This window comes from Budorcas taxicolor, chromosome 1, assembly GCF_023091745.1.
Source record: "Budorcas taxicolor isolate Tak-1 chromosome 1, Takin1.1, whole genome shotgun sequence".
Lineage (NCBI taxonomy): Eukaryota > Metazoa > Chordata > Mammalia > Artiodactyla > Bovidae > Budorcas > Budorcas taxicolor.
This window is the reverse complement of record NC_068910.1, coordinates 131,268,505-131,390,400: the sequence shown is the minus strand read 5'-3', so window position 1 is coordinate 131,390,400 and position 121,896 is coordinate 131,268,505. Positions and strand designations below refer to the sequence as shown.

At 40.4% G+C, this 121,896-nt stretch overlaps 4 protein-coding genes across 6 annotated transcripts; 2 read left to right on the top strand and 2 right to left on the bottom strand.

Annotated features, from left to right (window-relative positions):
- The first annotated feature begins 1,504 nt into the window (after positions 1–1,504).
- Positions 1,505–2,924, top strand: WDR5B (WD repeat domain 5B). Its single transcript, XM_052646784.1, has one exon. The coding sequence runs from the start codon at positions 1,903–1,905 to the stop codon at positions 2,893–2,895; it is 993 nt and encodes a 330-aa protein (XP_052502744.1). The 5' UTR covers positions 1,505–1,902; the 3' UTR covers positions 2,896–2,924.
- A 3,241-nt stretch (positions 2,925–6,165) lies between these two features.
- Positions 6,166–46,320, bottom strand: FAM162A (family with sequence similarity 162 member A). The gene is made up of 5 exons (XM_052644310.1): positions 46,184–46,320; positions 25,275–25,394; positions 22,003–22,111; positions 8,917–9,025; positions 6,166–6,394 (listed from the first exon to the last, which is right to left on the bottom strand). Exons 1-5 carry the CDS (start codon positions 46,215–46,217, stop codon positions 6,302–6,304), a joined length of 465 nt encoding a protein of 154 aa, XP_052500270.1. The 5' UTR covers positions 46,218–46,320; the 3' UTR covers positions 6,166–6,301.
- Positions 46,321–47,512: 1,192 nt separating this feature from the next.
- MIX23 (mitochondrial matrix import factor 23) lies at positions 47,513–67,823 on the top strand. Of its 3 annotated transcripts, none has more exons than XM_052642714.1 (6): positions 47,513–47,563; positions 56,574–56,699; positions 59,471–59,617; positions 64,095–64,154; positions 64,664–64,778; positions 67,533–67,823. In XM_052642714.1, exons 1-5 carry the CDS (start codon positions 47,513–47,515, stop codon positions 64,730–64,732), a joined length of 453 nt encoding a protein of 150 aa, XP_052498674.1. In that variant the 3' UTR covers positions 64,733–64,778; positions 67,533–67,823. The 3 variants fall into 3 exon arrangements, with proteins under 3 accessions (XP_052498674.1, XP_052498680.1, XP_052498687.1); XM_052642727.1 differs by lacking the exon at positions 47,513–47,563 and adding an exon at positions 51,683–51,769; XM_052642720.1 differs by lacking the exon at positions 64,664–64,778.
- Positions 67,824–79,702: 11,879 nt separating this feature from the next.
- CSTA (cystatin A) lies at positions 79,703–90,381 on the bottom strand. The gene is made up of 3 exons (XM_052649756.1): positions 90,316–90,381; positions 81,216–81,317; positions 79,703–79,831 (listed from the first exon to the last, which is right to left on the bottom strand). The coding sequence occupies exons 1-3, from the start codon at positions 90,379–90,381 to the stop codon at positions 79,703–79,705; spliced, it is 297 nt and encodes a 98-aa protein (XP_052505716.1).
- Between the last annotated feature and the right edge of the window lie 31,515 nt (positions 90,382–121,896).

Genomic DNA, 121,896 nt, shown 5'->3' with positions numbered 1-121,896 from the left:
TTTCATTTTGGGTAAACTATTCTTGAGTAAAGAATAATTTACACCTGGAAAGCGCTTCCCTGGTGGCTCAATGGTAAAGAATCCACCTGCCAATGCAGGAGACACAGGTTTGATCCGACCCCAGTCTTGCCTAGAAAACCCCATGGACAGAAGAGCCTGAGGGCTACAGTCTATGGGGTCGCAAGAGTCAGACACGACTTCGCGGCTAAACATCTGAAAAGCACGTATCCTTCACATATTTCACAGCCACTAATCACTTCTTAAAACTAGGGAGGGCTGGCTAAAGCCTAATTGCTGCTGCTGCTGCTAAGTCGCTTCAGTCGTGTCCGACTCTGTGCGACCCCATAGACGGCAGCCCACCAGGCTCCCCCGTCCCTGGGATTCTCCAGGCAAGAACACTGGAGTGGGTTGCCATTTCCTTCTCCAATAAAGCCTAATGACGAGTAACTTTATTTTTTTTTTGGACTTCATTGGTGGCTCAGATAGTAAAGCGTCTGCCTACAATGAGGGAGACCTGGGTTCAATCTCTTGGTCGGGAAGATCCTCTGGAGAAGGAAATGGCAATCCACTCCAGTATTCTTGCCTGGAAAATCCCATGGACGGAAAACCTGGCAGGCTACAGTCCCTGGGGTCGCAAAGAGTCGGACACGACTGAGCGACTTCTTTCACTTTACACGTTTTCTACCCCATTCCACCTTTTCTGTTCCAAGCACCTAGGAGATCTGAACTTTGTCTTTGGAAACTTAAGCCATAAGGAAGTGCTAAAACGTTTGCTCATTTCCCCCGGCACTACCATGCCAGGCTACCTAGGCGCTAGCCTTTAAAGGCCTCTAAAACATATTTTTTATCCTTCCCGAACACTTAGGGAACACATTTAAACCTGGGCATAAATTTGGATACGTTGCCCTCGCCTACTTGCAGGCTTTCGAACCCGCCACCAGGCTCCACATAACAGCTGGAGAAGAGAACGAAAGCCACCTGTGCAGCAGGAGCTTATACGGAGTAACAGGCGCTGAGTGGGCCCAGGAAGGCTAAGAAACGCAGTGTGAACGGCTTACATCCAAATCCATGCCCGCAGGCATGTCAAAATTCAGTTCTTTCTCGTCACACTGGTTCCCAAAAGTAATGGTCTCCGAAATACAGCTGCCCTCGCTATCCAGCGAGGTCTGGAAGAAGCCCTTCCTGCAGAGGCCGGAAGGAAACCCCAGCGTCCGCTTTTGCGCAAGCATTAGCGACTTCTACAAGCCTCCTTGGCTTGGAAGCCGTGGGAGGGGCACCCTCTGCGCATGCGCCCTACGCTCCCTGCGCATGCGCCCAGCTCCCGGCTGTCATGCGCACGCGTTATTCCTTAACGCAGCTGTTTGGAGTGTCGGCCGGAGGTGTGGGCGTTAGGAAATCGTGTGTATCCAGGTTTTTGCTTAGCTTCTGAAATCTTGTTTAAAGCGGCGATTATTCATGCTTCAAGTACACTGTCTAAAGTCAGGCAGGTAGGGGTGCTGAGTACTCAGATATCTCAGAGCTGGGGGGGAGAAGCGGTGAAAAATATTTTCTGTAGCTTTTCCCCCCCACACCCCACCGCTTGCAGCTTTGAAGCGCGTTATATAGTCACAAAACACCCAGCATTAATACCTTACTTGCCGACAGCGCACGGGACCGTTTTAATAGTATTTCTGAAGTATTTATTTCCAGAAGCAGCGAGGAAAAAGTGAAGCGGTCCAACCTGTGCTGCTGAACCAGTGTATATCGTCGTTTAAAAACGATCCGGAAATTAGTCACTAAAAGACTTTTTTGTTTGTAGTCCGATTTTTTTATGTTCATTTTGCTGTATACAAAGCCACAGTACGGGCTGCTTGGTTCAAGACCGGACATCTAGCCAACCTACAGACTTTGAGCTTCAGAGTCATGACTACAGAGCAGTCAGGAAATGCGAAAGCAGAGCCGGCTCTCCCCTCATCTGCCAATCAGAGCAAGGCAGTGTCTGAAAAACCAAACTACGCTCTGAAATTCACTCTGGAGGGACATACGGAAGCAGTATCATCAGTTAAGTTTAGTCCTAATGGAGAATGGCTAGCAAGTTCTTCTGCTGATAAAGTAATTATAATTTGGGGAGCCTATGATGGAAAATATGAGAAAACGCTTAAAGGACACAATCTTGAAATATCAGATGTTGCCTGGTCATCAGATTCCAGTCGTCTTGTTTCTGCCTCAGATGATAAAACTCTAAAACTTTGGGATGTGAGATCTGGAAAATGTTTGAAAACACTTAAAGGGCACAGTAATTACGTTTTTTGCTGTAATTTCAACCCACCGTCCAACCTCATCATTTCAGGATCTTTTGATGAAAGCGTGAAAATATGGGAGGTGAAAACAGGCAAGTGCCTTAAGACTTTGTCTGCTCATTCTGACCCAGTTTCTGCTGTTCATTTTAATTGTAGTGGGTCCTTGATAGTATCAGGTAGCTATGATGGTGTCTGTCGAATCTGGGATGCTGCATCAGGTCAGTGTTTAAAAGCACTTGTTGATGATGATAACCCTCCTGTCTCTTTTGTAAAATTTTCTCCAAACGGTAAATATATTCTCATTGCAACTTTGGACAATACTCTTAAACTATGGGATTACAGCAGAGGCAGATGCCTGAAGACATATACTGGTCATAAGAATGAGAAATACTGCGTATTTGCCAGTTTTTCAGTTACTGGTGGAAAATGGATTGTCTCTGGTTCAGAGGATAACCTGGTATACATTTGGAACCTTCAAACTAAAGAGATTGTACAGAAATTACAAGGTCATACAGATGTGGTAATCTCAGCAGCTTGTCATCCTACAGAAAACATCATTGCGTCAGCAGCATTAGGAAATGACAAAACAGTTAAATTGTGGACGAGTACTTACTAAACCCTTTAGAAATCAAGTAGTAGAGTCAAACTGGCCAAAAAAAGATTAGGTATTTTAAAAGATGGTGTTCTCTCAATTTTGGCATGTATTTTGTTTTGTTTTTTAACATTGTCTTGCATTATAAGAATTTAAGACCTTTTTCGAGATCCAACCAGTCCATCCTAAAGGAGATCAGTCCTGGGTGTTTTGGAAGGACTGATGCTAAAGCTGAAAGTCCAATACTTTGGCCACCTCATGCGAAGAGTTGACTCATTGGAAAAGACTCTGATGCTGGGAGGGATTGGGGGCAGGAGGAGAAGGGGACGACAGGGGATGAGATGGCTGGACGGCATCACCAACTCGATGGACATGAGTTTGGGTGAACTCTGGGAGTTGGTGGTGGACAGGGAGGCCTGGTGTGCTGCAATTCATGGGGTCGCAAAGAGTCGGATACAACTGAGCGACTGAACTGAACTGAACCAAGCCTCGGTTTGCAAAGTAAGACAGTTGGAAATGCAAGTTTAAATCCCAGGGTTTCTGACTGGAATCTTGATGTCTGATTAATCTCTTGTGTCTGTCCTTGAACAGATTCTCATTTTCCTTTCAGTGACTATTCTAGAGAATCATTGTATTTGATAAAATTTAGAAGTAAAGCTCACAAAACAGGATGACTGATTAAATGAGGAACAAGGGAGTTTGGAATAACTCCACGGTATTTGGTGTGGGAGATCAGAAGAGAATAAACCTGGGATGGTGGTGGACTGGAGATTTGTCAGACGCTACTCCCACAGTTTAAGTGACAGCCTACATGATGGGATGTGAAATGGTCTGTGGAATCAAGTTTGTAATTTGGGAAAAAAACAAGTAATGGCTGTATCTGTTCTGAGTCTTTTTAGCAAGATAAAAAGTAAAACCAAATCAAAATAAAGGCATTTTACTGTGAGAGGCATTTACCTCTCACTACCATGTCAGACAGCTCTCTCCTGATTCTCAGGGCAAGCTCAACGTCTGAGTAGTAAAGCCTCTTATTATGCCTGAACTGCCCACTCTGCCCATGCTACACTCAGTTCAGAAATCACCACTTTGTGGAACCATCACTGCCTGCCTGTGCTGTAGTGGTTTCACAGGCCATGTGTCCAGTAAATTATGAGCTCTCTAGACTCTGTATGTTTTATTCATCTTTGTATTCTCAGTTTTTGTACATAAAAGGGACTCAAGTAATGTTTGATTAATGACAATGAATTATACCACCATCACAACCTCACTTGTTGCCTGATTTCAATAAATTTTGGAGTCAATTCCCCATACCATTATTTTTATTAAAACTTAAAAGTACCTAGCCATAGCCTCACATGTTAATTCAAACAGGGTTTATAGGAAATATAAATTGGAAAACATTTTCTGTCCCTTTTACCTGTAGAAACATGATAAACATGAAAAAATAATTCCGAAATTAAGCAAAAAATAGTAATAATCACTTAATTGAAATTGGATACTATCGAATACAAAAGACAGTTTTGTCCTTGTTGCTTATAATAGTGCTCATGAAATCTGATTTGCTTGAGAAGTTGTAAGCAATATAAGATACTATAATTACTAGTAGGGTGTGTGACAGCTCAAGTTAATACGTGAGGCTACTGGGAGAAGTGGGATCAGATGGGGGAAGGTCTTAAATTCTGGTCATAAAATTTATATTCAACCCCAAAAGAGGCAGTCACTATTATAAGTTACTAAAGAGGACAGCTGACACAAAATGATGATATGAATTCTTGCTGCATGGTAGGGTTTTTGAGCTTTGACTTAAACATTTTACAACAATAAATCTTTAAGAATACAACACTTTAAAAAATTTTTAAATGCTTCTTTGTAAGTTAAAATGGTATTGTTTTATGAAGAAAAATGACTTACTTAAAAAAAACATTAGATTTACCCATATTTAAAATCTACATTTAGACAATATGTAAGTATTCCAAAATATTAATCAAGGAAGACTAATCTGCTAAAATGTATATAAAGTAATGCTTTTTGATGATAAATTTTCAAGTGATAAAAATCAAAGAGCTTGGTATCTAAAAGCTAAGGTCAAAGTACTCTAGATAGATACAGTTATCAGATGGATTATGAAGCTGTAGAGTAGTACATTAGGTTTTACTGAGTATTTTATTAAACTAAGTTCCCAAACAGCTGCATATATTTATTCTGATATAACCCTCTGAATGTTTATAAGGACTTGCCATCCTTTAAAACTTATGAAGCATGTGAGAATAAATGAAATACTTAAATAGAAACCAGCATCCATAGCTAAATATGAGACAACTTGGCATCCCCGTCAGATTAAAGATATATATGAGGTACAAATGCTTATTTTTCAACAATAATAAAATGCATTTGATAGCTTTTGATAATTGAGAAATTTAGTGTAAAAGCAGAAGGAAAGGACCAGTTAGGAATTCTAAGCTACAGCACAGAAGAGGCAACTGTGCTGGCCCCAAGTAACTCCATGGTGCTGGGATTTCAAAATCCTCAGTAACTTGTGGCCAGAAGGTCATCATCACCTTGCCAGGACTTTTTCAAAGACTGTTCTAAAAACCTCTGTTTACCAGCACACCTGACAAAGGCAGAGTGTGGTCTGGCTGCTTCCAAGAGCTCTTGAGAAGCACCAGGGCATTCGGGGAGGTTAGCTCTTCGACGTGCCCCCGGGCAGTGTGCTCAACTGCCCCTCCTTACCTCTCCAGAAATGAGGACACACAAACCATTTGGCTTCTGGGGAGATGTCACTTTGGTAATGGGAATTAAAGAAGGAAATGGGACCTGACTATAAAGAAGAGTTAATAATAAAGTTCAAATAAGTCATCTCATTTTTCATTCTTTCATTTTGAAAAAAACAGGCTACATTTAACCTAGATCAAACTGTAGTGTTGGAGAAGACTCTTGCGAGTCCCTTGACTGCAAGGAGATCCAACCAGTCCATCCTAAACGAAATCAGTTCTGGGTGTTCATTGGAAGGACTGATGTTGAAGCTGAAACTCCAGTATTCTGGCCACCTGATACAAAGAGCTGACTCATTTGAAAGGACCCTGATGTTGGGAAAGATTGAAGGCAGGAGGAGAAGGGGACGACAGAGGATGAGATGGTTAGATGGCATCACTGACTCAATGGACATGAGTTTGGGTGAACTCCGGGAGTTGGTGATGGACAGGGAGGCCTGGCATGGTGCGGTTCATGGGGTTGCAAAGAGTCGGACACGACTGCGAGACTGAACTGAACTGAAAGTTGTAAAATATAGATAAGTCATTTGTTTAAGAAAATTTATTTTTAGCTCTAGAGTGGAAATAGGGCAGCTCATATACCACATTCTTTTTAGTAAGGCCTACTGCTGCAGCATTATTTCTAGATCTTCAAAATCCAACCAACACCGACATATCTGCTACTCTGTTTTGGCCTTCATAGCAGCTTCTTCTCTCAGACGAGCTTTCTTTTCTAGGTTCAAGCTTGTTAAAGTCTCATTTCTTCTGGCAGCCTAAAGTGAAACGGATGTGAACAGTGATTATTTATGCCGGCTCGGGGAGGGTGTCATTCCCTGACGTGGCAAGTACAGGCATGGAGGAACGGCTTGCTGCTGGTGCGCCAGGCACAGCAGCCCTCTCCATGTGCCTTCTGCCTCCTCTAATGCTCCCAGTGTGGCAGTCCATCCATTCACGCACAAGAGAAAGGCCACACCTCTGCCTCCTCTTCCTTTCTGGCCTCTCCCTGTAAATCTTCTAGCCTCTCTTCTCCCTTTATATTTCCTTGTCTTTCTCTTTTCCTCTCTTTTGTATTAAATACCTTTTTGTTTCCATTTCTACCCCCCTTTTCCCTCCTCTCACTTTTCTTTGTTGCTACCATTTCTCCATCCCCAACTCATTTGTATACTTTCACACCTTTCTAGTTCCTTATTCGTCTTTTATCAAAAAACATTCCGCTTTGGGGATCCCAGATTTCACCAAGTACTACCCTTGATGACTCCCAGCAGTGACTACCTTGCCACTCCATCCTCTGAGAGTGAAGAGCAGTGGAGGAGATGCAACCATCTTCTTCCCTTACTTCCCTCCCTCTGACTTGTTTCATCTCTGTGAAGCTTACATAGACAGTCCAGTTTCAAATTTTCATACCAAATGAATGAAACCAGCACCCTATAAGGTGGTGTTTTTCTTCAGAATTAAGTATGGAAAGGGGCAGAGAATCAGAATGGTTAGATGATGAAGAGGACAAAACACAATGGCTAATTTCTCTCTTCTAAATCACAGTATGTTCCGAAGTTAGTCGTTCCAGTAGCATTTACCAACTTTTCAGAAACGGACAGTTCCATAAAAGAGAAATAATATTTATGGTATAGGACAAGAGAGGAGCTCTTTATACAGTGCATACCCTTTCATGAGGCTGGGGGGACCCCAGGGAGTGATCTATTTCTGGAGTATTTAAACTCAGCTAGCATCATCAAGTAGACAAAAGCAATGCAGATTTCTCAGAATTCTTAAAATCCCTATATCCTGTTTTATATGCTTCTTTCTGTAGGTTCAGTCTGAGAGTTAAGCATAAAAAGTTAAAGAGAGAGGCAGGAAAAATACTGAAGTGGGGTAGGAACACAGTTGTCAAGAGAACTTCACCCAGGCCTCCACACTTGCCCTTCATGCTGTCATAACATCAGCCTAAATGTTGGTATTTTCTATTCTAAGACTCTCAAGAGAGTCAGAAGTTCACTTTTACTCTGGACTCACTGCACATAAGGAAGTCAGTTATCACTGGGTTTGCAGAAGAACCCTTGTAAATTCTTGACAAAATATATAAGACATTTCTTTCCATGTGGAAGCTGTGATATATAGAATTAGACATGGGATTTAAATAATGGCTTGGCCAGTACTGCTGCACAGAAAAATATCTGTATTTTAATCATAAGATAGTAGTTGGCAAACTTGGCTCTACCTTTTTGTCTTGCCACTTACTAGCTATGTGACATTGGGAAAAGTAACATCTCTAGGTTTTGGTTCTTCTTTTATAAGACATGGATAAGAGAACTGACCTCTTAGGTTCTCACAATTATTGTGGTGATTAAGTACATTCAACAATGTGCTGTGCTGTGCTCAGTTGCTTCAGTTGTGTCGGACTCCGCGCAACCCTATGGACTACAGCCTGCCAGGCTCCTCTGTTCATGGGATTCTCCAGGCAAGAATCCTGGAGCGGGTTGCCATTTCCAACTCCAGGGGATCATCCCAAGCCAGGGATCGAACCTGGGTCTCCTTCATTGGCAGGGGGATTCTTAACCACTAAGCCCAAGGTTAACAATACCTGTTATAAAATGAGCACTCAGTAAGTGGGGATACTTTCCCTGTCACCTCAATTAGGTCTAGATTCAAACTGCGGCTCTGCTATTAGGGAGATGTGTGTGAACTTGGGTAAGTCACTAAGCTTTCTATGCTATGTTTCGTCATTTATAAATGAGGTCCTAATAACAGTATCTACCTTGCAGCGTTGTTGTAAGATTTAACTGAGATAACAACAAGGTACCTGGAAGACGGTAAGACAGTTATTAACAATGACTGGATCTGTGGACCCGAATGCCTGTGTACTGCTTAGGCGCTTAGACAGATGGCCCAGTTGGAACATCCAAGTAGAGAACAGTGATAAGAACACTCACCAAAACTAAGGCAGAGTGAGGATCAATAAGTCCATGTACTGTGAGTGCTTTATAGACATACAAGGAGGTATTAGTACATATCAGTGTCACACATCTTGTTTCACATTCCTTATCACACCTGTGACAACTAAAAACTTTTTTTACCTAACCAAAACTATTTTAGTTCTTCAGCATGCCAAAGTTAGGATTTGCTGTTTACCTCCAGGCATGATAATCTCAGGTTTGGCCCTACCATATTTTATTTTGTTTCTTATCATTTCTTGTATAGGAAGTGACTTCTTCATCACAGAGAATAAAGAGTTAACCCCTGATTTCCTCTAGGTCTTTTGTGGAAAATACATAAAGATAGGGGGGATGTCCACTCTTACCTTCTTGCCCTCAATAATCATCAGTACGCATCCTGCCACTGTCAAGGCAATCATTACATAGCTGATCTTCACCCGGACCTTGTTCTTTGCAGCATCGAGCATCTCAAACCTAGCAATACAGTGAGATCACGAGAGGAAGTTAAAGTTTCTGAGTTGCCAGAGGATATAAATCTCTGTGTCCCACAAATCAGGAGTGGAGTGGTGCCCATAAATATAAAAAAACGAGGTGAGACCCAAAGATCTCGTAGGACTTTGGGGAAGATGGAGCATTTTCACAATTCACTTTATATTTTTATATAAATCACGATAAAGGGGTGGACATGAAGATAGTGGGACGGAGGACTTCCAGCTACACACTATGCCAATGATGGGAAAGAATTTAGAGGATAAATTTATCCAAAAGTATGTGAAGATCTTCACACTTTAATAAATCTTGCTTGGACATCAGGAACCAGCTGCACTAGCTTTGGCATTGCAGCTAAATATCAGTTGAATCCTACTGCTTCAATTTATGCAAAAGTCAACAACTATAGTTTAATTGGAATAGGCTACACTCAGACTCTGAGGCCCGGTATGAAGCCTCCATTGTCTGCTCTGGTAGATGGGAAGAGTATGATGCTGGAGGTCAGAAACCTGGGCTTGCTCTGGAGCTGGAGGATGAAAGAAACCTCCAGGAATGGGTATCAGAAGATCTGACTTTAATATATTTGCAGTGTGACCAACAGGAGCCCCATATACCCAAGGTGATCAAAACAAAAGATGATCTAAAAGCTGTATTTTAACTATTTAGATAGTTACTTACTAGTCGGTTTCTAGTTGAAAGGGTTATCTATCTAGTTACCAGTGCTGCAGTTGTGCAGTCACCTATACACTGCTGTGCTGTGCTAAGTCTCTTCAGTCATGTCCAACTCTTTGTGACCCTATGGACTACAGCCTGCCAGGCTCCTCTGTCTGTGGGATTCTCCAGGGAAGAATATGGAGTAGGTTGCATGCCCTCTTTCAAAGGATCCTTCCAACCCAGGGATTGAACCCATGTCTCTTGCATCTCCCACACTGGCATATGGATTCTTTACCACCAGCACCACCTGGGAAGCCTACACATTACTTAAATGTATTTAACTGTTAAAGGTGCTATCTGCCAATAATAAAACACACTTTTATGAAAACTGAAAAAAAAAAAAAAAACAAGAAAAATCTCAAACAGCCTAACCAACCACCTAAAAGAACTAGAAAAAGAAGAACAAACAAAACCATAGCAGAAAAAAGTAAAGCTCAGCAAGGAAATAAAATAGAGTTTAAGAAAAAACACTGAAAAAAATCATTAAAACCAAGAGCTCGTTTTTTAAAAGGATAAACAAAATAAAAAAAACTTCTGGCTAGGCTAAACAAGAAAAGAGAAAGGATCCAAATAAGAAAAATAAGAAACAAAAGGATAAATAATAACCAATGCCACAGAAATGCAAAAAACCCCAAAAAACCCAACCATTAAGAGTATACTTTGAACAATATATGCCAACAAACTGGACAACCTAGAAGAAATAGACAAGTTCCTAGAAACATACAGCCCAAAAATGAATCAAGCAGAAATAACTAATCTGAACATACTGATCACTGGAATTGAAATAGAGTATGTAGTACTAATAAAACAAAACTCTCTTCAAACAAAAGTCCAGGACCAGATGGCTTCACTGGAGAATTCTACCAAACACAGAACTTACAATGATATCTCTCAAAGTGCTCCAAAACATTAAAGAGGGGGGAACACTCCCAAAGCCATTCCATGAAGCCACCATCACCCTCATACCAAAATCATACAAAGACACTATAAAAAGAAAACTACAGGCCAATATCTTTGATAACTATAGGTGTAAAAACACTCAACAAAATATTAGGAAACTGAATCCAACAACACACAAAAAGGATCATACACCATGATCAAACTGGGTTCATCCAGGGTCGCAAGGATGGTTCAACATATGCAGATCAATCAATGTGATATACCACATTAGCAAAAGAAAGACAAAGACCATGTGATCATTTCAAGAGATAGAAAAAGCATCTGATAAAGTTCAGTATTCATTCATGCTAAAAACTCTCACCAAAGTAGGTACAGAGGAAATTTTTAAAAATAATAAAAATGCTTAATAAAAGCATTTATGACAAATCCATAGTCAACCAAATACTCAACAGTGAACAGCTAAAAGTCTTCCCACTAAGTTCTAGAACAAGTCAAGGACATTTGACTCACCACTTCTATTCATCATAGTGCAGTCTTGGATTGGAGGAATTAATACTGTTAAAATGGTCATCCTACCCAAAGCAGCCTACAGATTTAATGTGATTCCTATCAAACTATGCATGATATTTTTCACAGAACTAGAACAAATAATCCTAAAATTTATATAGAGCCACAAAAGACCCAGAATTGCCAAAGCAATCCTGAAGAGAAAGAACAAAGCTAGGGGCATAACACACCCAGACTTCAGACAATACTACAAAGCTACAGTAATCAAAACAGCATGGTATTGGCACAAAAACAGACATGCAAATCTGTGGAACAGAACATACAAACCCACACACCTATAATCAATTAATCTTGGACAAAGAAGGCAAGAATACACAATGGAGAAAAGTCTATTCAGTAAGTGGTTTGGGAAAGCTGGACAGCCTTATGTACATCAGTGAAGTCAAAACACGCCCTCATACCATACACAAAAATATATGAACTCAAAATGGCTTAAAGACCTAAATATTAAGACACGACACCATAATACCCCTAGAAGAGAACAAGACAAAACATTCTTTGACATAAATCTTACCAATATCTTCTTAGGTGAGTCTCCCAAGGCAAAAGAAAGAAAAGCAAAAATAAATTGGACTGAATTAAATTTATAAGCTTTTGCACAGTAAAGGAAACCACACACAAAACGAAAAAAAAAAAAAAAAACCTACAGAATGGGAGAAAATATTCACAACTGATATGATCAACAAAGGCTTAATTTCCCAAATATACAAATAGCACATACAGCTCAATATCTAAAAAACTACCCAATCAAATATGGGCAGAAGACCTAAGTAGACACTTCTAAAAAGAAACCATCAGGCACATAAAAAGACATCAAGAATCATCAAGAAAACCACAATGATGTATCACTTCAAGCCTGTCAGCATGGCTGACATCAAAAAGACCACAAGTAATAAATGTTGGCAAGGATGCAGAGAAAAAGGAAGCCCTCATGCACTGTTGGTGGGAATGAAAACTGATACAGCCACTATGGAGAACCATATAGAGGGTCCTTTAAAAACCAAAAATAAAGTTACTATATGATCTGGCAATCTCACTCCTAAGCATATATCCAGAAAAGACAAAAACTCTAAAAGACACATGCACCCCAGTGTTCAGAGCAGCATTTACAACAGCCAAGACACAGATGACACAGTCACACACACACACCTATACACACAGACACACAGGCACACACATAAAATGGAATATTACACAGCTGAAAAAGATAATGGAAACTGCCATTTGGGGCAATCTGAATGGACCTAGAGATTATCATACTAAGTGAAGTCAGACAAGAAGACAAGTATCATATGATATCACTTAGATGTGGAATATAAAATATGAAATGAACTTATTTACAAAACAGAAATAGATTCACAGACATAGGAAATAATCTTATTTCCTATGAGAATGGAAGAGGGGAGGGATAACGGAGGGAAGAGAATGGAGGGGGAGGGATAAATTCAGTTTGGGATTAACAGATACACACATATATTAGATAAACAACAAGGATCTACTATGTAACAAAGGGAACTATATTCAATCTCTTGTAACATAATAGAAAAGAATCTGAAAAAGTATGTATTGTATATAACTGAATCACTTTGCTGTAAACTAAAACACCACACTTAAATCAACTATACCTGAACTTAAAAAAAAAAAAAAACACACAGTAAGACTGCACAAATATAAAGCAGGAAAAATAAGGGAAAAAAAAAAGTATGAAGATGAAAAATGGAGCCTGGAACAAGACAAAATAAAGAAAAAAAGCCAAAAAAGGGCAAGACATGGTAATCTACACTTGCCATGGTGGGCCCAGTTTTGGCTCTGTAGCAGCCAGTGCTAAAATGAACCAGTATCTATTTCTCCTTGAGGTTCTTAAGAAAATAGTATATGATATAATGACATTCTGAATAACATCCTGACAATGTGCTGTGCTGTGCTTAGTCACTCAGTCATGTCTGACTCTCTAAGACCCCATGGACTGTAGCCCGCCAGGCTCCTCTGTCCATGGGGATTCTCCAGGCAAGAATACTGGAGTGGGCTGCCATGCCCTCCTCCAGGGGATCTTCCCAACCCAGGGATCAAACCCAGGTCTCCTGCACTGCAGGTGGATTTTTTTACCATCTGAGCCACACTGCAATGAGCTTCGTAAGGTTCAACACAAAGCACAATTCAGAAAGAAAACAAACATGGGAGAGTTAAACAATGTGCTCTTTATATCCAGCTTTTGCTCTCTGCCTTGAACCAGGAAGGGATTTCAGGATACCTGGTACAGCAGAAAGATCCTTTAGGCAATGCTCCCTTAACATTTATCTTTTAACTAATGTTTTGGTAAAACTGAGTGACAATGAACTTGAGATTGTGCTCTTTGTCAAGTGCCTCCTATAACTGGTCTGCTGAATACAGACCTATGCACCTTGATAGAAAGTTTTGGGTTGGATTACCATTCTTACGTGAAAGCTAAATGGCCTATCAGGGAAGAGTCTAAACAGAAGGCGGCTTCATCTTGCTGATTCTGCAGGGAGGCAGTCGGTCCCAGTTCTACTACCTGAGTGTTTGGTGAGCATCAGGGCAGGGTATGTGGAGTCCTAATGGGCTCAGGATAGAGAACTAGCCTACTCAGTAGTATGTAGGAAGTGATTATATCTAGGAGAATGAATTTGAGTGCTAACTTTTTTTCCCTCCTTATATTACTTTTCAAACTGGGGGGAGGAAAGTACTTTAAAAATGCATGGAAGGAGGCACAGGGTCCAGGGTGTTGCAGACAGTAGGAGAAGAACCCTGAAAGCATATATACACTGGTATAAGAGCTTGGATCCAGTGAGGGAGCAATGTGGATGGAGTCCTCTAGGCACTGAAGGCGGGAGGAACCAGAGACAACTGCTCAGAACATTGAATTGCTCTATTAAGAGCATCTGAGATCCCACCAAACATAACTACCGATGTTGACAAATGTTTTATGTGAACTGATATTTCCAACCGAAGTGCTATAATCCTCAGGAAAAGTGATGTGTTTTCCATTTGAGGGAACATAAAAAAGTAAAATGCATTTAAAGAAGGCCACAAGGTTGCCCTCCATTCTACAGGGAGCAATAAGAACGGGTATGTTAAGCAGTGCTTGTTCAGAACTACCAGCACAAGGATAAACGGTGGCCAGGCCCAGAGAAGAGACTGCTAGGGTGACTCGTGAAATCGTGCTTTGGGCTTGATGGTGTCTTGGGACCACCTACAAGTCAGACTATGGCAGGTTTTCCTTAGTAAAGTGTATAAAGCACCTATTAGGGCCATGGGTACATACCAGCCTGATTTCTGCTGGCATATTCACAAAGAAATTACAGTACAGGTAAGAATTTGAAGTCATACTTATTTCCAGCATGCTCTCCCAGAAGAATACAACTGTCACTTGAGCTAAGAAGGACGAAGGCTCTCCTGCTGAAATAATTCTAGGGAATATAATGTGTTATTTAATTCGACAGGCAGAAAGAGAAGGGTGCTGTTGAAGCTGTTGTAAACAGAAAGCAAAACCTACTTATCTTCCTAGAAAGATACCCTGAATGAACCCAGAACTTCTTCAATCATGACTTGATTCAGAAGCCAGAAGGCTCCAGAACAATTCCTTGCTGGAAGAGAATGAATGTCCAGGAGCTTTGTTCCAAGTCCCTGTCTCTGAAGAGGATGATGTCCCACGGGGAGACTGCATCTATTTCTTAGAATCTCTTTCGGCCAAGATGCAAACCATGAGGCAAGAGCAGTGGTTCTCAACTTGGAATGAGTCCCAGGTCTGAAATGAAGTCTGGGGCTCCTGGGTTGTGCAGCCAGACTCCAGAAATCAGCCCTGACTACCAGTAGTCTGGTACCAATCCCAGGATCTGCTTCTCCTGCCACTGGGAGGGCAACAGTTTCAGGCTCATCAGGACCCTGTCTGTGGCCAGCAGTGGCCAGCACTAGTGCCAGGGCTCCCCAGGGACCTGCAATCACATACATAAGAATACAACTGGCGACTCAGATAAAAAGAGGCAGCAGAGGAATATGATCTAGGAGAAGGAATAAGATGAAACCCTAGAAGACGAACTAAGTAAAGTGGAGATAGCCTACCTACATGAGAAAGACCTCAGAGTAATGATCATAACGATGAGCAAAGAACTTGGAAGAAGAATGGGTGCACAGAATGAGCAGTTAGAAGTTTTTGAAAGAGAAAACACAAAGAATAACCAGATGCGAAAAATACAGTAACTGAAATGCAAACTACAGTAGAAGGAATCAAGAGTAGACCAAATGATACAGAAAAATGGATCGCTGAGCTGCAAGACAGAATAGTGAAAACCACTGCCACTGAGCAGAAAAGAATGAAAAGAAATAAGGCCAGTCTGAGAGACCTCTGGGACAACATCAAGCCCATTAATACTCATATTACAGGGGTCCCAGAAGGAGAAGAGCAAGAAAGTGCTTCAGAAATAATTGAAGAGATAATAGCTGAAAACTTGCCTATCCTGAGAAATGAAAGTCATCCAAGTCCAGGAAGCACAGAATCTCATACAGGATTAACCCAAAGAGGAACACACCAAGAATACTGTAATCAAAAATCAAAATGACAAAAATTAAAGATAAACAGAGAATACTAAGAGCAGCAAGAGAAAAGTAACAAATTACATAGAATGACATTCCTGCAAGGCTATCAGCTGATTTTCCAGTAGACTCTGCAGGCCAGATGGAAGTGACATGATATGTTTAAAGGAATGAAGGAGAAAAGCCTACAACCAGGAATCATCTACCCAGCAAGGTTCTTATTCAGACTTGAAAAGAAATCAAAAACTTTACAGAAAAGCAAAATCAAAGAGAATTCAGCACCACCGAAGTGGCCTTAACAACAAATGTTAAACAAACTTCTCTAGGCAAAAAAGAGAAGGCCACAGTTACAAAAAAGAAAATTATGGAATGAAAGAGCTCACTGGCAAAGGTAAAGTAAAGTTAGGAAATCATTCACATACAAAGTTAGTAAAGGTAGGAAATCATCCATACACAAAGATAGTAGGGAGATTAAGAGAGACAAGTATAGTTAAGATCATCTGTATCTACACTAAGCAGTTAAGAGATACACAAAACAATTAGATGTAAAATATGGGCTTCCGAGGTGACACAATGTAAAGAATCTACCTGCCAACGCAGGAAACACAAGAGACATGGGTTCAATTCTTGGGTCAGGAAGATCCCCTGGAGAAGGAAATGGCAACCCACTCCAGTATTCTTGCCTGGAGAATTCCAAGGACAGAGAAGCCTGTTAGGTTACAGTCCATGAGGTTGCAAAGAGTCAGACATGACTGAGCTACTGAGCATGCAACATACACACACATGATAGCAAAAACAGTAGTCATTAGGAGAGGAATGTGTAAACTCAGGTGTTTTTTAAACGCATTTGAAACGAAGAGATGAGCTCCTAAAACAATCACGTATATACCCAGACTGCTACATAAAAACCTCATGGTAACTGCAAACCAAAGCGCTATAATAAACATATACACAACAAAGAAAAAGGAATACAACATACACTAAAGATAGTCTTATCAGATGAGAATAGAACAAAAGAAGAAAGAAAAAAAGACCTACAAAACAAATCCATACTACACATTAAAAAAAACAAAGGCCTATTGTAGAGCATCAGTTCAGTTCAGTTCAGTCACTCAGTTGTGTCCAACTCTTTGCGACCCCATGAATTGAAGCATGCCAGGCCTCCCTGTCCATCACCATCTCCCGGAGTTCACTCAAACTCATGTCACTCGAGTCGGCAATGCCATCCAGCCATCTCTTCCTCTGTCGTCCCCTACTCCTCCAGCCCCCAATCCCTCCCAGCATCAGGGTCTTTTCCAGTGAGTTAACTCTTCGCATGAGGTGGCCAAAGTATTGGAGCTTCAGCTTCAGCATCAGTCCTTCCAATGAACACCCAGGACTGATCTCCTTTAGGATGGACTGGTTAGATCTCCTTGCAGTCCAAGGGACTCTCAAGAGTCTTCTCCAACACCACAGTTCAAAATCATCAATTTTCGGCGCTCAGCTTTCTTAGTCCAACTCTCACATCCATACATGACCACTTGGAAAAACCATAGCCTTGACTAGACGGACCTTTGTTGGCAAAGTAATGTCTCTGCTTTTGAATATGCTATCTAGGTTGGTCGTAACTTTTCTTCCAAGGAGTAAGCATCTTTTAATTTCATGGCTGCAGTCACCATCTGCAGTGATTTTGGAGCCCCCAAAAATAAAGTCTGACACTGTTTTCACATCTATTTTCCATGAAGGGATGGGACCAGATGCCATGATTTTAGTTTTCTGAATGTTGAGCTTTAAGCCAACTTTTTCACTCTCCTCTTTCAGTTTTATCAAGAGGCTCTTTAGTTCTTCACTTTCTGCTATAAGGGTGGTGTGATCTGTATATCTGAGGTTATTGATATTTCTCCCGGCAGTCTTGATTCCAGCTTGTGCTTCTTCCAGCCCAGCATTTCTCATGATGTACTCTGCACAGGAGTTAAATAAGCAGGGTGACAATATACAGCCTTGACGTACTCCTTTTCCTCTTTGGAACCAGTCTGTTGTTCCATGTCCAGTTCTAACTGTTGCTTCCTGACCTGCATATAGGTTTCTCAAGAGGCAGGTTATGTGGTCTGGTATTCCCATCTTTTTCAGAATTTTCCACAGTTTCTTGTGATCCACACAGTCAAAGGCTTTGGCATAGTCAATAAAGCAGAAAGAGATGTTTTTCTGGGACTCTCTTGGTTTCTTGATGATCCTGCGGATATTAGCAATTTGATCTCTGGTTCCTCTGCCTTTTCTAAAACCAGCTTGAACATCAGGAAGTTCACAGTTCATGTATTGCTGAAGCCTGGCTTGGAGAATTTTAAGCATTAGTTTACTAGCATGTGAGATGAGTGCAATTGTGCGGTAGTTTGAGTATTCTTTGGCATTGCCTTTCTTTGGGATTGGAATGAAAACTGACCTTTTCCAGTCCTGTGGCCACTGCTGAGTTTTCCAAATTTGCTGGCATATTGAGTGCAGCACTTTCACAGCATCATCTTTCAGGATTTGAAATAGCGCAACTGGAATTTCATCACCTCCACTAGCTTTGTTCCTAGTGATGCTTTCTAAGGTCCACTTGACTTCACATTCTAGCATGTCTGGCTCTAGGTGAGTGATCACACCATCATGATTATCTGGGTCGTGAAGATCTTTTTTGTACAGTTCTTCTGTGTATTCTTATCACCTCTTCTTAATATCTTCTGCTTCTGTTAGGTCCATACCATTTCTGTCCTTTATTGAGCCCATCTTTGCATGAAATGTTCCCTTGGTATCTCTAATTTTCTTGAAGAGATCTCTAGTCTTTCCCATTCTGTTGTTTTCCTCTACTTCTCTGCACTGATCGCCAAGGAAGGCTTTCTTATCTCTCCTTGCTATTCTTTGGAACTCTGCATTCAAACGGGAATATCTTTCCTTTTCTCCTTTGCTTTTCGATTCTCTTCTTTTCACAGCTATTTGTAAGGCTGCCCTGGACAGCCATTTTGCTTTTTTACATTTCTTTTCCATGGGGATGGTCTTGATCCCTATCTCCTGTACAATGTCATGAACCTCTGTCCATAGTTCATCAGGCACTCTGTCTATGGGGAACTATATTCAATACCTTGTAATAACTTATAATGGAAAATAATAGATGTATATATATATATATATATATAACTGAATAACTCTGCTGTACACCTGAAACACTGTAAATCAAATATATGTCAATAAAAAATCCAAAGCAATTAACAAAAAGGCAGTGAGCATATACATATACATGATTACCTTAAATGTAAATGAACTAAATGCTCCAACCAAAATATACAGACTGAATGGAAAACAAGACCCATACATATTCTGCCTACAAGAGGCTCATTTCAGATCTAGGTACACATACAGACTGAAAGTGAGAGGATGAAAAAAGGTATTTCATGCATGTGGAAATCAAAAGAAAGCTAAAGTAGCAATACTCATATCAATCAGACAAAACAGACTTTAAAATACTGTTACAAGAGAAAAAGAGAGACAGTATAATGATCAAGTGATCAATCCAAGAAAGCGTAACAATTGTAAATATATCTGCACCCAACATAGGAGCTCCTCAATATGTAAGGTAAAAATTAACCGACATAAAAGGAGAAATTGAGAGTAAGAAAATACTAGTATGGGACTTTAATACCCCATTTACATCCAGACAGAAAATCAATAAGGAAACACAGACCTTGATAACACATTAGACTAAATGGACTTACTTGATACATTTAGAGTATTCCATATGAAAGCAGCAGAATACATTCTTTTCAAGTGTACATGGCACATTCTCTAGGATAGGTCATATGCTGGGTCACAGAGCCAGTTTCAGTAAATTTAAGAAAACTGAAATCATATCAGGCATCTTTTCCAATCACTGCTGTTGCTGCTGCTAAGTCGCTTCAGTCATGTCAGACTCTGTGCGACCCCACAGACGGCAGCTCACCAGGCTCCTCCGTCCCTGGGATTATCCAGGCAAGAATACTGGAGTGGGTTGCCATTTCCTTCTCCAATGCATGAAAGTGAAAAGTTAAAGTGAAGTCGCTCAGTCATGTCCCACTCTTCACGACCCCATAGACTGCAGCCCACCAGGCCCCTCTGTCCATGGGGTTCTCCAGGCAAGAGTACTGGAGTGGGTTGCCAACCACTATGAGACTCAAAATCAACTATAAGAATAAGCTGCAAAAAACACAAACATGTGGAGGCTAAGCAATATGTTACTAAACAACCAATGGATCAGTGAAGAAATCAAATAGAAAATAAAAAAACCTAGACACAAATGAAAACAAAACCACAACAATCCAAAACCTCTGGGATGCAGCAAAAACAGTTCTAAGAAGGAAGTTTTTAAGCAATATAAGTTTGCCTCAGGAAATAAGAAAATCTCAAATAAACAAATTAACCTTACACCTAAAGCAACTAGAAAAAGAACAAACAAAACCAAAAGTTAGTAGAAGGAAAGAAATTATAAACATCAGAGCAGAAATAAATTAAACAAAGACAAAAAAAAAAACAGCAAAGATCAATGAAACTAAAAGCTGGTTTTTTGAAAAGATAAACAAAAGTGATAAACCTTTAGCCAGACTCATTAGGGAAAAAGAAAAAGTGAGAGGGCCAAAATCAATAAAATTAGAAATGAAAAGGGAGAAGTTACAGCCCACACCACAGAAATACAAAGGATCACAAGAGACTATTATGAAAAACTGTATGCAAATAAAATGGGAACCTTGAAGAAATGGACAAATACTTAGAAAGGTACAATCTCCCAAGACTGAACCAGGAAGAAATAGAAAATATGAACAGACCAATAACTAGTATTGAAATTGAATAGTATTTTAAAAACTCCCAACAAATAAAAGTTTAGAACCAGATAGCTCCATGGGTGAGTTGTAGCAAACATTTAGAGAAGAGTTAACATCTCTCCTGCTGGAACTATTCCAAAAAATTGCAGAGGAAGGGATACTTCCAACTCATTCTATGGGCTACCATCACCCTGATACCAAAACCAGACAAAGATACCAACACCACCAAAAAAATAACAGACCAGTATCACTGATGAACACAGATGCAAAAATCCTCAACAAAATACTAGAAAACCAAATCCAACAATAACTTAAAAGGCCCATACACTATGATCAAATGGGATTTATCCCAGGGATGCAAGGATTTTTCACCACCCACAAATCAATCAGTATGATACATCACATTAGCGAACTGAAAAACAAAAACCATATGATGATCTAAATAGATGCAGAAAAAGCTTTTGATAAAGTTTAATATTGGTTATGGTAAAAGGACTTTCCTGGTGGCTCAGACAGTAAAGCATCTGTCTACAATGCAGGAGACCTGGGTTCCATCCCTGGGTTGGGAAGATCCGCTGGAGAAGGAAATGGCAATCCACTCCAGTACTACTGCCTGGAAAATACCATGGACAGAGGAGCCTGGTAGGCTACAGTCCAGGGGCGTCGCAAAGAGTCGGACACGACTGAGCGACTTCACTTTTCACTTTCCTTTATGGTAAAAACTCTCCAAAAAGTGGGCACAGAAAGAACATACCTCAAAACACTAAAGGCCATATATAAAAAAGCCCAACATTATACTAAACTAACATCATACTAAACAGTGAAAAGCTGAAAGCATTCCATCTAAGATCAGGAAGAAGACAAGAATGCCCACTCTTGCCACTTTTATTCAACACAGTTTGGAAGTCCTAGCCATGGCAATCAAAGAAGAAAAAGAAATAAAAGGAATCCAAATTCGAAAGGAAGAAGTAAAACTGTCATTGTTTGCAGATGACATGATAACCATACACAGAAAATCCTAAGGACGCCACCAGAAAAACTACTAGAGTTCATCAGTGAACTGGATAAAGCTGTAGGACCAAAATTAACATACAGCAATCTGTTGCATTTCTATGTGCTAACAAAAAAAATAAAAAAAGAGAAATTAATTTAGTTACTTTCTATAGCTAGGAGAGAAAATCAAACCAGCTGACTTCAGAGTCGCGGACAGCTCTTCACTAGGCACTACACAGAGCAGTGATAATGCACTGATTTTCCGGCACTGTTTTCATTCCAGGTACTTGTCAGGAAGTAAACGTTTAGAAAAGTGGAAACTTTTAAATATGGCTGAAAGGTTTTAAACAGACTCAGAGGTACTGCTTTTCCTTTAAAATAGATTACTGAAAAATAAAAGCTGCTTACAACCCTAAATTCAGCACTCACGAGACAGTCTCTGGAATTTCATCTTCCTTTTTGAAGCGACCTGACCATATTAGAATCTTCTTCTCCCAGTCCGTAGGCTTATGCAATGGCACTCTGTGGCTGTAAGTGTCTATGAGAAAAACAAGAGAAGATATCTTATTTATATGAGACTGACTCCCAAATTTAGCAACAGAAAAATGCTATTTGTGCTTTTTAGCTATTCACTAAACAGAATTATTGAGAAATCTCAAGTTAAATAGAGCTTTATTTGAATGGAATTTCTTAGGTTGTTCATTTATTTCTTAAACGAAATTTGAAAATTTTGTAAGGACTGAGGTAAAATAAAGGCATTATTTCCCAATATAAGCGCCAGCCATTGAAAGCTGAAAGAACACCATAAACAATGATATAAAGGTGAGAAGGATAACTAAGAAGGGAACAGCATGGGAGCCTGTTTGCCTTAGGTAGAATTTTTAAGTCTGTAAAGTAAAATCAGATTATAAAAGAACCTGAATGGCAGGCTAAGGGTTTTAGACCTGACTCAAGAACTATTGTACTTAGAAAGTTTAATCTGCACAGTGGCTGGAAAGAGAAAGGATAGGACAGAGTGGACAAGACCAAATAGGAGATTATAATACAAGCTATTACAATACAAGAATGAGTTGTTATAGTCTCAACTAGAGTTGTAACAGTGGGAAGAGAGACAAAAAGTCAATCTGAAAGAATTTGGAGATTAAGATAAATACAGATTCATGAAGAACCTCAAACTTGGATGATTAAAACAAAAGCAGTATTGTTAACCAAAGTAAGGCGACTGAAAACAACCAGTCAGGAGAGGAGAAAGTACTAAAGCTATTTTAGATCTACTGGGTCTAAATTCCTGCCATCTGGGTAAGTTCTATTAATGAGTTGGGAGTGGAGATAACCCCTGGTGCAAAGAAAGAGCCGGTGAGGATGACAGACGCAGAAGAGCAGGGGCTGCGCTTTAGTGCCTGACCCAGAAAGGACAAAGAGGCAGCAGAGGAAAATGGAGCAGCTGAGACAGGCAGAACCACAGACTATAAGAGAGTCTTTCAAAGGAAGGGGACGTCACTGAAGACGAGGAGCAGAAAAAGGGGATCACAGAATGTCAGAGTCACCAAGGACCTTGGAGATAATCTCATCTAACTTTCATGTACCGCTGACATCTCTCTCGCAGACAGACCATCTCCTTGACTACGTCACCTTTGTTTAAGCTGCACCTTTCACTTAATCAGAAGCCAACAGCAAGAGGAACAGAAAAGTCACTAGGGAAAAAAATCCATAAAGAACCAAAGGCAAAAAAAGACATTTATAAGTACAGAAATAGTACTGCTGTAATCTTTTAGCACTTGGTACTTTCTCTACAGTTTATTTTTACTTTTTTTACTACACACTCATTAAAGGCAATTCAGAAAGTACAGATGTGAAAAAAGAAAAAGATTAAAGCCATGCTTAATTCTCCTCTCACAGTATGAGCACTACGTTTATTTTGGTATGTTTCCTAAATCTTATCACCATACATAGGTACATATATGTAATTTCTATATGTACTATTCTTGGGCTTACACACAACATAAAATTTTGTATCCTGCCTTGTTCATTAACATTATGACAAAAACTTTCCATGCCAGTATGTTGTATTTATAAGCACCACTTCCAACAGTTGCACAACTCATCAAGTAGATCTAATGTATAATTAATCATTCCCAGATTATTTAACATTTAGACTAATTTCTCATTTTCCTTTATATGTGTGTATAAGTATATATAGATATACATATACATGCTGCTACTGCTAAGTCACTTCAGTCGTGTCCGACTCTGTGCGACCCCATAGATGGCAGCCCACCAGGCTCTGCCGTCCCTGGGATTCTCCAAGCAAGAACACTGGAGTGGGTTGCCATTTCCTTCTCCAATGCATGAAAGTGAAAAGTGAAAGTGAAGTCACTGAGTCACGTCCAACTCTCAGCGACCCCATGGACTGCAGCCTACCAGGCTCCTCCGTCCATGGGATTTTCCAGGCAAGAGTACTGGAGTGGGGTGCCATTGCATACATACATATATATAAACAAATGGGAACAGCTTTACAATCAAAGCTTTTTCCACATAAAGGGATTATTCCTTAGGACAGATCCCCAGAAGTGAAATACCAGGTCAAGGGGTATAAATACTTTTAAATTCTTAATAAATATTCTTTGAAAACAGTTCTTTTCTACCCACCAGTACCTATCTGGCCCTAGTGTAGGGCCCAGAAGAAGCAATTCCCATGAAGAAGCAATGAGCAAGTAGTTCCTGGGGCCATACAGTTTAAAGATTATCCTCCTTCCTTCCACAGTGCTGACAGTGACAGAACGTGGAGTTAGGGATAGGACTAAACATGAAATTAAAAGACGCTTCCTCCTTGGAAGAAAAGTTATGACCAACCTAGATAGCATATTCAAAAGCAGAGACATTACTTTGCCGACTAAGGTCCGTCTAGTCAAGGCTATGGTTTTTCCAGTAGTCATGTATGGATGTGAGAGTTGGACTGTAAAGAAGGCTGAGCACCGAAGAATTGACGCTTTTGAACTGTGGTGCTGGAGAAGACTCTTGAGAGTCCCTTGGACTGCAAGGAGATCCAACCAGTCCATTCTGAAGGAGATCAGCCCTGGGTGTTCTTTGGAAGGAATGACGCTAAAGCTGAAACTCCAGTACTTTGGCCACCTCCTGGGAAGAGTTGACTCATTGGAAAAGACCCTGATGCTTGGAGGGATTGGGAGCAGGAGGAGAAGGGGACGACAGAGGATGAGATGGCTGGATGGCATCACCAACTCGATGGACGTGAGTTTGAGTGAACTCCAGGAGTTGGTGATGGACAGGGAGACCTGGCATGCTGTGATTCATGGGGTGGCAAAGAGTTGGACACGACTGAGAGACTGAACTGAAACATGGCTGAAGTTAATGTACAAGCCAGTGCGTAGCCCTAAGTATATTGTAACCAAATGTCATTTTTTGATTTGGTTCATCTTTGAGGCTGACCAGTATTTACTTTGGTACATCTATCATCTACAGAAAGCTGTAGTCAAATCCTTGAGGTAAGAGATGAAAATGACAAATGGGAAAAATGAAGAAATCACTGCCACATGTAAGCACAACTAATATAAGTACAATTTGGGAGGCCTGAACTACACGATAGGGACCCTGTGACCACCTCTCTTTTAGGTCCTTTTGATTCTCGGTTGTTCTAGTCTTTGGGAGCTGCCTAGTCCATAACTGGAAAGACAAAAACTTACGGGTTGGAGGCTTTGGACTTTCCTGGGGTTTGCTGCAAAATCCATTTGTTCTCTTCAAATCAGAGTTTCTGGTAAGCCTTAAAGATGAGAAAGCATCTCTTTCATATGACCTAAAACTTCCTAGAAAAGAGAAAAAAAATGTTTCAGATAAAGGAAATCTGATATCTTACAATGAACAATGCCTGCAAAATACGTATTTCATTCATAAAAATTAACTCACTTAAAAAATGAATATCCTACTCTATGTAAGATACTTGTACTATATTTAAAGTGCTATGCTTAGTGCTAACTTAAAATATGCATGTTTTGCTGGTTAGGAAATTAGGAATTTACAATATATTTTATTGGCTTTACGTTTTGTAAAAGTACTTCTCACATGTCTTATAACAATAATGATTCTGTTATGAATCATTAGTGTTAGTATAACCTTCAGTGTTAGCATGAACATTTTTAATCAATAATTAACCAGAATTCAAAGCAGAGACAGCCAGAAACAGTTCTGATGAGGGTAAAAGGGGATAATTCTGAGTATGGGGGTGGGGAGTCATACAAGAGACTAGGGCTGATCCTCAGTCAAAGGATCATCACAAAAGCGCCCTACGGCCCTAGGATGTGGAAGAAAGGGAGCACTACAGAAGAACGAAACAGAAAAGAAAGCTGGAAAGGCAGCAATAATAAATCTCATCAAGATCCTGACGCTCCGTGATGCTCTGGGTGACAAAGAATGCGACACCCACCCAAGATTTGCCTTTAATGTGACAAGAATGAGCCCTCACAGCTTTGTGCTTAAAACTTCACAGAATTCAAGCAGTTTTAAAAAGCTGTTTGTTAGTGGATAAACAGTCTGTACCTTTGAAGTTCCAGATGCCTAACAGAGTGTCATTGTAGCTTCAGAGTTTGAAGCCAGCAAGGGGAGGAAAGAGAGGGAAGAGCAGTAAAATGTGGTTGCAGCACTGGACCTCCCAAAGTTGGTGAGAACCATAATTACCTTGCTCTTTCTTTCTCCTGCTGTTAAGAAAATCTTTCAACATAGCAATCTTAAAAAAAAAAATCACTGTGGACTTCTCATGGACACATGTTTATATTTGTGTAAAGATTTTTAAAAGAACACTTTTATTGATACATAATTTCACATTAAAAATTCATCCTTTTAAATGTGTAAAACAAAGAATCACCTTCTGCTTCAATATTCTGCTCGATAGGAATTAATCAGAGAGAGAGGGGGCAAAAGATGGAGAAGGGAGTTAGCTTTGCTGTCCACTAATAACTGGACAGAGACTTCCTTAAATGCCTTTCACCAATAACTTTGCCAGCTTTTGCTGAAGGGCTCTGTGTGCATTTAGGGGGCATGCTCTAGGGTGGGTATGGAAGAAGCTATTTGCATTGTATTAGCTCTGAGTAAGGTTTAAAAAAAAAAAAAAAGGCAAGTGAGGGTTTCCACGGGACAGACAGACCAACAGTAACAGTCCTCTGTGGGGAGGGGTTTGCGGAGCTCCAAATCCATTCTGCCTTTTTCAGTGTCTGCTGTATTTTTCAGAGCTACATGATTTCAAGGTATTCGTTTCAAAGTATTACTGTGAAGCCAAGAGAAGACAGGAATTAACATTCCATGAGCCTTGCTGTTCTTACCATGACTAAGTCATTTTCTTGGACAAATGTTACACAGATTGTCACAAGCCTCTGGTTATTCCCTAGAGTTCTGAAAAAGTTGACTCTAAGACTATGGTCATATTTTCATTGCTTTTATATAGGGGTGAATTTTCAGAGGTCCTATTTTCAGAGTGAATTGTCAGATTCACTAACATACCTTAAGCTGGAACCTCTATTTGTATCAAGATTTGTGGTTGCCTGCAGTCTGATTTCTTTCTCAAGAGGTCTCATTTATTTCAGTTTTCCAGGCAGCAGTCTCAGAAAGCTTTGCCTGGGTCTGAGTAACCACACTACCAGTGCCACCTAGTGACAGCACGTGTACGCTGTAAGAAAAGTAGATAAATTATAATTGATCTTGGTTTGTTTCCACATTTTAAATGTAGATAATGTAGTATTTACTTCAACAAGGCTGATTTAAAGGCTCAATGGAAAACACACGTGAGAGCATTTGGCAAGATGCTTGAAACATGGCAGGTACTCTAAACATTAAGTTTGTTTCCTTAAACACTAATCTTCAAAACATTTCCAGAGCACTTCAATTTTATCCCTAAGATGGTCAGAATTTCTGACCAGGGTAGTTTTAAATTGTTATCAGAGCATGGACAAATTCCATGAATCTCTTCTAAAGTTTCTCATAGCTTTCAAGATTAAAACAAAAATATTAAATGCTGTGATCTCAAACTTTAGCATACATGAGAACCACCCGAATGGCTCGGTAAAATGCCAATCATAGGCACACCTATCTCCAGTTTTAGAAACAGTTTTCGGTTGAACCTGCATTTCTAACAAGTTCTTAGGTAAAGTTTCTACTGCGGCTTTAAAACCACACTTTAAGAACTACTGGGTTTTGCTTTTCTTTTTTTTTTTTTTCAGTTCAGTTGCTCAGTCGTGTCCAACTCTTTGCGACCCCATGAACCACAGCACGCCAGGCCTCCCTGTCCATCACCGACTCCCGGAGTTCACTCAAACTCATGTACATCGAGTCGGTGATGCCATCCAGCCATCTCATCCTCTGTCGTCCCCTTCTCCTCCTGCCCCCAATCCCTCCCAGCATCAGGGTCTTTTCCAATGAGTCAACTCTTCGCATGAGGTGGCCAAAGTATTGGAGTTTCAGCCTCAGCATCAGTCCTTCCAAAGAACACCCAGGACTGGTCTCCTTTACGATGGACTGACTGGATCTCCTTGCAGTCCAAGGGACTCTCAAGAGTCTTCTCCAACACCACAGTTCAAAAGTATCAATTCTTCCACACTCAGCTTTCTTCATAGTTCAACTCTCACGTCCGTACCACTGGAAAAACCATAACCTTGACTAGAAGGACTTTTGTTGGCAAAATAACAACTCTGCTTTTCAATATGCTATCTAGGTTGGTCATAACTTTCCTTCCAAGGAGTAAGCGTCTTTTAATTTCAGGGCTGCAGTCACCATCTGCAGTGATTTTGGAGCCCCAAAAAATAAAGTCTGAAACTGTTTCCGCTGTTTCCCCATCTATTTCCCATGAAGTGATGGGACCAGATGACATGATTTTAGTTTTCTGAATGTTGAGCTTTAAGTCAATTTTTCCACTCTCCTCTTTCACTTTCATCAAGAAGCTCTTTAGTTCTTCACTTTCTGCCATAAGGGTGCTGTCATCTGCATATCTGAGGTTATTGATATTTCTCCCAGCAATCTTGATTCCAGCTTGTGCTTCTTCCAGCCCAGCATTTCTCATGATGTACTCTGCATAGAAGTTAAATAAGCAGGGTGACAATATACAGCCCTGATGTACTCCTTTTCCTCTTTGGAACCAGTCTGTTGTTCCATGTCCAGTTCTAACTGTTGCTTCCTGGCCTGCATACAGGTTTCTCAAGAGGCAGGTCAGGTGGTCTGGTATTCCCATCTCTTTCTGAATTTTCCACAGTTTATTGTGATCCACACAGTCAAAGGCTTTGGCATAGTCAATAAAGCAGAAAGAGGTGTTTTTCTGGAATTCTCTTGCTTTTACCATGATCCAGCAGATGTTGGCAATTTGATCTCTGGTTCCTCTGCCTTTTCTAAAACCAGCTTGAACATCTGGAAGTTCGCGGTTCACATATTACTGAAGCCTGGCTTGGATAATTTTGACCATTACTTTACTAGCATGTGAGATGAGTGCAATTGTGTGGTAGTTTGAGCACTCTTTGGCATTGCCTTTCTTTGGGATTGGAATGAAAACTGACCTTTTCCAGTCCTGTGGCCACTGCTGAGTTTTCCAAATTTGCTGGCATATTGAGTGCAGCACTTTCACAGCATCATCTTTCAGGGTTTGAAATAGCTCAACTGGAATTCCATCACCTCCACTAGCTTTGTTCGTAGTGATGCTTTCTAAGGCCCACTTGACTTCACATTCCAGGATGTCTGGCTCTAGGTGAGTGATCACACCATCATGATTATCTGGGTCGTGAAGCTCTTTTTGGTACAGTTCTTCTGTGTTTTCTTGCCATCTCTTCTTAATATCTTCTGCTTCTGTTAGGTCCATACCATTTCTGTCCTTTATCGAGCCCATCTTTGCATGAAATGTTCCCTTGGTATCTCTAATTTTCTTGAAGAGATCTCTAGTCTTTCCCATTCTGTTGTTTTCCTCTATTTCTTTGCATTGATAGCTGAGGAAGGCTGTCTTATCTCTTCTTGCTATTCTTTGGAACTCTGCATTCAGATGCTTATATTGTTCCTTTTCCCCTTTGCTTTTCGCTTATCTTCTTTTCACAGCTATTTGTAAGGCCTCCCCAGACAGCCATTTTGCTTTTTTGCATTTCTTTTCCATGGGGATGGTCTTGATCCCTGTCTCCTGTATAATGTCACAAACCTCATTCCATAGTTCATCAGGCACTCTGTCTATCAGATCTAGTCCCTTAAGTTTTTTAAAACCATGGTAAAAACATGTAACACAAGACTTACCACTGTAACCACTTTTAGGGGCACAGTCCTATGGCATTAAGGACATTCATATTGTTTTGCCACCATCATCACCATCCGGGGCTTCCCAGGTGGCTCAGTGGTAAAGAATTTGCCCTCCAGTGCAGGAGACAGGGATTTGATCCCTGGGTCAGGAAGATCCACTGGAGGAGGAAATGGCAACCAACCCCAGTATTCTTGCCTGGGAAATCCCATGGGCAGAAGAGCCTGGCAGGCTGCAGTCCATGGGGGTTGCAGAGAGTTGGACATGACTGAGCACGCACACACCACCACCATCAATCTTCAGGACTTTTTCATCTTCCCCGGAGGACCACTAGTTTAATGTGACCCTTCCCACACCATCCTGTTGTATCCCCCTCTGGCAGGTACTGAGACAGAAAAGAACCAGGTTAACTGACAGTGAGCTCTACTGTCTAAAGACGAAACAGAAAAAGAACCAATAATTATTTCCTTAGGTACCATCCTTTCCCATCCCTCTTAATTAGGACAGAGGAAGTTTAAAAAACAGAAGAGAGACAGTTTAGAAGAATAAAAGACAAGTTGCCTCTTAGCTCAGTTCAGTTCAGTTCAGTTGCTCAGTCGTGGCCGACTCTTTGCGACCCCATGAACCACAGCACATCAGGCCTCCCTGTCCATCACCAACTCCTGGAGTTCATTCAAACTCACGTCCATCAAGTCGGTGATGCCATCCAACCATCTCATCCTTTGTCGTCCCCTTCTCCTCCCACCCTCAATTTTTCCCAGTTTCAGGGTCTTTTCCTCTTCACATCAGGTGGCCAAAGTACTGGAGTTTCAGCTTCAACACCAGTCCTTCCAATGAACACCCAGGACTGATCTCCTTTAGGATGGACTGGTTGGATCTCCTTGCAGTCCAAGCGACTCTTAAGACTCTTCTCCAACACCACAGTTCAAAAGCATCAATTCTTCTGTGCTCAGCTTTCTTTAGAGTCCAACTCTCACTTCCATATATGACTACTGGAAAAACCATAGCCTTGACTAGACAGATCTTTGCTGATAAAGTAATGTCTCTGCTTTTTAACATGCTGTCTAGGTTGGTTACAATTTTCCTTCCAAGGAGTAAGCATCTTTTACTTTCATGGCTGCAATCACCATCTGCAGTGATTTTGGAGCCCCCCAAAATAAAGTCAGTTCAAGTTAAAGCAAAAATGTTAGCATGTACACCGACTTAGTGTCAGTCACACAATGCACGTTTGGAGATAGTTATTCATTCAAAAAATAGTACTTGCCAGGTATTGTTCTAGGAAATATAAAAAACAGATAAAAATTTATGCCAGATGAGCTTATATTCTACTGGAGGAAGGGGGAAAATATATATATACACACAGTTAAGATAGTGAATGCCAGAGAGAAAAAGTAAACAAAGGGGAAACAAAATGCTTGTGTGCTTAAAATGTGGTGTGTGTGTGTGTGAGATTTGAGATACGGCAGTAAGAGAAGTTCTGTATGAGAATGCGATGAAGGAAGTCAGGGAGCTAGCATGCAGGTATCTAGTGGGGGGATACTCCAAACAGAAACAACAGTAAGTGCAAAGGCCCTAAAGTGGTTCCAGGGGCACAACGAGGCGGCCAGCATGGGCAGAACAGAGGAATAATGAAAAGAGAGCAGGACTTGAGGTTGCAGGCACACCTGGGATGGAAGAATAGGGACTTAAAGGCATGAGAGGTTTACCTAGATCAGAAAATATCTCCCAACCTTTTCTTACTACAACTTCACATTGGATGCCAGTAATTTTTCTCTAAGGTATAAATGGTATTAAAGCATAAGTAAACATAATATTATACATATTAGAAAAAACAGACTATTGGAAAAAATAATTTAAAAACCCAGCATCACTTAAAAAGATATATGAAGTCTTAATGTGATTTTGGTACTTATTCTGCAACTACAATAAAATTGAAGCATAAAAGTTTTGCTATAATTATTAAGACTACTCTTCTATCTCAAAGAGATAAGAATTTATTGCCCCAGATATCCAAGCCAAAAATTTTCCATCCTCTGGTGGATCACAATTAAAAACAAACAAAAAACCCAAAAGAAAAACAGCCTTTAACCCTCTGGCTTCACTAGCAGCCTGTCCCTGGCTGACTGAATCTGTGTCCCCAGGGCCTCAGCAGGAAGTCAAGCCTCACTGTGCCTGGAAGGCTCTGACTGGCAAATGGCTTGCTAATCTTAAGAGTAGCTGTCCTTAAGCTTTAGTATGCAACACAATCACCCAGAGGACTTGTAACACATTCTACTGGACCCCATTTCCAGAGTTTCTGATTCAGTAAGTGTATGTGGAGCCTGAGAATTTGCATTTCCAACAATATCCCAGGTGATGCCAATCCTGTTGGTCTGGGGGCTCACAATTTGTAAGTCAGTGCCTTAGAGTTATTACTGCTACCTGGAGGCTTTAGTGGGTCAGTCTCAATGAATCTGATTCAAGTACTGACTTCTATCCTGCTGTCCTTTCCTTTCCATTCTTTTCAACCCCATGATGGACAGTGTAGAGCAGTGGGAATGCCTTTTTCTTCCCCCTCAGAATCATTCAAGACTCTCCCAGAGATAACAGTCAATGATGTTACCTGGAATATGACCAATCTCTGAGAACCAGCAATGATAAATGAAGGTTCAATGAATGCTGGTGGAGAAAGAGGCTTTTATAAGATTATCTAATTTAGTGTTTCTTAATCTGTGTGAGGGCTTCCCTGGTGGCTCAGCTGGTAAAGAATCCGCCTGCAGTGCGGAAGACCTGGGCTTGATCCCTGGGTTGGGAAGATCCCCTGGAGAAGGGAATTGGCTACCCACTCCAGGATTCTGGCCTGGAGAATTCCATAGACAGTAGAGCCCATGGAATTGCAGAGTCAACTGCAGACACAACTGAGCAACTTTCACACACGTTGGAACCTGTGTGAAGATCAGCTGCCAGGTCTCTTGCAAGTATGTTGCTAGGTATGAAGTTTGCCAATGATCTGCTTAAAAATAAAATGTTAAGCATTTTATTGGCAAAACCCCTAAAACTGTACATCACAAACAGCTTTAATATATGCACATTTAAAAATATCAACCAAGAGACTGGGTGATTCCCAGGATGGAATGCACACTCTGACAAATGTATCCAATTCTATTAAAAATGCATGACCTAACCATATAAACTTCAAGGTGGGAAAAAAATGGAGCTGACCTAAGTAATTCTGGAAAACATTGTTTTGACTGGAAACTATTAGACTAAAGGCAAAGAGAAATGTACTCTAGTTGGCAAATTTGTTTCTTCCAGGAGTACTGGCAGAAATTCTGAAACTATAAGTATATACCAGAATTGAACAACTAAGCAACTGAATGGTAGATAATGAGAGCCAGGTTTCTCACTGTTAATGAAAGAAGTTCCAAAAGCAAGGGTGGAAGGCTAGAAGAACGTGGTGCTGGATTAGTCAGAGAACTCAGTATGAGCGCCCTTAGTTTTATATATATATATATATATATACGTATATATACATGTGTACGTATATATAGATAACAGATAGAAGAGAGACAGAGACATAAATATGTGTGTACACATGGTTTAGTACACACACACGTATTTCCTAGCTCTACCCACTAAGGCCTGGAATCAATGACACTTAAGTAGCAACAAGCATACTCACAGACTAAATCTTGGTGTCTAAATACCATCATCCAATAAAAGGAACCCAGGCTCCCTGGAGAAAACTGGCTGATTCTATGTTGGGGCAGAGAAAATACAAGATGAGTCTGGAATATCCTGGAATGTCAGAAAGTAGTGTTCAAAAAACAATACGATGGGGGCCTGTAAAGGGACATGGAAGTTCATCTGATAAAGCCTGCGGCTGCTGCTGCTAAGTCACTTCAGTCGTGTCCGACTCTGTGTGACCCCACAGACGGCAGCCCACCAGGCTGCCCCATCCCTGGGATTCTCCAGGCAAGAACACTGGAGTGGGTTGCCATTTCCTTCTCCAATGCATGAAAGTGAAAAGTGAAAAGCTAACCTGGAATAATCTGAGCAACAAAGTAAATAACACAGTAATGGATTATAGAAGGTATAAAATATATGAGTCCATCCATAAAAAAATAAAATGTGTCCAATAATAAATCGTGTGGATATTAATAAATCACACTGTCTAGTATGATGTGATGAGAAGGGTACTTTACCTCTGTGCTCTTTATTCTTCCCCAAAACCCATAATCCTAGTCTTATCATGAGAAAGCATCAAACAAAACCAAACTGAGAGATATCTGACAAGTATTCCTCAAAACTGGCCAGACCATGAAAATCAAAGAATGTGAAACCATCACAGATCAGAAACCATCACAAACCATATCTATGGAGACATGACAACTAAATGCAATGTGGTATCCTGGATTGGATCCTGGAACAGAAAATGGACATCAGTAGAATAATCGGTGAGAACTGAAGGAAGCCTCTCCTTCAGTGGATAGCAAAGTACCAATGTTAATTTCTTAGTAATGACAAATGTACTGTGGGTTATGTAAAATGATAAAATTAGAGGTAATTGGGTAAGCAATACACAGAACTCTGTACTATCTTTGTGACTTTTCTGTAAATAAAATTATTGTAAATAAAAATATTTTTAAACATGGGCTTAATTATATCTTATTGTTTTTACTTTATACAAACCATGGGAAAATGTATATTTACTAAATATTAAGTATTTTAAAAATTAGAGATTTGATGTAATCTCTATAAAAATGTCAGTCTCACTCATTTGCACTCCAGTATGCTTTTGGAATAGGAGAGAAAAGGAAAGAAATGGGGTATAATAGGAAATGTGCCCAATTCAGGGTAGACTAAAGATGTGCAGATGAAGGTCATCTGCCTAGTGTACCTTGGTGGAACTGAGATGAGAAAACGACACTTGATGATATACATCTTGTCATACTTTGCTATTTTCAAATGTTGTTGCCATCTCCTGTGAGCTTGTTACAAGTGCAGACTTTCAGCTCCCACCCCAGGCCTACATAATTTGAATCTGTATTTTTAATGAGATATCCAAGTCATTCATATGAACATTCTATTTCAAGAAGCAGATAGCCACATTCATTCAATATTTTGATGCATACATATTTTGTGCTGGATACATGGAAACCAATACCACATACTCTAAAGTCTATAATAGTGCTATTCAGCCTCAGCTGGGAGCTTCTTGGAAATACTTCTCAGACACCAACCCAAAATCAGAATCTCCTGGGGTGAGGACTAGAAAAATGTTTTCACAAGCCCTTCAAGTGATGTTTATGCACACTAAAATTTGAGAAAGATGGATTTCAAACTCTGTATACTGGAATCAACACAGAAAAATAAACAAACCAAAAACCAACCAACAGGGCCATCCCAGATCAATTAAATCCCAATTTCTGTGAACAGGACTCCAGTATTAGCATCGTTACAAAGATTTTCTAAGTGATTCTAATGCACTGCCATGTTTGAGAATTGCTGCTCTTCAGCACAACTAGCTAGAGTCCCTTCTGAACAAAGAATGACCAAAGTACACCTGCAGAGTTAAATACTTATGTCTCTAGCTGTGTTCAAAATCTCTCTTTTCAAGGATATAAAGCCACTTTCAATAACATGGTCAAACTAGAGATTATTATACTAAGTGAATAATAAGACAGACAAAGACAAATAATCATATGACATCACTTCTATGTGGAATCTTAAAAATAATACAAATGAATATATTTATAAAACAGAAACAGACTCACAGACACAGAAAACAAACTTATGGTTACCAAAGGGGAAAGAGGGATAAATTAGGATTTGGGGATTAACAGATACACATTATTATAAATAAAATAGATAAAAAGCAAGGACCTTCTGTATAGCACAGGGAACTATGTTCGATATCTTGTAATAAACTATAAAAGAAAAGAATCTGAAAAATAACATATATATATGTACAACTGAATCACTTTGCTGTATGTTTGAAACTAACGCATTGTAAATCAACCATATGTCAAAAAAATAATGAAAAAATAAAGACTCATAAAATGGATGTTATTAAAATTTCATTGTGGAAATCAAAAACATTCTCATTCTCAAATTATTTACGAGGAAACAATGTTCCTTTTTCATGTCCCATGGAAAGATTTTTTTAATCTAAATACTCATCCGGTTCTCAGGCTAGCCCACAAATGCCTGTTTAATCCTTCTTGAACTGAAATGGGATACTGCTTGTCCTGAAATGTTTGCTGTGATAGGAAATGGCAAGTCTGAGGAAGGAACTCTGAAAGTTTGTTTTGTGAATCAGAGTCAATTTTAAGTCTCAAGTGGAAAAAGTTAAATGTACGTTTATCCTGTGCATGGCAAAGTTCCTACATGTAAACTATCTTGTCAATACTACATTTTATATTATGATAAAGTCATATGTCAAATGTTTGTAGCTGCTCAGTAGACCTACTATAAAGAAGAATAAGGTACTGTAATTCTATCACACTGAGAAACTGGAACTCTTATTCCCACCCAGAGCTCATTTAGAATAGAGAACCACTGATTAGCTTTCTACATTGGAAGCAAAGCTGGGCTGCCGGAAAAGCTGACCACAACAAAACAAATGAAAAAGATTGAAACATTAACATGCTCTGAGCTTTTTCAGTGAGCAGACCTTAACAGCTTGATATCTCATGTCGGCAACTATTCTGACAAATGATGGATTTCTTCTGGCTTCAAACACTGATTTGCCCTATTCTTGTATATGACATAGAATTTTGGATCTGGCTGCCAGGCACCCAATGCTCACAAGCCTTGCTGCTGACATGCTGATGTTCTAGTGCTGAGAACTTAAGTGATGATACTGGCCTAATGTACTCTGGTTCAGCACTCTGTGCTTGTCCATGCTCCTCCACAGTGACAGTCCTTTTGTCTGACAAACCCCAAAAAGATTTTGGGGAATAGGCAAAGCAGTTTTGAGTAGGAAACTAAAACTAACCATGGTGACTCTGGCAGATAAATCTGAGTGCAGAATGCAGGACTGGCTAGGAGTGTCGGAGAAGTCGGGAAAAGGGAGCAGAAGTGGGTAGACATAAATGTGGAAACCTCCTCTTAAGTGGTGTCACAAGTTCAAGTGCGTTGTGTAAAGGAAAGAGGATACTTAACAAGTATCAATGGAAAGAAACCAACAGATGTGAAAAATACCAGTAAGGAAAAAATGGGCAAGACACAATGACATCATAAGTTTTGTGGGCTGGATAGAACTGTAATTACCATTTGAAATGTTACTTCTGTGGAAAAAAATCTTAAAAGTTCAAAAAATAGATTTATAAATAAACCTTTGGAACCTGGCCAGTTTTTAAGCTGAGGAGACGGCAGGGGGTAGGGGTGGGGGGATGGGGGGTGTTGTGGGGGGAGGTGTTGCGGGGGGGTCGGAGGGGAGAGTAGGTGGGGACTCTATGCAAAGTATCCATGTATCTGGTGGGTGGCCAAATATTGGTGATACGGGGCTACTCCTTGGTAATCATTTATCCTCCCATCAACATCCCAGCCCACTCCCAACAGTGGTTATTTGAAATTCTCTCTACCTCAGCTGTAGAACTAAATAGATTTTGTGACAGAACAGATTCCCTACCTCTGTGTCTGTTTCATCCATCCACACAATTCTTCCTTCATTCTGAATGGTTCCATCTGTGATCCTTCTTGCTGAGAGATGCTGTACCAAAATTCTCATAACCTCTAGATCTTTCTTTTCCATTGCCTTTTTCTTGCCAAATACTGTCTCCCCACTCTTAAATCAAAATAATCCGTTATATTATAAAAGTAATGCTTGCTCATAACAGAAAATTTGGGAAACTGAAAATACACATGAAGAAAAACAAAAGCATCCATAATCACACAATCTGGGGGTAACAATTTGGTGTATTTTTTCCCAGACATCTTTCTATACTTATACACAATATATACATTTTCCATTACCAGATAATTCCATATCTTGCTTATGTCACAAACACTTTGCTGCTGCTGCTGCTGCTAAGTCACTTCAGTCGTGTCCGACTCTGTGCGACCCCATAGACGGCAGCCCACCAGGCTCCCCCATCCCTGGGATTCTCCAGGCAAGAACACTGGAGCGGGTCGCCATTTCCTTCTCCAATGCATGAAAGTGAAAAGTGAAAGTGAAGTCACTCAGTCGTGTCCGACTCTTAGTGACCCCATGGACTGTAGCCCACCAGGCTCCTCTGTCCATGGGATTTTCCAGGCAAGAGTACTGGAGTGGGGTGCCATTGCCTTCTCCCACAAACACTTTACCAAGACATTAATTAAAAAATACTTCCGATACTGCATAACATCCAATGGATATAAACTGAATTCAATCATTCTCTATAGCTGGATTTATTTCCCATTTTTCACTATTACAAATAATATTCCAATGAATTCAGTTCAGTTCAGACACTCAGTCGTGTCCGACTCTTTGCAACCCCATGAACCACAGCACACCAGGCCTCCCTGTCCATCACTAACTTCTGGAGTTTACCCAAACTCATGTCCATTGGGTCGGTGATGCCATCCAACCATCTCATTCTCTGTCGTCCCCTGTCGTCCCCTTCTCCTCCTGCCTTCAATCTTTCCCAACATCAGGGTCTTTTCAAATGAGTCAGCTCTTCGCATCAGGTGGCCAAAATATTGGAGTTTCAGCTTCAACATCAGTCCTTCCAATGAACACCCACGACTGATTTCCTTTAGGATGGACTGGGTGGATCTCCTTGAAGTCCAAGGGACTCTCACAAGTCTTTTCCAACACCACAGTTCAAAAGCATCAATAGTTCTCTACATAACCTTTAATGGCATTTCTGGTTATTTTCTTATATAGAATCCTGGTAGTAGAGGGCTAAAGGATACAATGGTTAAAGGACATGAACCCTTTTAAGATTTTTTTTAAAATATTTTAATTTTATTGGAGTATAGTTGATTTACAATGTTGTATTAGTTCCAGGTGTACAGCAAAGTGATTCAGTTCTACGTATACATGTGTGTGTGTATTTTTTTTTAGACCCTTTTCCCATATAGGTTATCACAGAATATTGAGTAGAGTTCCCTGTACTATATAGTAGGTCCTTGTTGGTTACCTATCTTAAATACAGTAGGGTGTGTGTATTCATTCCAAAACTCCTAATTTATCCCTCCCTCCAACATTTCCTTTTCATAACCCTAAGTGTGTTGTTGATACCTATAAGCCTGCTTCTGTTTTGGAAATAACATTTGTACTTTTTTAAAAAATTAGATTCCACATGAGTGATACCATATTTGTCTTTCTCTGACTTACTTCACCTAGTATGATAATCTCTAGGCCCACCCTTAAGATTCTTAATATATGTAACAAAGTGCTTTCCAGAAAGGCTGAATCCATTTACACATCTGCTGGTAGTTGATGAGAATTCCTGACACATTATACTACAGTGGCACTGAGGGTCCACTGTCTTGAACAAAACTTTCACTTGTTCTCAACGGCTCCTATAAATAAAATACCATTTCCTTCCTTTCCTAGTCACTTCCTAGTTCAAGTGACTGAATAAGTGGCATGTATTTACTACCCTGACCCCATCAACACACATTAACTACAATGTTCCTTCCCCCACTCATTTACTAAAGTTGCTGTAAATTAGTGATCTCTTTCTAGTCATACGAATATGTCTTTTCGAATCTTATCACTAGCTTATTATTAGACTCTCCTCTTCCCAGCTTTGATCTCATCCTTCTACAAGGACTCAGTTCTCCTGTGCATTACACTGCCATGTTCCCCGCTTCATCTCTCATCTCTGTGATCTATTTTCTTTAATATCCTCTGCCACTTCCTATTGTTTACACTATGTCAGGCCTCCAAGGTTCAGTCTTTGCCTCTCTTTCACACTACTTATGGAGGGCTCCTCCATTCTGTTTTAATAATCAGCTCGAAAGTGTTGGCGCTCATATATTTCTCTAACTCTACTCTTCCTTTGTCTTCAGGTCTTTAATTGAGAGGTTCCATCCTCACCTCTAACTCAGTGCCATCTCCTACTCAATAGTGCACCATCGTCTCTGCCAAATTCCCAATTTCCCAAATGCCAAATTCCTTCCCAACTCTCTTATTTCTGACAATGGGGCAATCAATACTCCCTCAGTCCTCCAGACTCAAAAACTTTAGTCTCTATGCCCTTCCTTACATTACTCTATGTCTCAAAGTCATATGAATAGTTTCTTCAAAACATTTTCTAGATAAATTCCTTTTTTATCATTTCCATCATTACTTCACCCATGGATTACAGTAATATCTTCACAGGTAGCAGCTACCGTGTTAATTTTCCAAAAATGTTTTTTAATGACTTTTGCTTGAAGGTTTCCCTTTTGTCCAAATTCATCTGGTTAAAATTCTCAAAGGCCATAGTTTATCTCCTATTGCCTCCTGCAATCCAAGATAACCCTTTCTCCCTACCGCCGTTTCTCCTCCAACACCCTTTCCATACTCTTTACTATGCCCACCTTTGCTCATGTCCCTCTTCCATCCCTTTTGTTTCAATGGAGCCTTCAGTAGACAACCCTAACCTACACTACTTTTCCTTTCTCTGAATGCTCGGGAGGGGGCTGGTGGGGAAAAGCCCTGATTTGTAGCTTTTGCCAAAAACCCTCACCATGGCAGATGTCTAGGTACCAATGCAACAAGGCTAACTGTGAAACTAGAAAGAGATATGTGTAAAGCCAAGAGGAACCCGATCAGGACACCAGAGCAGCATTTAAAATCTGTTCTGCAATCTAGCATTTACTATCTACTATCTTGTATAAGCTCTCCAGATATATTATATACATCTGTTTATTGCAATAAACTCTAGCCCTAGGAAGAATGGCAGTCCACTCATTCTAGAGCTTTCACAGGGAATAGGGCACATAGTGTTTGCTTGATAAAAACCTGTTGGCAAGACCTGGAGGGAGTGATAAGCAAAGCCAAAGACTAGAGGCATAAAATGGTAAAAATGGGCATGTACTCATTTAGGGCTCATTAGCAAGAACAAACGAAAAGTACAATGAAGGAGCAGAATGCACAGTAAGTCTCCAGCGTAAGAGTCTTCAAGTTGTGAACTTTCAAAGATGCGAGCGTGGCCCTATATGCCAGCTGTGGTACTGTACCACTGTACTTTCCAAGGTGCTGTACTGCAGTAGTAAAAATGTGTTTTTGTGTTTATTTTTTATATATATTTTGTGAAACTATTATAAACCTACTGCAACAGTATTATATAGCCAATTGTGTTAGATGGGTACCTAGGCTAGCTTTGTTGGGCTTACAGGTAAACTGGACTTGGGACGGATCTCATTGATATGCAGGGGACTTACTGCAGCAGAAATAAAATCAGAATAGGAGCTGGGACATATTCCCAGCTTTGTACTTGTGTGACCCTTACCAAGTCAATTTCCTTCTTTGGCCTCATCGGTAAAATTAGGGTACATGACTTCTAAGTTATTTCTTATGCTTTGGCATGAGTTAAACCAACAAGGAGGCTGTCCATGGCCCACTTCACTGGCATAATAAAAATAATAAATTCATTTTAAAATCTCCTATTAAGTCAAACGAGTTTAGGGCAGCAAATACTTTTTGAAGGTGTGAATAAACATTCTTATAAGACCACTGTATTCCTTTGGGCTAATAATTATTATATAGAAAGTCAAAACAATTATCTTTAAAAAATAATACAATATTAAAAAATTATTCCAAAAAATATCTATTGCCTATCTACTATGAGCTGGACACTGGTAAGTGGTGAAGACAGAGTAAAAACAGACCCACTTTACCCTCATGGTACCCACAGTAGCATGGGTCACTAGCCACCTATTTACTAATCTTCATAAAAGTGCTGTTTACCTTAGCACAGATTGCTCTAAGTAATGGATGCCAGTGATTAGACAGTGAAAGTGACAGATTCAAGGGATTAGCTGTGACAAGACACAGTGCCTGAAGAACTATGGATGAAGTTCGTAACATTGTGCAGGAGGCAGTGACCGAAATCACCCCCAAGAAAAAAAAATACAACAAGGCAAAATGGTTGTCTGAGGCCTTACAAATAGCTGAGAAAAGAGAAGCAAAAGGCAAAGGAGAAAACTAAAGATACACCTATCTGAACGCAGAGTTCCGAAGAATAGCAAGGAGAGATATGAGAGCCTTAGGGAACAATACAAAGAAATAGAGGAAAACAATAGAATGGAAAAGACTAATGATTTCTTTAAGAAAATCAGAGATACTAAGGGAACATTTCATGCAACGATGGACTCAATAAAGGACAGAAACAGTATGGACCTAACAGAAAGTGAAGTCACTCAGTCATGTCTGACTCTTTGTGATCCCATGGACACCAGGCTCCTCCGTCCATGTGATATTCTAGGCAAGAGTACTGGAGTGGGTTCCCATTTCCTTCTCCAGGGAACTTTCCGACCCAGGGATGGAACCCAGGTCTCCCACATTGTAGACAGACGCTTTACCGTCTGAGCCACCAGGGAAGTCATGGACCTAACAGCAGCAGATGATACTAAAAACAGGTGGCAAGAATACACAGAAGAATTGTACAAGAAAGGTCTTAATGACCTGGATAATCACGATGGTGTGATCACTCACCTAGATCCAGACATCCTGGAGTGTGAAGTCAAGTGGACCTTAGGCAGCATCACTATGAACAAATCCAGTGGAGGTGATGGAATTCCAGCTTTTAGGTTTTTCATTTCAGGATATTTCAAATCCTAAAAGATGATTCTGTGAAAGTGCTGCACTCAATATGCCAGGAAATTTGGAAAACCCAGCAGTGGCCACAGGACTGGAAAAGGTCGGTTTTCTTTCCAGTCCCAAAGAAGGGCAATGCCAAAGAATGCTCAAACTACAGCACAACTGCACTCATATCACATGCTAGCAAGGTCATGCTCAAAATCCTTCAAGCTAGACTCCAACAGTATGTGAGCCAAGAACTTCCATATGCAAAGAGGGATTTAGAAAAGGCAGAGGAACCAGAGATCAAATTACCAACATCCACTGAATCATAGAAAAAGGAAGGGAATTCCAGAAAATATCTACTTCTGCTTCACTGACTACACTAAAGCCTTTGACTGTGTGGATCACAACAAACCATGGAAAATTCTTAAAAAGATGGGAATACCACACCACCTGACCTGCCTCTGGAGAAATCTGTATGCAGGTCAAGAAGCAACAGTTAGAACTGGACATGTAACAATGGACTGGTTCCAAATTGGGAAAGGAGTACCTCAAGGCTGATACGGTCACCCTGCTTATTTAATTTATATGCAGGGAACATCATGTTAAATCCCAGACTGGATGAAGCTCAAGCTGGAGTCAAGACTGCTGGGAGAAATATCAATAGCCTCAGATATGCAGATGACACCACCCTAATGGCAGAAAGTGAAGAGGACCTCAAGAGTTTCTTGAGGGTGGGTGAAAGAAGAGTGTGAAAAAGGTGGCTTAAAACTCAACATTCAAAAAACTAAGTAATTTCATGGTATCCAGTCCCATCACTTTATGGCAAATAGGTAAGAAATGGAAACAGTGACAGACTTAATTTTCTTGGGCTCCAAAATCACTGGGGACATGACAGCAGCCATGAAATTAAAAGATGCTCGCTCCCTGGAAGAGAAGCTAGACAGCATATTAAAAAGCAGAGACATCACTTTGCCAACAAAGGTCCCTATAGTCAAAGCTATGGTTTTTCCAGTAGTCATATATAGATGTGAGCACTGGACCGTGAAGAAGGCTGAGTGCCAAAGAACCAATGCTTTCGAACTATGGTGCTAGAGAGACTCTTGAGAGTCCCTTGGACTGCAAGGGGATCAAACCAGTCAATCCTAAAAGAAATCAACCCTCAATATTCACTGAAAGCACTGATGCTGAAGCTGAAGCTCCAATACTTTGGCCGCCTGATGCCAAGAGCCAACTCGTTGGAGCCAACTCGTTGGAGCCAACCTTGCTACAGGGAAAGATTGAGAGCAGAAGGGGGAGACGTGAAGAGCTGGTTGGATGGCATTATCAACTCAATGGACATGAGTCTGGGCAAACTCCAGGAGATAGTGAAAGACAGGAAGCTTGGTGTACTGCAGTCAATGGGGTCCCAAAGAGTCGGATACAACTGAGTGACTGAACAACAACAAATGGATGCCAGCTATGGATCCTCTCTTCCCCAGACAGGCAAACAACCATAAAAATTCGAATATAATTTCCGAGGTTCATAGGCCCTCTTACCTGTAAGAGGTCCAAGAACCAAAAGTTAACAACACTGACCTATTTCTACAGCTACATCGACAAAACAATAAACAAAACCAAGATCATAAAAGACTATATTCTTTTTGTTTGTTAAGGAAGTATATATAGATTTACAACAGAAATGATTAAAAATAAGGGTCCCTCATTTAAAGGATTAAGCTCTGGCTTTTTGAAATTTCATTCACCTAAAGTATCTCCTTCCAAACAATATTCTGGGTAAGTGAGGTATGCCTAGATTATGTTTCTATCTGATCTACCTTTCCTTTAGTAAGGCTGCCAGTTAAATCACTCTTCTTACTTGAAAACTATCTGCCTATGAATGACTGCTTCAGTTTCACAAGTAAACCTGCATTTCATGACTCTTCCATTTCACACGAAATAGACGCTGCCAGCCATGAGAAATACATGTACATACGTATCTGAACAGGCAGCTCGAACAAAGCAAATTTGAGGGCACTGACTCATCTCCTGACTCTAACATTTTATGGTGAAGTGAACTGGGACAAGTCATCTAACCCTCAGACCTTTGTTTATTCATTTGTAAAATAGGGAGGGGATGATAAGAGTTACCTAAGAGGGCTACTATGAATAATCAATCACATAAAACAATGTAGGTGAAAGTATTTAGATATAAAATGGGCAAAAGTGAGTGAAAGAGCAGATTGCTTGGAGTTGCTCACAAAATATCAGACATTCAGAGATCCTTTGGAAAGAGTTGCTCATATAACATCCTTAGAGGATCTATCTGGAGTAAAACAAATCGTCCTTAAATTGCTCAAGGAATTTTGTTTTGACTGAGTGCCCAATAGTAAAGTTCTTAAAAGTTTGCAAGAGGTTTTGGAATCCTTATAGTGCATAAATGTATTAATATTCTCAAGGCAAGAACATGAACTAATTAAAAACATTCAGTCTTGGTTTCATAGTCAAAGTCCCTTTTACAAGACATTTTTTAGAGAGCAGAGATTCTTTTGCTTACCTTACTAAAAAGGTTAACTGGATGTATACAAAAGACTTTAAGCAAATTAGTTCATCAAAACTAAACAAGTCAATGAAATCAATCTTCTCTAGTGGAAACGGTATTTGTCTTAAAGGAAATAAATAATATTCAGTCTGAAACAAGGTTTCCTGCCTATTTGCCACTGAAATGCAATATAAGCCATGCAAAGGATAACTTTTTCTACGTTATTTCATCTACATTTACAATGTTCATTTACATTATCTCAATCACTAAGTTTAAGGCGATTCTCTCTTCAAAATGTGAATTAAACAACTTTTTGGTACTAAGGAATCAATCATTACACATTATCAAAGTTCATGAACAAGACCAAAAGAGTGATTTGCCCTGGTGTTAGAAAACAGACAAAAGGCAAATACTCTTGACTTCTAAGCCCCTAGTAAGCAAAGGCTCTGTTGGTTTCCAAGAAGGCTAATTAAGTTCTGACTCCCAAAAAGTCATTATACTAATGTCTACAAGGAAAACAAAACGCATGTCCTGCGTTTAGGTAACACTTTCCTCTAAGAAATTCAAAGCACTTTATTGTAGAATTATTTAAAAGAAATGTATCCTCCCCCCACTTTAGGAAACCAAATACTACTATTCTGGGAGACCTTAAATCTCTTGCCAAATCAGATACCAAATGGGTAGGAAAACCCAGACTAGAAATTTTCTCTGAGGGATAAACTCTAGAGATGGTTGGGGGTGGGAGTGAGGAGGACACTAAGACTCATGGAAAGCTGAAGCACCAGTTCTAGGAACGGCAGGTGCATTAAGAACTGACTCATAGGGCCTGGGGGGTCGCGAAACTGATCGTAACAAGGGCTCATTAAATTGGAGGCAGCTGGGTGGATGCAGAGCCTGATGCGAGGGTCACTCCTGTCGAGTCCGCATGTCTGGTTACCAACTGCGCGCTCAGCCTCTGCGCTCTCCCACTATTACTACCCTGTAAGCAGGATCCCGACCTACCTGAGGGGAATGCGTAACAGAACAAAGCAACTACCAGGCCTAACGGGGCTGCAGGCTTCCTTCACCTGAAGCGGCCACGTTGGCTTCCCGCCCACCCTCAGCGCCGCCCGCATCTCACCAGCCACCAGGCGCAGGCCGCGGAGGCTCCCCATGGCCCCCTACTCCGCCGACCAGCACAGTGCCCCAAGGCCGGCGGTGGCGCGGGCGAGCTCAATGTCACCACCGAGCGCCGAGAAAGTGAGGACGAGAGCACCAGTGGTGGGCGGGGCTTGTGGAAGGTGAGGGCAGAGCCGGAGGGAGGAGCGTGGCAGCGTGGTGGGCGGGGCGTGCATGACGAGAGAGTGATTGCGGGCCCCTGTGGGCGGGGCCCGAGCGATGCGCGGAACGTGCGGGTCGTGCGTAGCGCTCAGACAGTGCGGGTAGCGGCCTCGCCTCGCCCCGCCCCGCACGGTCCAGCGTTTTGGCAGAGGGGCTAAGAATGCTCTTTTAGAGTCTTGGTTTCCAGTGCCATTGCAAAGCATTCTCTACACCTAGGAAAGTACCCGTTTAAAATAGAAAAAAAAAGTAAATGCTTATTGGAGGACTTTCGTGAACTGTAGACCCGAAGTCACACTGCCTAGATAAACCAGTATTTCAGAACAGTTTTTGCAGGGTTTTCAGTGAATATGTACATGCCTTTCTCAAAACTACATAATTGGGTTCTTAGTGACCAGTGGCCTTGGTCTCTTGTTGGCTTTGGGAGTATCAGGCCACCTGAGAAATTCACATGAAAGCGAAAGTTGCGCAATCGTGTCCGACTCTGTGATCCCATGCACTGTAGCCCGACAGGCTCCTCTGTCCTTGGAATTCTCCAGGCAAGAGTACTGGAGTGGGTTGCCATTTCCTTCTCCATTTTCTTCTTCACATACATGTTTCCTGTTTTGTTTTCTATTTGCCTATTTTTATAAAACAACATTTTACTATTTCTACACCTAAACATCTTAATCACCTCTTACCCAATACTGCCGGAAGTGTCTTTTCTTGACATTTCTTGCTGGAATCAAATTCTTAAAGAACAAAAGCCCCTCTGCTTTAGGGACGGGATAAGAGAGTTAAGAAAAATCTTACTTCTACGTAAGAGTTCCTCCTCGAATCTGGTCGGTGGGGCCATTAAATTGTTTCCCTTTGGTAAGAAAATGGGATTGGCGTAAAACGATCCCTTCAAGTTCTGACATTCTTCTATCTATGCGCTGGGGCCAGTTCCAGGAGGACAAGTTAAACGCATAAGAATGAAAAGAAGGATAGCAGCGTTACGGTTTCAGTGTGGAGGAGGATAAGCGGAAAACACAAACCTCGAACTCAGCTTTCTTGCTGAGATTTCCCTCTCAATATTTTTTGTTAGGCGGCGCCGCGGACACCTTTGCTCCGCGGTGATTGGCTCGGAGTGGGGACCTCGTGTTTGTCCAATATGGCGGCGCCCAGTGGCGGTGTGAACTGTGAGGAGTTCGCCGAGTTCCAGGTGATGGGGTTTTCCTCACGTGGCATGCGTACCCTTCCTTTTGTCCCCGGACCCTATTCCCTGCTCTGGCCTGGGAGGGATATGCGGACTAGTTGTGTCTGAAGCGGGCAGTTCAACACTCCTTTTTCGAGCCATTGGAGGTCATGGGGGCGCGAGCTTGGCCTTAGGGAAGGAAGCTGCCGCGTTGGGGTCATGGTTCTCCCTGCTCCTCCCAGCCCTTGAGTAACTGCACCCAGAAACTCTGGTGGTTCTGCGGTGCCAAAGCCGAGCTCGGCCGGGTGGGTAGGGATTGTAACAACCTTCTAGCCATTCTTTGAACTCAGTTCTTAGCTTCTGTCATTCCCCTCCTACTTTAAGCTGAGCATTTGCAAGAAAGAAAGTGAAGGAGAGCTTGTTTACTTGATAAAACAAAACAAAAAAAAACTTGTTTTACTATTTTGATGGAGCAGAACTTTTGGTGTCTTGGAGGGGCGATTGATTTTAGTACCTGCAATGGTGCTCTGCCTTCCTAACCATTAGAGAAAATACATTTAAGAAAAAGGTTGTATCTTTTATATATAAAAACACCAGAGGTCCAGGGCTAATTATTAACCCACGAATTAAAGAACAAAGGGTCTAGATTTTGACCAAGTTGCTATGAAAATTCTACTATTGTAGTCATAAATCTGCTGCTGTCTCTATAAACGGTTGAATTTAAGTCATGAAAACAGTATTTTAAACTGGAGATACCGAAAAATCTGTTCATGTATCATTGAGCTCTGTAGTAAGCTTTGTTCTTGGAGCCGTTTTTAGGGAGTGATATTCTTGAAGGTAATCTCAACAGATTAAATTATTTGACAAACATCATTTGATCAAAGAAGTTTGTGTGCGGTCTTTCCACCATTATATACATACTTTTCACCACTTCAGCTGCACAGATTAGATCAGCACAACAGCAACAGACTGCAAATGTGATCAGAGTGCCCAAGAGATACAAAAGTTGTAAAAATCTTAAATAAGATAGAAAAAAGACTTGGATTCTAACATATATGAAATGTTTAAGATTAACTGGCACATTTGTGGCCTTGGTCTTGTCATATTAGCCCTGTGATCTAACTTAATGAGCTCAAATAATTGAGCAATGCTAGCCTTCAAGTTTGTGAGAAAGAGCCCTGGTTAGGGAATTAAGTGTTCCAGGTTCTAGTACTGCTCCTGCAATTAACAGCTTTGGGACCTTGAGCAAATCGCTTAACCCCTTCCATAATTAACTTTTGAATCTGTAAAATAAGATAATGTTAAATAATGTTTAAAACTGCTTCCACCTCTGTGTTTATTTGAATCTCTGAAACAAAATTTCTGAGGATATCTTTGAGCTGTTGAAACATCCAGCCGTGCTTGAAGAACACTTGATTTTCCTTTGGACAGTCAGATTATATATTATAAGTGGGGCAGAAGCTTAACTGTCTTGGAGAACCATTTTATTCGCAGAGATGATATAAATAAAAACGTCATAAAATGAATCTCATTAATGAAACCTGGAGAAGTTTTTAGATTGTTTTTCTTTTTCAAACGTGTGATTTATAATGGAGAATTTGTTGTTCAGTTGCTAAGTCGTATCCAACTCTTTACAAATAATGGAGAATACCCTTGGTTAAAAGTCAGAAGATCTGGTTTTCCAGATCTGGCCTTGGCATATCATTTTACCTCATATTGAAAGAATATAAGAACATTTACCCCTGTTGCTTCAGAGTCACAGAAATGTAAAGTATATATATTTTAAAATGTAAAAGTTTAGTATAACATTTAGGTTTTAATGGATTTTATAAAGTTATAAACTGTGATAACTGGCACACTAACAAATTATGAATAAAAGTTTATATTTTTAGAACTATGAAACCATTACATTGTGTATGTAAATACCTTATATATGGAAAGCCCTGCGCTGAATACTGTGGAAGAGAAAAAGAAAATCATATATTTTTATTATGAAGATGTTCAAACACTGTAGAAAAATTGAAAGACTTTTACAATGAATACTCATGTACCCAGTATCTGGATTCTACAGTGATTCACTGTATCTACTAAATCACATATGTGTCCCTCAATCTATCCATTGATCCACATTTTTAATTTTTTTGGATGTATTTCAAAGTAAGTTGCTAGTTCATCACTATCCTCATATGACCCATTTGTGGCCACAAAGGGAGAGAGGTCTCTGGTGTCTTTTCCTCTTACAGTGACATCAGTTCTATGGGATTATTGTCCCACGCTTTATGACCTCATTTAACTTTTTATTGCTTCCCTAAAGGCCCTGTTTCCATGCAGCCGCATCGGGTTTTAGGGCTTCAACATACGAAATTGGGGGCAGGTTGCGGGGAGGGCATAGTTCAATCCATAACAGATATCTGCTAGGTACCAGGCACTTGGAAAACTGAGTAAAATATAAAAAGAGCTCAAGTTAGGGTCTAAAACATGTAGAAGATGTTTAGAATATGAGGACAGTGTTGTAACAGTTCAGAGAGAACTAAGCCAAAGAGATGTAATTGAGCTGGGTCTTTGGTGGATAGAACCAGGGTAATTCTCGACAGAAGAAACAGTATATAAACAGAAAGTTTTATGTGTTGCGGGGGAAATAGAAAATTGCTGGAATTCTGAATTTGCACAGGAGCATATTTGGATTACACAAAAGATTGGAACCAGGTTATGAAAGGCCTTGAATGCCACTTGTGAGGTTTCAGGAGTCAGTGAGCAGAGTGAGGGAGTTGATCAAAGAGATGCTTTTGGAAGATTCATTACTTCTGCCACAGTCTGTCTTTGTGCCCTATCATTTTTGCAGTTAGCTTTGCTGTAGCTCTGCTTATCTTCAGTCATTCTTTTCTCTACTTAATTTCTCCTTTTCAACCTAATCTCCATAAGGCTATGGCTTCATACTGTTATTAATATCTTCTAAATTTTAAAATATGAACCGTGCATCTAATTTCAGAATTGTATGACTAGGTATGAACTACTGAACATAGCATACAAGTCTTTAAAATCCAACCCCAAAGTGATTCTGCTTAGTTAAATCTCTTACCACTGCCCTTATTCGTACATATTCTCTCTCCCCAACCCCTGCCACTTCCAATATACATTTGAACTTTGCTCTCTAGCCATATAGGCCTGCTTTTCCCTGACCACATGATGTTTTGTCATTTGTGCTTTTTTTCCCACTTGACACCCTGAAATACCTTCTTCCTGACCCTATCTGAGACCCAGTGCATGTATTACCTGAGCAAAATCAACTGAGCATTCCTAGGATATGTAAGTTTTTGTATTTCTGATAGGAATATTAACTTACAAGATTAATTTTGAGTTGTTTGGTAATTAAATATAGACTGAATAGGCTATTTTCTAGCATCCATGGTGGTTTCTTTTGCAACATGCCTAGCTGCTCTCTGTTCCCATGCCTGGGAGTGCAGAGGACTGCAGACGATTCTGGCAGTTGTAGGCAAGTCTGTATTTCTGGCTTGCAGGAAGCACACTGTGAACACTGTTGTAAAAATGGAGTTTGAGGAACCATGTCTTCTAAAAAGAGCACCATGTGAATGGGATCTACTTCTGGGTACCTTCTGGCAAAGTGAGGAGAAGAAAGGTTAAATTCCAGATCATTCTATGGAGCCCATTTTAATTTTACTGTCATGTAATGGACCTTTTACCTCTCCCTATATACTTTGAAAACTTCCTAAAATAATAAAAGGGATTTACCTAAGATTAACCTTAGGAATAGAGTGTAGTATAATTGTAGGGACAACAGGAAGTTTTCGCTACCCCTCCTTGCTGCTAGACATGATAGTCCTTCAGTACTGAAATTGCCTTTCAAGAGGGTGAAATAAATGAAAGATAATGCATGAAATACAATTCCAAGATAAGTGCCAGAATAATTTTAAAGGGTCAGTCTAAAATTAGAGATTCATGATGTATCAATTTCTTGTTTTGAGGAGGGTGAAAGGAGAAGCTAGAGATACTACAAAGTTTGGAGAGTTATCTTTTTGCTGTGCTTTGACACTTAGAAGCTGATTTAGGGTTCCAGCTCCTATACAGAGAGAGCCACTGAACTGTGTATATTTCTGTATTATCTCTGTGGACTTGTGTTGGAGTTCATTGTATGATGTCTGCTCAAGGGTGTCTTCTTTATATTTTCTTGGCGAATTTGTGAGAAAGAAGGTACATCGTTGGAGCTAGTATCAGGTAGGCAGTCAGTAATTCATTTTGAATGATACACATGGTTTAATGGCAGGATTTATGTGCCTGCATTAACCTTCATCTGCTCTCAGCCTGTGAGGTCTGCTCAAGCTTTTCTCTAGACCTTGGAGCTGCCTGAGGAGCCCTGGCAGTTTTTGTAATAAAGAAATTTGTGCCTAGTGAGGTAGTTTGTAGTTCTTTTCCTTTTCTTTTTGCAATTTTGAAAGAAATTCCTTCCTAAGTCTTACTCCCTTTCCCCTCCTTGAGCTTTTCTAGTATCTTTTTTCCTATCTTAAAAATAGCTTAGATTCTCAGTAATTCCCAAACGAGTACATTATCAGTTTAGAGATTGTCATTATATCATCTCGAATTCAGTACTGTCCAGTAGAATTTTCTGTGATGGTAGAAATTTGTCCTGTACAATATGGTAGCAACTAGCAATATGTGGCTCTTGAGCACTTCTTGAAATGTAGCTCATGCAACTAAAAAACTAAATTCTAAATTTAATTTTAACTAAAATAACCTCATATGGCTAGTGTCTACTATATTAAAAGCCAAGCACTCGATTCTATATTGATGATTCTTTAGCACACAGAGAGAGGACTGATATATTTGAAAATTCACATTTTAGGTTCCATTTGTAAGACTTAAATTGATTCGTTACCTAGTTAATGCTGATAAATTCACATTGTTATAAGGAACTTAATAGTTTATCCAGATTGTTTTATCAGAGGGAAAGTTGGTTGTATTGCTGATGATTGTACTCAAACCTGAAGTTCAAAGTAAGTCATAATTCTGGGAAATGTGAAGATATATAATCTTTCACCTGCATTGCTATACCAGTCTCCTAACTAACCTCTTTGTATCTACTCTTATTCCTGTCTAATCCATTTTCCACATGTTAATACTTTAACCTAAGCAGTTATTTCAGAATACAAACCCTATCATATAACTCCACTGTATTTAAACACTTCGTTGGTTCTCTGTTTGCTCTCAGGAAAAAGACTAACATCCAGTAAGGTGACCTATAATGGGGGGCCTCATTTTACACCATACTTTGTCTTACCCTCTATGCTTAAGCCATGTTAACTATTCAGTCCATTAAACATTCTATTTAAATGACTCCTGTAAAGATGACCTATAATTTCCATCATGTTAAATCTAAGAAGTTAATTTCTGTCCACATCTTTATTTACTTCTAGTAACATTCAACAGGCTTCCCCGGTGGCTTAGATGGTAAAGAACCCACCTGCAGTGCAGGAAACCCGGGTTCCATCCTTGGGTCTGGAAGAGCCCCTGGAGAAGGGAATGGCTACCCAACCCCAGTATTCTTGCCTGGAGAATCCTGTGAACAAAGGAGCCTGGTGGACTATAGTCCATGGGGTTCCAAAGAGTCGGACACAACTGAGTGACTGACATTCAACACAATTGACTGTTCCTGCCTTGAAACCGCTCCTCTTCTCAGTTCTGTGACATCACAGTCTTTTTCCTGTTTATTCTTTTAAATTTTATGTCTTTGTTATTTTGTTGGTTGGGCTGGGTCTTCGTTGCTGCACGTGAGCTTTCTGCAGTTGTGGCAAGTGGAGGCTACTCTGTAGTTTCAGTGCATGGGCTTCCCATTGCCGTAACTTCTCTTGTTGCGGAGCACAGCCGCTAGGTATGAGGGCTTCAGTAGTTGCAGCATGCGGGCTCAGTAGCTGTGGCTGGCAGGCTCCAGAGCACGGGCTCAGTAGTTGGTTTAGGAGCTTAGTTTGCTCTGTGGGTCTTCCTGGACCAGGGATCGAATCCCTGTCTCCTGCCTTGGCAGGCAGGTTCCTATCTGCTGTACCACCAGGGAAGTCCTCTTCTGTAGTTTCAGATGCTGGAGTTCCTTCTTGATTGTTACCCCCCTTTATTACCTATAGTCTCCTTCAGGGATCTCTTCCAGTTTCCTGGTGTTAGAGAAATTAATTTGGAGAATTCCCTGGCTGTCCAGTATTTAGGACTCCAGGCTGTCACTGCTGAGGGCCCAGGTTCACCAAACTCTTAAACTATCTTTATGTCTTGCCTGGACCACCATAGTAGTCTGCTCAATGTTTCCATTCTCAACTTAGCAGCTGAAGTTGTCTTTTAAAATACTGTTATATCATTCCCTTGCCTAAAACCCTGTTTCCTTTAGAACAGAATCCTTAATTGTTTCTGTGGTTTCCCTTGTCCTTCATTTTCTCATCAACTCTGCTCTCACCTAATACCACTTTTTCACTTACTCGCTTCCAGACCACTTGCCTTCTTTTTGCTCTTCAAACATCCCCAAGTTTGTTCTTGCGTCCTAATTTTTGCCTTGTTCCCCAAAATGTCCTTTTAGTTGGCTTATTTGTGTCATTCAGATCTCAGTTCAAATGGTATGTCCTGGAGAGGTCTGTCTTGATCTCCCTGTATAACGTATTAGCCCCTCAACCCCACTGTTCATCTCATTACTACAGTTTTGTTTTTTGCATACTTTTCTGCACTGAAAGTGTCTTGTTTATTGGGATACTTGTTTATTGTCTGTCTCTCCCATGAGAATTTTGCTCCATAAGAGCAAGGACCTTTTCTGTTTTACTCATCATTGTATGTAGCCCTGGTGTTTAGAATGATGTCTAACATGTACTAGACATTAGTAAATATTTTTTGAAGGAAGAGTGAGTTAATGAACTCTGTGCTCTCTAATTGCTTCGTATGTTTGAAGAAGAAAGATCGCTGAGGACTCTCATCCAAGGAAAGCTTTATCTGGAAGGTATAAACTTTGGCCTCAGGATCAGTTTGATTTAGACAGGAGGAATGCTGCGAGTTTAAAGGTTTTTTTGTTTTAATAGGCAAGTTGTGGGAGGTAAAGTTTGCCAGGAAGGTCCCTGTCTACTACTTAACTATTTTTTGCCTCTCTAGATAGTGCTGCCACTGTTTGGAATTTGCCACTTATTGACATTATATATCCTCTGCTGTGTATAAGACATTATTTAATGTGATGCTTGCTTAGTTAGTATGTTGAGATTATCCCCTAAGAATTCCAGATTACAGAGTATCTTGATACCGTTGACCAAAATAGAAAGATACAAGAAGAGGTGATAAGATAGCAAGGTTGGTTTTAGACCTGACATTTGCCTGTTTTTATTAGTCTAAATAATGGCCTTCTACAAGCTGTTTTACTTCAAAATTGGATTCTGGAAAAGGACATTAAACTACTAATTAAAGAATAATAGGCTGGTCAAAGAAGTTGTGATACCCCCACTGAATGGAATATTTATGCATGTATTAAATATGTCATATTTTTATAGAAATATTTGCAGATATGTATAGAAAAAACTAAATCATGGTTAACAATGGATAATTCTATTTTCTTTAAATTTTTTTCTAATTTTCTAAAATGATTATGTAATTAATACTTTAATCATAATAAAAGCTTATTTTAACAAATGGATGAAGGAAATGTAGCCAATATTTTATAATAACTTTAAATTTAATAAAATCTATAAAAATACTGAATCAAATTGTATGTTTGAAATTAATATAATAATAATCAACTGTAAGTTGTCACAATCGTATGGTTAAATAATGTATAAAATTCACACTCATGCCAATTTTCAAATGAAAAACTGTCATTTTTAGTATGCCCAATAAATAAATAAATGGATGGAAGAAATGAAGAAGTTGATTTCAATCCCGGAGTTAAGTTTGGCGAAGAAATAGGTTCATACATTGAAAGAGGTTGTTAGATGTTTTCAGTATTATATTGAATATATATGTATATATATACCTAGTATTATACACTTCTATTTTCTTGATGATTTTCAGTGATTGTTTTGTGGGGCTGGGGTGAGGTGGGAGTGTATTAAAAGAGAAAGAGAAGAGTATACACTATAAACATTCTAGAGTTTATATTATTTGGAGTCAGGAGGTAGCTGATGCTCAGCCTTCTCTAGTGACAAGTGAGAAGAAGTACCCTAATCAGAATGTGGGGAGAAGGGACTATGCTGGGTTGGGGTACTCATCAGAGTCTTTCTAAGTCCCCTGCCCTTTTGGTATTTGTATTTTGATGATTGTTTTTTGAGAGTTGGATCCTCTTTTAGAGGGGAGAGATCCTTGGGAAATGTGAGCCTGGGTAACTGAGAAAAGGTAAGGCTAATTTCTGCTTGTTGTATGAACAAAAAAACACAAAGAGATTTGATTGCTTTGCTAGCAGCATACTTTTTTTGTTACAAAAATAATATATACTCATAGTAAAAAACTAAAGAAACAAAAAGCCTAAAGGCGGGGTTGGGGGGCCGCCTAAGAGAGTATAGATTAATTTCTGCATGTTAATCACTGCTGATGGTTTCTTACATATCTTTATAGACGTTTTCTATCTAGCATCACATTTTAGACAGAGTGACAAAGAAGGAATAGAACAAGCAATTATGTTGGATTGTTTTGGACAAGTTGAAGTAATCAAGTTCAGTAGAATCCTTTTTGGCTGTATGCTAGAGATAGGAAGAACACACAGTATTTGCTAAGCACCATGTGCCAGCAAATGGGGTTTACAAATGAATAAAAAAATCTTTATGCTTATGACAATCACATTTGGGCCAAGGAAACAGAGTTGTGCTAAGTGTTAGAGTTACTATTACATAAACTACCTGTCAGTCTTTCCATAAAGATTTTTCTGTGGTTGTACTGTATATAGCATGGTTTCCCCACTCCTAATATACAGTGTTGTAACATATCCAAGAGCTTTAATTATTAATTTCTGCTTAACTGTTCTTATCACTTAGCTTTCCATTGAAATTATTATTCTTTTATTTTAAATACTGTATAGGAATTACTCAAGGTGATGAGGACGATTGATGACAGAATAGTACATGAATTAAACACTACGGTTCCAACAGCTTCCTTTGCAGGGAAAATTGATGCCGGCCAAACCTGTAAACAACTTTACGAGTCAGTAAGTGTATCTTTTGAGTCTTTTGTGCTTCCTTTATGTCTTTCTTTGCAGGCAAAATAAGAAATCAATTGGCATATAATTAAACTGTGGAAAAAGAATGGAATCTTCACGTTTTCTTGCCCACACCTGAAGGTGTGTAAAAGTTTTGACCTGGTTTCTACAAACTAAAGAAAATGTGTGATCTTAAGCAATAGTCTGGGAAGATATGGTTCTAAGAAATGGGGAGATATAGTTCTAAGAAATGAAAACAGTCTCCCCTTGTGGGCAGACTCTAACTTAAGGAAACCTTACACATCAAAGAAAACAGGAGAGAATGAAACAGTCAAGTAAAACTGTGAGATAAAAGCGGGGTCTTTGAATGAATCGGTGTTATAAAAGCGAGACAGCTGATACAAGGAAGAGTTAAAACCCTTCACACTTTCTGTATCTCCTTTCTTCCCTTGCTCATCAGGAAAGGGAAAAGAAACATTTGGCAGGAGAGAAGGAAAAGCCACAGATAAATTGTCCTACCACGGGTACAGGTTCAGTCCCTGGTCAGGGAACAAAGATCTGGCAAGCTGTGCAGCCAAAAAAAAAACATGAAAAGATGAAAATTTTAGACCGAAAGAAGTTCTCAAAGCTGTGGTAAAATAAAACTGGAAAGTTCTAGGTATACCCACTGTAGACTCTTTTTGAATCATTCGCCTGCCCCACCCCAAATGTCTTCATTTCAAAATTGCTTTCCCCAAATCAAAGGAAATATGGTTATGATATGATTATCCTTCAGGATTTTTCTCCTCTAAGCACAGTTTTGCCATACTGAGTTTCTTAATAAATATTATCTCAATTCCTTTGATAAACACTTTATATATCAGAAATAATTCTCATATGACCAAATCCTCAAGCATATGATACGAATTAGCCAGTAAGCCTGGTTTTGTGTTATTTTTTCCTCTGGTAGGTTTATGTCACACCAACTATTACTCTTAGTTGTCCTCATTTCTTTGACATACATGTACAGAAGTCCATGTGTGTTCCTCTGGCATACACTTAGGTTTGAATCTTATTGAAGGATGATCTTGAAAATAGTTGACAATACTGAGTAAAAGATCATTTACCCAGTCCTTCCTGTTTACATGGCTGTGGGTTCACAGAGGGTCTAATGTGAAGGAAAAGTAAGCAGGTGAGGGTAGGAGCATAGTCAGCATCCAGAAATGTATCCACAGGGAAGGTGCCAAGTTCAGGAGGGGAACAGTGGAGGAAAGCCCAACTGCGGAAGGAAACTGGTGAGAGACCAAAAGAGAATTACTGAATATTTAATAAAATGTATACAATTTGAATTTGATTTTAAGATGTAGATAGAAAAATGAGAATATTGTTAGACTTCTAGTAGATGCGAATGCTGTTTGAGCAATTGCTGGCGGAGTTAGACAAAATATCAAAGTAATTAAATAGCATTTAGCATCTGAGTAATATATTGAGTCATGTTGCCTCTAAATTTTAGAGGTGGAAAGGGATATTAGCAATTATTTACTCATAATTCACAATTTTACAAAAGAGGGAACTGAAGCCTGTAAAGCTAATTATTTAGCCAGTCTTACACAACCTCAGGGAGAGTTTCTTAACTCTGATGGTTATTCTGTTTGGGGGAGAATAGTTCTGTACCCTCAATGCCTCCGTTAATTTTCTGTAATTATACCTGAAGGAGTTAATAAGTAACAGACGTAGCATACTAGCTAGTAAATATGGGCCTTGAGGCTGTCCTTGTGAATCCTAAATGTTACAATGAAAAGAATTAGCATATTAGAGGAATTTACTATAGGTGGGATTAATGTCTATTAGGCAATTCCTTTTACATGAGTACAATTTATAAGTAATGTACTTTTAGTATTACTCTCTAGAAATATAAAGATTTATTCTTTCCTGGTATCTATTAGACCAGTAGTTCTTAATCACAGGGTTCCAATATAATCATTTAAGAGATCTATTTCAAATAACTTATGAAGAATGCTTATAGAATGGTTGTGAGTCCTGTATTTTATGTATTTAAGATATATATAGTGGTTAGGTTATTTCTATTACAGCTGTCACTAGCATAGCATTAAGGTATTCTCCCTTTGGACTGAAAAAGGAATGATATAACGTGATTACATGGAGCAAGCCAGCATTTAAATTTTAGCTGGAGGTGAACCACTGTTAGCACAATTGATGGAGTCGACAATCTCTACTTCATTTACAGTTTTTCCTGGTTGATGCTTTACATCCTGAAAAGAGTTCTGTCTGACATGGGTAAATGTAGCTTTCTTTCGTTTTCCTTTATTGTAACTAAAGACTTTTCTACATCACTTACTTCATAACTTTTTGCACTTGTTGACAATGTGAGGCTGGGAAAACAAATCAAAGGACGAAAAAAGAGAAGGAGCAGCAATAGTAAGTGGCTCAGAAAGTGTGTGTGAGGAAGTATAGGGTAGATGAACACACAGATGCAATCATGGGAGAGAAAGGGCTTCAGAGAGGAGACTGAGATGAGAAGCCCAGCAGGAGGAGTGTGGGAAGAGAAGCAGGGAGGCCTGGGAGCGTGATGAGGAAGACGACAACCCAGCCTCTCACTTCCACCCTCACAGCCCCTGCCTTTGATCTAGCTCATTCAGCACAAACTTCTCTTCCATAGACTCAATTTTTAAAAATTATTTTAGAAAGTCTTACATTTCTGTAGTCTAAAATTTAAAAATACTGAAATGTGACAAATTGGTGTGATTTTTTTTTTCCTTTTTCTTTCTTTGTTCTTTTAGTTGATGGAGGCCCATGCTAGTAGGGACAGAGTCATAAAAAACTGTATAGCTCAGACCTCATCAGTAGTAAAACAGCTCCGAGAAGAGAGAGAAAAGAATTTGGATGATTTAACGTTATTAAAGCAACTTAGAAAAGAACAGACAAAGGTAAGTTGAATAAGGTTTACATTTCTAAGGCAAGGTTTCCAAACTTAGCCTTCAAAATAAAAGCAGTTTTTAATATGAAAAATCCAGAGTAAGATATGCTTATTACTTAAAATGACCAGGAGGTTAGTACTTCATTCTTAATGGGCTTTATTTTATTGTGCTTTAGTGTTAATTAGTAAATTCATGTGCATTTTATGATTGTATGTAATGTAGCAGCTTTAGCTAAAAAAAAGCTTGTAATCATGTTATTTCCATTCCTTTATATATTCTACAGTTAAAGATATAAGGATTAATACGGATCAACACCATGTTAAAATATCTGTGGAAATCACATCTGTATCTATATTTTGAGTCTTGAATTGAGAAGAAACATTTTAAAAATATATTTACAGTTTAAAAATATTTATCTCTGGTTTCATCTGTAGGAACCTGCTAAATGTAATACAGATGTTTAGCTTCAGGATGTTACCCTCTTCAGCCATAAAAATGTAGTACAGTACTGTTTAGATATAACCAGGTACACTAGAGCCTCATTACGTTTATTTCTTTGCTATGGAAAAGATGGTATGGGTCTTTGACTCTTTTCAGACTCTCCTTTGTTTCTATTTCATTTCCCATCCCTGCCATTTTCCTTTTAGGAAAACACCAAGCGTCCGCTGAGTGATATGTCAGAGGAAGCCTTATTTCCCTAAAGTCAGCTGCAATGTAGATGAGTGTAGACTTCAGAGTAGAGTTAATGAGGCACAGCTATTTCTTCACAGCCTTAAATGTGGCAGGCCAAGAAACAGTGGAAATGCATACCATATTTTATTTTCCGGACTGCATTACTGTCTTTCGGTGAGGGAATAGCTCAAGGGGTAACTTTTTATTCTGGTACACTTTCAAGCTCTCAGAGAAGTTGCGCAAATAGTACAAGGAACTCCCATGTACCCTTTACCTGTATTCACCTTTTGTTTACATTTTGCTCCACCTGCTTTACAATTCGTTCTCTCCACCCTTCCTGCGCTTTCCTCCTTGCCTCCCTTTCTCCCTGTCTTCTTCCCCCTCCCTCCATACACATTTTTTTTTCTTAGCATTTTGAGAATACCCTGGGTACATTATACTCTTTTACCCCTACGTATGTTGGTTATCCCCTAAGAATAGGGGCTTTCTCATACATGCTATTGCTGCTGCTTAGTCCTTCAGTCGTGTCCCAACTCTGTGACCCCATGGACTGTAGCCTGCCAGGCTCCTCTGTCCATGGAATTCTCCAGGCAAGAGTACTAGAGTGGGTTGCCATGCCCTCCTCCAGGAGGTCTTCCCAGTCTATAGATCAAACCTGGGTCTCCTGCGTTGCAGGCAGATGCTTTACCACTGAGCCACCAGAGAAGCCCTTCTCTTAACATGACCGCTGTATAATTACCAAAATCCTGTCTGCATTTTAAGATGGCATAATAGGTGACTTACTGGTCCTTGCATGTTGGGTAACTGAAAATCCAGTGTGACATAGAATCATGTTTTCATACTGAACAAGTTGTGAAGTTTGCTGTCTGTTCAGTGGATGTAGCCAGATTTTGCGAAGGGGACCTTGCTGTCTCTCAGGTCTTGTCTTTTGCTGCACACAGGAGAGTGTGTGCACTCTCTTAGTCATCCTACTGATGTGGTGTGTCTCACTGGATACAGGATTCATCTACCATCTTCACTGTTCCCTGTGTTCATGATGACTGCTTCAGCCCTGTGCTTCACACCTGCTCATTCATTAGTCAGCAGTGGGCTCTTCAGTGAACTTGGGCTGTAAAGGTCATCTTAGGAGGCGTTTTGGAAACCAGCCAGTGAGTTATGAAAGGTAGTTTCCTAGCCTGTGACATTACATGGGACTATAGTGGAAGATAACCATGGGTAGTACTTAAGCAAATAAGGAAGCTTGAATTTTTTCTTCAAGTTTGCTGTGAAGGTTATGGAATCAGAAAGAGGCAGCTCTTAAAAGATGTTCCAGCTCTACCTCATCATTTTCTATATGTGGAAACTGACTCAGAGATACTGACCTCCCCAGAGTCACAAACTAGTAAGTAGTGGGACTGGGCTTGAATCCGTCTCTTCTGACTCTGAATTCAGCCAGTGTTTTTATGTTAAGTTGTGACTAATAGTCAAATTCTGATTACTTCAGTGAATAGTTTATTTGCATACGATGCCAATCTGAAAGTTCCCAGTTCTTTACCCTAACCCTTACCTCAAAAAAGCCTTGCTGGAACTATATATCTGCTGTCACCTGTTCACAGCCTTTGAGAGGAATTTTACCTGTGTAAGTCCCAGAGCCTCAAAAACAACTATCTCAAAGGTAGCATTTTGTTGGTGCCACTGAAATTGTATTAGAAGCTGGCTGTAATGTCTGCCATGTTCAAGAATAGAAGAAATAGTGATTATAAAGGCAGATTGCTCTGAGGAAATCCATCTACCACTTGGAGGTTTTGTAATCTTGTAAACTAATATGAAACTTCTGAATTTCAGTTTGTAAAATGCAGTTGATACTTAATATCTTTTATTTTGGAGGGTAATGATTAAATTGTATAATACATGTAAGAGGTAACATATTGACTGATATGAAGTAGCAGATTCTTTCCTCTTTGAATCTCTGGGACTCCATATTCGTTCCATTAATGCTCTCTACAATAGCCTCCCAACCAGTGGTTTCCACCTTTTGTTTAACCAGTATTAAGAGAATTGAGGGGATGTACAGTCTTACGTGGCAGTGCATTCTCTTTTTGGACAGCTGTAATTGTTCAGATATTTTCTTATTGTGAAAATCTGTCTCCTTGTGGCATGTAATTACTGACCCTTAATCATCCCTCTGGATAAGTCTAAACCCATTTCTACAGGACACCCGTTTAAATATTTGAGAGCAGTTATAAATACTGTCTTTGGAGAAGGAAATGGCAACCCACTCCAGTGTTCTTGCCTGGAGAATCCTAGGGACAGGGGAGCCTGGTGGGCTGCCGTCTATGGGGTCGCACAGAGTTGGACACAGTTGAAGTGACTTAGCAGCAGCAGCAGAACACTGTCTTAGTGGCCTGTTGTAACACTGTTCTTTGAAGTTGTTACTTCTTTGGCAGAAAATCCGGGCTTTGACAGAGCTGTGAAGCTTTAATGATTTCTGTGTCTATATAGCTGATTAAAATCTGAAGCTGAAGTTGTTCTTGTTTAAGCAGGCGGGCTTCCTCAGGCTTGTTACTACTCCGCAGCACAGCAGACATGCTGTCCTTCCTTGTTCATGGTTTCAATCCTGTATTCTGGTGCATACTCTTGACACCAAGTTTTGAATCTAAGAAGGGAGTTTACAAGGAGCATTGAATCAGTACCACATCCAGTCTTATTAGTGTTAGATGCACATTTCTCAAACCTGTCTGAGCTGTACTCCTAATTTATGCGTAGGTGCTTTGGTCTGGGTCCCCACCTCTTTGTCGCCGAAATCTTGTCTAACTCTCTGGCATTTTTTCCCCTAAATCTCCTGGCCTGAGGACATCATCCTGCTGTTAACTTCTGGGCTGCCTCAACCTGTAGTTCGTACTTTTTTTTCTGCTAATTTTCCTGAATACTTCGAGGTTCTCCTCCTGGAACTAGTTAGCTTCCTTTCCTGTCAAGTCTCTCTGAGCAGAGGCGACTAGGAATATGATGGGTCCTGCCATCTGGACCTGGCAGTGGGATTAGCTACTTTTTTGATGGAGTTATTAGGTTGGCAGTTAAAAAGAAAGAAAGACTTTTTTAGCATTTTAGACCTCGGACCTCTGGCCGTATGATTAAGGTATGGAAAATTCATCCCTTTCTCAATTACTTGAGCCTTTTATATCCCCCTTCTCTGTTTTTCTTCCTTTTTCTTTTTTCTTGTATTCAAATCAGGTTGCCACCTCCTTGTCCTTTTTTTGTTTTGTTTCTCTGTGCTATCTTTGCAAGTCTATACTGTAGGATCAATAAGTCAAACTGGAATTACTGAGTTAAAGGACATGGGAATTAACATTTTTGCTAAGTCTTACCAAATTGCTCTCTATAGAAGTTACAATAATTTGTACTACAAAAAAATATATGTGAGTGTATCTTTCCCCATACCCTCACTAATACTAGGTTTTATTGGAATTATCAGGTTTCTTCTTTAAAAAAATTTTTTTGTCGTGTTATGACTCAATTTGCATTTCTTTTTGCATAAGTAAGAGTGTACATTTAAAAATAGGTTCATTGGCCGTTTGTTTTTTCTTCTGTGAACTACCTTAGCTTTTGAGTTTTTTTTTAAAGCTGTCAGTAATATGCAGCAATGCTTGAGAACTATGGCTTTATAAGATTTAACAATTGATTAAATACAAGAATATCACAGAAGGTTTTGAAATCTAGCCTAAGTATTGACAAAACATCCAGGAACAGCAGCTGGTTTTGTTAGGAAAACATTATAGAGTTTGGTTTTAGTTCTTTAAATTTTCATAACTTCATTTTTGTGTTCCTTTTCTTGCAGTTGAAATGGATGCAGTCAGAGCTGAATGTTGAAGAAGTGGTAAAGGACAGGAGCTGGAAGGTATAAAATAATGTTGATTCTTGGAGGGAACTAGGAGGGGAAACAGAACTAGCAAAAGGAAACAAACCAAGGGAGGAGGGGGTAAAGAGTGCCTTGGGCACTTAAGAGTAAAGATCCTTCATTTACAAGCAGTTGAAGGTTCTAACTTTTTAGAGGGATGGGAGTTGCAGTTAGAACCCAAATAGAGCCATCTTATAAACAAAGTAGCCTTACAGTCTCAGGGGGAATTGCATGGTTGTCATGGTAACAGAATTGGAGACATTCTATATGATTCCTATTATTAATTGTGGGCTATTTGATATTTAGACTTATTAGTTGTTAACTTAGAACCTTCAGTCAGTTTACTTAAGTTAGCCGTTCTGTGATTAGTTATTTCCATAAATTTTCATAGCATTGACTACCCTTCACAATTGCTCGTTTTCTAACATATCTGATCATGAAACTTTCTTTGTATATAGTTTCATATGGTTTCACCGGTATCTGATAATAGGGCTTTTTATGGCTCCTAGATTCACATGCTCCTTATTGCCACCTGCTGCTGCTGCTTAGTTGCTTCAGTCGTGCCCAACTCTGTGTGACCCTATGTGTGACCCACCAGGCTCTTCTGTCCGTGGGATTCTCCAGGCAAGAATACTGGAGTGGGGTGCCATGCCCTCCTCCAGGGGATCTTCCCAACCCAGGGATTGAACCCAGGCTACCTGCATTGCAGGCAGATTCTTTACCACTGATCTACCAGGGAAGCCCTGTTACCACCTACATGATTCTAATTAGGAGTTAGATTGGGGGACCAGGATCCTAGGACTTTACATGTAGTTAAAAACCACAAAATTCTGACTTTTTAGTTTTCTGGAAAAGTATGTTTGCATTCCTCTCTAAAACTTCAGAGATGTCCAAAGGGCAAAATCTATTGAATCTGAAAGAATGAACTGAAAATTGTTTTATCCTTTGAAATTAACTGATGGAATTGGGCTGAATCCAGACGGAGGTCAACAGAACCAAAAACTAGAGTGTACCAACTTGCAGAGCCCTGAATAAACTGCAAAATACAAATTGACTTTCTTTGCTTTATCACATTTATTCTGTCGTTTTTGCTAAAATTTCGTATTTCTGCCCTTTCCACCTATGTGATAAGATGTTTGCTCCTTGAAAGATTTTGGCAAAATTTGTCCATTTTTATTCTCTAGAGAGAGAATATTTACTCTTGCGGTGGGATGGGGATGGGTACAATGAACATCTGGTTTGGAAAACCCAGTGCAGGGATTGATGTATGTAAAATGTAGTAGGAAGAGTGAAGCATTTTTGGATTTGGTATTACTTTAAAAGAAAATACGCTCCATCCACTCCACATATAATGAGCCTATTTGTTTTCAAGGGAAGAAATTGTAGCCATGGTGCAATAGGCCAGCAAAAATGGTTAAGAAGTTATTTAGGGAAAGGATTTGGAGAGACTCAGCCAGGTTGTGTATATCATCCCAACCAGTGTGTCACACCACTAATCTGAAGCCTCTGATCCGAGCATTGGGAACTCCAGGGACCTGTCAGAGCTAGGAGCTGTAAGACAAAAAGGCCAGAAAGAGTCTATATAATTTCTTCATGTTCTAATTGTGAGATACATATGCCAAAGAGCATGTAACATGTCGAATGTAAAGAATATTAGTAAAATGAGCATGTATCTACTACCCAGTTTAAGAAATTGAATACCAGTACCCTGTGTAGATTTTTCTTTTATTTTTATGCTAGTCCATTTTAGCCAACATGGGTTGGTTTCTTTGGGGGATTTTTGTTTGTTTTTTTACCTAAAAATGGTTAGTTCCTTACATCAGTAAAGTATGAGGGTAAATTCTGAGAAAAAATTGTTTTACATTTTTATAATTTTTTAAATTGGAATACAAAATTCTTTAGACACATGATTAATTTTTTAAAAAAATTAAAAGGTATACAATAAAAATTCTACTGTCATATGCCTCTCTAATTTTAACCACCTCCTTTCCCTTTCCTCTGAAAGGATGTACATGCTTTCAGATATTTGTAACTTTAAAATTTTGTTTGTATGTGTACACACATATACGTATATTTTCTCCTTTATCAGATAAATGGAAGTGTGTTTTTCTTAATATATCTTGGAGATCTTTCCAAATTAGGATGTAAAGAGATTTCTTATTCTTTTTTTATGTTTGCTTTATATTCCATCAAATGGCTATACCAAAATTTTTATTTAACACAGTCCATATAATAAGTAATCTTCGAATGTTTTTAACATTTATATTTGTTTAGTTTTTAGGAAGCAAGGTAAATAGAACAAAACATTACATAAATTTATACAATTTAGCAAAAGACTGGGCTCCCTTTGTAGATTGGACTTCCCTACCTACATGGTAGAGCATCTGGCACTCATTTAGAAAAGCATGACACACACACAAAAAAGAAAAGCATGACAGATACCTAAATAAAATCTACATTATAAAAGAATTTTTAAACAGTTTTATCTTAAAGTTAATTTAGATATTTTGTCAAACTGTCCAAAATATGTGATATGGAATTAAAATATTTGTGAGTTACTAAATAAGCTAATGTGATGATTTTTGTCCTTGAATAATTTAAATTTTATTAAAATAATGAAAATTATTTTTTTTGAAAATTATTTTATAAATGAATATCAAGGCAGTCTGTGCTCTTCAGTTCAGTTCAGTCGCTCAGTCATATCTGACTCTTTGCAACCGCATGGACTGCAGCACACCAGGCTTCCCTGTCCATCACCAACTCCCAGAGCTTCCTCAAACTCACGTCCATTGAGTCAGTGATGCCATCCATCCATCTCATCCTGTCATTCCCTTCTCCTCCCACCTTCAATCTTTCCCAGCATCGAGGTCTTTTCTAGACTAGGCACTGTGCTCTTAGTGCCTCGTAAGTCAGTTTGAATTGGTGAGGAAACACCTCTGTTTCCTAAACCTGTTGACTTGGGGCAAAGAAGGTTATGAAGTGAAGTGAAAGTCACTCAGTCGTGTCTGACTCTTTGCGACGCCATGAACTATACAGTCCATGGACTTCTCCAGGCCTGAATACTGGAGTGGGTACCCTTTCCCTTCTCCAGGGGATCTTCCCAACCCAGGGATTGAACCCAGGTCTCCCAAATTACAGGCGGATTCTTTATCAGCTGAGCCACAAGGGAAGCCCAAGAATATTGGAGTGGGTAGCCTATCCCTTCTTCAGCAGATCTCCCCCACCAAGGAATTGAACCAGCGTCTGCTGCATTGCAAGCAGCTTCTTTACCAACTGAACTATTAGGGAAGCCCCAAAGAAGGTTATAGTCACCCGAAATTTCAGGTCTAATTTATACAGGATGACTCAGTGACCTTTGTTTCTGTTCACATGTCTTAGGTGTTTAATGAACGCTGCCGAATTCACTTCAAGCCTCCAAAGAATGAATAAAAAGATACTTTTTTTTTTAAGATGGACCGGGTCATCTCATAAAGAGTCAAGCATGACAGACATCAACGTGGTGGGCTTCCCAGGAAGATTTCTGAGCCAACAGTCCAAGACCTTTTGTTGATTTCAGCCCCACTTAGCCAAGACCTCACATATAAATAATTCTGATAATTATGGAGAAATCAACTGCTATTTTATACTGATTCTGTAAAAAAAAAAAAAAGTTTTGTAACTATTAAAATAATTTTCTGACTCAATGTACATAATTATTTGATTGTTTTCCCAGTTGAGATAGTAAGTTCTTGTAAGAGTATTTGAATACAATTTCAGTATGTAATTTTATTTATATTGTATCTTTTTGAATTTTACAAATTTATTGACATCAGCGTAGACCTTTTTGGTCATTGATCGTTTTATCTCTTATTTATCTCTGTAGGTTTATTGCTTGTAAGTTAAAGGGAAGTAATATGGGCTGGATACTGTTCAAGGAAACTCTTAGTACCTTATTTTTATATGCAAAAACTATTGTTGGGTGGAAACATTTTCCTGGATAATGTTTCTGTGGACAGTGAAAAGGAAAGCAAAGTAAAACAAGTTCAGAAAATGGAAAAGTAGAAGACGGCTTGCATGGTGGACTTCTAGTACAGGGTGATTGTATCCATAGAATTCTGTTGTTTAACAAATTTAACAGCTTAAAATCACTCCTGTTTGTTATCTTACAGTTCTGTAGGTCAGAAGGCTAGGAAAGCTTGACTGAGTTCCCTGCCTGGGGTCTCACAGGCTGCAGTCAATTTGTGACTGGCTCTTGTCTGGAGTCGCCAGGGGAAGAGCCTGCATCCAGGCTCATTCAGTTGGTAGAATTGAGATCCTTTCAGTCCTAAGACTGAAGTTCCTGATACCTTGCTGGTTCTCATCAGCCACTCTGAGCTTCTAAAAGCCATCCACATTTCTTGATGCTATGGCTTTCTCCCTTTTCAAGCTAGCAATGGTGCATTGAACCCTCATTCTTGGAATCTGACTTCCTTTTCTGCTATAAGCCAGACAAACTGCTTTTAAAGGGTGTATATTAGTTTTACCATAATAATTTTCCTTTCTTTTAACTTAAAGTCAACTCATTACAACTCTAATTATATCTGCAAATCCCTTTTTCTGGGTAATGTAACATTACAGATGTAGTGTCTCATATTCACAGTCTGAGGAATTAGTGTGGGGCATCTTGCAGAGCCATTCTAGGAGTCTGCCTACCACAGTTTAAATGCAAGCCTCCTGGCTCTGGCACAGTTGGATCAACCCACCCAGCAGGGCTGTGGATAGGCTTGTGTGTTCAGTGTGGTGACTGTCCAGTTGTACACTAGAGCATTTTGAGCATTTACCATGGATCAGATACTGCTGTAGTTGCTGAGGATATTATAAGACCTACTTTTGTGAAGATTATATTACAAGAAAAAAATATCCTAGTGCCAGCAATGAAAAGGATTTTCTATAGGACTTGCCTGTTATTGAATGGTACATGACAGAAAAAGTGAAGAAAGTGAAAGTCACTCAGTTGTGTCTGACTCTTAGCAACCCCATGGACTGGAACACTCCAGACTCTGTCCTTGGAATTCTCTAGGCAAGAATACTGGAATGGGTTGCCATTCCCTTCTCCAGGGATTCTTCCTGACCCAGGGATTGAACCCGGGTCTCCTGCATAGATTCCTTACTGTTTGAGCTACTGAAGAACCCACATGACAGCTGATATTTAATAATTATTAGATGTATGAGTGAATTGACTGGATTCATGAAAGAATAAAAATAAGACGCAACAAAGATGTCCAACAGGGAATTCAGAACCGGAATCCTTGGAAAAGATTCATAACAGCCTTTCCAGCATTTCACGTCTGCTCTAAAGTACTGTCTAGTAATCCAATTTTAACAGGATGCTTGAATCATTCCAATAGTATGAAAATGTAATTATGGTATGGATGACTTTTAGTGTAAATGAACATGAGTGTATTTAGCTTGTGATAAATGGCACTTAAAGCCTCGGTTTTTAAGAAACGGGTGGTACATTGCTTTTGAAAGTTGATTTGTGTGCTGAAACTGTCTTGCATGTAATTGCTGCCTTACAACAATGTTGTAACGCTGATTTTGCTGCTTAAAGGATAGGTAAGTGTTAGTCACTCAGTTGTGTCTGACTGTTTGTGATCCCATGGACTATAGCCCTCTAGGATCCTCTCTGCATGGAATTCTCCAGGCCAGAATACTGGAGTGGGCAGCCATTTCCTTCTCCAGGGGATCTTCCTGACCCAGGGATCAAACCTGGATCTCCTGCACTTCAGGCAGATTCTTCACTATCTGAGCCACCAAGGAAGACCCTGAAGGATAGGTAAGATTTAGCCAGAAAGAAAGAACAGAAGGTACAAAAGTTCAGAGAAGAGTTTGGCCATTTCACTGCAAAATGGAAGATAACCATGGAGGAAATACCGATGATAATCCATTTGCAAATTCTTTGAGTGCCTTCCACTTCCAAATTCGAGGCACTATTAGCCACTACTAATAGTGCTAATCAGTTTCACTGCTAATCAGTGAATAATACAGATTAGAAAATGTTTTCCTCTCAAAGAGCTTTCTCAAAGAAACAGTGACAGACTATTTTCTTGGGCTCCAAAATCACTGCAGATGGTGACTGCAGCCATGAAATTAAAAAAACTCTCCTTGGTAGAAAAGCTATGGCAAGCCTAGACAGTATTTTAAAAAGCAGAGACATTACTTTGCTGACAAAGGTTTGTCTAGTCAAAGCTATGGTTTTTCCAGTAGTCATGTATGGATATGAGAGTTGGACCATAAAGACAGCTGGGCACCAAAGAACTGATGCTTTACAACTGTGGTGATGGAGAAGACTCGAAAGTCCCTAGGACAGCAAGGCGATCCAACCAGTCAATCCTAAAGGAGATCAGTCCTGAATATTCATTGAAAGGACTGATGATGAAGCTGAAGCCCCAATACTTTGGCTGCCTGATGCGAAGAGATGACTCAGAAAAGATCCTGATGCTGGGAAAGACTGGCAGGAGGAGAAGGGGATGACAGAGGACGAGATGGTTGGATGGCATCACCAAGACAATGGACATGAGTTTGAGCAAGCTCCAGGAGATTGTGAAGGACAGGGAAGCCTGGTATGCTGCAGTTCATGGGGTCACAAAGAGTCAGACACAACTGAGTGAGCAACAGCAACAAAGAGCTTACATGTAGTAAGGGGAGACAAACAATAGAAAACAATTATACAGCACACTAAGAGGTGATAAAGTTCCACTCCCTCCCCGCCGAAAAGCAAGTAATCAGAAATGGAGGTTGCAAATGACTGTTTAGCTAAGAGAATATTATAATGCTGTTGATCTTTGAAAAGTCAATTGAATTAGAGAATGAAATGTATCAAATAAGTATAGTAATAAAAAGGAAGTTTTAGGGAATTCCTTGGCATTCCAGTGGTTAAGACTCTGAGCTTCCACCACAGGGGATGCAGGTTCCATCCCTGGTCAGAGAACTACATCCCACATGTGGTGGTGCAGCATGGTTAAGAAAAAAAAGTTTTCTAATAAGTCGATATCTTTCAAGTTATGCTCCAAAGGTACTAGTTTGGGAAACAAGAGCGATAATACACCTACTGCTACTGCAGTGGTCTCTGCTTCCGCGCCGCAGTACCTACGGAAGACCATCCAGGAATACCTTGTAAACTGGGAGATTAGTCAAAGGTGTGGTCTCATTTCAAATTAAGAAAAATGAATGTTCTGCCTAGAGATGGGGGATCTAATCAAATACATTAGAGATCATTTAGGTTACTCATGATTTCTGTGTGCACTTAGACTTCTAGATAAGCCTTGATTGTTTCTTTAAAAAAAAAAACACACAAAACTTATTTAGTTGAGTATAAACACTGAAGAGTAAAAACACCCCAAAACATCTAAAGTGATCTCTCCTAATAGCAACAGCATTTCCAGAAAAAGCCTAGTTTACCCACAGCATTATGCTGGGGAGGAAAGTCAAAATGTTAATAAGAGGTTTGAACTCAGCTAGCTCCCAGGTTCTGAGTGCAGTGACCAGTTGAGGGCATCCCTGGATTGAAGTCAGACTTCACTGAAATATTCCACCATGCAAATACAGTTCTCTCTTTGCTCAGTTGTTCAACCCACATTAAGTCTCTCTCTCTTTCCCTAATCAATTGTTCTTTACCTTTCTGAGGACAAAGTGTTCCTGTGCCTGTCCGTCCATCCATCTCCTCATCCATATACTTGTCATGTGGATCAGATACCATACCAGAGCCCTTTCCAGGGAGGACTCTGGCCCATAGCTCCCACTTATAGAGCACTCCTTGGTAGCCCACTTTATACCATGCTGATTGGACCAGGGCTGAGCGATTGACCCAAGAACTGGCAAACCTTAAGCTAGCCAGTGTCCTGTAACAAGTCCTAGAACAAAAAGTTGATCAGGACAATCAAATTCTTCAAGGCTCTGAACTGAGAAATACTGAGAAAATGATTTACTTAGCAGTGGGAGGTGAAGCTTGAAGGAGAGTGGTGATGAGGTACAACAGGGGCCAGGAAAGCCCACTGTTCTGAAAAAGCAGGGGCCCCTCGTGGCTCAGTGGTAAAGAACCCACCTGCCAATGCAGACGACACAAGAGACACAGGTTAGATCCCTGGGTCAGGAAGATCCCCTGGAGGAGGAAATGGCAACCCACTCCAGTATTCTTGCCTGGAGATTCCCATGGACAGAGGAGCCTGGTGGGCTGCAGTCCAAGGGTTGCAAAGAATCGAACGTGACTGAGCATGCACGCATATGAGGATGCACGCCGTGAAGCAGAGTAAAGTATACAAAATAGAAGAGAGAATGTCAGCTGGAGCTGGCGGAAAGGTGGACAGAAACAGAGAAGCAGAGAGCTTGGGGAATAGCTTAGACCCATGAATGATTGGGCCCTAGAGTAAAAACCCACCATCACAGCTTCTCAGTTCCTTAGAGCTGCCTTGAATCCCGGTTCTGGCTGTGAGATCCATTTATATTCGGGTCCCTCTTCTCCATGAGACCTGGTTGATTGGCATTTTCTAGATTTCTTGGCAGATGCATCTTTATGATAAATCCCTACATGACATAAAAAAGTTCTTTTGAACCAAAGGAGTCTATCAAGAACATTTCCAGTCAGTCAGTGGCCAAGCAGTTTCTTCTTGTTTAAATAGTCCGTTGACATTAGGATTTTTTTTTTTCATCCAATCAATACTTTCTCATATTGTTTTTGAGAGCACCATGGATGTGCTGGATAGCCTCTTGGGAGAAACTCCCCATGGTGTCCGAAATTCAGTTCCAGCAAGGAAAGACTCAGATTAGCTTCCAGGTTGAGTTTTGGCTTTTAAATGAGAAACATGCCAGAAATTGATCAATTCACTCCCTTAAGTAAGTAAAGCAATCCTGTTTCCCAAGAAAAAACAGGGTAGGCATTGACTACAACCCTGGGTAGCCTCATGTCCCCTGAATCTTCAGTTGACCCAATACATCATTTAACAACGTCTATGGCAGAGAATTCTGGAAGTGCCTGACAGATAGCTGGGGTTGAGGCCCTCACCTTTGAAGGCAAGAGTGCATTCTCTCAGTCTCTTTCTTTGGGATTAGGGAAAATAATTCTCACCATAAAGAACACATTCTTTCTCCCAGATTGCACTTCAAATTTGGTGGGGCAAATGTTTTAGAAATGTAATTTTTTTCCTTTGCTTGCCGTGGTATTGCTAAAAGAAGACATGTCTTTTGGGGGGAAAACCTGATCCTTTATTTGGATAAGGCCTTTAATTACATGGCCAACCAGCTTCTGAACCCTTTCCATCAACAGTTAATCCAGTTTTAGGTCTATTTTCCTTTTTGTTACTCTGGGAATTGCAACAATTTTGGAGGAATAAATCTACTTCCTCAAGTACCACCTCCTTAGCCTTTAAATAAGCCACTCCCTTTTCACAAAATCATCTATGTTAAAACTGATTTTAAACTATTCCAGCTGAATACTTTTAAACCAATTTGCAAATTATAAAGATACATTTAAATGTGGAGAAATGTATTTTCCTTTCTTTTATATTAATCTTCAGTGGAGTTTTACAATATTGTGTTAGTTTCTGCGGTACAGCAAAGTGAATCAGCTATACATAAACACATATCCCCTCTTTTTTGGATTTCCTTCCAATTTAGGTCACCACAGATCATTGAGTAGAGTTCCCTATGCTATATAGTATGTTCTCATTAGTTATCTGTTTTGTTTGTTCTTGTTGTTCAGTTGCTAAGTCGTGTCCAGCTCTTTGTGACCCCATGGACTGAAGCATGCCAGGCTTTTCTGTCCTTCACTATCACCCAGAATTTGCTCAAACTCCTACCCATTGAGTTGGCGATGCCTTCCAACATCTCATCCTCTGTCATCCCCTTTTCCTCCTGCCCTCAGTCTTTCCCACCATCAGGTTCTCTTCTAATAAGTCAGCTCTTTGCATCAGGTAGCCAAAGTATTGGAACTTCAGCTTCAACATCAGTCCTTCCAATGAATATTCAGTACTGATTTCTTTAGGATGGACTGGTTTGATCTCCTTGTTGTCCAAGAGACTCTCAAGAGTCTTCAACACCACAGTTCAAAAGCATCAATTCTTCCGGGCTCAGCCTTCTTTATGGTCCAATTCTCACATCTGTATGTGACTACTGGAAAAACCATAGCTTTGGCTATACAGACCTTTGTCTGCAAAGTGATGTCTCTGCTTTTTAATATGCTGTTTAGGTTCGCCATAGCTTTTTTCCCAAGGACCAAGCATCTTTCAATTTCATGGCTGCAGTCACTGTCCACAGTGGTTTTGGAGCCCAAGAAGATAAAGTCTGTCACTGTTTCCATTGTTTCCCTATTTATTGGCTATGAAGTGATGTGACTGGATGCTGTGATCTTAGCTTTTTGAATGTTCAGTTTTAAGCCAGCTTTTTCACTCTCCTCTTTCACCTTCATCAAGAGGCTCTTTATTTCCTCTTCGCTTTCTGCCATAAGGGTGGTGTCATCTGCATATCAGAAGCTGCTGATATTTCTCCCTACAATCTAGAATCTGGGCTGGTGGCTGCGCTGGCTCCACCTCTCTTTCCTTGGCTCAGGAGCTAGCAGCCAGTTGCGACAGTGGTGGGGGCTGGGCCATGGGCTGCACACAACCTCTCACTGCCTCAGCGTGGGCAGCCCAGCCAGTCCCCAGGTGGCAGCTCAAGTATGGCTAAGCCCAAGCAGCCTGCCTGTGGGGCTCCTGCTCCTGGACTATCCACCAATAAAAGGGAATAAACTCTATCTATTTTATACATAGTATCAATAGTGTATATATGTGAATCCCAGTTTCCAAATTCATCCCACTTGGCTTTCCCCCAAATGTATTTTTCAACATTTTGTGAATAAAAAATTATTTTTATACTATTTTTATTTTACCTGGCTTAGACAGATTTGGGTCACACTTCCCCCCACCCCGCCCCACACTGCAAGACTTATGGGATCTTAGTTCCCCAACCAAGGGTGGAACTTGTGTCCTTGGCAATGAAAGCACAGAGTCTTAACCACTGGACTGCCAGGGAGTTCCCTGGGTCACACTTTCCATTTTTAATTCTATTAAGGCAGGTAATTCAGTTAAACCATTTTCTCTTTTCCTTTATAGCATAGAGGTATTCAACCCTAGCTAACATTAAAATCACTTCGACTGTTTTCCAGAGATTCTTATTTAATTGGTCTGCAGTGGGACTCCAACCTAGATTTTTTTTTAAAATTTATAAATTAAGTGGTTCTAATATGTAGGCAAGATTGAGAATCACTGCCCATAGTACTTGATCTTCTTACCCATTTATTCCTATTTATTATTATGTTCTCTTTAACATAAAGTCTACCTAACCAGCAACATGATATATGTATCCATATACTCCAGTTTTTAATTTCTGATAGTGAAGTGCAGTAACTGTCTTTGCATAGATTCTGTGCATCCTTCAATAGACTAATTCTTTTTTATTTTTGTTTTTATTTATTTATTTGGTCAGTTTTGTTTTTGGCTGCACCGGGTCTCCGTTGCCGAGCAGGGGCTGCCCTCTAGTTGCAATGCTTGGGCTTCTTGTTGCAGAGCACAGGCTCTAGGCGCACAGGCTTCAGTAGTTGTGGGCATGGGCCTAAGGGCCTAATTGCTCCAAGGCATGTGGGCTCTTCCTAGATGAGGGATCCGAATGGTGTCTCCTGCATTGCAAGGAGGATTCTTAACCTCTGGACCACCAGGGAAGCCCCTAGGCCAATTCTTAAACCGGTGGTATAGGCTTTCTATACCAAGATTGGGATAAAGTAAAAATAAATCTAATAAATCTGCTTATGGAGTTTCAAATATCTTTGATCAGCTCTTCTGTGTCTATAGCTATAGATATTTGTGTCCTTGTTTTCACTGTATGGAAAATGACTCATTATTAGGCAGTGGAATCATCTGTGGTAACCCTGCTACCTAAGAGCCCTGTGGCATTAATACTAGCCAGGCAGTGGAGATCTTTTAGTTCATTTATTGAACTAAATCTCTATGTGGTAAGAGCTGAAAGCAGATGTATAGGACAGTTTCCTTATCAAGAAGCATTTAGAGTTGTCAGTGTTTATCAAAAAAAATCGCTGTATTTCAAGTTTTCTCGAACCTCCTTCAGGGTCAGAAGAGCTGAGCAAATGAATTCTAAGCTTGTCTTAATGAAGTGTAGGGATTAAGAGTATTGGTCCTGGAGGCAAACAGCCTGGGATTTTATCCTTACTTTACTAACTAGCCATGAGGCTGTGGGCAAGTAACTTAACCTCTCTATGTTCAGTCTCTGTAAAGGGGAGAAAATAATACTAGTTACCTTATGAGGTTGTCATAAGAATTAAATGAATTATATGTGGAAAGTCTTTAGGACTCTGGCATAAAATAAGCACTTAATATATACTATATTATTATCTGGGGGTGTGGATTGGCAAGTGGCACTAGCAGAGTGTGGAGCACAGTGGGAGACATTATTCAGGGCATCTTTATAACAAATATCCTCTTCTCTTTCCCCTCTTCCTTTTTCTCCTTTCTCCCTTCTCATCTCTCTCACTTCTTCCCCTCTCTTTCCTAAACAATTCAGTCCAAAATCCATTAGATAATGCCAAGGAAGGATTACAATGAATAGTTGTATGTCAATAAATTAGAATATATACATGAAATAGAAAAATTTCTAGAAAGACATACTACTAAAACAAACTCAGGAAGAGATAGTCAGTCTAAATAGATCTATAACAAGTAGAGAGATTCTATCAGTAATCAAAAAGTTCTCACAGAGGAAAGCCCAGGCCCAGACGACTTCACTGCTGAATTCTACCAATCATTTAAAGAAGAACTGATACTAATTTCACATAAATTCTTCCAAAAAATAAGAGAGGAACACTTTCTAACTCATTCTATGACACCAGTATTATCTAGATACCAAAACGAAAGACGTCAGAAGAAAACAACAGACCGGTATCTTTTAAGAATATGGACGCAGAAGTCCTAAACAAAATGCTGGCAAACCAAATGCAGCGTGTAGGAAAGAATTGTACACTATGACCACATGAAATTCACTTCAGAATGCAAAGCTGACTTACCATTCTCAAATCAATTAATGTAACATACTGTATCAATAGAATAAAAAGACAAAACCACATTGTCATCTCTAGATGCAAGGAAAAAAGCATTTGACAAAATCTAATGTTTTTTCATCATAAAAAACACAACATATTAGAGAATATCCTCAACTTGATAAAGTGTGTCTACAAAAACCCCTTAGATAACATCATACTTAATGGTGATAGACTGGATGTTTTCCCCTAAAGGTCAAACAAGACAGGGATATCCATTCTCACCACTTCTACTCAACTTTGTAGATTCTAGCAAGTACAATTAGGTACTTAATTAAAATAAAAGGTATCCAGTTTGGAAAGGAAGAAGTAAAACTATCTTTCTTTGCAGATGACGTGATCTTGAAGTATACGAAAATCCTCAGGAATCTACCAACAAATAAGTTCAGCAAGTCTGAACAATTCAAGACCAATACATAAAAATCAATTGTATTTTTTATACATGTACAACTGAAAACAAAAATGAAATTAAGAGAACAATTCCATTTACAATAGCACCCAAAGAATAAATTTAACAAGAAGAAGTGTAAAACATATACTCCAAAAACTACAAAACATTCTCAAAAGAAATTAAAGAAGGTGTGAATAATTGGAGAAGCATCCTTATTTGTGTATTGCTAAGTTTAACATTGTTAAGATTTCACTACTCCCCAAATTGATCTACAGATTCAACACAATTACTATCAGAATCCTAGCTGATTTTTTTGTAGAAATTCATAAGCTGATTCTAAAATTCATATGGAAGTTCAAAGGATCCAGGAGAACAAAAACATTCTTGAAAAAGAAGAACAAAGTTGGAGAACTCACCACTTGTTGATTTCAAAACTTACTACAAAGCAAGAATAATCAAGGAAGTGTGGTACTGGCATGAGATATACATGTAAATTAGTGAAACAGAATTAAGGTCCAGAAATGAACTCATGGGACTGTAATCAGCCAGTTTTCAACAAGGACACCAAGACTAATGTGGGAAAGAATAATCTTTTCAACACGTCATGCTGCAAAAATTAGATAACCATATGCAAAAGAATGAAATGGAATCCTTACATCATACTATTAATACTTATAAAATTAACTCAAAAGGATCAAAGACTCAAATTAAAAGCTAAAACAACACAACTCTCAGAGGAAAACAGGAGAAAATCATCACGAACTTGAGTTTGACAAAGGATCCTTAGATTTGACACCAAATGCAAAAGCAACAAAAGAAAAAGAGATAATTTGAATTTCATTAAAATTAAAATCTTTTGTGCTTTAAAGAACACTATCAAGAAACGCAAAGATGGGACTTCCCTGGTGGTCCAGTGGCTAAGACTCCATGCTCCCAAGGCAGGGGCCCAGGTTCCATCTCTGGTCAGGGAACTAAATCCCACATGCTGCAACTAAGGGTTTGCATGCTGCGACTCAGAGATGGTTACCTCAACTAAGACCCAGTGCAGTCAAATAATAAACAAATAAATTTAAAGATTACTTATAAAAAAAAAAAAGGAGTGCAAAGACAACAAGAAAATTGAGAGAAAATATTTGCAAATTATATATCTGGTATGGTACTTTATATCCAGAATATGCAAAAACTCCTAAAACTCAATAATAAAAAGACAAATAGATCAATTTAAAAATAGACAAATGATCAGAATAGACATTTCTCCAAAGAAGATATGCAAATGAATAATAAACTCAAGAAAAGATGTTTGTCATCATGGAAATGCAAGTAAAAACCATCATAAGAAATAATTTCAACCCAGTAGGAAGAATAGACTCAAAAAGTCAGCTAAACAAATGTTAATGAGTATGTTGGAAAAGTCCAAACTCTCATACACCGCTTTTGGGAGGGTAAAATAAGGCAGCTGCTTTGGAAAGCAGTTCGTAAGTTCTTTGAATGTCACTCTTTGAACACAGAGTTGTCTTGAACCAGTAATTTTACTCTTAGGTATATACCCAAGAGAAATAAAAACATTTGTATACACAAAACTATGTAGACACATGTTTGTTGCTGTCTTAGTCGCTGAGTTGTGTCTGATTTTAGGTCTGCTCTCTTTAAGGAGCAAGCATCTTTTAATTTCATGGCTGTAGTCACTGTCTGTAGTGATTTTAAGGGCCAAGAAAAAATAAAATCTGTCACTGTTTCCATCTTTTTCCTTATCTGGAGAAGGGAACGGCAAACCACTTCAGTATTCTTCCCTTGAGAACCCCATGAACAGTTGCATTAGGCCTCAGTAATTTTTATAAGATTTCCAGTTGAGATCAGTCTGCATGGAATTTCTTATATCAAGATATAAATTGATTTTGAGAAAGAAAAGGTAATTATTATTATATAAAACAGACAAGAACTAGTTGAAGAGATTAATTTATTGGAAAAAGAATGCTTCTTTATTGATGGCTACATTTATTATTAGCAGGAATCATTAATCAGGTGCCAGAGGAAAGAATCGACCACCTTAGGAACATGCTGCTAAAAGCCGGTCAGCTCATCATCCTTGGTTTTGTCAACTTGGTAGCCAGTAAGTGTCAAAGACTGATTTTGTTGAGGAAGGCTTTTGAATACTTTAATGTGAATGTAACGATTATCACCTGTTTGTATCTGGAAGTTGAAAAAGAAAAAGGAGATTAATTTATTTGTGTGGACCCATATCAAACGAAAAATCTACAAACCTCTAAAGACTTCGCTGCAATAACCTCTTTTGGAATAGCGTTCCTGGACCATTTTTAGACCCTTGGTTCCATGGACAGAGGAGCCTGGCAGGCTACAGTCCATGGGGTCGCAAAGAGTCAGACAAAACTGAGTGCCTAACACTTACATAAACCTACCACTTTATTTTAGGAAAGAAAGGGCAGGTTAAAGACATGGCAAGAGGCATAGGTCCTGTGCCCAAATGAAATCCAGAGTTTTAAAATAATTACATTTTATTTTCAAGGATGCACACACAGATCAAGAAAACAGGTGACAGCCTTTTCTGTGATTCTATGTTCTGACTCCCAAATTGGGATACTTTGTCACATGGTTTGAGAAAGAAGAAAATCAGAATTGCCCTAGAAAATTTGGGATGTGTTGTTCCCATATCTATACTAGAACTTGCTTTATAAATGTCCAGAGGTAAAACCGAGCAGGGCCCAGGGATGGAGAGTCTGGTTTCCCTTCTAAAATAAAGGGATCTTCCTGGGAATTTGTGTGAAGACTGAAATGGTAGTTTGGGCATGAATCTGGGACCTAGAAAACTATGATAAGAGTTTCCACTTTTGTTTTTGGTTTAGACAATGAACGTTCTAAAATATTTATTTATTTATTTGGCTGCTCTGGGTCTTAGTTGCAGTAGGCAGGATCTTCGATTTTCTTGGTGACATGCAGGTTTTCCAATTGTGGCTCGCAAACTGTTGGTTGTGGCAGACGGGATCTAGTTCCCTGACCAGGGCTTGAACCTGCGCCTCCCGCACTGGGAGCACAGAGTCTTAGTCACTGGACCATCAGGAAGTCCCCATGTATTTAAATTATATTAATCAAAATGCTTATTTAAAGGGCAAAAGTGGTTTAAATTATTTTCTCAGCTACCGATTCAAACCGTTCCTTAAATCCATTCACTTCCGGCACTTAGAATCACAATGGTTTGAGACAGAAAGAGCTTCAAGATAGCATCTGGTCCAGCCCCACATCATGAAGATCCCACATGAAGAAGCCATGGTTATGAGCTAAACACAGTCTGAATTCTGAATCTTTTTCTTTACATCTTCTGGAAATTAAGTTAGAAATCAGTAGAAGAAAGCCTTCTAATTTCACAAGAAAAAGGGGATATAAATATACCATCATCTGCCAAGTTTGAGAGTTACCACTTGGGAAGTATCATGCTAGGTGGGTGTCCTGATTTAGGACAAGGAGAAGGAACAAATGATAAAGTAAGGGTGACAGGGAACATCACATAAAATGAAAGATACAATATCTTTTAGTGCTAAAGTGAATGTTGAAGTCTAACCTTAATGTAGTAATTTATTCCAGCAACCACTTGAGTTTTATATTCTATAGCTGTAAATTCTTCATATGTCTCATTTGTTTTTCCTTCAAGCTGTGGTTTAACCTTAAGAAAAGAGTATGAAATAGAAGTCATATTTTTATGGCAAGACAAGAGAAATTTAAACAACAAAAAATCTTCTCTGCCAGTTGGCCTCCCTGTTTCTGGCCCACACTGTGCATTGCGCGTCTGCATTATGCATCGACCAAACCACCCTGTTAGCAGGAATACCTGCTCAACCATAAAGAGCAACATTCTCTTAGCATCAACAAGACAACTCTTTCAAAGATAACATTCCTCCTTGATCTTGTAAGGTGTCACATGACATACCATATTGGTGCTTAGATCTGGATTAAATAAACTGTCAACTAAACGTCGTTTGATGCACAGCCCTTGGTCTCAAAAAACTTATATACCTGTGCCTTGACTTCTAATGGGTGGAACATTAGATGAACTTTCTGAGATGCTTTTCCTGGGATATAATCCTCAAATTCAGCTAGAATAAAATTTCCACTTCTTTCTCAAATCAGCTGATCAATTTTTTCTCAGCAAGAGGGAACAAATTCAAAGCTGTATTGAACTCCATGTATGTGATTTACAAATTTGTTAAATATGTGTTTGCTGCTGCTGCTAAGTCGCTTCAGTCATGTCCGACTCTGTGCGACCCCATAGATGGCAGCCCACCAGGCTCCTCCGTCCCTGGGATTCTCCAAGCAAGAACACTGGAGTGGGTTGCCATTTCCTTCTCCAATGCATGAAAACGAAAAGTGAAAGTGAAGTCACTGAGTCGTGTCCAACTCTCAGCAACCCCATGGACTGCAGCCTACCAGGCTCCTCCGTCCATGGGATTTTCCAGGCAAGAGTACTGGAGTGGGGTGTCATTGCCTTCTCCGAAATACGTGTTTACAAATAGTTAAATACATCTTTGATTAATAAAAGTGGGAGACCAGTAATTCCTACTAAGTACAAAATGTTTTATTTTGAAATAATTTCAGGGACTTTCCTGGTGGTCCAGTAGTTAAGACTTCGCCTTCCAGTGAAGGGGATACAGGTTTGATCCCTGGTCAGGGAACTAAGAACCCACATGCTTTGTGACCAAAAAAACCAAAAGGTAAAACAGAAACAATGTTATAACAAATTCAATAATGGTTTCAACAAAAATTGTCCACATTAAAAAAAGATCTTTAAAAAAAATTTCAGGCTCAAATTTTCAAACAAATTCAATGACTTCAACAAAAATTGTCCACATTAAAAAAAGATCTTTAAAAAAATTTTCAGACTCAATTTTTCAAAAATAGTATAGCATATCTCAAGGTCCTTAATTTAATCACATCTGCAAGTCCCTTTGCCATGGAAAGTTTCAGGGATTAGAGTGTGGCCATCTTTGAAGGCCATCCTCCTGTCTACCAGAAGGGGATACAAGCTTAGATGCCAGCATTCCTGAACCAGCATGAAAAGGCAGCTAAAGAATCTCAAATGGAATATGTAAGATTTTACTAAGTCCGTCAGTTTTCAGTACAGGGTACCTCTATACTGAATTCCTGCTCTCAGCTGGGCATCATAGTGCCCACTGTGGTTTCTCTGACTCAGTTTCTGCTAAGAGTAGAGTTCTACTCTTCTGTCTGTGGGGAGGACTGGAAACAGCTTGTCTTTCAGGGTGGAGAATAGTGAGAGGGAAGGACCTAGGCACAGTGTAACTGCTTCTCAGTCTTCCATCAGTTCTCCTCGTTTCAGCTGCAGGCCTCACTCTTGTCTTCCCGTTTCTGGTGTTGCTAGTGCTTGAGCCGTTTTAGAGTTCTGCACCATGAATCTGTTTGCTTCTGGCTCAGACATTCCCCTATGTGGCTTAGGCTCTGTCTAGATGACTCAAATCATTTTACATTGTTCATGTTTTCCATCTTCCAAAGTTTTGTTGAAAAAAAAATCCACAAACTATTGTTGATATCTCTGAGGTGTTTGCCTGTCTCTCATTGTCTTCATATTTGCAGATATGACTTTCCCTCCAACCCTTTCTTATCACTTAGAGGGAAAGGAAACAAGTGTGTGTGTTTGATATACCTTGTTTATTGGGAAGTTGCCTCCCTGCCCATAACTGAATATTTTATGTGCATATATGGCTTCAATCAGGCCTCCATTGGATCTAGGGTTCTCCCAAGGCCATCTGGTCCTTCTCTTCAGTGGGCAAATGTTTTGAATCCTTTTCTATTGATGCCTCAGTTTGGGTACCAGAACTGTTTTCAAAGACCTAGATATTTGGGGAGTTCCCTGGCAGTACAGTGGTTAGGACTTGGTGTTCTCATGGCCAGGGCCTGGGTTCAATCCCTGGTCGGGCAACGAGAGCCCGCAAGCTGCATGGCACAGCCAAAAAAAAAGACCTAGACATCTGCAAATTCTTTGAGCTCTCAGACCTTTTTTGAAAGGCAAACACTTCATGGACCACCAGCCACTTCTACTGTATAGATGGGAAATCTCCAGAATAGATGGGAAAAATGTGATTGTTTTTTGGGAATGGAAAGCAGAGAAAGGAAGAAGATAAATAGTGAAGAAAAAAGAGAAAGAAATGGGAAGAGACAGAGCACAGGAGAGAGAAGAGAAAAGTGGCCAATTGTGCAGAGAGAATGAGCTAGGGGAGAGTTCAGTGTCTTATCACTTCCCCCATCCTCACCCTTTGGAGCCAATACTGGGTACCTGTCACGTTAGGAGCTGAGTTGGGAAGGGTTAATCTGGACACTAAACCCTGAATTATCTATTTAAGCTTCACTTTGCAGGTGAGGAACCTGAGACTGTGAGAGAACATGACAGCTAAAGGCTGAAAAATTATTAATTATACTTAAGGCTTTAAATACCTTGAATAGTGAGTATCTGATTTATCTTTTTTTGAACCCGGTATCAGATATTTTTATTTCTTATTGTCCCAGAAACACATCCAAATCTGTAATTTGGGTCTTTCCGTCGTATCTATCAGAGATGGCAATGGCACCCCACTCCAGGACTCTTGCCTGGAAAATCCCATGGACGGAGGAGCCTGGTAGGCTGCAGTCCATGGGGTCGCTGAGTGTCGGACACAACTGAGCGACTTCACTTTCTTTTCACTTTCATGCATTGGAGAAGGAAATGGCAACCCACTCCGGTGTTCTTGCCTGGAGAATCCCAGGGACGGGGGAGCCTGGTGGGCTGCCGTCTATAGGGTCGCACAGAGTCGGACACGACTGAAGTGACTTAGCAGCAGCAGCAGCAGCATTGTTGGATGCTGTGAATCTGCATGATGGGATATCAGGTGAGGAGGAGGAAAAGGGCAGAGTAGAACGGAACTGATTACGAAACCTTAAGTTTCAGAAGGCAGGTTGGTGTTGAAAGACCCCTCCTCCCCCAGGATGAGTGCTAGGAGAGTGAAGACCAGCGGGGAATGGTGGTCCAGTGTGGTGGTAAATAGACAGACCGTAAGCTGTGCATAGCTGCCTCTTACTTTCTTCAATCTGCTCTGCACGGTGGTGGTTGAGGTGCTGAAGGGAACAGTATAGGTTGGGGTCCAAACCAGGGGAAGGAGCAGCTGATAAAGTGCAGTCAGCCCAGAGCTGTTCAAGCTTTTCTTGTTGCTGCAGAGGATGAATCCTGGTGAGCTGTTAATTCTCTGGGATATGAGGATTTCAGCCTTGCTGCACCAAAGATGCAGGAGTTTCTCCTACCTTCCCCAACCTGTAATCATCCTGCAGAAACACACTTGGGCTATGCATAATTCAGGAAAAATGAATAGAAAGATTATGGTGGCAGCACGGCTAGGCCATTTTGGGGACGTTTTAGAGCGTAGCTAAGGAGAGTTAGGGTAGCAGCGTGAAAGCACAGTGGGGCTGGTGAGAGGTGACTTGTGGACATTTGCTGCCTGTGTTTTGAGGTGAGGGCCGGAGAAGAATGGGGCAAGGCAAGCAGCATACATGAAATAATGGCACCTGCCTTAAGAAAGGAGGACAAAGTCTTAGAGCAGAGAGAGGCACGCAGTCAGCAAGGAAAAGTAAATCAGAGGGTCCTCACACCGGATGGCTGCAGTCTTCTAAGAGAAAGAACTGAAGTGCCATCTGGTCAGGCCACGGGGATTGGCAGGACTGAGAACCTGAGGAGAGAGAGGGTCCAGTTCCACGCCTGTAGGGTTTCTAGAAAAGAGCCCACAGGATGTGACTGGAAGGCTAGCTGGCGGCCCCAGGGCCCTGCAGCCGTTGTTCACTGGTGTGAATTCGTAGATTGGTAAAGGGTGAGTTTTCTGTGATTCTACGTCTTTCTTGGGCAAAGTTCCCTGAAGCTGGAGTAGAGCTGAGGAGGAAGTGGTGGCAGTGGGAGTGACCTCTGACTGAGGACTGGAATGCCGGAGCTCACGGGGTCAGGGAAATCAGGGTGGAGGAGGGGAGGAAGCCACCCATGATGGGGTCCAGCTGGGTGAGCGATGGAGTGGGCTGAGGCATGCGCTGATGCAGATGGGAGGGAAGTGCCTGAGGGACTCTGGTGGGGCTGAACCGCAGCTTCTTGTACGTGGGGGCAATGGAAGAGCTGATTGATGAGGAGGCTGTGGTCAGAGAGGAGGGCACATTTGTGGGTGAGTAAGAGCCACAGCATGCTAAGCTCCCAGGTGTGTCCACAATGGTGTGCAGATGGAGTGTTGTCTGTTGTTTTTGTTGCGGGTTTTGTGTGGTGTCCTGGCAGACAAAAGTTAGGATCTGTGGGTATGCCAGGAATGGTATTCGGCAGCCAGGTTTGACTTAGGGGTGTGTGCGCACATGTGTATGTTTTGTGTGTATGCGTCTGTGCGTGTGCAATAATAGCTCTTATTTCTAAAAATAAAAATTATTGCTACAACATTTCTTTCCTGTGTATAAACATACTCAGAATTCTCATCCAGTGATTTTTCACATATGACATAAGATTATGGATCAGCCAAAATGATCCAGAGGCTCTTGCCAGTGGGCCCTTCATTTGATCCTTAATTACATATATTAAGTATTAAGTGTTTACATACTAAGTAATTAATCACACATATTAATAATTTACATCTTAAGTAATTAATTACACATATAAACACACACATTCAGGGGTGGGGCCATGTTTGAGTCTTTGTTTCCTTGTGTGTATCCCTTTTCTCCAATTTATTTTACAAATTTCCCTGAGGGTAGGACCAGGTTTATGTACCTTTTCTTCCTATAGCAATTCACTCAGTACTGTGTACATAATTGGTTTTCTCTTTTTATAAAAATTTTAATTTTGGCCACACAGTGCAACTTGTGGGATCTTAGTTACCCGACCAGAGATTGAACTCAAGCTCTCAGCAGTGGGAATGCTGAGTCCTAACCACTGGATCACCAGGGAATTCCCAAATCAATGTTTTCTGAATGCAGAAACCAGGGTTGTTTCCCTCATAATAGCTTGTCTCCCCAGATAGGAAAGAAGACAGAAGAGAGGCAGAGAGAATATTGAAGGAGGGGCTTTATTCCTCTGTACTCTGGAGAAGGAAATGGCAACCCGCTCCAGTACTATTGCCCGGAAAATTCCATGGATGGGGGAGCCTGGTAGGCTATAGTCCGTGGGGTCACAAAGAGTCAGACACGACTGAGCGACTTCACTTTCTTTCTTTCTATAGTTCCTTTTGGAGAAGGAAATGGCAACCCACTCCAGTGTTCTTGCCTGGAGAATCCCATGGACAGAGGAGCCCGGTGGGGCTAAATCTATGGGGTTGCAAAGAGTCAGACACCACTAAGCAACTAACACACACTCTGGACCCAGGTACCATTAACAGCCTTTAATACCTGATACCACCCATTACCATCCAGTCTCTCTCATCTTCAGAACAAAGAAAGTCCTTTCTTCTGCCTTCAAAAATGTTCAAGACTTCTCAACCCCAACCCCTTTGTTTGGCTTTCTTCTCTTTCTGATCCAATCTCTCTTTCATTCTGATGTCAAATTCCTTGAACCTGTGGTCATCATTTTTCTCTGATGCTTTCCCCTTTATGTGTAACGACCTCCCTCTCCCCTCTTCGCCTCCCCAATCGGTGCTTCCTTCAGCTCGAATTCCACTGAGAAGCTCTCTGATAAAAACAGGGAAAGCTGATAAACTTCATTTCCTCCAAGTCTATCTGATTTTAATAGGTGAATTTTTAAACTAGAAACACATTAAAACATCAAAGGAATAAGACTTCAAGGTAAATGACAGGTAAGTGGAGGTCTTCCCTGGGACCTCATCAAATCACATGAAGCGTGTGATTACCTACACATACCCATTTCCCTGGCCCTGCCCAGGAACCTAAATAATTCTATAATCTTGGAGAAGGTGTTGATTAAATTTCCTCACCTAAACCTGGTTGGAGTAACATCCGCCTCTTTGGGTTTTGGTGGGGGATGAATGATGTAACTGAAGTGAAAGTGTCTCCTAAACTCTGCCATGTCTTCTAAGCTGAATATCCCTCAATACTCCAGCCCTTAAATGGGAATTGTCGCCTAGGGCTACCTCCTGTGAGCCAGGCAAAGTGAAAGTCAAGTTGCTCAGTCATGCCCGACTCTTTGTGACCCCATGGATAATAGCCTTCACCAAGCTCCTCCGTCCATGGGATTTTCAAGGCAAGAGTACTGGAAAGGGGTGCCATTTCCTTCTCCAGGGAATCTTCCCAACCCAGGGATCGAACCCAGGTCTCTCACATTGTAGACAGACGCTTTACCGTCTGAGCCACCAGGGAAGTCTGTGAGCCAGGGAAGACAAGTGATAATTGGGAGTTTAGTACTGGAGGAACAGAGCTGCTATGCAGGAATTACTCACCTGAAAGTAAGAATGTTTGACCAGTAATCTCTAAAGTTTTTCCTGGTTCCAAACCTATGATTATGAAAAAGCACTTAACTGGAAAATGCTTTATATTATGCTCTAGATATCTTGACTTCCCTAAATGGGTTGTAAACTTCCTGAGGGCAGGGGCTGTATCTTATAGTCCTTATGGATCTTCTATAACATTTAACACAATGCTGGACACCTGAGAGATATTCAAGAAAAGATTCATTGATATTCATGTCTCATATTGATTTAAAGGGAGGCTGGCTGCTTGCACAGGGAAGGCAAGTTTGCAACATTGTCTCCTCCCAGTGTATTCCCCTCACTCCACAAGCTTCATCATGTCACGGCCATAAATCTGGAGATAGGCTAGCTTCTTGATTAGATGGTTATTAACCTCTTTGAATCTCAGTTTCATCATCTGAAAAACTGATGTGATGTCTTCCCTCCTTGCCCCAGGGATTATAAAAAACAAATGAGAGGCTGAATGGAGGACAAGGCTATCAAAACCGCAAAACATCTTTCTGGTCTGATGTAGCTACTTAATAACTCTTATTCTACCTCTCTGACAGAGTTGAAGCCCAAGGTGAGCAGGAAGAAACACACTTTCAACTTAATTTATATATTTAAGGTGTGGCTTACTGATAGATATTATTAATAATGCAAGGCCTTCTTATAAGCTGTTACTTAAAAAAATTATACTTGCGAACCAAGATAGGCTTTATAAAAATCATTATAGTTTTCTGCACCTTCTATCGTATATTTCAAACATCTGTTATTCCCAACCCCCTTACAGCTCTGGTCCCTGAAGAGTCTCAGGAATTTTCCCAGGACAGTAATGATCTCAAGCAAAAATTGGAAGTAAACAATTGTGATGCCTCACTTATCCACGTTCACTTCCAAGTCATTTCTTTTTTCACCTGTGCTTCTCTGCATGCAGGATCTTAGTTCTCTGATGAGGGATCGAACCCATGACCCCTGTATTGGAAGGATGGAGTCTTAACCACTGGACCACCAGGGAATTCCTTTCAAGTCTTTTTTATGAGTTGCAAGGCAAGTGGTGTTATTTTCACTTCACAGAAGATATTGAGAGTCTTTTGCTCCCCTCCATCTCCTGTCAATTTCTCAGAATACCCTGTATTTCTAGTCCTGCAGGCAAGTGAGGTCATGGACCACAGTCTGGGCCTCACCAGAGTTGACTAGAAATGCAGAACCCCAGGCCTACCCTAGACCTAGTGAGTCAGAATCTGATCTAACAAGACTTCCAGGTGATCTATGTGCCCACTGAAGTTTAAGAACACTGACAGTATAGGGATTCCAGTGAAGGCATTAATGACTTAGTATTATCTTCTTCAAGAAAGGATAAGTGAGAAGGTATTTACTATTTTAAAAGAACAGTTGAAAGGAAAATACTTAGCCCCACAGAATGAGTGATAGAATTCCAGGCAAAAGAGACCTTCTCTGTGCTCTAACATACAGAATCCCATCTCTTCCACTTACACATGAAGCTAGTCTTTGCCAGTGTCATAGAATGAAAGGGCAGGAAGGAATGACATAGGAAATAGGGCAATAATTTATAAATCTAAAATAGTAATTTATGTATTTCTTATTTTCATAAAAATGCAATACAACTTTTATTTGATAGGTGATAACAAATCAGACAACACTTAGAAAAATATATTAACCTGCTAAACACATTGAGTTCTATTTTCACCATAATCAATTTTGAAATCACCATAGACTATGTCACTTCTCTGTTAGTATAATCTCCCAAATACTAAAACATTGTCCATTGAGACAAATTTGTAGGAAGTTTGTAAGTGGATCATTTTTATGGTTTATTCTACATTTAACTCATAAAATTTTTTTTCCTATGGTGCATTTAAAGTCTAGTTCATCGATAGTTAACAGCCTCAGACTTTAATTACATGTTGGCTACACTTGGTGAGAAAAGACAAATTTCATCAGAAGCTGAATTAGTAATCCTAGAATCATACATTGTAAGAGCTTTAGCGATGATCCCATAAAAATTCTCCTTTTACAAATGGGGAACCTAAGGCTCAGAGAAGGGATGTGACTTGCTCAAGATCACTCTCAGTTAGGATTATCAGAGATTTCATCTGAAAAAATTTTCAGCAGGAAATCCAAACAAAACCACTCATTTCCCCGCGTTCCAGTTTTCCTGTTCACCGACACATTTAGCCCTGGGCCAACCTAGGAACCAGGATTTGGGATCAAACCTTTCCTTGGGCTGAATTCACTTACCGTGTTAGCAATCTCCTGGATTTCTGGAGTGGCAGGTTTGGCTTCAGTTAAACCTCCAGGGATCATTTTGGCTAATTGTGTCTTTTCTGGGCAGGATGCTGGCGCTGAAGTGGTCAGGTAAGGGTGGAGATTCTGGTTTTTAAAGACGCTGTTGTTCACAAGCTCCGCCTATAGAATGTTTTGTTTTCCTCAGAGAGAAAGAAGCACAGGGAAAATGAGTATGCCTTGAAGGAAGAGTTCTTGCTTCCTCAGTGGAAAACACTAACAGGACTTGGGAAAAACGAGGGGGCCGGGGAGGAATGAATGGGTGTGTACAAGGTGTGTTGGAACAAGAGTCAAACTTCTTTGTGTTCTCTTTGACAATGGTTTCATCCTGTTGTCTATGAAGTATGAAATCTGAAACCACAACCAGAGCTTCCCAGTGTTTAAAACCTCTAACAAAACTTTATTTTTTCAAGGAATACTTTTTAAAAATGTCAAGGCCGATTGTTTGAAATGGACTTAACTTTATAAAAAAAAATAAAATAAAAGATCTATCTTGAGAACCTTGGCTGGATGTTTGTATTTTACTTGTTTTTACATTTCTAGAACTGCTTAAAATACAGAAAAACACAGGATAAAACAACAAACACCTTTATTTCTATCATCCAGAATTAAAACTTGTAACATTCGGTCATATTGCTTTCCCATCTGGTTTTTTTTTTTTTTTTTGGTAGCAGTTTTCAAGAAATAAACTATCACAATTCGCCACTCCCTCATCCCCAGGCTTGCCCTCCGCACAGGTAAACTGCATTGTGAGTTTGGTATCCTTCTAGCCCATTAAAAAATACTTTCATTTAGTGTGTTTTTAAAAATCTGCTTAAATTTTATACTGAACGTATGTTCTGTATTATCCCTTTTTTCTATTCAATATGTTTTTTTAGTCATTCCGTGTTGATACAGGTGACTCTTACCTGATCTCCCCAGTAGTCAGCCACGGGGAAAGCAGCATATCCTGTTCTCTTTCTAGAGCTTATGCTCTGTTGCTCTCAGATTCCCTCTTGATTCTCAATAATTGCTTTTAGAAGCAGAAACTTCCTCAAAGCACAGGTTGCTCTTGTCCTACTGTCTGTCCTAGCTGTTTTTAAGGTAAAATGAGTGCTTCTTATCGACAGGAGAAGAGTCACATAAGGAAGTGCAGAAAAACACAACAATTAATATCTCACAGTTAATTAAATGCATGTTTATTTAAATTTTATTTACCTTGTTTAATAGGCAGTGACGGTCTCAAAAATCTTTCTCTTCATCAGATGTTTGATCCCCTTGTAAATCTTTGGGTTTTTGAGCTTGAACATGGAGCTTTACTCCATCAGTAACATGATTTTCCTGTAGTAGTGTGTTGTGAAGCTCTTCTTCTGAAGAAAATTGAATCCAATCCATACTTCTGTGAAAGCCAGTCTCTTTGTCAAAAGGTACAGAGCACTTTCCCACATGGCCAAATTGTGCAAAGTGTCCTCTCAGCTCATTCAAGTGGTCTAGGGGATTTTTCTGACAAATGCAATGGGCCAGCTGATGTTCGATGTTTGTTGACAGCTCCATAGCTCCCCTCGCTGCCAGGACACCATTTCAGGTTAATATGCATTTATTTTCAAGTACCTTTAAGAGAGTATTATTGCATTGGGGGATATCAATTATTCAGGCTATTTTTATAGAACTTGACATACTCATAAGTTCTGTATTTCTTGTCTTCCACAGGAATTATCTTTTATAGGAGATTTCCCTTGGTGGGGGCTGGGTTTTGGGTGGTTGCCTTTACTAGGCCACAGGAGGTATATAGTCCCCAGACAAGGTCTTATTTTACTCTAGGCTTAGGACTCTTAACTCATGAAGATATTGAGAATTTGGGCTTATCTCTGGCTTTTGGTACAGGCCTGGGACTCTGGACTTCCTCAGCTAATTCTGTTCCACCCACGGTTGGGGTGAATGTGTGGATACATCACTTACTATACACCCCATCATTTCCACTCCTAGGTATTGACCTAAAAGGAGTGAAAACATATGCCCACACAAGACTTGTGTACAAATGTTCACAGCTGCATTATTCATAATAGTTCAAAACTGAAATGACTCAAATGTTCACCAACTGGTGAATAGATTTAAGAAATTGTAGAGATTATCCAGCCTCACAGTCGTATGAGACACTCGCTTTGTCTCTCTGCTTCATTTCCAACCAGTAAAACATCTGTAACTGAACAAGGCTACTTTTTTCCAGCACAACAGGATGCCAGAGAGTCCCATACATCTGTACATCTAAAAGTGGGTGGACTGAAGTAGATAGAGGAGGTAGGGCTGAGGGAACAGTGGAAGCAGTGTCTGCCATCCCAGACTCCTGGCTGCAAATGGCTGGGCCCATTGCCCCAGAAAAGCCAGGAGGAGCAGGGGAGGGGCCACAGGTCTGTGGCCTCCCGCCTCCAGCAGTCACACTGCAGGGAGCCATGAGCCCCCCTGTGAGTTCAGGGGGGCCACATCAGCAGCAGTGAGGCCTCTGACCCTGTCCCTCCAGCCACGGAGGTGCCTGCAAGTCCAGATCCCTGCCTGCACTCTGCCACCCTTGAACTTCAACCCCCAGAGTGCCTGAGACCCTGGCTCCCCCCGACCCCCTGTCCCCCCGCAGTGGTGAAGCCTACAACCCAGGAAACCCCAGACAAGGTTGAGGCACCAGCCATCCTGGAGCCCCAGGCGCCTCCTCTTATTGCAGAGCACAGGCTCTAGGGGCCTTGAGGCTTCAGTAGTTGCAGCTCACAGGCTTTAGAGCACAGCCTCAGTATTTGTGCACAGGGGCTTATGCATCCCCGTGGCACATGTGATCTTCCCGGACCAGGGATTGAACTCACGTCCCCTGCACTGGCAGGCAGATCCTTAACCACTGGGACACCAGGGAAGTCCTTAACATTTTTCCTTAGGAAAGAATATGCAAACAAGAGAAGCCACTGCAACGAGAAGCCTGTGCACCACAAGTAGAGAGTAGCCCCCACTCACCACACCCAGAGAAAGCCTCTGTACAGCAGTGAAGACCCAGCACAGCCAAAAATTAAATCAATTAATTAAAAATATTTTTCAGCTCCTTCTTAAGGTATAACAACAAGCAAATAAAATAAATTTAAGATATTTAAAGCATACATTGTGATGATTTTGTATATGTGTACCTTGTGTAAGGATTGCAGCGTGGAGTTAATTAATACATTCATCAACTCACATATTTACCTTTTTTGAATGAGGGTAGTGAAAAACTTCAGTCCACTTTCTTAAAAAATTTCAATTATACAATACAGAATTCTCAACAATAGTCACAATATTGCTCATGGATCCTCATGCCTAGTCATCTCATTGCTGACAATTCATACCCTTCCACCAGCCTCTCCTTGTTTCTTGCATTCCCAGCTTCTGGCAACTACACTCCATTCTCTGTTTCTATGAGTTCAATCTTTTCCCCTTAGATCCCACATATAGGTGATATCATGTGGTATTTGTCTTTCTCTGTTTGACTTTATTTCATTTAGTAAAATGGTTTTTACATTCATCCATGTTATCACAAATGGCAGAATTTCCTTCTTTTCAAAGGTTGAATAATGTTCCATTATATATATCTTTATCTATATCATCTATCTCATGTCATCTATCTATATTATCTCTCATATAGATATCTATATCTATAATATATTATAGGTAATATATTATCTATTATCTTCATCTATTCATCTGTTGGTAAACACTTAGATTGTGACAATACCATGGTTGCTGTGAATAATGCTGCAATAAATATGGGAGTATGGATGTCTCGTCCAGACAGTGATTTCATTTCCTTTGACTATATACCCTGAAGTGGACTTATGTATGTATATATAATACTGTAATAAACATGGGGATGTAGGTATCTTTTCAACACAGTGATTTTGTTTTCTTCAGAAAAGCCTAGAAGTGGAATTGCTGGATCATATGAATTGGAATTCAAGAATAAATCTTTTACCAACCTGAAGCTTTTCTCACTTTGAAAGGGATTGCAGCATCACTCATCTTCTCCTCCTTCTCTGCAGGACAAAGGAGCTGATTTCACCAACCACAAAGGCTTTTCGGGACTCTAAGAACAATGTAGAAAAGCTTGTCTGATCCTTGCTCAAGTAGCCTGATTTCTGAGTTGCACTGTGTTATTGCTCTTTGAGGGGACAGGGAAGGGAACTCTAGGGGTTTACACACCCTGGTATTCGTCAGTTGACCTGGCAGTATTGGAGTGGGTTCAGTCAATTGTTATGACTAACGATAAAACCCAGGGTGAGGTAATATTATGCAATCAGTGTTATTGCATCTCTCCCTAGGGAGGAAATTCTGTCCTGCCTGACACACTTGGATCATAGGCGTCTTCCAGTGTGGCTTCCCATCACTATACACCTTGGAGAAAATGGGCACATACATAAACTTAAGGCTGTGCTCTCAAAGGTTTCTTGATAAATGTTAATTCGTGAGTTTGGCTCTGCATGGATTACTTGTGTTGTAGGTTCAGCTTAGTAGTGACCCTAACATGTAATCTGGGGACCCCTACACCAGAATCCCCTGGGATGCTTGTTCAATGCAGATTCTGAGCTCTTTCCCACATTTATTAAATTATACTCTCTAGAGTGAGCCTTAGAATCTGCATTTTAAGAAAGCTCCCCAGATAAGTCTTGTGGGCATTAAATTTAGAGACCTAGCAAATAACAGTGTTGGTATGCTAGGTTTACAGGTGTGGTGGGGGGTGAAAAGGTGGAAATCTGGATGGCCAGATAAAACAAATGAAAACAGCCCAAAGCAAGAACAAATGCAGATGTTGTTATCATGGGTTGTTCATACTGAGTTAGTTGCAAGTTGATTCAGGTTTCATGTAGTAGCACATTCAGCTGAGGGCATGTTTTGAGCCAGTCCTTACAAGTGTTTCTTCTTAGACTTCCCTGGTGGTTCAGTGGTTAAGACTCTGCCTGCCAATGCAGTGGACATTGGTTTGATTTCTGGTCCAAGAAGATTCCACATGCCACAGGGCAACTAAGCCCGTGCGCCCACAACTGCTGAGCCTGCGCTCCTAAAGCCTGCGAGCCACAGCTACTGAAGGCCTTGAACCCGAGAGCCTGTGCTATGCAACAGCAGAGGCCACCACGATGAGCAACCCGTGCACGGCACCTAGAGTAATCCCTGTTCACCACAAGTAAAGGAAGCCCGAACGCAGCAATGAAGACCCAGTGCAGACAAAAATGAAATACATGAATAAAGTTATTAAAAAATTTAAAAAAAGCATGTGTCCTAGCTCAAAGGCCATGTCCCCAATCCTAGCTGAGGATTCCATGACTGGGCAGGTGGAGCTATTTAGTCAATAGAGGACAGAAGTTGGTCATAGCCCCACCACAGCGTTAATCAAAAGTCAAACAATATTTTTCTGCAATCTGTAGAATCCCTTTGCCTGCTATGTCATTTCCATTTTAACCTTCCTAGTATTCCTTTTCTCCTGCACTGATCCAACAACCCTAGGAAAGAAGGTAAGGCAGGGTTAAACGTTAAATCTTCTCTTATTTTGCATTCATTGTTATTTAGAAATACTATATTTTTATAGAGCACTTTCTAATGACTGAAACAGCATTAAAGAGAATTAATGGGGTTTTGCCATAATATTACTGAAGTCTTGGAAACCTTTAACTTAAAGGCTCATTGCACAGAAACCCAGGGGCAATATTGCTAGGAATTACTCAAATACACTGACAGTTTATGACTTTACAAGGTCTCTCAAATTCACCCTTCACTATACCTGATTTCACAGGAATGACTCTGTCAAAACTGTCACCACCCACTTACTGGATTATTGCTGATGCTTCCTGGCTGGGTCTTTTCCTTCTAGTTCCTCCTGAAAATCAAACTCTTTCTCATTCACTTTAAAAAATTGTTGCTGCATAACTTCAGAATTTCCTGTCATCTATCAGTATTAGTTGCCCAGTTGCGTCCGACTTTTTGAGACCCCCATGGCCAGTAGCCTACCAGGCTCCCCTGTCCATGGCATTCTCCAGGCAAGAATATACTGGAGTGGATAGTCATTTCCTTCTCCAGGGGATCTTCCTGACGCAGGTATTGAACCTGGGGCTCTCACAGTGCAGACAGATTCTTTACCATCCAAGCCGCCAGGAAATCCCATCTACCAGGGAAGTTATCTGTCAAATCCAGTGTAAATTCTTAAGAATTACACTTAGCTACTCAAGGTTCTTCCTGAGCCAGCCTCCTCCTTCAGAACTCCCCTCCAGGTGAGTCCTAGTGTCTCTCACTCCTCTTTCTCATCCTCACTTTTGCCTCCGTGTTCTTGCTCATACAGTGCCCCTTCGCATGGGTGTTAATCTTCTTTTTCATAAATTTACATTCACTACTGCTTTTAAAAGGCTTCCCAGGTGGTATTAGTGGTAAAGAACCCGCCTGTCAATGCAGGAGACGTAAGAGATGAGGGTTCGATCCTTGGGTCAGGAAGATCTCCTGGAGGAGGGCATGGCTAACCCACCCCAGTATTCTTGCCATGGATGGAGGAGCCTGGTGGGCTACAGTCCATAGGTCACAAAGATTCGGATGCAACTGAAGCGACTTAGCATGCATGCACTGTTTTCAAAAACCACATCATCCAGAGCTTTCTGGTTCCCCTTAGGTTTGGGTTTGCACTATATATTCCTGTTATTTCAGGTATTAACACATACTTTGTTTATCTTCTCCACAATCTGATTGTAATCTCTTCTATGGAAGACGCTGTTGTCTTGGCTGCTACCCACTGTATTTCCTAGGTTATCAAACACAGCATCTGCCCAGCAGACATGTGAGAAAATTCATAGGTCTCACCAATTTCCTTTTGGGAGAAGGAGTCAACCATCCAACAGAGACCTCTGGAGTCCTTGAACATCATTGACTGAACATGTCTTGGTCAAGTTTTCCATTTTTTAGTTGAAACTGTGGCTCAGTTTGAGTTCACAGTGCTTGTTAAGCATACGACTGGGACTAGACTTAACTACCAGTTTGTGTGTGTTAGTTGCTCAGTTATGTCAGACTCTGCAACCCCATGGACTGTAGCATGCCAGGCTCCTCTGTCCATGAAATTCTCCAGGCAAGAATACTGGAGTGGGTTACCATTTTCTTCTCCAGGGGGTCTTTCTGACCCAGGGATCAAACCCGGGTCTCTTGCATTGCAGGCAGATGCTTTACTGTCTGAGCTATGAGGGAAGCCCTTAACTACTAGTTTAAATGATTTAAAAACCCTAAAGAAAGAGAAAATCTAGTCAATCACTTTGCCAGCAGGCTGTAACACCTTCTGGTGTCTGTCTGCTTATTTGCATCTCCCTAACAATAACACCCTGCTTATTTAACTTATATGCAGAGTACATCATGAGAAACGCTGGGCTGGAAGAAGCACAGGCTGGAATCAAGATTGCTGGGAGAAATATCAATAACCTCAGATATGCAGATGACACCACCTTTATGGCAGAAAGTGAAGAAGAACTAAAGAGCCTCTTGATGAAAGTGAAAGAGGAGAGTGAAAACGTTGGCTTAAAGCTCAACATTCGGAAAACTAAGATTGTGGCATCTGGTCCCATCACTTCACGGGAAATAGATGGGGAAACAGTGGAAACAGTGTCAGACTTTAATTTTGGGCTCCAAAATCACTGCAGATGGTGATTGCAGCCATGAAATTAAAAGACGCTTACTCCTTGGAAGGAAAGTTATGACCAACCTAGATAGCATATTCAAAAGCAGAGATATTACTTTGCCAACAAAAGTCCGTCTAGTCAAGGCTATGGTTTTCCCAGTGGTCATGTATGGATGTGAGAGTTGGACTGTGAAGAAAGTTGAGCACTGACAAATTGATGCTTTTGAACTGTGGTGCTGGAGAAGACTCTTGAGAGTCTCTTGGACTGCAAGGAGATCCAACCGGTCCATCCTAAAGGAGACCAGTCCTGAGTGTTCATTGGAAGGACTGATGTTCAGGCTGAAACTCCAAGATTTTGGCCACCTCATGCAAAGAGTTGACTGATTGAGAAAGACCCTGATGCTGGGAGGGATTGAGGGCAGGAGGAAAAGGGGACCACAGAGGATGAGATGGCTGGATGGCATCACCAACTCGATGGACGTGAGTTTGAGTGAACTCCAGAAGTTGGTGATGGACAGGGAGGCCTGGCGTGCTGCGATTCATGGGGTCGCAAAGAGTCAGACGTGACTGAGCGACTGAACTGAACAATATCACACGGTTTCACATGTACAAGAATGGTAAGGGTCACATTCTTCTTCTTTTCTTGTTTTCCTTTTTTTCTTCTCATCATATGGATAAGCTAGGCTTATACTTTCTGGATAAGCTGAAGATATTTTCTGTGTTTTCATACAGAAAATGGTTGGACTCTAGAGAGATTGACAACTTAATGGCAAGAAAAGCAGGGCACCCCTGGCAACCAAGGGTAACCAGAGCCTTGGTAATCTCTGTCTCGAGCTGCAACTGAGGATGAGCCAGGAAGCAGGTCAGAACTGAAAAACCTGTGGAGCAACTGAAGCATGTTTAGAAACTGCAAATTGAAGCCTTGTTTGGCCCTGGTTGTCATTCCTTACATATCTGGGCTTAAATATAATTCATACAACCCTAAACAGCCTTCAATTTTCCATCTTGAATTGATTCTCTATTCCATCCTGCAATATTCTAAAAAAGGATTCCAATCAGCCAGGCCAAGTGCTTACAACATATCAATGAGATAAACGTGTACCATTTGTAACTGAGAAGCTAGGGAATAGAGGAGGGAAGAAAAATAAGGGCAAGAAGAAAAAACAATTGAATCAAAAGTGAGGTGTTTACACTAAAAGTTGGCATCTCTAAGGGAGGATTAGTTGCTAGAGACAAAATACAAAATCAGATTGTTTCCTTAATTAAAACCCTTCGATAGTGTTCTATTGTCCTTAGAACACAGTTGTCACAAGCCCTTTCTGATCTGGCTCCTGTTAAATTCTCCTCAAGTGCCTTCCTTGTTGCCTCTTTGCTCGTGCTGAAAGCCTTTTCCTGTGATTCCATTTGGCTGGCTGATACCTCTTTATCCTTCAGGCCTTTTGGGGCCAGTGTGTCCTCCTAAATTCATGCGAGGTCCTAGTCCCTAGTACCTCAGAATGCAACTGTCTTTGGGGACAGGGTCCTTAAAGAGGTAATTAAGTTAAAGTGAGGTCATTAGGGTGGTCCTTAATCCAGTATGACTGGTGTCCTTATGTATGTGGCTAGTCACTCAGTCGTGTGCGACTCTTTGTGACCCCACAGACTGTACAGGCTCCTCTGTCCATGGGGATTCTCCAGGCAAGAATACTGGAGTGGGTTGCCATGCCCTCCTCCAGCGGGTCTCCCCAACCCAGGGATCGAACCCAGGTCTTCTGCATTGTAGGCGGATTCTTTACCATCTGGACCACCAGGGAAGCCCACCACCCCTGATAGAGGAGGACCGGTCTTCCGTCAAGGGTATAGGAGTAGCTGCACTCCCCTGCTAGAACTTCCAACAAGCTCTCAAGGTGTCCTTATAAGAAGAGGAAACTAGGACTCAAACATACAGAGGGAAGACCATGTGAAGAAAAAGAAGGTGGACACCTGCAAGCCAAGGAGAGAAGACGCATTTCTGCTGTTAAGCCATCTGATCTGTAGTCCTTCGTGTGGCAGCCCTAGAAAACAAACACAAGACCTAAGCCCTTGGGACGTAACCTCCTCCAACTCCTCCCCTGACCGACTTCCCCTCCTCTCCCCAGCTTCTTCTCTCCCTACTGCCAACTGTATACCTCTGCGAGGTACTCCTATGGCACTTCATGATTGTAACTTCTCCATCAGAGCTCTTAGCACAGTGTATTGGAATTGCTGGTTTTGATTTTGGCGGGTTGTTGACTTTGCTTTTGGACAAGGAAATGGCAACCCACTCCAGTACTCTTGCCTGGAGATTTTGTTTTTTGGTCTGTGCTTCTAGCTAAACCATAAGCTTCATAAGCAGGGACCTGTCTCTTGTTCACCAGATCATCCCCAGTGCCTAGCATAGCGTCTTACACATTCCAGGCATTCAATAAATAGTTGAATGAATGAATTGAGGATGGTTAAAGTCCTACAAGTTAAATTAACTTAATTAAAAGTCACTTAGACCTAGAGGTGATGTGTGTGTATGCTCAGTTGTACCCGACTCTTTGTGACACCATGGACTGTAGCCCACCAGGCTCCTCTGTCCCTGTGATTTCCCAGGCAAGAATACTGGAGTGGATTGCCATTTCCTTCTCCAGGGGATCTTCCTGACCCAGGGACTGAACCCACGTCTCTTGCATCTCCTACATTGGCAGGGAGATTCTTTACCACTGTGCTACCTGGGAAGCTCAGGGGCTCAGAATGTAATTTTGAGGCTTTCTCTGAAGATTCAGTGTCAGAGATCAGCTAAAAGAACATTAGCCAGTTCTTACACAAGTCATAGAAATCATCCCCCTCTACCACTCTGGTTACACAGCAACCCTGAAACCAAGCAGAAGACATCAGAGGATGGCATCACTGATTGACAGAAACCACCCGATAGCTCCAAATGGATCTAATAAATGATTCAGCTAGAAAAAAAAGGTGCTTATAGGTGAAGTCAGGCCCACATTTGGCAAAACAGGTTCTTTTTTTTTTGAACAGTCTTTTCTCATCTTTAATTTTCCCATCAATTTCCTTTCTCCCTCTTCTCTTATTTCCCTTTAAAAAAAAATTTTTTTTTATTTTTACTTTATTTTACTTTACAATACTGTATTGGTTTTGCCATACATTGACATGAATCCACCACAGGTGTACATGAGTTCCCAAACATGAACCCCCCTCCCACCTCCCTCCCCATACCATCTCTCTGGGTCATCCCCATGCACCAGCCCCAAGCATCCTGTATCCTGCATCGAACATAGACTGGCGATTCGTTTCTTACAAGATAGTATACATGTTTCAATGCCATTCTCCCAAATCATCCCACCCTCTCCCTCTCCCACAGAGTCCAAAAGTCCACTCTACACATCTGTGTCTCTTTTGCTGTCTTGCATACAGGGTCATCATTACCATCTTTCTAAATTCCATATATATGTGTTAGTATACTGTATTGGTGTTTTTCTTTCTGGCTTACTTCACTCTGTATAATAGGCTCCAGTTTCATCCACCTCATTAGAACTGATTCAAATGTATTCTTTTTAATGGCTGCGTAATACTCCATCATGTATATGTACCACAGCTTTCTTATCCATTCATCTGCTGATGGACATCTAGGTTGTTTCCATGTCCTGGCTATTATAAACAGTGCTGTGATGAACATTGGGGTACATGTGTCTCTTTCAATTCTGGTTTCCTCGGTGTGTATGCCCAGCAGTGGGATTGCTGGGTCATAAGGCAGTTCTATTTGCAATTTTTAAAGGAATCTCCACACTGTTCTCCATAGTGGCTGTACTAGTTTGCATTCCCACCAACAGTGTAAGAGGGTTCCCTTTTCTCCACACCCTCTCCAGCATTTATTGCTTGCAGACTACAAAGCAGGTTCTTATCCTCCACATCTGTCATTTTTCACCAGACATGTCTCAGCCCAGCACCACTCCTTCTTGGGAACATCACTGCTCATCCTCTGCTCTGCAAGCCTGAGCAAGAGGGTGGGGCTGTCTGACAGCCCAACCAGAGCTCTGAGGGTAGAGTCAGGAACTAGGAAGTCCAGAACAAGTAGTCAGACCGGATTTTTACCCAACAAGCTCTCGATGACTCACTTAACCTGTGAACCAGGACATCCATAACCTGTATGACATATTTTGATTACTTCCTGGTTCTGCAGTCAATTGTGAAGAGACAGGACGATCTCCTCTTTGGATCAGTAATTAGTGTACTGATCCAGTAATTAGTTTGTCCTGGGTTGGGAAGATCCCCTGAAGAAGGGAAAGGCTACCCACTCCAGTATTCTGGCCTAGAGAATTCCATGGACTAAGTTCATGGAGTCTCAAAGAGTCACAACTGAACAACTTTCACTTTGCCAACTTTGCCAGCTATGGTTTGCAAAATATTTTTCTTAAGCACAGTAATATATGAAAGTTAAAAAAATAACCAGGAACATGTTTTCCATGGGACAGCCAAGAAATTTAGTTAGTACAAGATTTCTTTGGTGAGAAAGGAAGCCCAAACAAGGCTGAGATGATCTCAGGAGATGTTTCTTTTCTTTCTTATTCTTGTTAAAGATCTCTGTTATTTTAAAAAATCTTTTTATTGAGGTATAGCATATGCTTGGTGCACAAATCATAAGCTCAATAAATGTTTTCAGTTTTTCGAGTAACATTATTTATCTGATTAGGAAAACAACATATGTGAATTGTAGAAATGTTTTAAAATGTGGAAAGAAAATAATTATTGTTAATAATACCATTCACAGTCCCAGAACACAGATCCCTTTTAACTTTCCAGCCTTTTTCCTTAAATAGAGCCTTAAGTGGGCTCTATTTAAGTGCATACTTTATAAAATTGTGATTGTATGGTTCATACTGCCTTTATTATTTTGGTGACTATTTCCCTATATTATCACATATTTTTCTACAACTTGAGATTTAATAGCTTCATAGAATTTTATCATGTGATTCCTCTATTTAAACAATTCTCCATTATTGAGCATTTAGGTCATTTCCAATTTCTGCCTATATAATTAATGCTGCATAAACATTGTTCAGTATAAACTTCTGCCCACGTATGTTTATCGATTAGAGGATGCTAGTGTTTCAGTTTCCTTAGTGAAGATGATCAGATGCCCTGATTTCTTGGGTTGGGTTTAGTTTATATTTTTAAGTCCCAGGAGTCTTGGTATTAGGGAAATACAGGGCCAAAGTAGAGAGAATACTCAATTGAGAAAAATGGGATTGGAAGTAGAAAGTAAACTTGCGAACTTATTTCAGTAAATGGGATAATGAGAGATACAAAACTTGTGCAAACAAGGCATGTAAGAGCCTATATAAATACTGAAAAATGAAAGAACGATCAGATGGTATTTCAGATATTTGTCTGTATTTTTGTTCTTATACATTTCCCCTGCCCAGTCAAACTAATGGCCACCCTGTCCTCGTTGTCTTAAGGAAGGGATGTTACATGGCAGAAGGCTAAGCCTGCCAGACTTGCTGGCTTCTGTTTCTAAGAGGTTACGTTCCAGAACAGGCAGAGGTAGACAAGGCATTTCTTTGAAACTTAAGGGGACTTGAAAATGTTGTCCTGGCTAAGGGGAAGGGAAGTGATCAATGAGCAGAGATCACAAGGGTCTGGAGTAAAGGAAGGTGGTACCAAAACCCCAAAGAGGAAGTAACTTCAAGCTGCTTTCAGGCATGCGGGATGCTAGACAGCCTTGCAGAGATCCCTGTGCCCAAGGGCAGGGTGGGAGCAGAGGGGCAGGCTGACTGGAATGGTGGAAAGCTCTGCTTGAGACTTGGAGCCAGGTTATGACCCTTCTTCCACCACCTTTGGTATTATATAAGGCTCTAGAACGATGGCACAACCCAAAGTAAGAAAGGGGAGCCCCCAGAGAGCTTAGGCTGTTGCTCTATTAGATGAGACCTCAAAGTAGAAATAGAAATACAGAAACTCAAGTTATACTTCCTTTGATATTTGGGCTTATAGTTCAAAATTTATATCCACTCATTGTTTTTTTACTTTCTGTAAAAATTAATAAAAATTCCCCAAATCCTAACTAATGGGAAACAGTGTCATTCTTAGCCACATTGCTTCAAATCCTGGCATATATTTTAATGGGGCAGAATTGTAGGACATAAGCCACATAAAACCTGATAGTATCATGCAGTTATTTTAAAAGTATCTGACATTCCCTCACTATTTCAAGGGAATGAATCAGTGATTTGGGTACTTAATTAATTTATAATAATCAGAAGCTTTAGAGCTTTAAAATATGCTTTAGTTTTTATTAATTTTCAGTGTGCATTAATGTGTTTTATAATTCAGGGAAGTAAAATAGTGACTTATCAGGGTCTCTATTGTTCTGACTTGAACTATGAGTCAAACCTGGGGTTTTAAGAGCCTGAGATCCACTCTCTCTGGCTAGCTTACAAAAATAACATTTCTCATAACCAGGTTTGTGATAAGGATTGGATAGAGAACATTACAGGTAAGATTATCTGGTAAATTCCCAGGGGAAAACTTCTCTTTGGAGTCTTTTAACCTGGTTTAATTGGCCAAATAACTCCTTAGGGGACTCTAATTATTCAAGCATAAGGACCTAATGCTTTCCAGGGAGAAGATGTTGAGATGAGATAGATACATACATAGCTAGACGGACAGATGGCTATGACAGAGACAAAGAAATTGAATGGATAACTGCTTTTCTAGGCAGGTCTGAATTAGAGTGCTAGCTCCTCTTTGGTACGTATGTGACCTGGGGTAAGTGGGTTAAACCTCAAGGCCTCATGTGTCCCCAGAGTGCTAATGGTCTCACGGACTTCACATCATAAGCAGGCTCACACAAGAGATGATGTCATCCAATGCTGCTGGCTCACATGGCCCTCAATATTCACATCCCCATCTTTCTGATGAGACTCCTTGATAGAGAAAGACTTATTTATGGAGATGGGCCATTTTATAATGTCCCATCCTTCCAGCAGAAGTTTTAAGGCTGCTCATTACTAGTTCAGTCACTCAGTCATGTCCGACTCTTTGCGACCCCATGAATCGCAGCACGCCAAGCTTCCCTGTCCATCACCAACTCCCGGAGTTCACCCAAACTCATGTCCATCGAGTCGGTGATGCCACCCAGCCATCTCATCCTCTGTTGTCCCCTTCTCCTCCTGCCCCCAATCCCTCCCAGCATCAAGGTCTTTTTCAATCAGTCAACTCTTTGCATGAGGTGGCCAAAGTATTGGAGTTTCAGCCTCAGCATCAGTCCTTCCAATGAACACCCAAGACTGCTCTCCTTTAGGATGGACTGGTTGGATCTCCTTGCAGTCCAAGGGACTCTCAAGAGTCTTCTCCAACACCACAGTTCAAAAGCATCAATTCTTCGGTGCTCAGCTTTCTTCACAGTCCAACTCTCACATCCATACATGACCACTGGAAAAACCATAGCTTTGACTAGACGGACCTTTGTTGGCAAAGTAATATCTCTGCTTTCGAATATGCTATCATGCTAGGTTATGATATGCTAGGTTAGCCATAACTTTCTTTCCAAGGAGTAGGCATATTTTAACTTCATGGCTGCAGTCACCATCTACAGTGATTTTGGAGCCCCCAAAAATAATGTCTGACACTGTTTCCACTGTTTCCCCATCTATTTCCCATGAAGTGATGGGACCAGATGCCATGATCTTCGTTTGCTGAATGTTGAGCTTTAAGCCAACTTTTTCACTTTCCTCTTTCACTTTCATCAAGAGGCTCTTTAGTTCTTCACTTTCTGCCATAAGGGTGGTGTCATCTGCATATCTGAGGTTATTGATATTTCTCCCAGCAATCTTGATTCCAGCTTGTGCTTCTTCCAGCCCAGCGTTTCTCATGATGTACTCTGCATAGAAGTTAAATAAGCAGGGTGACAATATACAGCCTTGATGTACTCCTTTTCCTATTTGGAACCAGTCTGTTGTTCCATGTCCAGTTCTAACTGTTGCTTCCTGACGTGCATATAGGTTTCTCAAGAGGCAGGTCAGGTGGTCTGATATTCCCATCTCTTTCAGAATTTTCCACAGTTTCTTGTGATCCACACAGTCAAAGGCTTTGGCATAGTCAATAAAGCAGAAATCGATGTTTTTCTGGAACTCTCTTTCTTTTTTGATGATCCAGTGGATGTTGGCAATTTGATCTCTGGTTCCTCTGTCTTTTCTAAAACCAGCTTGAACATCTAAAAGCAGCTAACTTTTTCTTTCCTTCTCAACAATTCAAAGACATTTTGTAAAGATGGACCGTCACGTGTACGGTCCCTAAATTTTATTCTTGTATCGATAGCAATTATAACCAGTTACATGGTCATCAAGCTGTTTAGCTCTTGTCTCATGGTCTTAGGGGAATTGAGGAGAGGGACAAATGCAGAAACCGTTGCTTTCACTTATGTTGTGGATTCTGACCACGAGGAAGAAAAGACTAAGATGTAGTCAAGTTCATGTCTTACCTGCAACTCTCTGGTTCACAAAGTAAGCTTAAGTTAGCCAACCTCCTTTACTTCGGAGTTTGTGGAAAACTGATGTTCTTTTCCAGCAGAGAAGAGAAGTGAAGCTATTAGGGGGCTTTCCCACTGGGAGTTTTCTAGTCTAAGAGAATGTAAGGCAGTGATTTTCAAATGCACGAGGACAAGCCTGGGAATCTCCATGTGGTGAGTTGAGAGGAAGGACATGCGAAGTTGAAAACCCCTATTTGTATCTGTTTGGAGGACCAAAGGTAGCTACATTTAAAATATCGTGAGCTACACATGGTATGTGCTGTGCTTACTTGCTCAGTCATGTCCAGCTTTTTGTGACACCATGGACTGTAGCCCACAAGGCTCCTCGGTCCAATGGGGATTCTCCAGCCGAGAATGCTGGATTGGGTTGACATGCTCTCCTCCAGGGGATCTTCCCAACTCAGGGACTGAACCCAGGCCTCCCACATTGCAGGCAGATTCTTTACCATCTGAGTCAGCAGGGAAGCCCAAGAATACTGGAGTGGGTAGCCAATCCCTTCTCCAGGGGATCTTCCCGACCCAGGGGTCTCCTGCATTGCAGGCAGATTCTTTACCAGCTGGGCTTCCAGGGAAGCCCACATATGATATGACATCTTTCTAATTCTTATCTAATGGGATGTGAGTAAATAAAGCTTGAGAAACTGCTTTAGGTTGCAAAAGAAGGTATAAGAAGGTGTTAAAGAGATATAACCCCTGTGTTGGGTAAGTAGGGACTCAAGAGCAGTTGAATCAACAGAGACACAGGGCAGGAAGGGAGCTCAGGGATCCTCCAGCCCAGGGTCAGCAAACTACAGTTGAAAACAAAAAATCAGAAGAAGAAGAAGATTTCATGACATGTGGAAACTATGCAAAATCCAAATTTTGGTGTCCATAAATAAAGTTTTATGAGGACACAGCCAAGCCTATTTTTTTGTGTAATGTCTATTGCTGCTTTTGTGCTACAATGACATAGTTGAGTGATTGTGACGATGAGTGGCCCACAAAGCCTAAAACATGTATTATCTGACACTTTACAGGAAATCTGCTGACTCCTGATCTAGCTCAGTGTTCAGGCACAGAAAATGAGGCCAAGACAGGGGAAGTGGCTTGCTCAGATGGCTAAACCGTAAGTAGGCTCTTAATATTCATGATACTTCTTTTCAGTCTGTCTTTTTAGTTATTATTACTATGTTGACAGTTCTCATCTCCCTTTAAACCTCTTCTAGCTCCAAAGATCTTTCCTAGTAGGATGTTCTAGAATGTATCCATAACTGTTTTTAACAAAGATAGGATATGTTTTCTTTCCTTCTAATGCCCTTTTAAAGGATATTCAGGATTTTGCTAACCTTTCTAACTGAAGCATCTTGTGACCTGCATGAAATGCCTTTATCAATTAGTTTCCAAATCCACCCTTTAAGGACCTTAAGACGATTGGGATCTATTGCCACCAAGTGGCACTTTGATTATGCTTACCCAGCTGAACTATCAGAGAATTATAGTATAACAGATTTTCATGGTTGGAGCCAATATTAAATTTCAACCCCGCCCCGTCTTGCTTTGTTTCTTAGATAAGCATAGTCCTTAGTGCTTCCTTAGTCACTTTTAATGCCAGAGGTAAAGAAATGCAAAATTGAAAATACAAGTGGTTGCCATTTTCAAGACTTCAATTGTCATTAATCATGACCCTGTTGTTAGACTATTTCACAGTTTTCTAACTCATTGTGTTGTTTTCAATTAAGTATCACTCAAAGGTGTTTCTATGGTAAAAGCCCTTGCAGCTTGCTGGTATTTACTGTTTTATTCAAAGAGAAGTTGGTGACTTCTAACTCTGCTTATAAATCATCAGGATAAGAGCCTACCCGTCTTTACAGCTTTTTCTTTCTCTCACATTTGGGTGAATTGTGTATTCATATTTTGCTTATTTTTATACTGGGTTTTTGGTCTTTGTTTTCCATGATTTCTAAAGATAATTTATATATTAGAGATACTGCCCATTATCTGTGATAAATGTTGCAAATATTTTCCCCTCAGTTAGTGATTTGTCATTTGATTTTACTTTTGGTGTTCTTTTTTGTGATGTGACAGTTTTCAATTTTTACATAGTCAACTTTATCAGTTTTTTTTTTTACTGAATCTAGATTTCAAATCATATATAGAAAGCCTTTCCCACATTTGGGCTATAAAGGAATTTACCATATATTTCTTCCAGCATTTTTATGATTTTATTTTTTACACTTAGAACTTCTGATCCATTTGGAGATTCTTCTTCTGTATAATCTGAGGTATGATCCATTTGATCTTTTTAAAAATGGTTACCTAGTTGTCCTCAGATCATATATTTGCTCCAGTCATTTTGAGATGCCACCTTTATCACATTCTAAATTTCCACATATACATAGGCTTAATTCTGGAGTCTGTATTCTATCGCATAGTTCTGTCTACTCACGTGCCAGTACGAAACTTTAATTCCATATTTTAATATCAGGTACAGTATAAGCTACTTTTACCTTATAGTTCTTCTCTTTCCAGTTTTTTTAAAAAGGTATTATTGCCTGTTTATTTTTCCACGTGAAGTTTAGCTGCTGCTGCTGCTAAGTCGCTTCAGTCGTGTCCGACTCTGTACGACCCCATAGACGGCAGCCCACCAGGCTCCCCCGTCCCTGGGATTCTCCAGGCAAGAACACTGGAGTGGGTTGCCATTTCCTTCTCCAGTGCATGAACTTGAAAAGTGAAAGTGAAGTCGCTCAGTCGTGTCCGACTCTTGGTGACCCCATGGACTGCAGCCCACCAGGCTCCTCCATCCATGGGTTTTTCCAGGCAAGAGTACTGGAGTGGGGTGCCATTGGAGTCTTATTCAATTTATAAATTGGGAACAGCAGACATCTTTTAAATGAGAGTTGCTATATTTAAGGGCATGAACTATCTTTCCATTTGTTCAAGTCTATTTTTGGGTGTTTCAGTAGTGTTTTAAAGTTTTTCTCATGTTAATCTTGCACATTTTTGTTAAGTTTATTCCTTAGAGTTTATTTTTTGTTGTTGTTGCTATTGGAAATCGGATTTTTTTTCCTCTATTAGATTTTTGAGCTGGATATTGTTAGTGTACCTAATGACTATTGATTTTTATATGTTAGCTTTATATCCTGCTAACTTTAGAATTCTTTCATTGCATGGTTACTTTTGCCATTGAGTCTCTTAAGATTTTGTGACTATAATATTATGTAATCTGTAAGCTCTTGCTTTAGAACTGAGGTTATATATTTTATTACATTAAGGAAATATCCCTTAATTCCTATATTCTGAGTGCTTTTTTTATGTCAGGAATGGGTGTTATTTTTGTCAAATATGTTTTCAGCTTTTATAGTGATTTAATCATAGGATTTTTTACTTAGATCTATTAATATGGTGAATTATAGTAATGTATTTTCTAATAACAAAACACCCTTGTATTCCTGAGCTAAATTCCCTGGGCATGGTGTATTATTTTCTTAATGTGGTACTGCATCATGTTCAATAATATTTTAAGATTTTTACATCAGTGTACATAAGTGATATTGCTCTGTCATGTTTTCAGTGTTGCTTTTGTTGGGCTTAGAGATCAACTTGGTGCTTGATTTTTGGAAAGAATTTGAACTTTTTCTTGTATCTAGAATAGTGTATTGGGACTACCTGTATTGGAAGATGGGATGGCATTTCCATTTGAAACTGAGTCTGGTGCATTTTTGTGGATAGCTCTTTGATAAATTTCTTTACTTTTTAATATGGACATCAGTCTGTTTAAACTTTTTACCTCAACTAGGGTCAACATTTTTTTTTGGCCATACCACACAGGTTGCACAATCTTAGTTTCTTGGCCCTTACCAGGGATTGAACCAGGGCCCTTGACAATGAAAGCACAGAATCCTAACCACTGGACCATCAGGGAATTCTCATGGAGTCAATTTTGATAGACTGTATTTTAGTAGGAAATTATCCATTTCATAAGACTTTTCAAATATATTTGCATAATGATGTATAGAGATTGCTTAAACTTTTAAAAAATATTTTCTATGTTTCCATGGTTATTTATCTTCTGTCATTTATCATTTTGTTTGAGTTTTATTACTTTTTCAGAGAATCAGAATTATTATTTTTTAATGAGTCCTTAATCTTCCCTGATGGCTCCCATGGCAAAGCGTCTGCCTGCAATGCGGGAGACCCGGGTTCGATTCCTGGGTCGGGAAGGTCCCCTGGAGAAGGAAATGGCAATCCACTTCAGCACTCTTGCCTGGAAAATCCCATGGATGGAAGAGCCCGACAGGCTACAGTCCGTGGGGTCGCAAAGAGTCGGACACGACTGAGCGACTTCAATGTCACTTAATCAGCACACCTAGGGTTTTTCCTGCAATTCAGCTATTGACCACTAGGTGGTAGCAGATGCCTTGGCTCTACAATTCACAAGCTCAAATCAATTTTCTGCTTAAATTCATTGTATTAATAGATTTTAACCATATATTTTTCAAATAAAAATTAACAATAATTAAGTATTTAAATAAAAACTTTATTAAGTATTTATTTTGGGATTGGAAAGAAAATTGACCTTTTCCAGTCCCGTGGCCACTGCTGAGTTTTCCAAATTGCTGGGATATTGAGTGCAACACTTTCACAACATCATCCTTTAGGATTTGAAACAGCTCAGCTGGAATTCCATCAACTCCACTAGCTTTGTTCCTAGTGATGCTTTCTAAGGTCCACTTGACTTCACATTCCAGGATGTCTGGTTCTAGGTGAGTGATCACACCATCATGATTATCTGGGTCGTGAAGATCTCTTTTGTCCAGTTCTGTGTATTCTTGCCACCTCTTCTTAATATCTTCTGCTTCTGTTAGGTCCATACCATTTCTGTCCTTTATTGAGCCCATCTTTGCATGAAATGTTCCCTTGGTATCTCTAATTTTCTTGACGAGATCTCTAGTCTTTCCCATTCTATTATTTTCCTCTATTTCTTTGCACTGATCACTGAGGAAGGCTTTCTTATCTCTTCTTGCTATTCTTTGGAACTCTGCATTCAAATGGGTATATCTTTCCTTTTCTCCTTTGCTTTTCGATTCTCTTCTTTTCACAGCTATTTGTAAGGCCTCCCCAGACAGCCATTTTGCTTTTTTGCATTTCTTTTTCTTGGGGATGGTCTTGCAGAGCCAAAGAATCCTCAAACTACTGCACAATTGCACTCATCTTGCACATTGGCAAAGTAATGCTCAAAATTCTCCAAGCCAGGCCTCAGCAATACGTGAACCGTGAACTTTCTGATGTTCAAGCTGGTTTTAGAAAAGGCAGAGGAACCAGAGATCAAATTGCCAACATCCACTGGATCATCGAAAAAGAAAGAAAGTTCCAGAAAAACATCTATTTATGCTTGATTGATTATGCCAAAGCCTTTGACTGTGTGGATCACAATAAACTGTGGAAAATTCTGAAAGAGATGGAAATACCAGACCCCTTGACCTGCCTCTTGAGAAATCTGTATGCAGGTCAGGAAGCAATAATTAGAACTGGACATGGAACAACAGACTGGTTCCAAATAGGAAAAGCAGTACGTCAAGGCTATATATTGTCACCCTGCTTATTTAACTTCTATGCAGAGTACATCATGAGAAATGCTGGGCTGGAAGAAGCACAAGCTGGAATCAAGATTGCTGGGAGAAATATCAATAACCTCAGATATACAGATGACACCACCCTTATGGCAGAAAGTGAAGAAGAACTAAAGAGCCTCCTGATGAAAGTGAGAGTGAAAAAGTTGGCTTAAAGCTCAACATTCAGAAAACGAAGATCATGGCATCTGGTCCCATCACTTCACGGGAAATAGATGGGGAAACAGTGGAAACAGTGTCAGACTATTTTTGGGGAAGTCACTGTAGATGGTGACTGCAGCTATGAAATTAAAAGACGCTTACTCCTTGGAAGGAAAGTTATGACCAACCTAGATAGCATATTAAAAAGCAGAGACATTACTTTGCCAACAAAATTCGTCTAGTCAAGGCTATAGTTTTTCCAGTGGTCATGTGTGGATGTGAGAGTTGGACTGTGAAGAAAGGTGAGCACCGAAGAATTGATGCTTTTGAACTGTGGTGTTGGAGAAGACTCTTGCGAGTCCCTTGGACTGCAAGGAGATCCAACCAGTCCACCCTAGAAGGAGATCAGTCCTGGATGTTCATTGGAAGGACTGATGTTGAAGCTGAAACTCCAATATTTTGGCCACCTGATGTGAAGAGCTGACTCATTTGAAAAGACCCTGATGCTGGGAAAGATTGAGGGCGGGAGGAGAAGGGAACGGCCGAGGATGAGATGGTTGGATGGCATCACCGAGTCAATGGACATGAGTTTGGGTGATCTCCAGGAGTTGGTGATGGACAGGGAGGCCTGGTGTGCTGCAGACCATGAGGTTGCAAAGAGTCAGACAGGACTGAGTGACTGAAGTGAACTGAACTAAGTATTTCTTTATTAGAAATCATATTGACTGTTCATACATATATATGTTTTAAAGTCTAAAAGGCAAGCTATACAGAAGTGTTTTTCATTCTGCTGTTAGCTAATTCTATTCTTATCTATGGACAGGCTAGAATGCTATTTTTACATTCTTTCTGATGTTATTTTGTTTTTCCTATCTATCCGCAGAAAACTGGGTAACACACGTTTCTTGCAATTTCCTTCTGCTATTGGTTCCAGAATGGTTCTGGTTCTGGATGTGGGGCCTCCAGGAACAGTTTTCTTGCCCACTTTCTTGTCCATAATTTCCATTTCTTATTTTCAGAGTTTCACTTTTATTCCTTCTATTGACAAAATCAAGAAATGAAAATTTTTGACCTGCTGAGACCAAAATCCCCATTCCACCAGGTTACTTTCTTCAGTTAGACAGCAGTAACTTTCCACTGATTCATAGGATGACATCAGTTTTTTTCCCATCAGCTTTCTAACTGGAAACTCATTTAAACTATTTTACATATGATGATAATTATCTTGCCACATTCTAACCACAAATCTGAATTGCTACAATTAATTTTAGAAAGAAAGTTCTATGCAGAGAGAGCATTTTCAGCTAAAATGTAAAGTTTCTGTGCAATAGCTCAACAAACATTTATAAAGTTAAAAAAAATAAATTATTGGGCTTTCCTGGTGGTCCGGTGGTTAAGAATCCATCTGCCAATGCAGGGGACATGTGTTTGATCCCTGGTCTAGGAAGATGCCACATACTGAGATGAAACTAAGCCCATGTGTTGCAATTACTAAGCTCACATGCCCAGAGCCTACGCTCTGCAACAAGAGAAGCCACCACAATGAGAAACCTGTGCACTGCAACAATGAGAGTGTAGCTCCTGCTCCCTGCAGCTAGAGAAAGCCTGCGTGCAGCAATGGAAACCCAGCCCAGCTAAAAATAAAGAAATTCATTAAAAAATCCTTTTATTGGGAAATTTCTACATACTCTGAAAAATAGTGCAATAAACACCCCACATCACCACTCAGATCAAGCACTTATTATTATTTTGCTGAGCATTTCAGTATATATCTGTATTTTTAAGAAACATTTAAAAGTAGTTGCAAACACTGTGTTATTTACCCTTAAACAGTTCAGCCAGCATCCCCTAAAAATAAGGACATTTTCCTACCTAACTATATTATCACCCCTAAGAAAATTAACAATACTTCCTTACTTTCATCTAATAACCAGTCCATATTCTCATTTCCCAAATTTCATTCAAATTCAAATTTCACACACTTACTTTTGGTTTCTTTTTAGAAATTTATAATCTAGAAAGCCCTTTACAAATGATACTGACTTTTCAAAAGGACAAGAAAATTTGTCTTACTTTTCCTTGTAGTATCATTTAATTCTAAAAGCAGATTGTCAGTTCTATGATACCAAATTCCTATTACCATGTGAAAGTTTTCAGAAGTTGCAGTGGTTTGAAGCCACAAAATCTTTTTGGTCTGCTGATTCTTCCATGGTTACTGAAGGTTTGCAGCTGTAGAATGTTGGAGCCAGAATGCCCACTCGTCACTGACACGGTAGCAAAGGTAAGTGTAACAGTCTCCTCCTGCTGCTGCAGAAAGTTACTCCAAGTGCAGCGGCTTCAAACATCACAAATTTGTTGTTTTCTAATTCTGGATGTCAGGAGTCCAGAAAGGTCTCGGCAGGGCTGTATCCCTTTTCTGGAGCCTCTGGGGGAAAGCCTGTTCCTGCTGCTTCTGGCTTACTAGCAGCCACCTACATTCATTGACTTGTGGTCTCTTCCTCCATCTTCAAAACCAGCAGCAGAACATCTTCGAATCTCTCTTAAAAAAAACTATATATAGTTTAAAACAATTGGAGCATATAGTTGATTTACAATATTATATTAGTTTTAGGTGTACAACATAGTGATTCAATACCTTTAAAGTTTATACTCCATTTAAAGTTATTATAAAATAATGTCTTTATTCCCTGTACTGAACAATGAATCCTTATACCTTACTTATTTTATATATAGTAGGATTTTCAAGAGCTTCCCAGGTGGTGTTGGTGGTAAAGAACCCGCCTGCCAGTTCAGGAGATGTGGGAGGTGTGGTTCCATCCCTGGATCAGGAAGATCCCCTGGAGAAGGAAATGGCAACCCACTTCAGTATTCTTGCCTGGATTATCTCATGGACAGAGGAGCCTGGCAGGCTATAGTCCGTGGGGTCATAAAGAGTTGGATACAACTAAAGCAACTTAAGCACAGCATAGCATTTTTAAATTTCTGCCTCTGACTCTAACTTTCTTGCTTCTCTCTTCCATTTATAAGCACTCTTGTGATTACATTGGGCCTACCTGAATAATCCAGAACTCTCCCTATATCAAGATCAACTGATTAACAATTTTAAGTGCATATGCAACTGAATTCTCCCTTGCCATGTAACATAACACATTCACAGGTTCTGAGGGTTAGGTCCCAGATAAAATTGGGGGCCATTATTCTGACTTGATGAAAGTGAAAGAGGAGAGTGAAAAAGTTGGCTTAAAGCTCAACATTCAGAAAACGAAGATCATGGCACCCGGTCCCATCACTTCATGGGAAATAGATGGGGAAACAGTGGAAACAGTGTCAGACTTTATTTTTGGGGGCTCCAAAATCACTGCAGATGGTGACAGCAGCCAAGAAATTAAAAGATGTTTACTCCTTGGAAGAAAAGTTATGACCAACCTAGATAGTATATTCAAAAGCAGAGATATTACTTTGCCGACTAAGGTCTGTCTAGTCAAGGCTATGGTTTTTCCTGTGGTCATGTATGGATGTGAGAGTTGGACTGTGAAGAAGGCTGAGCGCCGAAAAATTGATGCTTTTGAACTGTGGTGTTGGAGAAGACTCTTGAGAGTCCCTTGGACTGCAAGGAGATCCAACCAGTCCATTCTGAAGGAGATCAGCCCTGGGTGTTCTTTGGAAGGAATGATGCTAAAGTTGAAACTCCAGTACTTTGGCCACCTCATGTGAAGAGTTGACTCATTGGAAAGGACTCTGATGCTGGGAGGGATTGGGGGCAGGAGGAGAAGGGGACGACAGAGGATGAGATGGCTGGATGGCATCACGGACTCAATGGACGTGAATCTGAGTGAACTTTGGGAGTTGGTGATGGACAGAAGGCCTGGCGTCCTGCGATTCATGGGGTTGCAAAGAGTTGGACACGACTGAGTGACTGAACTGAACTGATTCTGCCTGTGACAAGAAGTGGCTAGACAAAGATTCACTAGTTACTCACATGAGTCCCACTGCAACCTTATGTATCTGTTTGTTCTGCATTGGAAGTTTTGGGGCTTCCCAGGTGGTGCTAGTCCTAAAGAATCCGCCTGCCAATGCAGAAGACATAAGAGATGCGGGTTCAGTCCCTGGGTTGGGAAGATCCCCTGGAGGAAGAAATGACAACCCATTCCAGTATTCTTGCTTGGAGAATCCCATGGACAGAGGAGCCTGGCGGGCTACAGTCCATAGGGTCGTGAAGAGTCGGACACGACTGAAGCGACATGTAAGCTCACACTCCATTGGACCCTGGCTTTACTAGTCTTAAATCACAGCTAACGTACTTCAGGTAAGGGTGCGTTTGTTCCTGTTTTCTCTCCCTGCCTCTCTCATTTCAGTGAAGTTGCGTAACTTTACAAAAGAAGCAAACAATAAATTATTTTCCTTCCCTGTATTCCCTTCTCTCCATGTTATTCTGTGTGGACATTCGAGTCTATGTTCTGCTCTCTTCCTTACTGTTATCTCTAAGTTTGATTACTGCTTTGCCCTCATGCACATGCTGTCGTATCTGACGTGTGTGGGCGGGCTCTTCTGCAATGGATCATAGTGTAATTTCCTCTGCCATCCCCCCGGTGATGGGTGTCTGGACGCTTTCCGGTCTGCATCTGCAGTGTGTCTGTGCTCGCCTGGTTGTAGGCCTCCCTGCACATGACCAGGGGCATGGAGGTCATGTATCCAGAACACATAGGTACTAATTAATTTTGCTGCCTATTGGCTTATTTCCCTGGGAGTATATTCATAAAAGAACATTTACTGGCACATAAGTTAAGAGGGATCTGTTAAACCAATTGCCTGAGGATAATTCAGACAACTTGAGCAGCCCACAGTTGGTTCAACTAAGGATAAGATCATAATAGATCACATCAAGATCCGGGAAGACTTGTGTTTCATCAAGCTCCAAAAGGCCTTTCTGATATGCTCCGAAGAGCTGCTCTTTGAAGTTCATTGTGAAGGTCTTACATTAAATTTTTCTTGGTTTGTTTTTCAACTAAAATTTTAGTTGCTTGGCAGACTTTCAGGTTCTTTTTGTTTGTGTGTTTGATGTACTAGCTTCTCTTGTGATAAAAAACAGCCAAAGGTTAAAAAAGAATCCACCAGTCAAAAAATTGTGAGGAATAGGGCCACTCAAGTTATGGAAATCTTTGGTGTGATTTTTTTTTTTTTTTTGACTGGTGGATTCTTTTTTATACTTTGGCTGTTTTTTAACTTAAATTTTTTATTATGGAAATTTAGAAACATATAAAAAAATAGGAGTAGAAAACTGAAGCTTCAACAGCCATTGACTTTCTGCTGTTCTTTCTTATCTTTCTCCCTACATGTTTTCTTCCCCATTGTGGTTTTTAAAGTAAACTCCAGGCATCTTATGATCTCACCCATAAACACTTCAGAGTGCATCATGTTTTGTTAAATGACCACAATGCTAACAACAAATGAGGTAAAATGTTAATAATAAGTGAATCTAGGTAGAAAGGGTACAGATGTCTTTTGGACTGCTTATTTTTGCAAAATTTATATAAGCTTGAAATGATTTATAAATAAGTTAAAAAAAGTGCAAACAAAAAATATGACTGTAATATGACCATACTTGATAATCCAAGAAACAGATTTTTTTTTTCTTTTACTGTAAGTCATGTTCCTAGAAAAAAATTCAGAAAAACATTAAGGAAATAAGTTTGAATTCATAATTCTAACACCCAGATGTAATCACTGTTAAACAATTGGGCATTATGTATCCAGGCTATTAAATGAACCCAGACACACAAACTTTTCCATATCATTTAAAAAGTCCAACAGTGCTAATGAGTTTATAATCAAGTTCCCGTCGTCCCACCGCTCTGCAGTCCCACCCCCTGAGCACTTGCCCCTGCTTGCTGTCTCTGTTATCTGTTAGCAGCCTCTCTTTCATGGAAAAATGCCATCTGCAGTTCTGTCTTCACAGTATCTTTCTGATTTACCACAGCTGTTAAGATGAAAGGGGATCAAATTTTGCTTATTTTTTCTCAGCAGGGTGTGTTTTCATTTTGTGTTTGATCTTAAAAAATGCTTTGTTTGTGGGCAGTGGATACTGCAGACTGGCTCATTCATCACCCACCTTCCTCCAGTACGTCGTCCTGTACTCCAGAGGCTGGAGAGCAAAGGCCACTTTCCCAAACTTCCTTTGGAAGAGTTCTGCATGTGACTGATGGGAATCTTGGAAAGGTGATATGAATGGGGCCAAGCACAGTGGCAGAGAACTTTGGTTCCTCCAGCTGCAATGAAAGTTCCTATGTCTGGATCCCTGTCATGGGTGCTGAGTGCATGGCAAGTAGGAAGTGTTTTTTTTTGCCAAACAACCCTGTGGAGGAATTAGGAATTTCTTTGGCAGTGGAGGGCAAGGAGAGAAGAGCCTGAGACCTGCCTGGTAATTCCCAGGCCCCAGTGGTTTCTCATGAGAGATCTGGCAGGCCTGGGAAGGGCCTTGTGGTTGGGACAAAATGATGCAGCCACAAAAATCACTGTGGACTGTATCCCTGGGGATGCCTCAGAGGATGTCAGAATGGAGGCATAACAATTACTGAGGGCTAGATAAGAGTGTTCTCAGAGGGACTTTCTTGGTGGTCCAGTGGTTAAGACTTCACATTCCAATGCAACGGGTACAGGCGCAATCCCTGGTCAGAGAGTTAAGATCCCACATTCCTCGAGGCCAAAAACTCAGAACAAAAAACAGAAGCACGGTTGTAACTAATTCAATAAAGACTTTAAAAATGGTCCACATCTAAAAAAGATAAAAGAAAAAAAAATGTTCTCATAGATGTCAACAGGAGCTGTGCATGTTTGCGGAACCCTACCTCCTCACACTATAGAAAGCTTCCTGGAAGAGGGCAGGGAGAAACCTCTGAACAGACCCCTAAAAATCTAAATTGATTCAGAACATTCTGAAATTCAAGAGAAAACCCCAGTTTGACTAAAATGAAGTTTCTGTCATTAGGCTGAATGGGAATTTGAGAAGGAAACTAGGTTGTGACAGAAAAAAAATGCAGATTCACAACTGACACCCTGGTTGTGTGTGAGAGTCATGCCTGCTACGAACGACAGAAGACAGTGATGGTCAGCCTCCTCTTCTGAGGTCACTTTATCTGCAAGCACTTGGTGAAGTGGAGCTCACTGTGAATGGTGTGTGTTTTCCCTGAGAAACCTCTCCCTCCAGCTGAGGGTGAGCCACATGTCAAAGCAAACTTAGGAAAGATGAGTGTAAGGCATTTTGCATTGCAAAGTAGCTGTTGCCACTTGGCTGCTTTGACCAGCAAAATAAAAATGAGATAAAAACTTATATTTAAAACAAGCAAATAGAAAAATTAAAACCAAGGCCATCAAACGTTCAGTTCAGTTCATTTCAGTCGCTCAGTTGTGTCTGACTCTCCACGACCCCATGAATTGCAGCACGCCAGGCGTCTCTGTCCATTACCAACTCCCGGCGTTCACCCAAACTCATATGCATCGAGTCGGTGATGCCATCCAGCCATCTCATCCTCTGTCGTCCCCTTCTCCTCCTGCCCCCAATCCTTCCCAGCATCAGAGTCTTTTCCAATGAGTCAACTCTTCGCATGAGGTGGCCAAAGTACTGGAGTTTCAGCTTTAGCATCATTCCTTCCAAAGAAATCCCAGGGCTGATCTTCAGAATGGACTGGTTGGATCTCTTTGCAGTCCAAGGGACTCTCAGGAGTCTTCTCCAACACCACAGTTCAAAAGCATCAATTCTTCAGTGCTCACCTTTCTTCACAGTCCAACTCTCACATCCATACATGACCACTGGGAAAACCATAGCCTTGACTAGACAGACCTTTGTTGGAAAAGTAATGTCTCTGTTTTTGAATATGCTACCTAGTTTGGTCATAACTTTCCTTCCAAGGAGTAAGCGTCTTTTAATATCATGGCTGCAGTCACCATCTGATTTTGGAGCCCCCAAAAATAAAGTCTGACACTGTTTCCACTGTTTCCCCATCTATTTCCCATGAAGTGATGGGACCAGATGCCATGATCTTCGTTTTCTGAATGTTGAACTTTAAGCCAACTTTTTCACTCTCCTCTTTCACTTTCATCAAGAGGCTCTTTAGTTCCTCTTCACTTTCTGCCATAAGGGTGGTGTCATCTGCATATCTGAGGTTATTGATATTTCTCCCAGCAATCTTGATTCCAGCTTGTGCTTCTTCCAGCCCAGCATTTCTCATGATGTACTCTGCATAGAAGTTAAATAAGCAGGATGACAATATACAGCCTTGATGTACTCCTTTTCCTATTTGAACCAATCTGTTGCTCCATGTACAGTTCTAACTGTTGCTTCCTGATCTGCATAGAGGTTTCTCAAGAGGCAGGTCAGGTGGTCTGGTATTCCCATCTCGTTCAGGATTTTCCACAGTTTATTGTGATCCACACAGTCAAAGGCTTTGGCATAGTCAACAAAGCAGAAAGAGATGTTTTTCTGGAACTCTCTTGCTTTTGCCATGATCCAGCAGATGTTGGCAATTTGATCTCTGGTTCCTCTGCCTTTTCTAAAACCAGCTTGAACATCAGGAAGTTCACGGTTCATGTATTGCTGAAGCCTGGCTTCGAGAATTTTGAGCATTACTTGACTAGCATGTGAGATGAGTGCAATTGTGCGGTAGTTTGAGTATTCTTTGGCATTGCCCTTCTTTGGAATTGGAATGAAAATTGACCTTTTCCAGTCCTGTGGCCACTGCTGAGTTTTCCATATTTGCTGGCATATTGAGTGCAGCACTTTCAATGCATCATCTTTCAGGATTTGAAATAGCTCCACTGGAATTCCATCACCTCCACTAGCTTTGTTTGTAGTGATGCTTTCTAAGGTCCACTTGACTTCACATTCCAGGATGTCTGGCTCTAGGTGAGTGATCACACTATCGTGATTATCTGGGTCGTGAAGATCTTTTTTGTATAGTTCTTCTGTGTATTCTTGCCACCTCTTCTTAATATCTTCTGCTTCTGTCAGGTCCATACCATTTCTGTCTTTTATTGAGCCCATCTTTGCATGAAATGTTCCCTTGGTATCTCTAATCTTCTTGAAGAGATCTCTAGTCTTTCCCATTCTGTTGTTTTCCTCTATTTCTTTGCATTGATCACTGAGGAAGGCTTTCTTATCTCTCCTTGCTATTCTTTGGAACTCTGCATTCAGATGCTTATATCGTTCCTTTTCTCCTTTGCTTTTCACTTCTCTTCTTTTCACAGCTATTTGTAAGGCCTCCCCAGACAGCCATTTTGCTTTTTTGCAGTTCTTTTCCATGGGGATGGTCCTGATCCCTGTCTCCTGTACAATATCACAAACCTCAGTCCATAGTTCATCAGGCACTCTATCTATCAAATCTAGGGCCTTAAATCTATTTCTCACTTCCACTGTATAATCATAAGGGATTTGATTTAGGTCATACCTGAATGGTTGAGTGGTTTTCCCTACTTTGCCAAGTAAAATGTTAAATATAAGTCTTCATTCTGCTCTGGGCCTTGCTCCGAGGTGTGACCAGGGTGGGAGTGGCAGGCTGGGTCTGGTTTGGGGAAGCAGATCCCTCAGGTCCTCCTGTGTGAGACCTTCTCTGTGTCTCCTACATGACGCCCTCTAG

Coding starts and splice junctions, on each gene's coding strand:
- MIX23 (XM_052642714.1), top strand. CDS start 47,513: ATGGCGGCGCCCAGTGGCGGTGTGAACTGTGAGGAGTTCGCCGAGTTC. Junction 59,618..64,094: donor TTAGAAAAGAACAGACAAAG/GTAAGTTGAATA, acceptor CTTTTCTTGCAG/TTGAAATGGATGCAGTCAGA. Junction 64,155..64,663: donor TAAAGGACAGGAGCTGGAAG/GTATAAAATAAT, acceptor TATGGCTCCTAG/ATTCACATGCTCCTTATTGC.
- CSTA (XM_052649756.1), bottom strand. CDS start 90,381: ATGATCCCTGGAGGTTTAACTGAAGCCAAACCTGCCACTCCAGAAATC. Junction 81,318..90,315: donor TCCAGGAGATTGCTAACACG/GTAAGTGAATTC, acceptor TCTTTTCTTAAG/GTTAAACCACAGCTTGAAGG. Junction 79,832..81,215: donor GAATAAATTACTACATTAAG/GTTAGACTTCAA, acceptor TTCAACTTCCAG/ATACAAACAGGTGATAATCG.
- WDR5B (XM_052646784.1), top strand. CDS start 1,903: ATGACTACAGAGCAGTCAGGAAATGCGAAAGCAGAGCCGGCTCTCCCC.
- FAM162A (XM_052644310.1), bottom strand. CDS start 46,217: ATGGGGAGCCTCCGCGGCCTGCGCCTGGTGGCTG. Junction 25,395..46,183: donor CGGCCTGCGCCTGGTGGCTG/GTGAGATGCGGG, acceptor TCTCTTTTCTAG/GAAGTTTTAGGTCATATGAA. Junction 22,112..25,274: donor AAGTCCAAAGCCTCCAACCC/GTAAGTTTTTGT, acceptor TTTTTCTCATAG/ACACTTACAGCCACAGAGTG.